The sequence below is a fragment of the Talpa occidentalis genome, unplaced genomic scaffold (genome assembly GCF_014898055.3).
Source record: "Talpa occidentalis isolate TD23 unplaced genomic scaffold, MPIMG_talOcc4v2.1, whole genome shotgun sequence".
In the NCBI taxonomy this organism is placed as follows: domain Eukaryota; kingdom Metazoa; phylum Chordata; class Mammalia; order Eulipotyphla; family Talpidae; genus Talpa; species Talpa occidentalis.
Window position 1 is genome coordinate 134,080,602 of NW_026555331.1, and position 127,529 is coordinate 134,208,130.

The 127,529-nt window shown below is 38.3% G+C and overlaps 2 protein-coding genes across 2 annotated transcripts; both read right to left on the bottom strand.

The window, feature by feature from the left end:
* Positions 1-64,468: 64,468 nt before the first annotated feature.
* On the bottom strand, positions 64,469-97,244 carry IQUB (IQ motif and ubiquitin domain containing). Its single transcript, XM_037519519.2, has 13 exons — positions 97,074-97,244; positions 92,359-92,792; positions 89,651-89,785; positions 88,882-89,043; positions 88,629-88,801; positions 88,276-88,431; positions 86,280-86,490; positions 83,731-83,906; positions 75,774-75,944; positions 72,700-72,876; positions 70,962-71,210; positions 67,608-67,793; positions 64,469-64,845 (listed from the first exon to the last, which is right to left on the bottom strand). The coding sequence occupies exons 2-13, from the start codon at positions 92,786-92,788 to the stop codon at positions 64,681-64,683; spliced, it is 2,391 nt and encodes a 796-aa protein (XP_037375416.1). The 5' UTR covers positions 92,789-92,792; positions 97,074-97,244; the 3' UTR covers positions 64,469-64,680.
* A 2,598-nt stretch (positions 97,245-99,842) lies between these two features.
* NDUFA5 (NADH:ubiquinone oxidoreductase subunit A5) lies at positions 99,843-111,868 on the bottom strand. The gene is made up of 5 exons (XM_037512514.2): positions 111,799-111,868; positions 111,455-111,499; positions 106,686-106,802; positions 105,921-105,986; positions 99,843-101,822 (listed from the first exon to the last, which is right to left on the bottom strand). The coding sequence occupies exons 1-5, from the start codon at positions 111,817-111,819 to the stop codon at positions 101,721-101,723; spliced, it is 351 nt and encodes a 116-aa protein (XP_037368411.1). The 5' UTR covers positions 111,820-111,868; the 3' UTR covers positions 99,843-101,720.
* Positions 111,869-127,529: the final 15,661 nt, after the last annotated feature.

Here is a 127,529-nt window from a genome sequence, read left to right on the forward strand (position 1 = left end):
AGGATCAGAACAGGCAGATCGACTGAAATATACTGCTGAGGGGAGCAGTGGGCGAGACAGGGGAGGTCTACTTAGCCTTGTGGGTTGCTTCCCTAATGTCCTGGGATGGAACTCATGCTGCAGAGGCTGTGGATTGCTTCATAGTGCTGGGCTTAACCCCTTGCGCCACCAAGGAGGCCGATAAACTCTCCAAACTTTTTAAGCAAGAAGAGCTGCCTGATCCAGACTCAGCCAGAATATTTCTAAACACTCATACTTTAGTGTCTTTCAAAGAGATCTGAAAGCACTATCATTGCTAAAATTGAAATTTTAAATTTTGAAATGGGATGGAAACTTTACTGCCAGTATAACACAATTCTCAGGATTTAAACTTCAACTTATGAAACATACCTCATTTTATATATTTTAATCCCTAATAAAATGGAGAATAATCCAATAATATATAGTATAACCTGTGTAATTGCTTGTGCCATTGAGAACAGGAAAAGAGAAAATTAGCCTTAAGGGGCCCAGACTGAAGCATCTTCAAAATTAAGAAAGCACCAAAGAAAAAGAAAATAGGAAACTTCATTATTTTAGTTATTACAGCAAATTTGTGCTGGTTTGTGACTTATCAATCACAGATGAAAGATGTTAACACCAGAAATCATTCTTTCAGCAGAGATGTCAGTCATAAATAAGGTTTCATCATTTATATGCTTGTCCAAAGTAGTAATTTAGAACTACTGCTACCAGCTCTGGCTGTATCCAGAATGATAATTATGAATTAAGTAGTGAGCAGATGCTTGCAAATAAAAGTTTGCCCCGGACTGCCAGGAACCTAAGAACAAATCTAACAGCCCCTATAAGCTATCAGTTTAAGAATGGAATTGTTGGGCCTCCCCGGTGGCGCAGCGGTTGAGCGCTGGGTTGCGAAGCTGCCCGCGACCTCTGGGGCGCCGGTTCGATCCCCGGCTGCTCCCTGGCCACCAGAGGAGGGTCCCACATGGCGCGCAAACCTCTCCTGCCGCCCGCTGCTCCCCTCAGCAGTGTACTTCGGTCCTTCTGCCTGCTCTGCTCCCCGCTCTGGCTCTGGTGAATTCTCTCACCCTCCCGCACTTCTGACTGTACCCAGTGCATGTATAAACAAAAACAAACAAACAAATAAATAAATAAAACATGCCTCTATTAAAAAAAAAAAAAAGAAGAAAGAATGGAATTGTTAATACAGTCATAACTACCTACTTGTTAAATATTGATACACAATTAGCCAGGACATACAAATATGGATGATTTTAAGTAAAAAAAAAAAGTCTCTGGTACATTATCTATTTTGCATTTCTTTCTTGGAATCTGTGCCTATTCTGAATACCTTAAATTAGCAAACTCAAAATTAATTCACAAGAAAAAGTGATGCAGACTAGTAAAAATATATGTATAAGCTCACAGCAAGATATACGCGCTTAAAATGGGATTTGTCCTTTCTTATTGTTGTTGGAATGGACACTTAATTTTCTCCCTAAAATGAAATGAAACCCTTAGGAAATTTAAAGCTACAGAGATAGCAGTTTCTCACATGCCATGCTATGTTAGTAAAGTTGGGAATAAATCATCAAAGAAATCTGACTAGTACTATATTGCAGTTCACGCAAAATAATATTTAACTTTCTAATCACATGAAGCAGCTGCGGGACAACTATCATTAATGAGTTCACTGCATTCAGTAAAACAGTATCCTTGAAGCATAGACAATTAGTTCTTCTTTTTGTGTCTGACTAGTCTTTTTGTACCTTCTCTTTGTCTCCTTCTCGCTCAACAGCTACTTCTCCATGTGGTCTTCGCAATTCTGACATTGGAAGGTTTGCTTGCCGCCTGCAGAGTCTGTCTTCTCCCCTCTTCATTTGAACTCCTGTCACTGAGGTTAGTGACTCTTTTTAGAAGTCCTTCACCCCTATGACAATGGCAAGAATCAGACTTGTCCTCCAGCTTCAGAGAATGTTGATACTGCATTAGGAGGTAGTATTCATTTAGAACAAGAACAATATCTTAGATTTTCACCCTTTTTGCTTGAATGCATATTAAGATTTTCATCCAAACCAGTTGAAAAATTATTTGACTAATAATTATATAATTTAAAGGTTTTGAGATGAAAGGTTGTGATTTATTGACTTCCAATAAATATTTTACCATCTCTAGGGGAAAGAGATTTCTGGCTAATTATGTAATTAAAGAAAAATTTAATAATACTTTTTAAAAAAGATTTATTTTATTTATTTATAAATACAAGAGCTGGGGTGTAAGTCAGAGGTGCAGTGGGGATGAGAGGATATACCAGAGACAGAGTGGGGAGCAGAACAGGCCGATTGACTGAAATACACTGCTGAGGGGAGCGGTGGGCGAGACAGGAGAGGTCTGCTATGCCATGTGGGTTAGCTCCCCGGTGGGGGATTGAACACGTGCTGCAGTGGCTTCCGAATAGCTTCATAGTGCTAAGATTTTAACCCCTGTGCCATCAGGGAGGCCCAATAAATACTATTTTTGAGTGCTTATTATATGTCAGAGATTTCACATTAGTTATTTCATACACATCTAACCCTGTGACAGCTATTACTCTCTCGCTTGTGATTAGCATATTTGGTCTCTAGGAAGTGGTATCACTAGTCCAATTTCTATGGGCTAGTGTCTAACAGCCTCAAATCCATTTTAGTTACTCCCCATGACTTAAAAATATATCAGACAAATTTGATTTTGATTGAACATAGTCCATTATACAGAGAAATATTTTATAACAGACATTTTACTGTAGTTTTATTTCATTCTTATAATTCTTTTTTTTTTTTAAAGGCCAGTGCAGTTTCTTTTTTTTTTTTTTAAGATTCATTTATTTCTTGGGTCTCCCCAGTGGCGCAGCGGTTGAGCGCTGGGTTGCTAAGCTGCCCGCAGCCTCTGCAGCGCTGGTTCGAGTCCCGGCTGCTCCCCGACCACCGGAGGAGGGTCCCACATGGCGCACAGACCTCTCCTGCTACCCGCTACTCCCCTCAGCAGTGTACTTCAGTCCTTCTGCCTGCTCTGCTCCCCACTCTGGCTTTGGTGAATTCTCTCACCCTCCCGCGCTTCTGACTGTACCCAGTGCTTGTATAAATAAAAAAATAAATAAATAAATCTTAAAGGAAAAAAAAAAAGATTTATTTATTTATACAAGCACTGGGTATAGTCAGAAGTGCGGGAGGGTAAGAGAATTCACCAGAGCCAGAGTGGGGAACAGAACAGGCAGACTGATGAAATACACTGCTGAGAGGAGCAGCGGGCACAGCAGGAGAGGTCTGCGTGCCATGTGGGACCCTCCCCCAGCAGCCGGGGATCGAAACGGCATTGCAGAGGCTGCAGGCAGCTTTGCAACCCAGTGCTCAACCGCTGCACCACCAGGGAGGCCCCTCATTCTTATTATTCTTACTAGTAAATGAATGGGTTTGATTTCTTAAACTGTGAGACTGAAATCTACACTCTTTCCTTTGTACTGTTGAAATCCTTCTTTTTGCAAAGCCTACACGTTTCTGGGAAGGCCAAACTGTCATATTAGTAGGAGGTCCTGCCAAAACATCTTTGCTAACTCATGTTCTATTTAACCAGGGGGCAGGCAAATGCTCTCCTTAGCCATCAGAGTGGTCATTCTGGTGGGGAGAGAAATACTGTTGAGGGAAAAGCTTAGTTGAGCCTAACAACTTGCCCTTTGGAAGGAAAAATGGCACCTGTTTTCACTCCAGGAGTTCAACTTGTCACAGGACAGTCATGTGAAAATGAAATCAAGTTAATTATCTCTTTCTATGAAAATATGCTTCTAGATGTACTAGTTAAACATTAGGATTTAGAAAATTTTCTAAACTGCCTACCTCAGAGTATTGTTGCAGCAGGAAAAAGTGTATAGGAATTATTCAGAGGTTAAGGGTAACAGAAACGGGGCCCTTGTGTTGATAGGGGCTATGTGTCCCACATAAAGGAAGCTTTCATTATTAATTTGATTCTTCACGCCCGCTGTCTACAAGACAGAGTGTCAGTGATTATTCAGATGGTTAAAGTCAACCAAGAGACATCAAAGTGTTGTTTTCCTCAGTAAAGCCCTGAACCCCTTGAGGCCACAGACTGTCTTTTTTTTTTTTTTTTTTAAGATTTATTTATGCAAGAACCAGGGTACAGGCCAGATGTGCAGGAGGGAGAGAGGATTCACCAGAGACAGAGTGGGAAACAGAACAGGCAGACTGACTGAAATACATACTGAGGGGAGCAGTGGGCAAGACAGCAGAGGTCTGCTTCGCCATGTGGGTTGCTCTGCGGCCCGCAGAGATATCAAACTGGCACTGCAGATGCTGCGGACAGCTTCACAACATTGCACTCAACCGCCTGCGCCACCATGGAGGCCTCCGACTTTGTCTTTTTAATCTTATCATATTCTGAGTCTAGAATAGAACCTAAATAGTTGTTCAATTTATGTTCATGGAATTAGAACAAAGTGAGAATCAAGTGAGATGATCATAGTAAATGTGCTTTTCAATATGGAATTATATATATGGTATTATAATATTGAATATAACTTTTATTATAAATTTACATGCACTTAATGTTTAATTTTTACCACCTTCAATTGAAATATGCACTATTTTTAATTTCCCATTTTATAGATGGGAAGACTTGAGTCATGGAGGGCTGAATTTATTTTCCCAAAGTTACATAGCCAGGAATGGGCTCAGCTGGGATTTGAACCCTGGATTCTCTTGCTGCTGAGTGAGTGTCCTCAACTGTTAGGCCATACCTGCCCCTCTTGAAGTCTCCTAAGAGAGTGCTGTCTTACAGTACTATGTGCTTAGTCATGCTCACTGCTGTTAATTTCTGAATTATGCTGTGAATGCTAAAACTCTTTCAGGGAGGATCTGAGGTTAGTCACCTTTGATCTGACCCAGCAAACTCTTGAACATCCTGTTCTATTTATAGTTGGATAAACATATTAAAACAGGATTCTCACCTCAGGATAAGAGGTAACAACAGTGAGGATCTCCACAGCTAGCACAGAGGTGTGGATCGTGACACACTTGAGTTCTAGATTCACAGAGGCAAAGCCATTCATTCAGTCCAGGAGTTCCTGAATAAAATCCCTAAGAAAAGCTAAATAGGGGCAGTACCATGCTTGAGCCTAGACAAAACTCAAGGAACCCTGAGCTCTTTGGGAAAAACCTGAAGCAGAAGGAAGAAAAGCATCAGACTTAATGTGCCAATACTCCAAATAATATATTTGGAGAAGAGAACAACCATAGCTGGCTCAGAAATTTCTGCCAAGAGATAACATGTAGGGAGAATGTGTCTTATTTGGGCCTTTCATCTTCTCCCACCAGCAGATTGATTATTACTCTATCAGATTAGTCAGTTGGCACTTGCGGAATAATGTGGAGAATAGGAAGGCGTTAGTGGGTGAGGGAAGGAGGGAATGAAAATGGCATAAGCATAATGATTTCAAATATCATGGTTGGTGGGAGGTGACCTGCAAGACTAAGCTGGTCTCCGGTGACAGGTAGCCCAGAGACACCCAGTCATTATTTGTACTTGCAAGTGTGGGTTATAAAGATTTTTTTTTTGGTAAAATATATAGTGGATAAAATATTTTGCTAGATATGGGAAGGCCTGACCTTTCCACAAATTATATAACATGAAACTAGTGGCTATTGTTCTTTGGATCTTGGTTTTCTCACCTACATACATAACACAAGGGGATTAGATGAGATGGTCTATGACTCCTTCTAGCTTTAGCATACTGGAGAATGTTCTACAGGTCATCAGGCTCAAAGTCAGCTTGAATCATTCAGCAGGCAAAAATAATTTTAAAAGTTTTGCCAAGAACTTGCAGCTTCTGCACAGGCAGAAAGCCTAACCCAGCTCTCCCCCTGCCCAGCCTGCCCTTTGCTCCTCAATAACCCCAAAAGTCCTGTTTAAACATCTTCAAAAACTACCCAGAATCACGGTATCTCGAGCACACCAAAAAATTAAATTCAAAATTACCAAAACCTTCTCAAAAGAGGACTTGCAAGGCTCAAGAATGGCTACACTCATTTTAGAAATTCCTTCAATTATTAAAAATAAAAACATTACAAAATCCAAAGTAGTTCTCAGTTGTACAGTATCCTGTCACACTGAGGTTTAATGCTGTGTCAATATGCAAACAAGCACAGTGAAAACTGATCTATGGGGTCTCTAAGAGTCCAAAGTTTTCCAAATTCAAGCCCATCTTCTCTTCCAAGAGGATGATACATCTGAAATGAAAACGAGTCTCATACACAGAAGGTATCCAGAACCGAAGTCTATTTATTTACAAATATGTACTGTTCCTACACCATATGGTTTGAACAAAGACATCAAAAAGTGACAACAACAGCAGGTCTCGGGCAGAGCTGCCATACCCATAGCTCAGTTTTTAGGTCTGGGCTGTTCTCAGAGAAACATCCACTCACAGTCTGTTCAATCACAGGCACTTCTGCTTTAAAAACCGATCTACAGAATTTCGTTTTCCTGCTTCCCATATGGATGAGTTATGTTTTGCTTTGTACACCAGGTTTGAAAAAATTACCTTTCCTTGCTTCAGTGGTCCTTCCTTTTTTTTTTTTTTTTCCTTTGTGGGACCCTCGCCAGTGGCCAGGGATCAAACTGGCACTGCAGAGGCTGCAGGCAGACTCTCAACCACTGTGCCACCAGGGGAGGCCCCACTGGTCCTTCCTTTTAAGAACATTATTTTGTCTGCCTGTTCTGATAGTATTTGTAGCAACAGAAGGCATGGGCCCTCCAGATAGGAATGATAAGCACATGCTCATTTGTCTTTCAACACCCCTGTTCTTCCTGGTGTTAGTTACCCCTTCTTAGGCACTCTGCCCATTCCGGCCTCCAAGCTTCTCAAGTCTCTCCAGTTGGGCCTTCTCGTAATCTCCCCACTCCCTGACTCTTGGAGCCCCAACAGCTTCTGCTCAGTCAAACTCCCACATGCCCCACTCCCTCTACACTCGCATTCCTGACATACCTGTTTATGTTCTGAACATCTAATGTGTATCAGTGAGTTAGTGAGTCCTCATGAAGTTACTACCTAGAAAACGTACATTCTGACAGACAGCATAGAGATGGGTTTCTTTTGGAATTCAAAACTATACATTTAAATCCACTGTTTTATAGCACAGTAACTTCTTCTATGGGTCTAAACTGTATATCTTTTCCTTGTAAAATAATAACAATAATAATCATGTCAAAGACTTATTGTTTATTTTTTCTTTTTTTATAGAGGCATGTTTTATTTATTTGTTTGTTCGTTTGTTTTGTTTATACATGCACTGGGTACAGTCAGAAGCGCGGGAGGGTGAGAGAATTCACCAGAGCCAGAGCAGGGAGCAGAGCAGGCAGAAGGACCGAAGTACACTGCTGAGGGGAGCAGCGGGCGGCAGGAGAGGTCTGCGCGCCATGTGGGACCCTCCTCTGGTGGCCAGGGAGCAGCCGGGAATCGAACCGGCGCTGCAGAGGCTGCGGGCAGCTTCGCAACCCAGCGTATAACCGCTGCGCCACCGGGGAGGCCCTCAAAGACTTGTTTACTATGCCAGCCATTATGCAAATCATTTCTGTGTTATAACTTCATTTAATCCTCACAATTGACTTATGGACTAGGTATTACGATCGATCTCATTTAAAGTTGAGATTTAAAGAGAGTAAATAAGTGACTAGAACTAGAATATCAACCTACATTTTTCTGAACCTAGAACCAAACCACACTTTACAAGATTGTTATAAAAATCAAATAAGAAGGTGTATGTAAGGGCACACTATAGGTGCCCTTTATATAAATTACTATATAAATGTAGACAATTGCCCTGACTAGCACTTTAAACTGAAGAGGCTAGAAATTTAGACACTATGATAGATTCAAGTGGAAAACAATTAGAAGGTAGAAATTAAACCTACAGACTTCTTATTATGGAGAGTAAAAATGCAGTATTCGAGGAGGGAGAAAATTGTGTGCAAGACATAAGTGTAAATAAAATTCAATAAATTACTCAGGTAAGAGAGAAAGCCTCTTTAGGTGAGGGACTTAGGAAGAGGGATACAAACACTGAATGTAATAATTGTCATGAAAATAGAATTCTCTTAAAAATTTATTTTTCTGATAATTTCAAGATTGTTTTTCCACTATCACCAAACTCCGATGTTGCTGTTGAAAAGTCCAATAATACTTTGTTGTTGGTTCTTTGAATATCAATTTATTTTATCTCAAAAATCTTTTAGAACATTCCTATTACTCCTGGTTGTCTGAAATGGTATTCATTGTAAGGAATCTCTGTGATCCCAGTCACTCTGAAATCACATGTTCTCAGCAATGCAGACGTTGTTGGATTAATTCTTTGCTTCTGTCCACTGTTCTTTGTCTCCTTTTGGGGGAACTCTTATGAGTCATGTGTTGGCTCTCTTGGATTCATCATCTACAATTCTACTTTCTCCAAGTTCTTGATTGATAGGTTAGTTTTAAAGTGCAGGATTTTTCAAATTGTTGGAGTATCCTTGACTGTCCAATCATATTTAAGAATGTGGCACTAAAGAGCAATTTGATAGTTCATTTTGGCAGACTAGACACTACAATGTTAAATGGGAGTAGAGCTTCATTGAAGGACTTCCAAATGCCACTATTTCTGCTAGACATTTATGTTTACACATTACTCCCCATCAAGTCTTTTCTCCACTCTTCTGTCCTTCTCTGGATCTGAGAAGGCTAAACTTGAGAACTATACATTTGGGCTCGCTGGCCAGCTGGATCAGGAGAGCAGTCACTAGGAGGATATTGGTGAACAGAAGAGGAGAAAGGTCAGGGTATTTTTACCTTCCTGTTTCAGCTCAGGGTCTCCAGCAGTGTCTGTAACCCTGATTTTCAGTTTCTACTGTGAGGACTTTGCTCCCATTTACACTTCTTATTTGGCCTCATTTTCCCACCATTGTCCCTTCAACCTGGGCAATAATGGCTTCCTACTGTTGATAGTTGCTGATTGACTCATAGTCCCTCATTTGTTCACTTATAGTATTTCCTTCATTATGGTTCTTCATTTGAACCATCTTAGAGTGAATCTGTTTTCCTGCCAGGACAGTAGTCACTGATTTTTTTTTTTTTTTTTCAATAGAAGCATGTTTTTTTCCAGAGAAGAATTCTGTAATATTTTTCCAGAGAATATTGGCTTCATATGCCTGACTGAATGCTCATACCAAAAGGACACTGTGGTCAGAGTTCAAATATCCATATACAGTCTTTTTTTTTTTTTTAAGATTTATTTATTTATTTATACAAGCACTGGATATAGTCAGAAGTGCGGGAGGGTGAGAGAATTCACCAGAGCCAGAGCAGGGAGCAGAGTAGGCAGAAGGACTGGAAGTACACTGCTGAGGGGAGCAGCGGGCGGCAGGAGAGGTCTGCGCGCCATGTGGGACCCTCCTCCGGTGGCCTGGGAGCAGCCAGGGATCGAACCAGCGCTGCAGAGGCTGCGGGCAGCTTTGCAACCCAGCGTTCCACTGCTGCGCCACCAGGGAGGCCCCATATACAGTCTTTATCACCACTTTACCACATTTTTTTTCTCAAATAAATCTCTTGTTTACTGTTATCCTTGATATTTTTAAGATTTATTTGAAAAGATTATGCAAAGTAAATTTCCAGTTTCCTGATGGAACTGTGCTACAGGGAGTGGAGAAAAGGATCATTAACTCTAATTGCTTCTCAAAGATACTTTTAACCAATTCTTTTTGGTTTCAGCCCCATGTAATTGTCCTAGTCTTGTGCAGTAATGGGTGCCTCTAAGTGTGCTGATTAGTCTTAGATTTCTGGCATAAACTGATATTCTTTTTATTAATATATGCAGTGATAAGAAAATCTTCCTGAGGACTGCTTCCTCTGCATCCCCAAATTGTGATAAGTTGTGTGTTCATGTTCACTTAGTTCAAAATATTTTTTTTTAATTTCTCTTGAGAGATTCTTTGACTAGTGTGTTTAGAAATTTTTGTTTGGTTGCCAAGGATTTTAGGTTTTTCCAGCTATCTCTCTGCTTTTGATTTCTACTTTAATTCCATTATGACCTGAGGGCAAACATGACATGATTTCTATTTTTTTTTAATTTGTCAAGGGGTACTGAAGGCCCATAATATGGTTTATCTTGGCGAACATTCCTTGTGATCTATGAGAAAAATGTATATTCTGCTGATGCCAGAATAAGTAGTCTATAGATGTCCAATATATCCAGTTGATTGAGGCTGTTGCTGAGTTCAACTGTGTCTTTAATGATTTTCTGCCCACTGGATCTGTCCATTTCTGATAGAGAAGTTGAAGACACCAGTTGTAATGGTGGGCTAATCTATTTCTCCTTGTAGTTCTATCAGTTTTTGCCTTGTATATTTTGATGCTGTGTCATTATGTGCATGTACATTAAGGATTGTCCTGACTTCTTTGAACAGAGGGGAATAACAAAAAGGCCAAATAGGAACTTTTATAAAGTTTATTTCAAGTGTTTTGTGTTATAAAACCTTTCCTTCAAGTCCTCCCCAAAACAGCATACCATTTGTTTTATTCACTTCTGCTTTCTGGCATGGGTAGGCTTTAAGGAAAACGCTGAATCCCATTATCAGTCAATGCTGCACACAGAGACAAATAGCATCTGGTTTCTGCTGCTTTTTATTTTCCTTTTTTAATTTCTCTTTCCTTATTTTCTCCATTCAACAAATGTCAAATGTTATGTACTTAGGTATCATACTAGCTACGATGGATAATAAATCTGTGTTTTCAATACATTTACAACATAGCTGGAGACACTGAGAATTGCACTGACATTATAGAAAAGTGAGGAAAGTGTGTGAAGGGCTGCAGCAGATTAATGAATAGAGCACTTGGTGTAGAGATGAACAAATTAGTCTCTGTCTGCATCAGACCTATATTTCAAGCTTGGAAGCCTTGAACATATGCTTAATAGAATAATATAAGAATTATTTAGGAGCAGAGTTCAGATCAGACCAGACACTACCCAGGAATCCTCCCCTCTAGTTTGGGGGGTTTCCAAATATCCAGGTGGAGTTCTGTCCCTCATCTTGGTAGGAAAAACAGCTTTTTTTGCAGCTAGGATTAGAGGCTAAGCTAGCTGTCCCAAGGGCAGGCTCAGCTGCTTCTGGCTGTTCCAAAATTCCCTCTTCCTTCCTTGAAAAGAGAGGGTCTTAACATGGCTTTGACCACTTCAAACCAGTTCCAAACAGTTTATGCCAGTTCTAGCAGGCCCAAGTTTGTTTTGATGAGTTCAAACCAGTTCCAAATGGTTTAAATTAGTTCCAGCCATTTCAAAGTGGTTCTGACCAGGTCTTACCAGTTCTAACTGGTTCTAGTCAACTCATACTGGTTAAAATGTTCCAACCAGTTCTGACCAGTTCAAACCAGTTCCAGCCAGATCAAACATGCTCTGACTGACTGTAGTTCAAACATGTTCCAGCCAGTTTATACCAGGTCCAACCAGCTCAAAACTGGGCCAACTTTTTTCCAACCAGTTCTGACTGGTCCAAACTGGCTCTAGGTGGCTTAACATGTTTTTGAATGTTTCAAACCAATTCCAGCTAGTTTAAACCAGTTATATCTGGCTCAACCTGGTTTTTACTGGTTCAAACTGGTCCCATCCAGCTCAAGTAAGTTTTCACTAGATCAAAAGGGTCCCAGCCAGTCTAACTGTTTTAGACTGTTTCTAGCCATCCCAAGCTGGCCTTGACTGGTACAAACCAGTTCCAGCTGGTTCAAAGAGGATCTGACAGGCTCTAACAAGTCCTAACCAATTCCAGCTGGTTCAAATCAAATCAAACTTGCTCAAACTTGTTCTGACTGGTTCAAACCAGTTCCTGCCAGTTCCAACCAGTTCAAAATGCTTCAAAACTGGTTTTGATTGGCTCAAACTAGTTCCAGCCAGTTCTGACCTGCTTTTTGCTCCAACCAACTCAAACTGGTTCCAGGTGGCTCAAACTACTTCAAATTGGTTCAAACTGTTTCCAACTAGTTCAAGCAACTTTTTACCAGTTCATACTGGTTCCGGCTGGTTTAACTACTTCCATTCAGTTCAAAGCAGCTCAAACAGGATCAAGCTTGTTTCAACAAGTTGACTGGTTCAAATCAGTTCTTGCCACTTCAAACCAGTTCTAGTTGCTTCAAAATCTGTCTTGACTGGTTCAAACCTGTTCTAGCCAGTCTGACCTGCTTTTTCCATTTCAAACTTGTTCCACCCAGTGCAAACTGGTTCCAGGTGGCTCAAACCACTTCAAATCAGTTCAAACTATTTCCAACTAGCTCAAGCAAGTTTTTACCAGTTCAAGCTGGTTCCAGCTGGTTTAAACTATTTCCCCCCAGTTCAAAGCAGTCTACAGTACCAACCTTGTTCCAACCAGTTTTGACTGGTTCAAACCAGTTCCTGCTGGCCAATCGAGTTTTGGTCCCTTCACACTAGTTTAAAACAGTCTGACCAGCTCTTCAGAGTTCAAAACTGTTCCAATTGGCTTAAAACAGTCACTGCCTGCCCCAACCATTTCAAACTCATTGCAATTTGTATCTTTGGACCAAAGCACTATTCTCTGAGCTAGGATCCTCTCACCAGAGCCCTCTGTCTCAGCCAGTACAGTAGTTATACCTTATTCATGGTTTTTTTTTCCTGTGGTTTCAGTTACCTGAGGGCTAAAAAATAATACTTTTTATATATGTGTGCATATATATACACACATACACAGAGACCACATTCATGTAACATTTATCATGGTATATTTTAATTGTTCAATTTTTTGTTATTTATTGTTAATCCCTTACTGTACCTAATTGACAAATTAAACTTTATCATAGGTATTTATGTATAAAAAACATAGTTTATATAGAATTTGTTACTGTCTGTATTTTCAGGCATTCACTTGGGGTCTTGGAATCCCCTGTGGATAAGGAAAAAAAAAAGAGTGAACCAGTGTAAAAGCTTTAAAACAGTGACCTTTTTTAACACCCCTTATCACCAGCAACTTATCTTGTCCTAATGTTACAGGACAAGCCCAATGTGAAATGAGTTGGCCCTAGTGTGGGTCCTCACCTGCACCCTTTAAGGGACTTATAATGAGACTCAACTGCAGGCACACACAAAGAAGGTTAATAAAGGGTTTATTTACAAAAAAAGGGAAATGAAGAAAGAAATAACCCAAGGAAATATATGTATGCGTCCTACCAGTTCTACTGAGCTGGGACCCCAAGAACATGGTGAAGAAGGCAGGCAAAAAACCAACAACCACCCCCAGACTACTTGTCTCTGGTTATATACCAAGGCTGGCTGCTTAACTCCACCCTCAGTTCCCAGAAAACTTCCCTTTGTTGGTGATGGCATTATGAGATTTGCAGTCCCCGGTGTCTTGGATCTCTTTGACCTGGGGTTTGGGGGGAGTCCACCCTCTTTGAGCAAGTTTGATTTGATTTGAACCAGCTGGAATTGGTTAGGACTTGTTAGAGCCTGTCAGATCCTCTTTGAACCAGCTGGAACTGGTTTGTACCAGTCAAGGCCAGCTTGGGATGGCTAGAAACAGTCTAAACCAGTTAGACTGGCTGGGACCCTTTTGATCTAGTGAAAACTTACTTGAGCTGGATGGGACCAGTTTGAACCAGTAAAAACCAGGTTGAGCCAGATATAACTGGTTTAAACTAGCTGGAATTGGTTTGAAACATTCAAACCAATGAAACCTGAGTTTGTAGATTTCATTCAGGACCACCTCTCCCCCCAACACTAAAAGGGGAGTCTATTATTCAAAATATGGGGGGGTAACGGGAGAAGCAATCATTCCAAATGACCCAGATGAAAAATACCTGCAACTTCTAGCTGACAAATAGCCATTTTCTATAAGACAGAGACTTCATTTATCAAAGATATAAGTGCACACACAAACATACACCAAACCTATAGCTACCATGGAACTGCAATCTCCATCTCCTTCATCTTCATTGCATTTTGTTAAAAATAGAAAACAGGCCCAGAATGGAGTCATGCCTGCCTGGCACCTGTCCAGACTTAATACCTTTCTTTTTTTTTTTAAAGATTATTTATTTATACATACAAGCACTGGGTACAGTCAGAAGCACGGGAGGGTGAGAGAACTCACCAGAGCCAGAGCGGAGAGCAGAGCAGGCAGAGGGACCGGGGTACACTGCTGAGGGGAGCAGCGGGCAGCAGGAGAGGTCTGCGCGCCATGTGGGACCCTCCTCTGGTGGCCGGGGAGCAGCCGGGGATAGAGCCTGCGCCGCAGAGGCCACGGGCAGCTTCGCAACCCAGCGCTCAACCGCTGCACCACCCGGGAGGCCCCTTAATACCTTTCTTAACTGCAGTTTCACCCTCTTCCAAAAGTGTGATACTAACCCAGTGAATCTGGAGTTTCCAGATCAGCACCGCTGAAGTCTCTGTGTGGAAAGAGCTCCCTGCCTCCCCATGAGGGAAGCTGGTTTTTCTGAATTAATCTTTCTTTTATTTTGCAAATAACCTTGTTCCACCCTCTTTCTGACTATAAAAAAAAAAAAAAAAACCTCTATTTCCTGTAAACCCTTGTAGCCTTTCTGCATGCCAAATTCATAAATCATTCAGTCAAGCCAATTAGATCTCTAAATTTCTGGATTTTGTTTTTTAACAGCTTGAAAGTGTCCAGGTGCAAAGAAAATCATCCCCTATCCCTCTGGGTTCTTCTAGCCTGGCAGGAAAACAAACAAACGTGTCTGCCTCCTATACACCTGGTAGGCCCAGGAAGACTGAGTAACTCATCCTGCTGTGGCTTTAGGCAACTACCCTCAGTTAAGACAAAGGGAGTTGAGGGAAGGCAGAGTGGGGGGGAAGTTCAGCTAGGCTCTACCAAGAAAGACACAGTAAACAAAGGTAAGACTGCCTTGTCCAACGATGATAAGGATAATTAATGCCTGTTCCCAGCACAGTGACAGAGACAACCTCACAGAGAAAGGTTTGCCTTTGCACATGTAAATATCTCTTTCAAAAGGTCCCTCCTAAGAAATTAACTTTCTGCCAAAAATTACACAGCAGAGAGTGCAGATTTTTTTCTTCCCTACAAAACCTAATCAACTTTTCAATTAGGTTATAAAGTAACGATATATTGAAATTTCATTTCGAAAAACTGAAATGGGTTTTCCTTATCCAAAATTGGATGATATGTGTCTTAGGCTAGCATTCCATAATGAAAAGATCATAGGCTTCAGATCATGGGTGTGGACAGACTAATGTTAGTGTGAGGACTGGGCGTGAAAGAATTCACCAGAAGAGATTGGAGGCCAGAAAAAGCAGATTTATTGAAATACCCTGCAAGAGAACAGGGAGTGAGACATGAGAAGTCTTTGCACAAAGATGGATTTGAGGCTCCCTTTTATAACCTGTTTTCATGGGCTTTTCATGACTGGGTGAGTTAGATTGGGCCAGTTATTTGCTGAAAGTCTGGTCTTGAATGTTGACTTTTGACACTGGATCTGTCTTGGCCTTGTTACCCTATTCATGGTCAAAGTAATCAGTCTATGACCTGGTTCCCATAGCAACCTTATTAATTCCCTTCATCTTCTCAAGCCTCCCAAACCTCCCTACTAGTGGGGGTCAGTTGTTAACCTGATTAAATGATACCCCCACAATGGGCCTGTTGCTTTGGACACTAAAATTAGCCTTTATTTCTTTAACTCTAAATTGAAAGTACTTTCTACCTCAAAGATTTAAATGCTATAAAACATACTAAACATCTAGCAGCATTTAGCAAGGTGTGTCAATGAAAATTACTCCATCCCCTGCTGTGTATAACTTTTGCATCAAAGAGAAAATATCAAAATCTAAGATTCTGTAAGATATAGATAAGATATTCTATAAGATGATTTTTTCAAGGATGTCTTTTAAAAAAATGGAGAAAATAAACCTACAATAGCCATATTTTAAATTTTACTTGTTTCTATGAGTCATGTAAGCATAACATAGAGGAAAATTCTGGAAACTCAGTGATTTTCCACAGCTTAGGCATAATAATGTGGCTGATGGGTCTCACTGGCCCTTTCATCACTTTCATCCAAGCCATGATCAGTTAGCATATCATTTGCATGTTGGCAAGACAGTTGCTTTAATACGCAGTAATAAAAAAAAAAAAAACAGACGAAAGCCAAACAGGAAAATAGAACACCTTTTTAATAAGTGATGCATTAAATGAGGAACAGTTTTCTTTCATGAGAGTATATTACTTGACCTTCTGCAGAGACAAGTTCATTGGATTTAATTTTGAGGACCCAATTACATTTTTCTAGCCAGAGATGGCTTGATTTGACTGAAGTCTGGTTAGGATGCAAAGAGGCTATTAAAATGATTTTTAGCATTTTTTCTAAAGAGCGGTCCATTAATTGCTTGTGAATATTCATCCCTCAAACCTCCTACTCTATTAGGCTCAAGCCAGAGTTGTAAGATTATGATGTTTTTATTGATGTAATTAATAACAAATGTTACTCGTTAACTTAGTTATCGCCAAATTAGACATTTGACAAATGTACTTAGGTCCTTGCTCCAGTGAATTTAATATAGATATGAGGCAGCATATCGACCTCAAAAGATGAAATCAAGTATATTGCCATGAAAAGAAAAAAAAGTGGAGAAAATACTTCAAGTTTTAGAAAAGCAAAAAGCAATTTTTAAAACTAATTATTTTTAGACTTTGCTGAACACTGTGCTCAAATAATTTATCTGTTCAATATATAATCAATTGAAATATTGAAAAAGTTTAAAAACCGGGAAAAAAAAACACAAAAAGCAGTAACTCGCAACAGAGATTAAATCATGGAAAAAAAAAAAACACTACTTTCCACAACCAATAAAATCCATATATCTCCTGTATACAGAAAGTCTAGGACCAACAACAATGAAGCCTACCTACCTATGGTAATTCTGCAACTATAACATTGAAAATTGTACTCAAATGTGTATTGGTGGACCTCCGTTGGGAAAAGACATAAGGAACTAAGTTTGCAAAGGTAGTCTAAGGATCCAAAATAGGACTCCAAATCAGTCTACATTAATTTGTCCACAGGTTGCAGTGATTTTTACTGTTTTGTTATTTAAAAGAAAAATCAGAATGTAGCAAGGTCCTTTAGTTTAAAGAAATAGACAATTTTCCAGCTTTTAGCAATAACCCTTATTGTGGTAATGCTCCGCCCCTATGAAAAGATGGAGTGGGGAGGACAGAGAGGTGTGGGGTAGGGAAAGAGGTGGACAATCTTGACTAGACATAATCAGTAAGTAGCTAGTGAAGAAATTGGGTTCCAGGAGGCTTGCTGTTTTACAAATCAGGAAATGAATTTGAAAGTATAAGCATCTCTTGTAAATCTTCACAGTGGTCATTGTATACAAAACATCACTCTTACATAGTGGGGGTCTAAAAAAACAGAATACAATCTTGCTAACAAGATGCTTACCACGCAGGGGTGAAAATGTGCACCCACGCAGGGGTGAAAATATTACCCCATTCCTTTTTCTGTACCCACTTTCTCATGTCTGTTTCCTGTGCCTTTGTGTGTGTGTGTATATCCCTGAGAACCCGTTGATCATGCAAAAACAATAGTACTTCTCAACTTTGTTTTACTTGTCCCCATTCCATAACAGTATAGTTACCAAGTGGACATCTTACAACGATTTGATTTTGTAAATAAACTTTTCCATAAGAAACAAGTTTACTGGCCAGCACCATGGATTCCATTTACTTTTATAGAGGTTACTTTAAGGTAATCAACTGACCTTATTGTGTATAAAGAAATTCCTTTGAATGATTCAATTTTCCAGAACGAACTTACCCCTGGCTAAAAATGAGGAAGATGAGTTTAGTACCTGCAGAGTGGGGGCCATGTGATGACCCTTTCCAGAGACAGACACAATTTAAGACTCAGGCTCTGAAAAGTAGCTCTCCTTCAGGTGGCACTTTTGCTTTACCACAGCATATGTTTGTTTTTTAAATTAAGCATCATTTCTTTTTTTTCAAAGATTTATTTATTTATGCATATAAGAACTGGGGTACTGGCCAGAGGTGCAGTGGGTGAGAGTACTCACTAGAGACAGAGTGGGGAACAGAACAGGCAGACTGACTAAAACACACTGCTTAGGGGAGCAGCAGGTGAGTCAGGAGAGGTCTGCTGTTCCATGTGGGTAGCTCACTGGCTGGGGATTGAACCTCATGCTGCAGTGGCTATTGATAGCTTCATAGTGCTGTGCTTAACCCCTAGCACCACCAGGGAGGCCCTTCTTTCATCTTCTTTGCATGCATATTTAGGACCAATTTCTATTGCCATAGTCTCACTTTTGGAAGAATAAATAACCTGCAACTTTACATTGATGTCTTAAGAAAGCAAATTTGTAATCCAGTTAATTTGATCTAATGTGTGTGCCAGGCATCATTTCAGGCCCTGAAATCAGTAAAGAAAAGAGAATAATTTCAAAAGTGTTATGGGGCTCCTATTTCTGGAATAATAAGGACTGTCTCTAGGAGGAAGTGATAGCAGCTGTCACAATGCAAACATTTAGGTTATTTGAGGCCACAAAGTCCCCATTAGGAGTCATGGCAAGCAGAACATGTTCAATTCATAATGTGTTAACTCACAACTACCAAAAACAATGGCAAATTGCCTTTTTAAAAACTGTAGAATTTTGGATCCAGAGGATACTCTAACAGAGGTAAGCTTAATAATTCTGATGAGAAAAAGGTTTACCAGAAATTTCAGGATATTTCTGCCATCACATTGTCTCCTGGAAGGAAGCTGGGACTTTCATTCTTCGGCTTAGTCTTTCCTACAACTATCCCACATTTCTATTTTAACTTGCACTGAGGGACACACATATGCCTTTTAATCATGGGTGTGGTTTCATCACTTGAAAGCAATGTATTTAGCAGAGATAAATCATTATTTTATTAGTGACCTCAAATTGACTAGTATTGCCTCCCAACTTTCTTTAGTCCCTTGAATTGCTATTATGAACAACGGAATTGATTCAGTTGAAAATGTGTTTTCAGGGTGTATATATATATATCTGCTTTGGGTAGGAGAGAAGGAATCCACGCTCAGCTGAGCAGAAAGTTTCAACTGCCAGAAAAGTAGAAATAAAGTCATCCCAGCTAAGGAGGTAAAGGAACCGCCCACAAGAAAGATAATGGAAAACCAGGTGGATATGTGTTCTGTCCTTTTAGGTTGAAAAAAAAAAGTTTCTGAAGAATCACTATCCTGAGGAGAATTTATCATGTAGTTCTTCATTTTAAATGGTCTCAAATTATAACGTAGCCTTTCCACAATGCAACTTAAATTAGGAATGATTCTTAGCGTGCATGCCACTGAAAGGGGACACAATTATTAGCCACACCAAGATATGCCTCTTGGCATAAGGATTATTGTGGACTGATGATGTTTAAGAAACATAAGCACAGGGAATGCTCTAATAACCGAGTAAAAGCTACCTTTATTAAGAGATACCTATATTCATAAGGGAATTTTCATTTGTTACCATGTTTTCCTAAAAAGGATTGCTAAATCTTTAGAAACTTATCAATAGTGAAGGAAATGACTTAAATCTGGTAGATAAACCTGGAGTCATTGCTAAGGTTTTAGGAATTAATGAAAAACTTTTCTCGATTCTTCACACATTCATTCAGAAAACATTTATAGATCGAGTCTATGCCAAGTGTTCTTCTGGTTGCTAAGCAAAGTCTAAAGCCCCAGGAGTCCTGCCCTTAAAGAGTTCATAGGCTGCTTCAAAAAGTTGTTAAATAACCCTAGTTCACCAGTGTTGTTTAAAACTGGTTTCCATTCTGACTGGTTGACACCTGCGTCTTGCTGATTTTAAGTGTTTTTTTAATATCTTCTTCCTCCTTGCTGTTTGAAATTGTAAATTTTAGGAACATGGAAGAACTTGCAAAGATACCATTGTGAGTTTCAGCAGAGTTTCAGCAGGCCCTTGGGTGGGGCAGCAAGGAGAGGTGAAACTATTTGAAGGCATCTGAGAAGGCTTCACAGAGAAGATGACATTGGAGTCTTAAAGAATAAGATTTGGGGGAAAGATTAGGGGGTAAGAATGGGAGAAGGGACACAAAGGAGTAAAAAAAAAACAAACTCTGGGCATTAACAGAATTACTAGGACATATTCTTTCTTACTGAATAAAATTTGGAAGCAGATCAAGTCTGTTATCACAAGATATGTAATTAAATGTTGTGATTTCACTAATGTGTCAAAAAGGATAAAGCTATCTTTTATGCATTCCCAAAATATTCAAGGGTACCTAGGAACATTGTTTAAGCATAAATAAACAAGCAATGGTAAGATAGCAGAAAATAACCAGAGAACAGGAAAGACTATATCTCTAAAAATTGGTGAAGGGCTTCTAAGATGGGCTGTTCTTCGAAATTCTCTTCCTGTGAGCTGCCCCGCATTAGTCATTGCATTCTGGACTGAAGATGCTCAAGAGGTACTGTGGAAAGGATGTGTTTTGGCTGCCTGCCATCTTCTCCTCTGAGCTGGGACTGATAAAACACTAAAGTACAATAATAATGGTAAATTATTCTGTCTTATTCAAAATGATTTTTAAATTTTCTGGAGAGCTTTCAAATGCTTTGAATTAAAAGAATGATTGCAATCCTAAAGTTTAGGAACGTGAGAAAACTTTAAGATGATCCTATTGTTTAAAAATTGAGGGACCATTACTTTTAATACATACCATTTTACAAATTCTTAGATATTTCAAGGTCGAAATAGGTATTTAAACTGTTCTATAGGTCCTCCCCGGTGGCGCAGCGGTTGAGTGCTGGGTTGGGAAGATGCCCGCAGCCTCTGCAGCACCGGTTCGATCCCCAGCCACCGGGTGAGAGTCCCACATGGCGGGCAGACCTCTCCTGCCGCCCCCCTGCTGCCCTCAGCAGTGTATTTCAGTCTTTCTGCCTGTTCTGCTCCCCGCTCTGGCTCTGGTGAATTCTCTCACCCTCCCGTGCTTCTGACTGTACCCAGTGCTTGTATAAATAAATAAATAATTTTTTTTAAAAAAATAAACTGTTCTATAGCCCTAACTTCTTCATTTTCACAGAAATTGATATACTCTTGTTTAAATGCATATGTTAAATATATATTCAAATGGCAAAGAATAGAGAATGCTGCATATTAGTTTGTTAGTTGAATTATATTTTATGAATAAACAAACTTGTGAATGATACCAGGTGGAGAATCAAAAGTACCGGCGCTTGCCATATTTTGACTGCAGGCAGTGAGCAAGGAAGCTTAGCTATACACCGTGCCTCAATCCTGACCTCCTGAGGCCATTCCCAGAATGACAGGGATTTTCTAGCATTTAACTGTTGTCTTAACTTTTTAGCTATCACATCTGCACGTGGTTGTTAGCTCATCTGTTCCAAATTACAGTGGGAAAAATGAGGAACCTATCCTGTCTTAATCCAGAGACACTGATTCCAAATTTCACTGCCAAAGCAATCCTTACTATTTTCCAACTAACTAGAATGTCTGACCCATTCAAATTCTACTATTAATTTTGCTCACTAATCTTTTTTATTCTTTATGAAGAATGAAAATTCACCAACATTCTCCTTATTTTATTATCAAAATGAAGATAATCAGCAAGATAACTATTGTCAGCAAGATTATCAGCAAAACAGCCCTGTTTTCCTGAACGATGCTTTAATCTTTTCCTTCAGATGTCATTTTCTAATCTTTATTATTTTTATGCATGTACTCTAAGATCTTTATCTTAGAGTCTAATCTGAGATACCCAGTTGACATTAAAGAGCACATAACAATAATGAAAGAGATGAATTTATTTTTTATGCTATAAGAAACTTCCTATTTCTAGACTTCTGAGCTACCAAAAGACAATCTTGGAAAATTACAGTAAATTACATAGTTAGCTACTAATTAGATTTAAACAAATAAACAAGCTACTAATGAGATTTAAATAACACGAAGAAATGTTAATTAGAGCTTACTATTAATCTTTACACACCCCAAAGTGTTTCTTTGACAAAATACAAGAAAAGGATGGAGCCATGGAGGAGCCTCTTTTCCATGAATTGGCTGCTAAAGCTTAGGACGGGCATGCACAGAGCTTGGAAAGGGGAACATCCTACCAGGCTTCTAAGGGTTTATTGAGAAAGGCTGTTCTGGCGGAGCCCCCACATCACTCCACACTACCCACTGAATTTCCACTTTTCATTTCTTTCTCAAGATTGCTAGAATGCAAATCCCACAGCCATCAGATTTGAGAGCTGCAGAAGGTCCTGTTAATGGTATCCAGATCTTAACTCAGTGTGATATCATGATTAACATTTTTTTTATATATTTGATCTCAGTGTGTTTTCTTGACATCCATTGTGTTCACAACATAATCAAAAGAAAGAATGGTCTCAAAGACTCATGCAAAGCAGCTCGCTAATCCAAACTGAATTCATGTCACAGACCCTCTCCAGCAATGGGTGTGGAAAATGAATTGGGGAAGAGTTCTACTTGGCACATCTATCTCTTCAGGGAAACATGTCATACTGTAAGTGTGCTATCCCTAGAAAGGGGATGTTTCAAGTTACTTGTCCCACCCTAAGAAGGGTGGAGCTGGGCAGGGAAGTAAAAAGCCTGGGAAGAGGAAGGAAGAAGCTAGAGACAAGAAGGTTTGGAGCAAACACCTGGAACAGAGCCATATGAAGGAAAAACTGCACTTGCTAGGACTTGTACCAGGGACATGGGGACAGACATGGAAGGAGACACTTGAAAGAGACAGAGGACATGGGTGAGGGACCCCTGGGGACGCTGACAATGGCAGCCTTTATCTTGATGTTGATTTTGCTCTTTTCCTTTCAGACTTGTCTGGCCCCTTCTGCCCCTTTCCTAAGGGGTGGGGGGAACTTGCCTTAGATGTGTGACAAGCTTTTGGGCCTCAGTGGCCCTACTTGGGCCAGTGCTGTTTGGCTGGGCATTTACCCAAGAAGGGATGAGTTACTTTGGGTGTTTCACGGAGAATCTTTTAAACTATGTATGTTTCCCTTCCCAATCCTTCCCTTCCCTACCCTCTATCACACACTGGTTGTATTAAAGCTCCTTTCCATTGATATTCTTACCACAGTATGTTTTGTCTTTTTGCAGTGGATACAGGCAGGTTTGGGGTCTGGGCTGCCCCTAACCCTGCCTGTAACAATACCTCGGACAAAATAGAAAAATCAATCATCCTATTTTGAAAGGTATTTATTAAAGTGTCTTTTACTGAAGGTATGCTATTTAATATAACTAAGAGAATAAATTATTAATCTCCTCATAAACACTTTCTCACAAATAAGGGCTGGGAGACAAAAATAGTTTTGTTGACTTCTTCCTCCTAAGCCAGTGGAGATGACTCCTTCCCACAGGAGCATCACATTACCAAATCACAGGATTAATCTCCCATCTCTTCTGTTTGCTACAGTTGCTTCTCTGGGCTGGGAAGAACATTTCAGTTTTTGATAAATATTTCTAAAAATCAGTTTTATACTAATGTTTTGCCAAGTTTGTATAGATTAGCCAATTAAAACTCAATGTAATCATTATCTAGAAGTAGCTTTTGGAATAATCATTAAATTAGTTATTTTATTTTAATGAGGAGACAAAAAACATTTTCCCCAGGAATACTTTATAATTAATAGATTTGTTCTCCAAGTTGTAAGACATTAGCATTCATATCTTGCCTCTGCTTTACAGCTAGACATCGCTTTTATCATTAAGAGAAAGAAATTATGATTAGCACTCAACAATAGGAATATTGCTTGGAAAAATGAGTGTTTATCTCATTAAGACTCTCAAAATGACTTCTGAGATGATGATATGTTATTTTACATTCAAGGAAAAGAAAAGACAACTGTAACTATAGTTACCAAGTGTATCAGGGACCCCTGCTTTCCAGAATAGCCTCCAGACTAAGTATTTATTCAAAGAAGTTGTCATGTGAATACTCTTAGGGGCAGGAGGTTAGAGAAGACTTTAAATGCACTTGTCACAAACATTTTAATATGCAACAATTCTTATCTTCATTTTTTTCATACAACACTGTGTACTTTGAAACCATCTTGTAAGAAATATGCTCTCTTGAGTTGTCTAGGGGAAAAAATGGCTAGGTGGATGATCAGGTCTGTAGGTCCTTATATTCTAAACCTTACTTGCCCTTGAATCTAGGCTCATAGATGATCTTGATTTGCTCAATATATTTTTTTTTAACTGAAATGAAACAACTCCTATTCTTTGAGCAGATAGAAAGTAGAATGCTCGACTCACCTTGTTTCCAGTAAACACACACGCTCTCTTTCTCTCTAACACATAGATACATGTATAGAAGTGTATATCTACATTTTGTATACATACATAGATGTATGTGTGTGTGTGTAAGTTCTAAAACTTACACACTTTTATTCTCTAAGTTCTAATGTCATACACACTTCTGGAAATAATGTCTGTTCCTAGGGCTGTGATAGAGGCTGTATTATTTATCCTATATATTGGTACTCAATATATTTGGCTTATTCAGAGTATATTAAAATGTAGGATCTAAAATTAGGTGTCTGGGTTTGAGTACTGGAAACTTCATTTACTAGACTTGTGATCATGACCAAGATACTTAATCTGTCCAAGTCTCAAGTTCCCCATGCTATAAAATGAAGAAAATAGTATCTTCCTCAAAGGTCAGCTTTGAAAATTAAAAGAGGTGATTCAAGTATAGCATAAAGAATAGAAATTGCAAGCACTCAACAATCTGATTTCTCACTAGTATTAAGAAAGAAGAAGATAATCTTTCTCATTCTTCCAAGATAATCAACAGGGAACCATTTTTTTAAACACACCACCCACACTTACACATACCTCCAAATTCAGAGGTGGGGGTGGATTCAGAGGCTATTTCATACTGAAGAAAGAATTTTTCTAAAACAAAAAAGTACTAGGTCCATAGCCCACAAAGATAACCTGTTACATGATGAGGCACAGTGCATCAGTTGCCTTACAATCATCTATTTAAGATATCTGGATTACAATATTAACCTCAGACTGTTCACCCTGGTGGGGATTCAACTCCCTTTGGAGAGTTACAATTGCCCCTACTGCCTTAGCCAGAGCTGAGTGACTGAGGAACCAAGCTTAGGGCTGCTCTCTGCTCTTGTGCTGATTACCAGTACAAGTCTTGGTAATCAGGAAGACTCTTGACTGGTTGCTACACTACTAAATTTAGATGTAATAAATTTCAGTTAATTCTTTTAGATTTTTAAATATAAACAATGGACTATACATTATGGCAAGTACTTACCTTAATATTTATATTTAATTTTTAGTATACTACACATCCTTAGAGGAAACAATCTTCTCTATACTCTTTAATTGTTGATATTGATAGAAAATAAAGGTTAGGAAAATAAAGGTTTAAATACAAATCAAAATATGTGTTTTGTAAGAATGACCATTATTCTGGGGCCTCCCTGGTGGCGCAGCGGTTGAGCGCTGGGTTGCGAAGCTGCCGGCAGCCTCTGCAGCGCTGGTTCAATCCCTGGCAGCTGGGCGGGGGTCCCACATGGAGCAACAGACCTCTCCTGCCACCCGCTGCTCCCCTCAGCAGTGTATTTCGTCAGTCTGCCTGCTCTGCTCCCCTCTCTGGCTCTGGTGAATTCTGTCACCCTCCCGCTCTCTACTGTACCCAGTGCGCGTATAAATAAATAAATAAATAAATAAATAAATCTTAAAAAAAGAATGACCGTTATTCTAATAGAAAGAGAATCTAGACTTCAAATAACCAAAAATTAAAAAATATTGAAAGATGTTGATTCAATCAAGCAAAAGTCAGGACAAGAAAACAAGAATATGGAAAAGGAAGCACACTAAAAAGCAAATGGGATTTCTGTTTCTGGACTTAGAGCAACTGGTAGAGGCAAAATTGCTCAAGCCACAAACAATAAAACTGGGGAAAATGTATGAGATAACTGTTCTCAGGTTTGACAACAGGCACTACAAAATTATGATTCTCCATGGTAGCAAAACACACAAAGTAAGCCTCCTGTTAGCCACAGATTTCTGCCTACGGTACTTTTCTACTTTGATTCAGGGAAGTGGATCCTAAGAGGGGTGAAAAAGTTAAGGGGGAGGAGACTGTAATTTTAAGTTGCTGAAGGAGTTGGCGTTTACAGAAAATCTACTACAGCTATATTGGTAGAGGACAGGCCAAAATCTACACAGAGATTGTATGTGGGTTCAGAATTCACTAAATAGAAATAAGATAAGACTGGGAAACTTAGCAGAGATTGCTGCTACAGAACTGAGAACTTTTGGTCCAACAAATTCTGAAATAGCATTTTCCAAGTGGTTAGTTTTCTGAGTGGTTAGCTCAACTACATGTGAAGTTGAGCACAAGGAGATAGTATTTAAAACTATCTTCATTCAACCTAATCAGAAAGCACAAAGACTACTAAATGGAAAAAATCAATGAGAAACTAAATGAGGATGCAGTTAAATTGGCAAAATAACCCAGAATGCACAACTATCAAGACTAAGGGTGGTATTACACATAAAGAGCTTCAATGACTTACTTTACATTTGTTTCAAGAATCATTTCCCAGTGTGGCTTCAAGAAGGTGGCACAGGAAGAAAACAAATTCACCTTCCACCAGCACAACAATTCTACCATTAATTATGGATTAATTTAATGAGAAGTAGACCTGAAAACCAAACAAATAGAGCTTCTATAGCATATGACAAAAGAAAAATAGCACCAAGATGGGTGAGAGAGAGATGTTCTCACCAAGAAAGAAAACCATCTCAGAGATGGCAATTTAAGATAGAAGGAATAGGGGCCTCCCTGATGGCGCAAGGTGTTAAGCACCACACTATGAAGCAATCCACAGCCTTTGCAGGAGGAGTTCAATCCCTGGTCTGCCAGGGGGCAACCCACGGCGCAGCAGACCTCTCCTGACTTGCCCACTGCTCCCCTCAGCAGTGTACTTCAGTCAGTCTGCCTGTTCTGTTCCCCACTCTGTCTCTGGTGAATTCTCTCACCTCCCGGATTTCTGGCCTGTGCCCCAGCTCTTTTGTGCAAAAATAAATAAATCTTAAAAAAAAAGATAGAAGGGATAATGGGGTTCAGAGCTTCTCCCTGGGGGGTGAGGAAGGATTGTGCCCTGCTTGAGGTATCCCAACCCTCCAATCCTGTGCAGGGGAGACAAGCCCCTGAAGTCCTGGTATTGCAGCTCAGCAGGAAACTAGCCAAGGAAAACCAAATAAGTGCAGGAATGGAGAACCCATCCTTAAAGACCAGCACACAGATTTATTCATCCTGACACCCAATGCAGTAACACTGATCTGAAAAGCACCCATACCACTGGTGAAGAATCCCATTTACCATTCTTATAGCATCTACCTAAGAGACAAAAAACTATTGGGATGACCCCTGGGATGGAAGTACTGTGGCACAATTTTGGCAATGTCACTCAACCATGCTTATACCATACAGGCAGGTGCCATCCTGGAACCCTCCACCTAGACTTTATGGGTGAACTCCAACGGGAGTACCACCACCCCTGTGACATGTAGGTGGTGTGCTTTCAGCCAGTGGGGCAAGTGTTAGGTCAACTAACAACCCAGCACCCCAGCAACTGGGAGCACCCTCAGAGCACACACCTGCAATTCTACCTACCTGTAGCACATGACTGTACCACGTACCCTACTCAGCTAGACTCACAGCACCAAATATTCTGGGCCACAGCTGCCAAGTCAAATACAGATAATTGTAAAAGACAGATAACTGTAATTTAACCTCGAACTAAGTGAAAGTGATTTAGTATATTCTCAGGGAGACATGCTCCTACAAAATAGAAAAAGACAATAGAAATAGTTTAAAACAAAGAACTTGATTTATTTAAGATAAACATTAGCAAAGAAAAACAGAAAAGGTCTCACCCCCAACCAAACACCATAGAAAATGTCAGCACAGCAGAAATGTCAAAAGGGAGAAAATTTAACCTTTTTTAAATCCTATTCATTTCCCACAGACTAAGAGTCTCTCCTCTTTAAGTAAATACAATTTTTCTTCTACTTTGCATTGCAGAAAAGAATATAAATCAACACTGGCACTGCCCTATAAAAGCCACACTTGTAATAAACTGTCTCCACTAAATAGGAACAAAGGTATGAAATGATCTCTCACTTTCTGGGTGCTGCATTTCCTTCATAAACCTGAGAACATCAATAATAGAGACTACTTAAAGTTTAAGGTCATTCAATAAAGAACAAAATGAGCCTAAAGTTTAAGTCCAGCCTCCTTTTTGACCAGGGCAATAGCGTCAAGTGGAAGGACTGCTCTTTTGCACATATGATCTGCATGGCTGCCCTTCCCATCACAAAGTCTATGTCTTCAGTTTCTCAGGTCTAAGCTGACCTTGGGACCCAGTGGGTAGGAGCCATTATGACTTTATCACTTGGGAGCCCTGTCACCTTAGCAAGCTCGTAACCTCCTAGGCCTCAGCTTCTTCAGTTACTGAACAGGATAATATATTACCTATTGTACAGGTTGATGAAAATCATAAAATGATGCAAGAATCTTGAACATAGTAAGGAACTCAATAAAATGTATCTGCATTGTTTACATATATACAGATATATAGAGAAAGATGGATATTACCTGTCCATGTATGTATATATATTAAGATTTGGAATATGAGGGCCTCCCTGGTGGTGCAGGTGGTTGAGGGCCGCACTGTGAAGCTGTCCGCAGCCTCTGTAGTGCAGGTTCGATCCCAGCTGGCCAGCAAGAATCACACATGGTGCAGCAGACCTCTCCTGGTGTGCCTGCTGCTCCCCTCAGCTGTGTATTTCATCAGTCTGCCTGTTCTGTTCCCCGCTCTGTCTCTGGTGAATCCTCTCACCCTGCTGCATCTGGCCTGTATTTATTTATTTGTATAAATAAATAAATCTTTAAAAAAAAAAAAAAAGATTTGGAATATGAGAAAAGGGTTTATTTTTCCTCTGGGTCTCTCTACAAATATGTTTATATATTTGCTCCCCCTCTACTTCCTACATTCCTATTTGTTTTATTCTCATAACAAGCACATTAAACAGCTAAAGCTCCAGCAGTGAGGGGCTATATCCTTGGTAGAAGAAAGCCATCTCCTCGGCTACTTAGGAGGATAGAGATTTAACTTCCAATTTCCAACAAGCAGTGAATAACACTCAGACCTCTGCCTTGATGCTGCCTCAGTGGCCTAGAGGAGCCACACACACAAATGAGGAGAAACTGAATCACAGTTACAGACACAATGTAAGCAGACGCTTTCATGTATGCTCACCTATAAATACCTGAGGAGCTAGTGACCAGGTGAGTGTTCTCTCTGCCAAAATCTGATTGTGGCAAAAATCAGGCAGCCTGTTGGTCCCTCAACCACTAAAACTAAAGATATGCATTAAATTATAATTACATCAAAGGTTTACCCATGAACCAAAACAAAGGAAGTACTTTGGGTATTTCCCTTCAATGTTAATTTGAAGGATAGAACTGTTGGGCCAAGTGTCAGTCTCTTTAGTACAAATAGTCCTGAGTATACCATCCATCAGATCTAGGTAAAGGTATAAACCACATAAAATTTCTTATATTTAGTTAAATTTTTCAACTTTTAGAACTAATGTTTTTGCCTTCATTCACCCAGAAGTGAGGCTGGTGTTTTTTTCTGGTTGGCCTTTAGAGTAAATCTTAGTTTTGGTAGGAATGAAACAAATAAAAGTTTTAGTGAGTTTATGAATACTTGGAATTAAGTGTCTTTCATGAAGATTCGATTGGTCATTTTTATAGTTTTTGTTGTATACCCTAAGGATGAATTTGGATGAAGATTGCAAAGAAAATGTTATAGAATGAAATTCTAATTCTTGCTATATTCCATCAACCACAAGCTTTTAAAATAAGATTTCATATCTCAGTCAAGCATAATTTTTACCATTCAACTCAAAAATCATTTTTTAAACCCACTAGAATGTAGTACACTAAAGAGAAATAATTGATGAAAATGTCACAAGTGTCTTCTGAAATCTTTTGCTTTTACTGCATGAGCTGCCAATATGTTTTAAAAAGACAAAACCTGGGGCCTCCCTGGTAGCATATGTAGGGGTTAAGTCTCAGCACCTCTATGGCCTGAGTTCAATCCCTGGTCAGGGAGCTAGCCCACATGGCACAGCAGACCTCTCCTGTCTCCCTCACTGCTCTCCTTAGCAGTGTATTTCTTTTCTTTTTTTTTTTTTTAAAGATTTATTTATACAAGCACTGGGTACAGTCAGAAGCGCGGGAGGGTGAGAGAATTCACCAGAGCCAGAGAGGGGAACAGAACAGACAGACTGACGAAATACACTGCTGAGGGGAGCAGCGGGCACGGCAGGAGAGGTCTGTTGCACCATGTGGGACCCTCGCCAGTGGCCGGGGATTGAACCGGTGCTGCAGAAGCTGCGGGCAGCTTTGCAACCCAGCACTCAACCACTGCGCCACCAGGGGAGGCTCTCAGCAGTGTATTTCAGTAGATCCACCTGTTCTGCTCCCCACTCTGACAGTGGTGAATCCTTTTACCCCCAGCACCTCTGGACTATACCCCAGTTCTTCTACACAAAAATAAATAAAATTTAAAAAATAAGACAAAATACATCCATTTTAGAAGTACAGCTCTGGTTATTAAGAATGCTAGTCTGGGCCTCCCTGTTGGCACAAGGGGTTAAGACACAACCTGTGAAGCTGTCCAAAACCACTGCAACATGAATTCGATCCCTGGCCAGGGAGCTACCCACATGGCACAGCAGACCTCTCCTGACCTGCCCAGGGCTCCCCTCAGCAGTGTATTTTGGTCAATTTCTGCTCCCCACTCTGTCTCTGGTGAATCCTCTCACTCCCCCCACACCTCTGGCCTGTACCCCAGTTCTTGTATGCATAAATAAATCTTTAAAACAAAAATGCTAGTCTTCACACACTAAAGTCATTTAAAAAAACCCACATGCAGTAGTGAAATAAGAATGTATTGTTGGAATTTGGTGGGAAAGCTGCCCTTCAGGACATGTTCCTCTCATGATTTGTTGTATGTCCTTTGTGAAATAAAAGCTAATCTTTCCATAATGAAGTGCAAATAAACTAGCAATTATGCTCATTTAGCTTTTCCCAAAGTTGAAGATTTACTGTGACAAATAATAAAACACTTATAGTTAATGTTCTACTAATGCTCTCAGAATTTATCTATAGAGACAAAATAATTAGCCAAAACCACTTTTATGAAATGATCCAATAAAAAAGTGCTATATTGCCCCCCCCCCCCCCCCCCCGGTGGCGCAGCAGTAGAGCGCTGGGCTGCGAAGCTGCCCTGCCCGCAGCCTCTGCAGCGCCAGTTCGATCCCTGGCTGCCGGGCAAGGGTCCCACATGGCGCGTAGACCTCTCCTGCCGCCCGCTGCTCCCCTCAGCAGTGTACTTTGGTCCTTCTGCCTGCTCTGCTCCCTGCTCTGGCTCTGGTGAATTCTCTCACCCTCCCGTACTTCTGAGTGTACCCAGTGCTTGTATAAATAAATAAATCTTATAAAAAAAAAAGTTAAAAAAAAAGTGCTATATTGAAGTGTTTATTATCTCATAATATTTTTCAATTTATCTCTATCATTGTTTTTCTACCACATCCTCTGAAATTTTAGAGAAAAAATTCTCTTTAAATTTTTTATAAAAACATGCTCAGTGACAAAATGATCTTTTAACTGTCATTAAACAAACTAAAAAGAAAAATTTTCATACAGTATTGGTCATACCTTCCAAAATGAAAAGGCCTAGATTTAAAACTTGACTCCTTGGAAATTTGATTTAAGAAGTGACAGGAATCAAAGGCTTACCCTGAAAATTACAGTGTTTCCCAGTAGCAAGAATAACATCAAGAATCACATTAAATGTTTACAAGGCCCCAGGCATAATGCCTAGTGTTTTATGTAGCTTTTTGATATCTCCATTTTGGAGTTGCAAAAAATAACATGCAATCAACTGAAGTAACTTCTCCTGGCACCCAGTTGGGTAAGTAGAAGAACTAAAATTTGAAACTAGTGCTTTTCAAACCAAGCACTTTGATATGTTGACTCTAAGTATCCAGTGAAAAAAGTTAAGTTTGAGACACAGGGCAAGCTAGAAATTAGGCAGTTTTAGGGACAGTGCAGGAGGGGACCTCTGAAGAATTTAGGGAGGCTTCAGAGATAAGGACAACCAAAGGAAAGTAACCCATTCCACTAGGAAAAACAAACATCCCAGGACCAAGGACAACATTGTTAACGCTAGTCCTGGTTTCCTTCAGGTGGTAAAGGGAGGTAGAGACTAGAGAAATGGAGAGTGGTTTAATTTATGGACAACTTAGAAGGGCAGCTGTTTAACTTCAATGTAGAGATGCTCACCCGGAGGACTAGGCCATAAAGAAAGCGATAAGCATAACAAATGGGGAAAGGCAGACCTGTTAGATAAGGAATGTGAAGATCCCCCTACTCAGTAGCAAATTAAGTGAGACAGCCAAGAACTAACCAATCACAGAGAGACTGGTGGAGCTTTAGAATAATGAGGGAAAAAAGGTACATATTCCCTGAGGCACGACTCCACTTTGGCTTCCTTGCCCCTCCCAGGCCTGGTTCCCTGGCCTGGGAGTCCCACTTTATTTCTGCTCTTTTTCTCCTCAATAAACTTTTTCTTTCTCTAAACAAATCTGCCTCTTCTCGCTTGCTTGCCTGAGCTTCTGCGAAGTTCCTGCTGCAGCTTCGTGAGACACCAACCCGTGGGGGTCTAGTGGCTGGGACTCAGCGCTGCCCTGCAGCCTGGGATCCGTTCCTGGCTGAGAGACTAGGCCTGACAATTCTGGTATCAAGTTCATAAAAAAATTCCCAATATTCAGCATGATCTTAACACTTCACCTTTTTCCAACTGGTAATGGAAATGCAAAAACTGTCTTTAGAAAAAGTTATATTTGACATTTGTGTCCTTATTCATAATGAAACCAAAACAGTACTTAGAGTTCAGATTTCCTCTTCATTCCTAATTCTATCCTACCTTCAAGTCTTTATTACATTTCTCAGGATTCCGCACCTAACCCTCTTTTCTTCTAAACTTCAGTCCCTGTTTCCATCTATTTTTGATGATTCCTAAATGTATAACTCAAGCTGAACACAACTCTCTCCTGAGTTCTACCCCTCAACTTCCAATTGTTTCTTGTATGTCTCCATTGTCAAGGTCATATCCTACAAAGTCCAAACATCCAAACAAAATATACTGTCTCTTCAAACCAGCTTTCCATTGCTAGCATAGATCCTCTTAATCAGTGCCATCTTTACCCATCAAATCACCCAACTTTCAAACACCAGAATCATCTTTCATCTACTCAACCGTTTTAATTCAACTACTTGTCATTAAATCTAACACCTTCCACTTCCAAGGTGTTTCTTGCATTCACCATGATGCAGGGCAGCAAGGGATACTAAAACTGGCCAAAGACAGAGCCCAAATAACTTACCGGTCACTGAGTTCTTCACCCGTGTACACAGTTGCAAGACTACCCAGGCTCAGAGAACAACAATATTGGGACTTATTTAACAAACCAAGGAAAACAAAGAGGTAAATGGCCATTTAACTCACCCGAAGCAGTGTCCAGTGTTGAAAAGTCCTAAACACAAATGCTCCCAAGATGGAGTCTTCCAGCCACAGCAGACCTGGAGCATGAGGCAGCCAGACTGTAGGCCAGGATCCAACTCACAAAAACAGCACAAGACACAACAGGAGATGCTCGCCGTAGCTGCTGAGAAGCCCCAGAGCAGCTCCAGACAAGCAACACTCAAAACAGTAGCTGCCAACAACAACAACAAAAAAAAACCCAGCAGCTGCCGAGACCTAAAGACCCAAAAAACAGCCACATTGAGCAGCACAGCGAGGCCTCCAGCTCTGGGTCTTCACCTTCCCCTCCAGGCTGTAATAGCAGCAAAACCAAAACAGTTTAAGTCACTCAGCATTTTGCAAAGCCTCCGAAATTTTCTTCTCTGAGGTTAACTGGGGGAAGCCCCTCCACATCGTTCAGAGGCCCACAACAGCCTTCTGGGAGCTCAGCATGATGGGGGCCAAAATCGCTGACCACGGAATCACTCAATATCAGAAAACACTGAAATCCTGAAAGCTCAATCCCAGGGGCTGCTTCTGCAGTCTTTTATATTTCTTATCAGAGTCTCCACCCCCACAGAGTCGTTTTTTTTTTTTTTTTTTTGTGTTTTGTTTTTTTCGTTTTTCACCTGGGGCTATGCGTCCTCACCAGCAGCCCCCTCCAGGAATCAAGGCCTGAAACAGTCTTTGGCTACAGCCCAGTTACAACCATTATCTTCCTACTGATCCTGGTTTAAGCCCTCATTCAGGTCTATGGCAATGGCATCCTAAATGCCTGTAATGGCAAGAAGGGACAGAGCAGGATCTCTATGATCAAGCAGACGGGCAAAGGAGGAGTCCTGGAGCCCTCCGAGGCTTTTGCAGGCCTTTATTGGGATTTACCAGGTACATGCAGGCAGGGGTGGGAGGGTGAGGGGGACAGGAGGCTGTCAGGCCTCTCTGCCCCAGGTGAATCTTCACTCTTTCTGGGTCTCTTTCTGGGTTCTCTGGCGTCCTCTTGTGGTCTCTGCTTCTCTGTGGGTTCTGCTCTCTTCTGTTGCTCTCTGCAACTCTTGGTTCTGTTCTCCTACTTCCGTTCCTGTGATACTGCCCTTAAAAGCCCAATCTCAGCCCAGGTACACCCACCTATGCAAGCCCACACCCTACTCCAGGTGTCCGCCCTCAGGCATGCATTTAGGATCCAGGGATCCATCATTAATCCTAAAGGCAGGAGGGCAGAAAAGCCTGATAATCATTTATCCTACAATAATGTTTCCTCCATCTGGAATGACCTTCTCTATCTCTGCCTGGATAGTTCTGAATGACGATGCCACTTCATTGGCATCTTACCCTATCCTCCCAGGCACCAGGAAGAGTAATCTCTGCTTCCACAGTGCTTTCCTACAGCTTTGTTGTCATCTTCAGTTGTCTGCTTCTCTTGCTCTTTGACTTTCCAAAAAGAAGTGACTATGTCATACTTTTGTACTTACAATATTATTCAAACTAAGAGTATTTACTAAGAGACCAAGTATTTAACTTTTACAGATCATATTTTTTGGAAACATAAAATCTGTTCAAAATAAGTACATTTTCAAAGGAAAAAAAAAACAGAGAAGATATCTCCTTGTTAAATGGGTGACTGGGAGAGATCAAAAATTATTTTCCTGATTTAGACCTATGCCAAGAAAAGAGAAATACAGGAAATTTGCCTCAATCCTATATAGTTTCCTTCCTCCAATTATTACAATATGGGGAAATTTAGTTTGGTCCTAGACAGATGCAGCAGCCTCGGGAGATGTAGGGCCTCCTGAAAGAAAGGAAGCTGGTGCTTGTGGAGATGGATAAGTGTCAGGAAATTAACCTGAGGATTCTCAGGTTATAGCAGATCTGGGACTATACCAAGCATTAGTTTAAAAATCTAAATATTGTGTATATATACATCTTTTTTTAAATTAATTTTTAATAATTTTATTTTCATATTCCCCATATAATTGCAACCCCCTTATTTTGACCCCAATCCCTCCCCTCCTGCCCCCTAACCCCCATAGAGTGTCTCTGGTTCATAGTTTTTTGTTGATTTTGATTTTCACTTTCTTATAGTTATTCATTTTTCTGGTCCCTTATTTAAGTTTTCTAGATTCCTGCTATGAGTGAGACCATCCGGCATTTTTCTTTTTCTTTCTGGCTTATTTCGCTGAGCATGATCCCTTCCAGCGTCATCCATGTTGCTGCAAATTGCATGTGTTTATCTTTTTTGAATGCTGAGTAATATTCCATGGTGTATATGTACCACATCTTCTTGATCCAGTCATCTATTTTTGGGTATTTACTAAGAGACCAAGTATTTAACTTTTACAGATCTGGGTTGTTTCCAGGTTTTACCTATTGTAAATAGTGCTGCAGTAAACATAGGTGTACACGTGTTCTTTTGAATCAATGTTTTTGTGTCCTTTGGGTAGATCTCCAGGAGTGGAATTGCCAGGTCATATGGAAGCTCCATTTTTAGTAGACTGAGGAAACTCCAGACAGCTTTCCAAAGTGGTTGAACCGTTTGCACTCCCACCAGCAATGTAGGAGAGTTCCTTTTTCACCAAATATACACAATGGAATATTATTCAGCAGTCAGAAAAGATAAACTCATGCCATTCACACCAATGCGGATGGAACTAGAAGGAATTATGCTCAGTGAAATAAGGCAGAAGGAAAAAGAAAAATATCGGATGGTTTCACTTATAGCAGGAATATAAGGGAAACCAATAAGACATGAGCATAAAAAATAACAGTACAAAGTACAACAAAGCAAAAACAGACAATTATAAATCAGAGACATACTGCAGGGGAGGGGAGGGAGAGGGATCAGAGGGAGGGAGGGAGGAGCACAGGGGACTGAGGTGATGGTGCACATGTGCATTGGTGAAGGAAACTCTATGGGGACTACACCTGAGGGGGCGGGGGGAAGCAAATATTGTTTAAAAATGAACAATGATGTAAAAAATTAATATTAAACAATAATAAAAAATAAAATTAAAAAATCTAAATATCACAGAATGTGAACTCTCCCTTGGTATTTCATTTGTTTTCTAAAACCTTATTAACAGATATCCCTAATTTAGTTTTCTCTGAAAAAAACAGTCATGAGCCTATAAAGACCTTTTCAAATGCACTCAGGTATTCCAAAGCATGTTTAAGCAAATCTATACCAATCTTAGATAACCTTCACATCCTAATATTTGTCTACTTTAAATCATTTAAACTAGAAATTTTAATTAGTAAGATGAAATGTTAATCAATATGGTAATTATGTGTAAAATTAATATTGTCATAAAAAGAAGAATCAATATTTATTTAATAAATATTGATTTTATGTTGAATCAGTGTCCTGGTCTTGGCACAAGAGATACAGCACACAGGCCCTTCTTTTGGTTTCTTCTAGACACTAAAGGGAAGACCCAATTCCAAATCGATGTGTTTAATGCTCCAAAACCTACTGAAAATTTTGGCAAGTTATGGAGTCCCAGGAAGGAGACAGTGTAGTATACAAAGAATGAACTCTCCTTTAGAGCCTTGTGCTCTAAAACAAATTTTTACTTTTCAGGGGGATTTGTGGGTTACCTACTAACTCTGAATCTCAGTGTCTTGGTCTAAAAGATGAATCGAGGGGCTTCCCTGGTGGCATAGGGATTAAGTCTCAGTGCTATCACCCCCCCCCGTGGCCTGAGTCCGATCCCCAGCCAGGGAGCTACCCACATGGCACATCAGACTTCTCCTGTCTCACCCGCTGCTCCCCTCAGCAGTGTATTTCAGTGCATCTGCTTGTTCTGCTCCCCACTCTATCTCTGGTGAATCCTCTCACCTCCAGTACCTCTGGCCTGTACCCCAGTTCTTGTGTGCATAAATAATTTTTTAAAAAAATAAAAGATTAATAGAGGTAGTGTATTTGTTTGCAGCGTACATTTTAACTGGATCACAGAAGCAAACAACTATGAAAAAAATTAACTAGTCTAAGTGCTCACTTTGTGTCTCCAAGAAAACTTACATTATGAAGAGAATTGCTTTCATTTGTGTTATCCCTATCTGCTTTCTAACAGTTTTAAAGGCATCTTTTATATATTTTTGTTAAACCAAAGCATTGTATCTGTTTGTTTTCTCTAGTGCTTTATTTGGGTGGCATAAATTTCTTTTCTACCAACCTAGAGAGGAAAAACTCACTAGGTACATTTAGCTTTTCCTCAAGGTATCTCTAAAATTTACTTCAGTAAACTTTATGACTGCATTTATTTTTATTAATTTCTGAGAACGTGACCACAGCTTTACCCAAGGATATCATCGAGTATCTGTCAGTTAAAAAGCAAAACCTCTCAAACTTGCTCAGGTAGTAAACTTATAGAACCATTTTATTCTAAGGATCACTGAGACATTTGTTAAAATACACAGTTACTAAACAAACACCAAATATGGGGAACTGGATGGACTTAAAAAATAAATTGAGATTTTTTTTTTCTTTACAAAAGAAATTGCTATAGGATTTCTCCTGTCAACTCTGAGGCATATCATCAAATACATTTTTTAATTATTTAATACTGTGTACAAATTCACTCTGTGAGGTTCACTGGAGAAAACCAGACTGTTTCCAGGTGATTTACTGTAGGGGTGAGACAGAGCTACATACACAACTAACTCAAAAACTTGAAATAAATTAAAAATAGGGGTTCAGACAACAGGTTGTAAATGTGGGGGGCAAAGGCAATAATATGTTCTGATCAAAATATTAGTGAAGATTTGGGAATGAATTGAACATGGACATAGCAGAAGCATTTTGGTAAACAGTGGGCTGGTATGGTGGCCCTCTCAGCTCGCTGACACTCCTTTGCCTGGTTTGGTTGATGTACTCAAACCCTAGCTTCTATGGGGTGAGTCAACTAACAGTTCACGCCTCCACTTTTCCCTGGAGGAGTTCCTGTGGACCACGAAAGCTATCCTCATGCCATTTACTCTACACAATAGTCAATAATTGACTAGAGAAAGGTACAAAAGCTCCACTCCCCTATGCAGTAGAGTTCACATTCCAGGACCCCCATTATATCACGGTGACACTCTCCCACTTTCCCTGAAACTCTTGAGGATTGGATTCTCCCATTACCTTTTCCTCTTCTCGATATCATTTCCCTCACTCACATTGTACTCTGCAGGAGCTACAAGCCCTGGGTCTACTGGCTGGAACCAACCAGGCAAGGACTCCTAAGAAGGATGTTGATGGTGCTGGGTCAAGAGAGACAAACGGAAGCCTGGATGAAGAAGAGTTTATCACCCTGCAAGAAGCCCAGTCCTGAAGCACTGCTGGAAGGTTCAGAGATGTTTGGGAAAGTGTGAGCTCCTATAAAAGAGTAGCAATACCAGGCCACCCTGGCAGAGTGTGGAAACTTTGCTGGCAGGAGAGTGGGCATGCTAGAATGGGTCTATTATGTAGCCACCACCCTCCTGCCCCAAACTCACAACAGACTGTGTTTCCTGGAGGTTCATAGGGTTCACCTTTACCCAGTGGGCCCTATTCTGCTGACCAAGAGGAAAGTAGAAAGCAAACCTTGAGGGCAGCGAGCATTGTCCTGCAAGCTAGAGCTCTCCAAGGATCATGCCAAGGGGACACTTGGTGAGTGTGGCCAGGTGAAAGGAGTCTTAAATCAAGTATGAATCAGTTTTCATTTAAAATAAAAATACAATGAAAATCCATGAGACAAGAAAAATGATGTTGAATTAATCAGAAACACCCTTTTGCTCCTGAGAGAAAACAGCAACAAAGGAAATTGATACAATTAAGAGGTTTTGTACCAACCAAATCAGGTTGGTACATCGCACAGTCCCTTCCTCATTCAGTCAGTGATCCTGGAGTGGGAGACTGGGGACTCGTGTGTAAACATGAGTCTCTGGAAACAGCACAGAGGAGAACCTCTCCATGACCGAGAAAAGCTCTTTCCCATCAGGAAGGAAAACACTGTAGATGGTACTGAGCGTACCATAACAAGAGCAATTACAGCAAGAGTGATTACAGCCTCAAGGATCAGTGCTTCTGTTATTCTGTCACAGAAGGAGCATTTGGAGTCACTGACACATGGTGTGTTGCGAAGGAACATAATGTTGGCCCCAGAGAAAGGTGCTCCATAGCCATGAAAAATACAGCCCTCCTCCTAGCAACATCTGTCACCTTTGCTTATGCCCAAAGTGTTGCTACTGTTGCTTTTTGCAGAGTATATTTTAGACTTTCGTTTTAGGCAAGATATCACACACACATCGCCCATCAACCCTATTACAACATTTGCTGAGACATATGGGAAGAGGAGTGAGGAGCAGGATAGCATTGGAAAAAGTAATAAAAAAAAAGTGGGGGCCAAGATTGGTTGTCATCATAAACCCAGAGTTTACTCAAAATGGCATCTTATCCATAATGGAGCAAGAATGTTTGCAAAACACAAGATATGTTAGTTGTCCTTATAACATAGAATTCTTGACATAAACTCATCCAAATGCTGCCATACCTGTGTCTGAAGATCACATAAACCAAGAGAGCATATACAAAATAAAAAGCTGATCATTTTGCACACACTAGCAACTCCACTCCAAGCACCACGCATGATTTTTATGACTGGATTGTTATAAGCATTTCATGCTAATAACTTTTGTTTGCAATTTACCAGGATTTTTATTTTCTTTTAAAAAATGCACCTAAGAAAGAAATTTAGTTTGATTTAACCTGTCTTAGTTCTAGATTAGCTTGTTACAACAAAACAGCCCCAAGATAGCATCAAAATCCTTGTGATAAATGCCAAACATCTACCCTCTCTATCAGTGTGTCATCCAAAAGACAATTTTCTCTACTTATCAGTTGTTTTCTAATCTGGTGTTTAAAATATGAGTGTCCTTTCCTTATTCAACAATGCCTGCTTGATGCTGATATCAATGGTGGGAGAAGCAATTCCTGAGGAAGAATCACAACTCAGTGTTGTGAGTGATTACTTTCGATTTCCATGAGAAAATTTCAATATTTTTCTTAAAATTTCATCTGCATAGCTATCCCTTTGTATCAGGCAAGTGCTTTTCTCCTTAAAAATCCTTGGCACAGATGACTAACCAGAGATTGCTCCAATAATAAAGATGGTTTCAGTGTAATTCAACTTTCTATCAGAGTCTTAGAATTTATCTTTCAGCGCACATGACCCAGTTCAAATTAGTTCAAACTAAGACTTTTTTTCTATTCCTATAACAAAGAACACTTGATCTTCAAGGGAGAAAAACACTTCAGTTCAAAGCAAAAAATTACCCTGCTAATTTGTTCACTGGCGATGGAAATGTTAAGGAAATTTAGAGACTGAGAACTGCCCAAGAGCACAAATCTAGAGGGCCAACTATATGCCAAAGATGGTAATTTCTCTGAGGATATGGATCAGTCCCTGGGAGTTTACATCTTTAGTTTAAGAACATAAGGAGGCTAGAAGACAAAACCAAGTCCTCTCATCACTTGGGAAGGTGGAGCAAAGACATGTGCCACCAAGGCACACTCTCAAGGGGTGAAGTTGTAAACATAACCACTAGAGGCAGCTGGTAAGAGAGTCACCACATGGGCTGATTGGCAGTTTTCAGCTTGGGATATTGGGGCTTTATTGGAAATGTGAATTCTACCCTGAGTCTATATGAGTGTGGACTTATGAAGTCTCAGAAATCAGTTCTTTTACCCAATCATTTTACCAGTCAAGGCTGAGATAGCTTATTTATGAAAATATAGAGAAAGAAAAGCCTTGAGAAAGAGAAGCAGTGTAGTGGAGGACAACCAGACACCATATTTTAAAAAATGTTATGTCTATATTTCAAACTGTGAGGTATTAGTTTACAAATAATGAAAAAAATTAGTGGATCTGGATAGAGACAAAAAAGAATGTGAAATCTCAGTATGTTATAAATGCATTATCTGAAATCAGGGCAGGAAAGAACTTTCAGCAAGTGTGGGACAACAGAATAGTAAAATGGAATTTTTCCCATTGATCTTTTGATTAATATTTTATATATTCACACAATACTCAAGGATAAGTTATAAGTGGATCAAATATATAAATATGAACATTATTTCCACTGTGTATATGTAATTATATGTGCACATATAAATATATATATATATATATATAAAATGTATTCTTCAGATTTTACTGATAATTTCTTTGGTAACTTAGTTGAGCAACCAAATATCCACTGCAAAGTTAAAACTGAGCATGTATCAAAATATTTTTTGTGATGGTTTGATTATAGCAGAGTACACAAAGTACTATTAATTAACAATTTTAAACTATGAACCCTCAAAAAATAAATGATGAGGTGAGGAACATGATGAAAACATGTCTTTTTTTAAAATCATATTTAGCTACATGGGATGCTTTTCTAAAAGTTGATCATAGGATATGGGAAATTTACATACATATACTTTAACAAACTAATGTTTCACCTAAGAAAATACTTTCAATCACATTGGAAGCCATGACTTACATACGGAACATATCCCTGGCATGCAGTAGTCATATACATGATGACAACAATTTGAAATTGTGAGCTATTGCTGACTTAGTGAAATATCCAAAGGAGCGCTTAAATATTTAGAAGCCAATCCTACTACATATGGAAGGGATACATTTCTTAACATACATTCTATAAATAGATTTTTCCCCAAATAATCTTTTTTCCCTTCCTTGTCTAAGAAAGTCAATACTGATATTTTATAAATTCTATTGCCAACAAAATAAGGCATATGTTTTAATTATCACTTTCTATGACTTAAACCTTCAAATTAATCCAAAAGTCATTAGCGAGATTGGCCAAAGAGCTCCGCAGTAACTGACAAGAGAAAAAGAAATTCATATAGACTCTGCCATGATCTTAGCCAAATGAGACCCCCCCCAAAAGAAGCCAATGAGACATATAAAGGTGAAAAAATATATAACCCACCTTTTTCCTCACAAAATCTACAGTAATTGAATCTAGATAGAATCTGCATTATATTAACAAAAATATAGAGCAAGCAACCACTAGTTTGTTGGGATTTTGAGTAACTTTCCACACCGTAATGAAAGATATTTAAATGCTTCAGTGCTCATCTTGTCATTGCTAGTAATGCCTTGATTTTGAAAGCAAATTTTCCATTCTAATACAAGCCTGCTGTTGTCTCTCTACTTAAAACTGTAATTTGTTAACATTAGAATTGCTAAAATTTGAAATTAGAGGTTACAGACAATTCACACACTAGGAGAGAATTCCTTAAGTGTTTCAGCAGACCTGTCTATTCTTTTTAAGTAGGTTCTCCTTATTAATGCCTTTCTGAACTTCATAAAATCTATTGTCCTTGCTTTGAGCTTTGGCAGGTGGAAAACTTCCCTGAAACTATGTGCAATAGGCTCTTGAGAGGAAGTAAAGAACGGTGAGATTGAATACAAATCATGACTATATGGACTTTAGAAAGTCATGACTAACCAACCCAATAGCACACTATTTCATCAGAAGCAGCAGAATGGTTAAAATAAATTAGGAACTTGTAAACTGAAAAGGCATTTAAGGTACTTAGTTCCAATACTCCTTCTTGCACCCTTGTAATTCTATGTCTCACCTCCTTTAACAAATTCAGGCTTCTTGGATTCTAATCTTAGCTCATCTTTGACTCCTTCCATTGCTTCCATCATAACATGAAGTAGATCAACCAGAATTTTCGATTTTTTACTCATGCTCTCTTTTACAGCTATACTTCCATTTCTGTTCTTCACTTCTCTAATTCCTTTCTTCACCTATAGTCTCCTGTACTTTTCCCAAATATCCGGAAAATTAGTTTCCAATTTAGTTAAAGGTATAAGAAAAGCTATGTCAATCACCTTTTCTATCAAATTCAACAACTCTCATTTGTAAAATGCCAGTACGTACCCTCCAGAGAATGATATAAAGGAAATTAGGCACCCAAACTTTTTCCTTTAATCTGAAAATCTTGGTTGAATTCAGCAACCCTGCCTCCCCAAGTTGGTTTTGAAAGTGACCCCATTTTTTGGAATGTGAATTCAACTTTTATACCAGGTGGAATATAAATCAGCTGGTTATATCCAGGTGGAAACATGCTATCCATTTAGATTATTGATTTTAAAAAGACAGGAAGAAAAAGAAAGAAGAAAAAACAGAGAAAAGAAAAACAGTTGGTAGAACTCAGGGTCAATGACTACATTTAAAACCCTCTCTCTCAGACAGATACCCAACAGTTTAGTTGGTCTTCTATCTGCCTTTCTTCACTTGTAATGTATTATGCACAGCCCTTCAAACAATAGCATCAAACCAACTGACATTTTCAGGATGTCCCCAAACTCACATGGCCACCCCTCCCCATAAAGATGATGGCCAACTCAAAATTTCCCCTTGGCTGCCTCTTTCCCAAGACCCATATTTAGTTTTCTGGCTGGCTCACCAATGAGTTCCCATAGACAGTGGACAAGAAGAGACCAAAAAAGAAGGTAAACCACTCCATATTGGTGGTTTTAATAAATCAGGGAACTTACTCATGAAGCTTGTCTGGGGTTCCTGCAAGACAAATGAATCTCTGTGCCTGCCTGTCAGAATCTTAAAAGTTTATATAGGGGCTTTAACAGGGGTTAAGTTATCCTGATAATCTCAATAGCACATTACATTCTCAAGGCTGTTTCTTTGAGGCAGCTTCTAGTGCAGGGAAGGCAAGCATAATGCACATCCCAATACATAGGAGGAAGGAAAGTGTCTCTGCCCAGATTCAGCTCAAGGGTGAACTGGTGGTCATGTCCTTGGGATGACCTTCTCCAACATCTTGCCAGTGTATCAAGTCCAAATTTTCTTTATCAAGGTTTTTGCCATCTTTCTCTCAATCCTGTGTCCCATTATATATCCAACCTATACTTGGCCTGGAAATATGTCTGCTTCACCAACCCCTGCTATATTATTTCCATGTAATAAGGTAATTAACCAGCCTTTGCACATTGCCATAGTAGTGGAGTTTTTCCCAAAGAACCCAAATGATCCTGGAGTTCTGCAGGCACCTGTTCACCTCTTACCAGCAGTTGTATCAGCAGAGTTGCACACTTTTCAGACTCCCTGGACCTGGAAGTGCCCGAGCAATCCCTCACCGATGCAAATGGAACATTTCTATGAATAAAAGAGGGCTAGCCTCCACATCATTTTGCATCCTTCCACAGACAGCAGATAAAACAGGAAAGTCAATTACTACATTTTCCTTAGCCCATAACTTTGTTATGATCTTGAAGATATATTTCAGAATATTCATCTGCATTTTACTAGCTTTGTGGTTTATAGCTTCTTTTGTATTTTAATCTGGTTTCACTTCAACAAGTACATTTTTGGATGTGTGATTCTATCTCAATACTTTGCTGGACTCTGTCAACAGAAGTATAATGTAAGATTTTATCACCTTAAAATTTTTTAAAAATGATGCAAATAGCAGGAATGTTGTTTAGCTTGAAAAAGCATCATTTCCAGTGATTCTGAACAGAAATATGTACTTAGAAACTAGAGTAAGCACAAGGATATGATTTCCAGGCTAGATTTTGCTCAATATCTATTTTATTTATTTTTCTTATCAGTAAGTATTTTTCTTATCAGAAACCACTCTAGGTGTTTTGAGCAAATGTAGATTTAATTGAGGGAATTAGTAACAAACGTCTTTGAATGGCTGATGAGCAGAAGGTAAAAGAAATGTTGGAGAAAACAAACTTCTACCACTGGGGCCAAAGCCAGGGACCGAGATCCACTGCTGGCCGTGTATTAGATTTAGCCACCAAAGCTGCCACAGACCTGTTTCTGCCATAGTTGTCCCTGCGCTAAGTCTATTAAGAAGCTCTGCTGAGGCTGCTGGATCCAAAACCAAAGTTGAGGGACTGAAAGTTGCTGCCACTACCAGAAGCAGGCAGAAAAGTATCTTCTTTCTCCTCTCTTCTAATTTCACCTTTTACTGACAGCACATTCCTGAATCCCAACCATCGGGGACTCTAGAATTGGTTCAGTCTTTCTGAAAACAGAACACGTAGAACAGAGGGGTTGTTGTCTGAATATGAGTATCCAGCACTCTCACAGATTTTTTTTAAAGTTTTATTTATGTATGCGTACAAGAACTGGGGTATAGGCTAGAGCTGTGTGTGTATGGGAAGGGGGGCCAGTGAGAGGATTCACCAGAGACAGAGTGGGAAAGAGAACAGGCAGATCTACTGAAATACGGTGCCGAGCGTAGCAGTGGGTGAGTCAGGAGAGGTCTGCCACGCTATGTGGGACAAAAATAACAAGGCAAGAATGATACCCTTAAAAAAGGCTTATATCTTAGCCTTGTTTGTCTAGAAGTGAAAAATGCCTATAAAGAGAAGTACACAGGAGAAACAATTTTAATGATACATAGTAAAACAGACTATTGGCTAACTAGCTTTAAAATCTGTTTACTAGAAAAATGAATAAAAGCCATTTTCACATGGCTTTAAACCACAAACCATTAAACCAATCTTCAGGGTTGAAGGGTTTTCTAATATGGAACTTTTCCTCCTAGTGGAACAAGAAGCTGAAACACATCATTCATCCACTCAACAGTTTGCTAAGGTCAGAGCTCTCTGCAATAGTCTAACATCTATGGAGAGTGTATGAGGACTCCTGGCCTCATTTGCAGCTTCACAATTGAGATGGTCTCCCAGTAAAGAACTAGAGCACACAGTAATCAGCACAACACATGTGTATGCAAAGCACATGGAGGCATAGAGGTGGGTGAGGGAGTTCACTGGATAGCAGAAAACACTGCAAAGCTGCACATGCATGACAAAATTCTGATGGGTTTGAAAAGGCTATTGAGATTTTCACAGTATCAATCGCCCCTTACTGTGCCTGCTTCCAGAATCCTCCTGTGGCTTCCCTCACACCAGAAGGAATTCTGAAGTCCTTGCAAAGTCCTCATATGTCAGCCTCTGGCTGCCACTTGGACCTTCTCTCTTCCACACTGCTCTTGTTCTGTCAACCTCAGGGGACTAGCTCTTTCTGTTCTCTCTGCCAGAACTCTCCATACCTCCCTCCCCAACCCCACCCCAGGTTATTGCCCGGCTTGCTCCTTTGCTTCAGTTAGGTTCCTGTTCAAATATCACCTCATCAAAAAGACCTTTCATCACCATTGTAACTAATAGAGCTTCTCTCAACCTTGATTGACATTTTTTAATTTTTAATTGAGGTAATATTTGGATCCCCCATCAGGAATTGATACCATAGCGCACCCACCACCAAATCCACTGCCATAAACCATTGTGCTTTCCCACTTTGTTCTTATCCGTCCCTCTTTCCTACCCACCCTGGATGGTCCAGTCTTGTAGTCAGCTTTCAGGGCTTAGTTTTTAAGCTTGTCTTTTTCTGACTCTCTAGTTACTCTATATTCCTCATATAAGTGACACCATCTGATATTTTTCTTTTTCCTTCTGATTTAATTCACTTAATATTATCCCTTCCAGCTCCACGCATATTGCTCCAAATGGCATGAGTTTGTCTTTTCTGATCACTAAATCCTATTTCATTGTGTATACAAAATTGTGTATGGTCTTGATGTGTGACTTTTTTTTAAAAGATTTGTTTATTTATGCATACAAGAACTGGGGTACAGGCCAGAGATGTGGGGGGGTGAGAGGATTCACCAGAGACAGAGTGGGGAACAGAACAGGCAGACTGACTGAAATGCACTGCTGAGGGGAGCAGCAGGCAAGGCGGGAGAGGTCTGCTGCGCCATGTAGGTCACCTCCCTGGCCAGGGATTGAACTCATGCTGCAGTGGCTAGCAGACATTATATACTTATATATTTAGACATTGCATATTTATACATTGATACTATATACTTATACATTGTCTCTCCCTACTCCTTCCCCCCCCCATGAACCCCCCCTCAAGGGGCTCAGACATGGCTTTATTTGCTGCTGTATCTCAGCAGCTTGAGCAAACAAGTACATGGTAGCTACTCAATAATTGCTTAAAAAATGAAATAAGTGAATGAGCAAATTGACAGGTGGGAAAAAATGGTGAAGACCTGGATAAGTACGAAAACAGAATGTTGTATGAGGAAAACAGGCTCTCATATTTGAGGATGGCAAAGATCCACCAGACTGGGGTGTGGGCAAAAGGAACCCTAAACCATTCTTCCAGTTCTTTTGTGAAATTACTTTATTTCATTGGTTTGTAACATTAGATAGGTTTCAGGTGTACAGCATTATAAATCAACACCCGTGTTATATACTATATATATACACTACAGTATGTATTACATATACAAGTATACCTTATATACTTGTCCAGATTCTTAATTTTGCCTAGCACTGACCTTTTGGGGAACCATTTTGTTTTTTAAACCAACAGGAAAGCTTGAGGTGTATGAGACGTGGAAGGGAAAACTCTACATAGCATCAGTTCAGACTTGAACCTAAAATGATACATAATAAACTATGCTTAAGATAAAAATATCACAGAACTCTGGTTGAATAACTAACTTGTGAAATCCCCTGCCCTTCCTCCCTTCCCAATCACAGTTTCCCACAATAACAGCAGGGAAATCTCCTGGAGATACACATAAAAATTAGAATGATGACATGGCATGTAAAATTAACATCAGAAAGAGAAAAGCACTTGGAATCCAAGTCAGCCTGGCAAGCACAAGCATCAGCACCACTCAAGCAGCTGCGCCCTGGCATGTGCTGAGGAGATCCAAGAGGACCCTGTCCTCCTTCTTCCCCTCCCAGACAGGCTTTCTCATGCTCTTCCCAATCCTCACTCAACACACTGTCTCTCTAACCTTGAAGACTTGTTTTCCTTGATGCCTTGCCAAGAACAAGATGTACATTCCACATAAATGTGACAGACAATACAATTTTTTCTCTGTAGTGTACAGTTCTGTAAGTTTTCAGTCATATAACCAATACCATAGTTCCATCATCTCCAAAACAGAGAAATTCAATTGTCCCATAAATTTCTTTGTGCTGACCCACTGGACCAATGCTTTAAAACAGTAGAGATCCTTTTACAGAGTAGTGATACTTGGGAATGATATATATCTCATTACAACACTGTTAATTGTTTTCCAACAACCACTTGTCCCTTCTGATATTTTAAAACTCCCAATTTTCAAATAATTTTTTAAAAGATTTTTTTATTTACTTATACATATAAGAGCTTGCTGGGTGTAGGCCAGAGGTACAGGGGGTGAGAGGATTCACCAGAGACACAGCAGAAAACAGAACAGGCAGACTGACGAAATGCACTGCTGAGGGGAGCAGCGGGTGAGACAGGAGAGGTCTGCTGAACCATGTGGGTAGCTCCCTGGCCAGGGATCGAACTCGTGCTGCAGTGACTGCTGATAGCTTCATACTGCTAGTACTAAATCCCTTGCACCAATGGGGAGGCCCAGAAAACTCCCAATTTTCAATGAAACATTCAATCCTCATGATAAAGTTTACATTTTTAAAGCTCTTGCAGATTTGGCCTGTAGCTAAGCTATGGTCAATAGAACAGAAGTTTAAATGTCAAGTAGGCCTTACATAACAAGGTAGCTGTTGCCTACCCATTGCCTGTTTCTCCATCATCCTTACCTCTGTTGCACTAACTGAAATTGGAACATGAGAGTTGGCACTCCTGCTGCCATCTTGTGCCATTGGGACAAGAGCCACATTGTACAGAGTCTGTGTTGAATAAGATTTCCTGGAGCTGAACTACCATATCAACCCTAGATGGCTTATCTCTGAATTTTTAGATGAAAGATAACTAAATATCTAACTTAGCATTATATATTTTTGTTATTTCTATGTCTGTTCATCATAGCTGAATATAATCATATTGATGGTTTAAGTGATATTAGTTTGACTCATTACATTTGCCTTTGGTAGGTCCGAAGTGGCTGTGATTGACAATTCTTTGGGGTTCAACCAAATATGTGTTCTTGGGGGATAGGAGAGGTAAGGAATCTTGAGTGTATAAAGACAGACAAATCCCTGATCACATCACTCAGAGGTAAGTGATCTCAACATCTTAGTTTATTAATTTTGTCCATATGTGTCAAAATTAACTTTGTAGTATTACTGTCATCCTATCAGGGTAGTAGAGTACTGCCAGCATAAAAAGATTAGTTTTGCAGGTCATGGTCACTATTGAGACTATCTACTCAACATTATTTTCTCATAGGTCAATTAAGACTGTTTCATAACTTTAAATTTGGTAGCTGATCACTCGCTCAAGGTTTTGAATTACCATACTGTCTTTTTCCTGTGGAAATAAAGCTTTGGCTCTTGTGGATATTAAAATGTATAAATTCATCCTTAAAAATAAACTGAAATAAAAATAAGTGATCTTTCATTATCCAAGCTTATTATAGGAACTCTGTGATCCATATGTTGATTCTAAAGATACTTTTCAAAAGCCGTATCTATACATAAATTTACACTGGTGAAATATCTTTCTTCCTGCTGTAGTGCTTTAAAATTCAAATGCAAAGAGACCATCCTTAAATTATCTTGCCTTGTGAGTGACATCCTCCATTAAGGCCTAAATTTACCTCCAACCCACATAGATCCAGTGTTCACAGAGTTTGCTGTTATGAATTTTAATAGCTAGAATGAAGAATAGTAGAATAGAGGTTTGAGAAATTACTTGTTCTGAAAAAGCTTAGCCTCACATCAGTTAAATATCTTTTCCGAACATTTCATTTCAGAGAGAAATTTATACAGGAACTGATTGCAGACTGCACTCAAGAAGAAATAGGGGTTATGCGTCAGTATAGCTATAGTGCGTGGCTTCTGTTTGGTCACGTGAAATCAAACATAACCTTGGGAAAAGCTGCCTTGTGGGACCACCATAGAATAAAGGTGGAGTTAAAGGAATGGGGTGAAACAAGATTTCTGTGTTGTGTTCCTATATAAAGAAATCCCAAAATGCATGGTAATATCTGTGGAAATGGGCCATAAACATCAGTGAAAGAGCTAACTGTGAAATGCCTATGCACTACATGAAAATTTATTGTACAAAATACACTAAAAATGGCCCTCCCTCTTTATTTACCATGTAATAGAATGACAAAGCCCTGATCTATAACATGCAAAAGGTGAATTCCATATCAAGAATCTCCCAGCAGGAAGACTTGGAGACTATGGAAAAGGATAGCAAGTGAAAGTTTTGGAATTTTCATTAGTAACAGCTTTTGGGAATCCTTGTTCACTCATATAGTAGTTCCTTCTTTTTGTTATGGTGAAAAATAGGAAAATGCTCTTGATCACTAGCCCAGTACCTATTTCCAATGCTCTTCCCAATAACCAACTCATTTCCCAGTTAAGGAGCAGATGAGGAGACTTCACCTCCTCCATCAGCTCTGAAAAAAGCAAGGCTCACCTTGGAAATAGAAAGTCAGGCACATGTGAATGTTACTAGATGGAAACTTGAAATAAGAAGGGGAGTCTTGTGAGATAATAAGCATGTCTGCTGGGAGTGAGCAGAAGAGAGAAGGACTCTAGAAGCAGTGACCTGGTGGGCATCTTTATTTACATTGTAAATAAACATGGCTGGATCTGGGTGCCCACTTCTTTAAGATGAAACTTGGGAAGATGAGATACAGGGTCTGCAGGGCCCCCTAAGTCCAGCTGTGTTTCGCAATGGACTAAGTTAGAGCAGCTGTTAGAGCAGCTTCCCTGCCAGTTCCTCTCCCATCTGGGTTGCTCTTTCCAGACCTCTGTCCACTGTTCCCTGACCCTCCAATCCCTTCAGCACCCTAGTACCCCCTTTTAAATCTTTGTCTTCCATCCCCCAAAACTCAGAAATTGAGGGAGATTTGCTTTCAGATGGGCCTCTTCTTGGTTCTCTTTATTAAATAAATCCACTAAAGCAAGCTCTATCATTTTCTTTTCCTAATTCCTGGGTAATTTTTTTTTTTTTAATTTCTTCCCTTCTCTCTTATCTTCCTTCAATGTCCCATGCAATGTTTCCAGTTTCTGAATCTTGAACAGTCTTGAAAAGGTGCATTAACACATACAGATAATAGGTTGTTCAGATGTTTCCAGATTTTCCAAGATACTACCCCAGAAATTCTGATTCAATAGATTGAGAAAAGGATTGGACTTTATATTTTATAAAGTTCCCTTGGTAATTCCAGTAGACCCTTTCAGGAACAACTGGTCAGTGGGTATTTCAAAAGGGTATTGTAGCTCACCCTAATAGTCACATCAAAATATCAAAATTTACATATATATATTTATATATATAGCTTGTGGGTCAATTAGCTTTTAGTAGTATATATGTCTTCCTTTTATTAATATGTAAGAAAAACTTATCTTAACATCTAATGAAATTAATGGAGCGATGTCTGATTTTTAATGCATAATTCTTTTTTAATTATTCCCAAAAACTGAACATCACAGTCTAATATATTCATTTACTAAGGAATACTAGGCCTTTTAGCATCCATTTTGCACCATAAATTATAATATTAACTACTCATACCATGCATTATTAAAAATTAAGTAATGAATAATAACATAAGTTTCTTACTGTTTTTATAACCTTCTAAAAACTACATTAGTTACAATAATATTAATTACATTTGTTCTTATTCATTTTAATCTACAATCTACATTTTACTTTTAGTTTAATCTTGAATTGACTGCTTTCAGTAATGTTTTGAGATAGTCCATAATTTATCTTAGGCATTTTTATTATATCTGAAAGTTCATATTAACATGTTTATGTAAAATGAAAAAGAGCCAAACTTTGTGACAGAAATGAAGTCTAATTTAGCTGACTGTGTTGACTACGAGGTCTGGTTTTGTTAATTATCCTATATGGCAGACATTTTGCAGTAACGTATGTTGCAGTAACGTATGTTAGCCCAAGTCCTCCAAGAAGCACATGCCAGGACAGGATTAGACATGTGGGGATTTACTAGGTAAAAAAAATACTACGAAGAATAAAAAGGGAGTGGGAGTTGGCAGGATAGACCCCAGACTACACTGCATGTCAGATAACTGGGAAAGAACAAGAGGAAAGAGGAAGAGCAGGGCAGGAAGGCCTCTGACAGCAGTGCAGTGCAGATAAGGTTTTAGCAATAGATAAAGTCTTGAGTTGAAGTCTCCTGTTAGATAAATCCCATGACCATGGGAATGGACTGGACTGCAATACCCACACTGGGTGGCAGAAGCGCCCCAAAGAAGTATATCCTCAAACCAACCCAGTGGTGGGTTCAAACATAACTGGGGCTGTTAGCCAATTCTGTTCCCTGCAGCCAGAACTGAGCAATGTGTCTCATAACCCTCACAAATTGAATGAGTTAAATCCATAATCTGTAATCTTAAATTCTGACAAGAATATATTTAAAATATGTAAGATTAAAAGCTGCCTGAACCAAAACACGATACTGGCCAAGTCTTTTGAAATGGGCAATTTTTAATTTTCAGACTTCCCTGTGTAGATAGGATTAAAAAGTTTTTAAAAAGTCCTCTAAGTGAAAAGCCAATAATCATTATTAGTAGTCATTTTGTTTCAGGGGCACCCCAATGTGAAATGGGTTGGCCTGACTGTGGGTCCTCACCTGCATGCTTAAAAAGGACTTATAATGAGACTCAGCCACAGGCACAAACAAAAAGGTTAATAAAGAGTTTATTTACAAAAAGGGAAAATGAAGAAATGACTAATTCAGGAAGAGAGAGAGATAAATTGTTGAACGCATCCTACCAGTTCTTCTGATCTAGAACCCCAATAGTACACTGAAAGCCAGCAAAAACCAACAACCCCGAAGGTCCACAACTCCAGTTATATTCAAAACCTGGCTGCTTAACTCCACCCTCAGTTCCCAGCAATCCTCTCTTCGGGGGTCATGACATTATGGGATTTGTAGTCCTTGGTGTCTTGGAGCTCTTTGGTCTGGGGTGGGGGTCGGGTCCATAAAACCTATTAGTGGAGTATGTTCAGGACATCCTTTCCCCCCCCAACAATTTGATAAGTCATTAATTCTCAGAATTAGGAAAGTAAATAATCATAATGACCAGTAAATAATCCTGTAGTGAGTCCGGTGGTATTCTGACTCACTATAGGTGGTTTCTTTGCCTTGAACAAAGTTGTAGAGGCATTTAATTGAATTACCAATTGATATCACAATAAAAATAATTTTTGAAGCTAGAACACTATATGTTTTTAACATGTAATTGGAGTTTAAGGAATTAAGTAGGGTAGCCAACAACAATTGAAATTCCTATTTTCTAATGAATGTTTTGTCACAGGGAAGTATGATACATATATAATAAAAGATGATTATAGATGTCTATAGCACATCAAGATAAAATCCTGTGAGGGAAGTAGAATGGAGAAATATGTATACATCATACTGTCCACAAGGCATTCACAGACAGGAGGCAGGAGAATGCAGAGACAGCTCCTGTTGCTTGAGAAGCTGTGTGAGAGACCAGCTGAAACTCGACCAGAGCTATCTCCTCTGTGAAACAAATAAATTATGCTGCAGAAACAACAAAAACCTGTTGCCTTAGGGCACTTGTGAAAAAGCTTGTTGTAGCTGGAAGACAAGAAGGAAGAAATAAAAGCCCACTCTTGCATTGGATCATAAAAACCTGCTGGGCTCAGCTTGAAGGAGGAACCTGAGTCCTTAGGAAAGTCATGTACCTACAGTGCAAGGACACAGTGCCTGACAGACTGAGGCTTAATCAGGACAAAGCCCTCTTATGCCTCACCGACAGGTTAACAAGCATCAGGTGAAATGACAGTGCGCTTGAGCTAGGACAAGTGTAAGAGATTTTCTCTGGTGTGCAGTGAAAAACACAAAAGGGCATTGGCCATAAAAGACCCAGGTGATTCATTGGACTTTAACATATTAAAAAATATTAATGAAAAGCCACAATAAAAGCAAATAGAGAACCACAGACTGGGAGTAAATATCCACAATACATTTATTTGACAAAGGACTTGTTAGAATATATTAGGACAAATAATAAATAAGATCAACAACCTAATGAAAGAATGCACCAAAGATTTGGGAAAAGACATCCCAACAAAATGCACAAGACCGATTGATATATACATGGAAAGCTGTTCAGCATCAGGAGTCATCAAGGAAATGCAAATTAAAACTACAATCAGGTTCCACTTCACATTCACTTTAAAGACAAAAAGGCCAGCACTGCCCAAGGCAGGTGACAATGCAGAGAATAAAAAATCTTACACCTGTTGGAGGGCATGTAAAATAACCAATTTTGGAAAACTATCCAGCACTTTCTGGTAAAGCTAAAGATACATCTATCCCATGACAACAATTTCAATTCTAGACTTTACTCAATAGAAATGAAATCACATGTCCATCAAAGGCTTGTAAAAACATGTTTACAGCAGATCACTTATAATAGCCAAAAAACTGGAAATAATCCAAATGGAATATCACTCAACAATAAATATCAACAGACTGCTGTGGCATCCAACAATGTCAATGAATCTTGAAAATACTATTTTGAGCAAAAGAAACCATGTACTACAGATAAAACTCAAGACCTGGCAATGCTAATCCTTGATGATTGAGATCAGAATGATTTTCTAGGTGGGATGGCATTAACTGCGAAGGGTCACATAAGTGCTTTCTGAGACAAGTATTCTGTTACTTGATTGTCATATTCTTTATTGTCTCTATACTGGTGTACAACTGTTTATACAGGTGTACATATTTTTCAGAACCCATTGAACTATACATATGGGATCATTGTATTTCACTGTTACTCAGATTTTACCTCAACAATAAAAAGACGCAATTAAAAATAGAATTCCTTAAGTTCACAACAACCACTGTAAATGAAAATTGCAACTACAGGACCATTAGGGGATTTGAGATCCTATTCATGAGTACCTTGTGTAGTGGCAGGATGGGCACTGAGCAGGATGTCTACAATCCCAGCAGACGGATGAAGGAGGAGAGTCCTGGAGCCCTCGGTGGCTTTTTCAGGCTTTTATTGAGTTTACCAGGTTCATGGCAGGCAGGAGTGTTGGGGGGCCGGGAGGCTGGCAGGCCTCCCAGCCCCCCACAAGTCTACTCTTTCTGGGCTCTCCGGCATTCTCTCGTGGCCTTGTTCTCTTACTTGTTCTTCTGCTTCTCTTCTGGTGGTTCTGCTTCTGATAGTTCCGTTCCTGTTGACACCACCCTAAAAAGCCCAGTCTCAGCCCAGGTGTGCCCACCTAAGCAAGCCCACACCCTACTCCAGGTGTTTGCCTTCAGGCATGCATTTAGAATCACAAGGATCCATCATTAATCCGAATGTCAGGAGGACAGAAAAGGCTGACAATCATTTACCCAACACTTGTCAGAGGTTATCAAATTTGTGTCTTGGGGGAAAAAAACTTTTCTGAAAAAGAAAACATGAGTATTTTTGCATTTTTTTATCATTGCCTTTTTATTAGAATATTGAGACCACTAATACAGTATTTTTTTTTGATTTGTCAAATACACAAGGCTGCTTCCTCAGCCTCATAAAGGGAAGCTGACCGGTATTATGTGGCTCACATAATAAAGTTTTTCCCTAACAGTATTCACAAGGACAAGACGGTTTAAAAGAAAGACCAGATGAGCTAGGTCAAATATCAATGTAATTAAAAAGTTGGGAAAAATAGCAGTCATTAAATTTGTTCTTAAAATAGTATCTGGAATTTTCTGCAAAGAAAAAATAATTATAAACATATATTGTGAATATAAAACAGCTGGGGTCTGTGTTTAGCAAATAGAAATTCTTCATTTTTATCTCTTTATTAAAAAAAACAAATTGTTTTCCTTTCAACTCAAAGGGTCTTTTTTGGCTACTTGCTGTGCATAATAGAAATTAAACAGTTTCTTAATCGCAGTTGGAGACCAGCTCCAATTGGTTTTATTCATATCAACTTAAAAACAGGCATGGAGAATAGTTACCACAATGTATATTTTTTATTGTAATAATTGATATTTTTAAAACTTTCAAATGGTTAGAGAATATTTATAAAATAATCAGTCTAGAAAGTTTTAGACCACATACAGTTCTTTGTTTCAAAGCCAAATCAGTCTCCCCAAGTTTTGAGGGAATTATTGGCTTTACAAATAGGAAAACAGAGAATTAGGGAGTTGTTGTCTTCTTAAAATTGCCCAGCTGCCTCTAATTTGAGAAAGATAAATGCAGGTTAGAAAGACCATTGGAAACTGCCAAACACAAGCATTAGCAGGAAGCCAAGCTGAGTGGGAGGAGAGAGACCAAGCAACCCATTTGCAGAAAAAGCTCTCTGAAGTTGGGGAAGTTTTCTTCTGAAGTGCTACTGAAAGTTCATAATAACCTTTCGAACACTGTTAAAATTCATAGCTACAAAGTGTCAGCAGTAGCAGCTCCATCTTTATACACCTGAAACATCCCCCCCTCCAAAGCAGAGTTCTTTATCTTTTGGAAAAAAAAGGAAACAATAAGGATAAGCGAAGGCTCTTGGGTCAATTAGGATACAATGACTGCCCAACAATATCCTGTGGTGTCAGTTACTCTTCACAGTTAGGGGCGATGCAAGAAAATGGTCAGCCTTTGGAGGGTAAACCTAATTCTCCATGTCACCCTCCAACCTATCACATAACAAAACAATGAAAGAAACTTTGCTGTCTTAAAAAACATTTGAAGCAAGCAAGCATTAATGCTTTACATTTTCATTTAACAAGCACTTTGTGACCCATTGTAGGGGCAGGAATGGGCACTCAGCAGGTTTTCTAAGATCCCATGCAGACGGGGTAAAGGAGGAAACAGTCCTGGAGACCTCAGTGGCTTTTGCAGGTCTTTTATTTAGATTTACCAGGCATATGGCAGGCAAGGGTGCTGGGGGGCCGGGAGGCTGTCAGGCCTCCCAGCCCCCAGCAAATCTTCACTCTATCTGCCCTCTCTCTAGCGTTCTCTCTGCTTCTCTTTTCTTCTCTCGGCTTCTGTTCGTTCTTGGCTTTTGCTGGCATCCTTGCAATGCTGCCCCTAAAAGCCCAGTCTTAGCCCAGGTGAATCCCATCTACATATGCACACACCCTATTCCAGGTGCCCGCCATCAGGCATGCATTCAGGACTGCAGGGTTCCATCATCTATCCTGATGGCGGGAGGGCAGAGCAGCCTGATATTTTTACCTTACCCTACACCCATGTATTTTACTTACATACTCCAGCTTTTTTTTTTTTTAATTTTTTCTTTCAAGTTTTATTCATTTATGCATACAAGAACTGGGATACAGGCCACAGGCCAGGTGGGTAAGGGGACTCACCAGAGACAGAGTGAGGAACAGAGCAGCCAGGCTGGCTGGAATACACTGCTGAAGGGAGAAGAGGGTGAGACAGGAGAGGTCTGCTGCACCTTGTGGGTAGCTCCCTGGCCGGGGTTGGAACTTATGCTGCAGTGGCTGCGGATAGCCTCAAAGGTTGCATCTTAACCCCTTGTACCACCAGGGAGGCCCTTACATACTCTAGTTTTTAACAATCCTGCAGCTGAAGGTACTGCCAACCTCACTTTTTGGTTGAGGAGGCACGGAAGAATGCAATTGTTTGTCTCTCCCCATGGGTTCCTGGAGGGTATGGACAGTATTTTACTTGACATTGTGGCTCCATAGCATAATAACTAGTCCATATTAAACTCAAGAAATGGTGTGTTGCATAAATGAGCAAATGAATGGATGAGATACAATTGGCTTAACCTTGAAAAATACAAAAAATTGTAATGAGCAAAAGCAGAGAAAACCCCAGGCACTATTCAGCAAGTGGAAATGTAACAGGGTGGTCCCCAGGAAAGGGGGAGGTTCCAGGTTCCTTGCCCCACCCAAGGGAGGGTGGAGCTGAGCAGGAAGAGGAGAAGCTGCAGAAGAGACTAAGGAAGGAATCAGGATGGAGCCAGGAGACCTGGAGGAGGCGCATGGAGCCTAGAGACACGTGAAGAAACTGCCCTTGCCTTTTGGTCGTGGACTGGGTGACACAGATGTGGGTGAGACCCGTGGGGAGGTGACCATGGCAGCTTTTATCTGGATGTTGATTTTGCTCTTTTCCTTCCGGGCTTGTCTGGTTGTTTGTGACCCTTTTCTGTGGGTCCCCACTGGAAGATGCTTTAGACTTGTGGCAGGCCTTGGGGCCTTGTTCTGGGCTGATCCCATTTGGATGGAGTTTTACCCACGAGGGGACGGGTAACTTTGGGTGCTTCATTTAGAAACTAGACTCTTTGCCTTACCTGTGTTGTTTCCTAGTTTTATTAAAGTTCCTTCCCATTAAAGTCTCATGTTTTGTGTTGATGCGGCGGATGGCAGAACCCATTTAGAATAGGCAGGTTTGCGGGGCTTGGGCTGCCCCTCTCCCTGTCCTATAACAGAAACACATACTACAAAGAAGGGTAGGGTTCTTAGTATAGTTGCGTAGGGTAAAGAAAATATCAGGCTTTTCTGCCCTTCCGCCATCAGGATAGATGATGGATCCTTGTCCTGAATGCATGCCTGATGGCGGGCACCTGGAATAGGGTGTGGGCATAGGTAGATGGGATTCAGCTGAGCTAAGACTGTGCTTTTTAAGGGCGGCATCACCGGGACGCCAGGAGCAGCAGTAGAAGCCGAAGCCAAAGCCAAAAGAGAAGCCGAGAAGCAGCAGAAAGAACTCCAGAGAGCTCAGATAGAGTGAAGACTTGCTGGGGGCTGGGAGGCCTGCCAGCCTCCCTGCTTTGCACCCCTGCCTTGCACGTACCCGCTGAACCCCAATAAAAGACCTGCAAAACCACTGAGGACTCTGACTCCTCCTTTACCTGGTCTGCATGGGATCAGAAAACCTGCACTGTGTCTTGTCCTGCCTTTACAAGTTGAAAACAATCTAAAGAGCTTATAAGGAAAAAAAAATCCAGTCTCCTCCTTTATTACTTGCTATTGTACCTAATTCAATTCACAAATCCAATACTGATATGAAATACAAGCTCCAGTATATTACTTTGTTGGAGAGTCAGAAAAATACAGACTTCTCACTTGTGCACAACTTTTACCTTTGGCTCAAGATCAATTTGCAGCTTCTGCATCCACTGTATTCATTTTCTCACCAATCACTTGAATCAGCAATGATTAACAATTCCTGAATACAGTTTGGATATATTCTTAATCTCAATTTTGACACAGTATAAAAATGTCAACTCTCTAGAATCTAAGAGCCATCACTGTTAACATGTCCTTGTGGAAGTTGTAATTTAATCCTACATTGAATATGGGGGAGAAGAAATTTAAATCCAGTTTACATTTCACAAACATCTTGCAACAGCTGTCCACAAGATGCTGGAAAAGCATTGGTTTTCTGTTGTTATCACAAACTGTTCCTATTCAAGAAGTTCATCATTTTTAATGTATTTTCCTTTCCTGATAACATAAATGCATAATGTTTATGGGGACTATAATGGAAACATTTCCTCTAAACCATTAAGACTGATGTTTTCCAGAACAATTCTGGTATTTCATGCTCACTGATAAATGCCACTGATGAATGCTTTCCTCTCCCCTAGATGTGCAGGAGGGTGAGAGGATTCACCAGAGACAGAGTGGGGAACAGAACAGGTGTATTGACTGAAGTACATTGCTGAGGGGAGCAGTGGGAGAGACAGGAGAGGTCTGCCATACCACATGGGTATTTCCCCAACCAGCCAGGATTGAACCCGCGCTGTAGAGGCTGCAGACAGCTTCACAGCGCTGCACTCAACCACCTGCACCACCAGGGAGGCCCTCCCCTAGCTATTTTAACACTATATTGCAATCCTGATCTACCTGTTTGTCAACCTGTCTAGGCTGTGACATCTTTAGGACTTGTAAGTCCAGACTTCAAGGAGCATACCTAGCATATTTTAAAAATCCTGAAATCTAAGCAGTGGCATCAACTTATCTTGATAGAATCTTTTGTTTTACCCTTTTTATTCTAATAACCTCAGAATAAACTCTTACACCTACCCCCCTGACTTTTTTTTCTTGTACTATCCTTTATAACTTTTGATATCATGAATATACTGATCTCATATCATTGAGGACATTCACTATTTTTGCTCTTCCTTAGGAGAAGAATATCTATAGAATCAGAATGATCCTTCAGTGCTCAAAAGGGACACAAGATTAAGTTTACTCTCAGTCCATTGAGCAAACCGTGTGACATAATTCTGCCTCAATTTAAGAGGGTGAAGGACTGTACTCAGTCACCCAGTGTTCTTGGAAAGAGAGGAGATACAGCATTTTATTTTTCTTCTCTCACTGACTTTTTTTGGTTTTGTTTTGTTTTTTCATTTGTAAGGTATCCTGAGTTGCAAATTGGAAAGTGTCTGAGCTGCTACCCTAATCTTAAGCTAACACGTTAGTCTGCCACAATTTCAGAGATGATAATAGAAGATATGGGACTTCTGAGTCAGAGATGAAGCAAAAGTTACTGTTTATAGAAGTAGCAGCAGCTAGAAAATCAACATTCTTGCTCCAGAAGACACAAGCTCACACAGCGAGTTGCATTACAGGATGGGACTCCTAGGCTTAGAGACTGAATCTTTTATAGGCAACAATAAACACTGTATCTTCTAAAAGAACTTGCTACACAAACACCCTTGAAAACTATTCCAAAAAAAGAACAAGCACCTCTACTCAAAAGTCATTCACAAACATGAGAAGCCTATAGAAAACTGTCAACTTTTTAAAAACCTACTTTTGTTCCAAACAGAGATTAGTTTTTCATTTTTGTGTGAACTGTTTTTCAAGAAAAAGTAACTTCCTTAGCCCTGCTAATTTTCTCAATTTCATCCTTGATGTTAATATTGCTATCAATTGTTTGTTGGTTGTTTTCATATGGCCGAAACGGTTTTAACTAAGTACTTTTATATTTACACTTTATATGTCATTTTATTTGGGTTATAGATTTGGTACACTGCATATAGTTCATGTTTTTAATACAATATGAGAATAAGTTTTACTGGAGAATTTTAACCTATTCAAATTTATGCACTGTGATATTTTTAATCTTGTGTTTCTCTTGTAAGTACTTCCTTCCTGTTAACCTTAAAAAAAATCCTTTACTTCACAAAGTTCTCAAGTTTGTTGCTGTTCCCTGTCTCTCTCTAGAAATGTGGAATTTATAATTCCATTTTCTTTCTGCAAGTGGTTTCTTTTAAATTTTTAAATGAAATACTTGAATACCTACTTCTCAACCTCTCTCTCACTCTCTCTCTCTCTCTCTCTCTCTCTATATATATATATATATATAGATAGATAGATAGATGTAGATAGATAGATAGATGTATACAGATGGATGTAGATAGATAGATAGATAGATAGATAGATAGATAGATAGATAGATAGATATATCTACCGACCCCTTCTTTTTCTCTCTAGTCCTTCTCCAGCAGAAAATTCATTGGAATTACCAGCTATTTCTTATAGTTTCGGGTGATGAGGAAGATGAAGTAATGATGATGATGATGATGATGGTGGTTTCAGTACAGACTTTTGAAGATTCTTTTTTCATCATTACATTGTTTGATAGCCACTTACAAATGATGGCCACTTAGAAAGAATCCTGAGGTGGTAGCACTCACTGACGTTTCTCAGATACAATATCATGCCCATGTCTTATCTCTACCATTTTGAAGTCAACTAGCTCACAGAAAGGGTACACATAGATTTATGATATGTTTTGTACCTAACAATGTTTTTCTATTGTTCTCATATATTAAAAATTTGCCTGGAAGTAAAATTCTTCAGTGTGGATTTTTACCCTTAAGTTTGAAAATCCTTCAATAGAAATTTTCCTCCCTCTGGCTTTTAGTGTTGGGAAGAGAAATCTATGCTGTTTTTATTGATTTTGTTTCTCATGTAGATAGCTTTTCTATTCCAACTTGAATGCTTAAAGAATTTGTCCAATATGCTAGTAATTTCGAAATGCCACAAAGTGATATCTATCTGTGTCTCTATATTAATTTTCCTGTTTTTGGCTGGCTTCTTATATAACTAGGGAGATAAATCTTTTTAGCTTAGAGAAATTGGCTTAAAATCTCTCCTTACTAATTGTTTCTCTTTTTCTATTTCATTTTTAGGTTTATGTTATCTCTAGTGTAGATAGAGCAAAGCTGTTAAACTTACTGTTTTTACTTACCCACTTCATTATTGTCCTTTTCCTCTGAAGTCCAGAGGATTAGACTGAACTAATTAATCAAATCCTTGTTTTCACTTTAGTCTACAAATACCACATTTTCTGCTCATTGATACCAATGTGTTGCTTTTGGTAATTTAGAATTTTCTTATTTTATGCAATAGCAATTTAGGCAATGTAGGTTTTTTCCCCCTAAAGTGTTAACAAGTGTGCTTAACAAGCAAAAATGCATCATGACTTTTCCAACAACCAAATCTTTGTATATGTACATGTATAATGATCATGTGTGTTTCATGTGTGTGAAATGGTGCTCTTGGAATTAAAGGTCTTCCTTTCAATTCTTTCTCTTTAGCAGGCTATCTTCTAGCTAGTCATCCAAACCCATTTTCCCCCGGGGCTACTCTGCTCTTTGCCTTTGAGCTGTATGAGTTTTGTCACACAGAGATGAAGAAAGGGAAAACTGTCACAGCAGAGTATTTCTCCAGTTCCTGAGGTCACCTAGGCTGCCCGCTCCCTTGACAGTGCGTCACTGATCCTCTCAGTTTCCTTCCTTACACTCTGATTCCCAGACCTCTCCCTCCCTGGGCTCCTCTGACGAGGGGTAGACGCTTATTGGATCCTGGCCCTCCTATTCCCTTGGTTTCTTTATACACCGCCCGTACTTTGTAATAAAGTCTCTTTGTAAATGGGCTGTACTTGAGTTATCCTTTCTTGAGCATCCCATCTATTCCTTTTTTCAGTTGACTCACTCACCCTTGTTTGTCCTTATAGGTCCCTGACATGCATGTCATCAATGTTACTCATTTAGTTTACTAGGGAGGGGAGTGTTCAGGTTTCCTTGACCAAGATTATCTTTCCTATGGTTTTCCTCACTGCCCTGCTGGGAGTTTTTCTCCCATTGGGTAAAAGATAGCTCCACTGCTAACCCTGTTTTCCAGCATGGCATGCAAATTTTGTTTGCTTATACATAGCTTTAGTTGTTTTTAATTGGGATTTTTTAAAATATTTATTTATTTATTCAAGAACCGGGGTACAGGCCAGATGCACAGGACAGGGAGAAGATTCACCAGAGACAGAGCGGGAAACAGAACAGGCAGACTGATGAAATGCACTGCTGAAGGGAGCAGCGGGCGAGACAGGCAAGGTCTGCCGCACCATGTGGGACCCTCGCTGGCTGGCTGGAATCGAACCCGCACTGCAGAGGCTGCGGACAGCTGCACAGTGCTGCGCTCAACCGCCTGCGCCACCAGGGGAGGCCCTGTTTTTATTGGGATTTTGAAAAGGATGATGTTGAAAGTGGAAGATTAAAAGTGAAGATTCAAATCCCTATGTTAAAACACTGCATCTTTCATCCTACTTGTAAAAATTTTTCTAGAAAGAGAATTCTATGTTTCCTCCCTCCATATACTATTATCTTCTAAGTTTTAGCTAAATGAGTGACTCAAGTTGAAAGGTAAGACTAGTTTTTGTTTGTTGATTTTAACAATAACATACTTGAAATTCTTTTTTAATTTAATGTGAAATATGTAAAAGTGAAATGTTCTTTTACTCTAAATTTTAATTTCAGTAACAAGATTATATTTCAATTTAACACAAATTGTCTAACAATAAAGCATTTACTTAGGGCTGTTCTCTTTACACAATTTATACTATGAAAAATAAAAAAAACAATTAAAATCAATACAAAGATAAAATTCTATTTCCATATTGTGTGACCCCTGTTTTACACTATTAGCAGTGGACAAAAATGCTGACCATCAAATACTCCTGGATCTTCTAAAGATAAGGTTCCTGAGGTGTTTTTTCTGTGTGATATCTCCTGATCTCATTTACTTCACCACCATCCAGTATAAATGAAGCCAGCAGTGGAATCTGAGAAAAATAGTTCTTAGCCAGGAAATGTTTGTGTTTGATCTTGTGAATAAACAAGGGTTCATATCCCTGAAAAGAAAATGCAATGCTATTAAATGTCAGACATATTTGTCATATAAAAACATTCATACTTCCATGTTCTTGCTTATTAGTTGTTTTGCACAGAAACAGCTTTTCCCCAAACTATCATCTTTAAGGGCTCAGATCCTATGAAGTGTTAACCGGAAATCTTTCCTAACTCTTCCTCAGACCTCTCTGAGTCTAAACTAATCCCACCTTCCTCTGTACTCAAAAACACTTTTATGTATTCTAATTATAATATTTAGTTTATTCTGCCTTCAGTTTCAGTGTCTGTTTAAGAGTCTTTTCCATGATAAGGAAATTGCTTGAAGGACTTGAACTGGGTCTTTTTCATGTATGTGTCTCTGACTCCACAAGATAGCAATCAGTATTTTTGTGTTTTTTTTTTTTTTTTTTTTTTTTTTATTATTTTTTATAGAGGCATGCTTTATTTATTTGTTTGCTGGTTTGTTTGTTTTGTTTATACATGCACTGGGTACAGTCAGAAGCGCGGGAGGGTGAGAGAATTCACCAGAGCCAGAGCGGGGAGCAGAGCAGGCAGAAGGACCGAAGTACACTGCTGAGGGGAGCAGCGGGCGGCAGGAGAAGTCTGCACGCCATGTGGGACCCTCCTCCGGTGGCCGGGGAGCAGCCGGGGATCGAACCGGCGCCGCAGAGGCCGCGGGCAGCTTCGCAACCCAGCGCTCAACCGCTGCGCCACCGGGGAGGCCCGCAATCAGTATTTTTGAATGAATGGTTTTGTTACCTTGGTTTTCTCTTCAAATCTATTTTAACATTGATACAATTTCCAACTTGATTTTTTTCCCCAAATACTGATTTTTCACTTCATATTTCCACATAGGTGGTGGGAAAATACAAACTTCTTTTTGGTCATCCTTTTTATAACCTCTGATTTCGCACTCTACACTGGTCAACTATGAAAAAACTGTCACATATACAGCTCAGAGAACAGAAATTTTCCCTGTATTTTACCTATAACTTATGTAATGATTGCAAAAAGTCAAGATTATTTTAACTTTTATTTTTTTTTTTTTTTTTTACTTACTGAGAAAACAACTATCTCTGTGCATTAAAAAAAAAAAATCTGGAGGGTCTCCCTGATGGCACAGGGTTTAAAACCTCAGTGCTATCAAGTTATTGGCAGCCACTGCAGCATGAGCATGAGTTTGATCTCCGGCCAGGGAGCTAACACACATGGCGCAGCAGACCAATCCTGTCTCACCCGCTGCTCTCCTCAGCAGTGTATTTCAGTAGATCTGCTTGATCTGCTCCCCACTCTGTTTCTGGTGAATCCTCTCATCCCCTGCACCTCTGGCCTACACCCCAGTTTTTATATGCATAAATAAAAAAAAATCTGGAAATGCTCCAAATTGTCCTTAAAGCTAGACTTAATACTTAAGATTATACAAGCCCAAAACCATTTAAAGGGTAAATTTTTTTTTTTGAGTTTGTCTGTTTGAGAGCCTTAGCTCTATTTACAGAGTCAATATGAGCAGCATCCTGAAATTAGAAATGCGTGTGTATAGAACATTTAATTTGATACTGTAGGAATTTGATTAAATACACAAAGGGAGCTGTGTGGATAAATTGAAGAAGCAGTGAAATATCAGCTTTGGAGAAATGAACTTTAATCCCACTATGTCCTAGATGAAATGATATTGCTCATATGACTATGCTTCCAGTGATTAAATATTTATGACGCAGCTTAGTTTACTAAATATAATACTTAACACAGCTTCAATTTCTTGCTGCCCTTTCTGCTAATCCCTAGAGTGATATTTTTCTTAGCCTGCCTTCAACTGGAAAAAATTTTGGAAAAACAAAATCAAAAAAGCTAAAAACTTAAGCAGTTTCTCTTCTTTACACCTCTCCGTCCCCTGATAAAATCACAGGCAAGGAATTGCACTATTCCAAATCACTATTATATTTCAAATCATATCTTTATTTTCTCTTAGCTGACATCATACATGGAATTAAAAGCACAGCAATTTAATCAATAGAAGTCAGAGAATCAGTACAAGCTGTTGGGACCTTCCACTTGTTTAGTGTAAATGAAGCTTTCTGGGAACTCCTCAGGGACTTTCAACTCTGTTCATCAAAAATTCTACCGACTGTGTATTGTGACTGAAATTAAATATTATTTATTTTTTACAGTGCTTCCCCTACTCCTAATTAGTTGGAAACAAATGAAAAATGGAGCCTCAAAACTATACCACCCTCAATATAAGTGCCATTGAGAGCATACAATTATGCATACCATTTATTTGATATTCAGTGTGCTTTTAGGCAGCTCCAGATGAAAATCATAGAGGACAGAGTCCAGGTTATATTACACCTCTCTGATGGTTACATGCATTTATTCATGGAGCAAATACTTATTAACCCCCGATCTGTAACAGATACTATTCTAGATATTAGCGATATCGACATAAATAAGCCAAACATAAGCCAAGCCTTCATGGAATTCAGTGTGACACTAAGTCACCTGAACTTATTACTAGGAAGGAATGATCCCTCTAAAACATTCATATCCCTTTTCCTTACATTTTAAGTGCCTTAGCTCCCTTGTGATTTTAATCTCTGCCATTTGTACCATCCTCAGATTTTTGCTATGTTATCCCTGGCTTGTCTGTCTCTTAACCCAAAGAAAGCATTTAAATTACACATGGAGTATATCAAAAGGCAGTTAAGTTATGTCTGACAACTCTAAAGATGAAATGAATGTCCCAAAGAAAGTTTAACTTGCTCACCTCTTCAGTACTTGCTAGCTTCAGGTGAACTGCACCTTCGTCTTTGGTGAGAAGAATACAGTTCCATGGGGACCACTCCACGTTCTTGTCCCACCTCACCATGACCAGGTCATCGAGGTCGTTCCAGGCACTGAGCACCGACTGGGAGGCCCAGATCTTCTCGGTCAGGTACTGAATATCCTGGAGCTGCATGGCAAAGAAAGTGTGAAAAATATTTTCTTCTAAGCATGAAACTTCTTTGAGATGATTCAATTAAGATAATAGTCACACTGAGTCTTTTTTTAAAGGGGAAAACTTATTCACGAGGTTGTCTGTGGCATACAGCTTTCAGTTTTTCGCCAAATCTCTGCTTGTTCTGCCCAAACAACGTTATCAGCCCCCGAAGCTCGGCTGCATGGTTACCAGGCTGCAGTTGGGTACTTGACAAAATCCATTAGTACCTGTCAGCTTAGTTGCTGAGTAAGTCATTTTATTCCATTTTATAAGTGGGGAAATTGAGATTTAATAAAGATTAAGCAGTTTGCCCAGTGTTATTCTAATGATTGTTATTTTGATGACATAATAGGGAAACGAGGGAAATGAGATCATTTTAAAACTTTTTATTTAAACCATATTAGCTAAAACTTTTGAAGTCACTTTTCATCACAAGGTCTGCATTTATAAACAGAATTGTCAGAAGGACAAGTTTCACAAAATGTCAGCATATAAAAAAGAAACTAAAAAAATTTGGGTAGGAAAACAGGAATCTTTTCTGTGAAAAGCTTATACAATTTGCCAAAGGTTAAACAAAAAGAGAATTTATCACCATCAGTGACAGAAATGGATAATTGAATATATTCAGCTCAACCAATATAATCTAGTGCTTAATGAATACTAGAAATAGAGACAATGTGATAGCAACTGCAATGGAAAACTATAGAATTTTAAATTTTAATGTTTCATATACTTTCACTTACATTAAAAGATGTGCCTTGCTCATATTTTGTTTTTTAATTTCAAGTGTCAGATGATAGGTTCAGTGGCATCCTCTAAGAGATGCCTACTTTTCAAGCAGCTGTACTTGAATTTGTTGCAATAACAGGGTAATGCTATTACCTCGCGTTAGGCAGTGTCTGTACAGAATACAGGTAACTAGGTGACTAGAAAACCAGTCAAATCTCTAAGCAGAGCATTTACATTCTATGTATTTTAACTTTCCTCTTTTTTTTTTTTTTTGAAAAAGTTTATTAAAGCAGAAAAGGAACAGAAATAAAGTGGGACTCCCAGGCCAGTGGAACCAGGCCAGGGAGGGGCAAAGAAGCCTTTAACTTCCCTCTTTTTACTTTACATGCCATCATATTCAAGTTCAGTAAATTCTAACTTTACTGCTGTCCATGAGCTTTATTATTTCATGAGAAATTTTATGCAAATTATGTATGTGGATGACACTGCTGAAATAAATATTAATGAAAATTATACCATTAAGGGGGGTAGCTTCTGAACACCCATTTTGTCTACAATGGACATCCATTTTGTAGACACTGGACAGTTGAATAAGAGATTAGAACCCTACATGGGGTAATATTCAGACATAATCACATCTAAGGGAACTTTTATCTGAAAAGTGCTAAGGCCCTCCTTGAATTTTTTTCACACAATAGGTTTGATGGTTAATTTTATATGTCAACTTGACTGGGTCAAAAGTGCCCAGAGAGTCAGTCAAACATTTTTCTGGGTATTTCTGTGAGATTTTGCATGAGATTAACATTTAAATCAGTACAGCAAGTAGAACAGACTGCCCTGCCTGACTTAGCTTGGCCTCATTCAATCTGTTAAAGGCTTGAATAGAATAGTAGGCAAGGCCTCTCCCTAGTGAAAGAAAGCCCTTCAGCACTTGTTTTCAAACTGGAATTGACTCTTTCTGGTTCCACAGCAGCTTGCTAGCCTTCAGACTTGACCTCATCGTTAGTTCTACAGATTTTGGACTTGACAGCTTCAATAACCATGTGAGTCAAATCCTCACAGTAAATATAAATAATAGGGAAAAATATAAATGTGAATCCTGGAGAACGCTAACACAATATATGATTTGAGGTGGTACTCATAGATGAATTATGGAAAAAACCCTTAAAAATCTAAAACTCCCAATAAATTAGTATACACCTGTCACATCAATATTTTTTGAAGAAAAGCATGAGTATAAACTCTAAAATAAATATATTTTTATTTTTATTTATTTTTTTAAAGATTCATTTATTTATTTGTTTGTTTGTTTGTTTATACAAGCACTGGGTATAGTCAGAAGAGAGAGAGGGTGAGAGAATTCACCAGAGTCAGAGAGGAGAGCAGACCAGTCAGACTGAAGAAGTACACTGCTGAGGGGAGCGGTGGGCGGCAGGAGAGGTCTGTGCGCCATGAGGGACCCTCCCCCAGTGGCCAGGGAGCAGCCGGGGATGGAACCGGTGCTGCAGAGGCTGCGGGCAGCTTCACAACCCAGCGCTCAACCGCTGCGCCACCAGGGAGGCCCAATAAATATATTTTTATTAATAAAATATTAACTCTATTGGGAAAAAAATCTGAGGTGTGTTTAACTGTGGGTTCGTACCTCTTTTTTTAATTATTTATTTATTTATTGCATAGAAAAACTGGGGTGTAGGCCGGGGGGGTGGGGGCAGTGATGAAGGGTTCACCAGAGACAGAGTGGGGAGCAGAATAGGCGGATCGACTGAGATACACTGCTGAAGGGAGCAGCCAGTGAGACAGGAGAGGTCTGCTGTGCCATGTGGGGGTAGCTCCCTGGCCAGGGATCCAACTCAGGATAGTCCTGAGAGACTTAACCCCTAAGCCACCAGGGAGTCTGTGTACCTTTTTTTAAATGGAAATTAGAATGAGTAGATAAGGTTGAAAAGAAAATATCAGTGCATCATTAGCGGTGAGGATAAACATTTTTTTCATGGAATCTTTGCATTGAGGCATAGTCACTAGATTTAACCACTATTCATTCTATGGCTCCCCTAAGTCACTTCCTCAAGAAACCTTTTCTGGGCCTCAAATTGCACTAAGCACCTTGTTTAATGTTTACATTGTGCTTAATACTTCCCCTTCATAACACTGAGTGTATTTATCATAGGAACTTGTACTACTTTTAATTACTAACTTATTTTCGAGGCTGTAAGGTCTGTGCACCAGTACATCCTCAGACATAGCTTAGTATCAAAAACCAAGACCATATCTCCATTCATAACTCAAGGGCAGGTTTTGCTTGCAAAATTATGTACAAAGGCACTTCATTTCATTCCACCCAAATCCCTTTGAAGACCGTCTCCTTGACAAAAACCAATTTTATCCATAATTAGCATCTCTTACTGATCATACCTGCATCAGGAAAGCAATTTTAGAATCATCTTTATAATTGGCTTCTGAATAGTAGAGTCGTTTAAGTAAACATTTGAACTTCAAAAATGATTCTCGTTGTCGAGCCTCATTGTCAAGACTAACACAGTTACGACACCGGTATATGCGTTGTGAGGTGGAGGACACAGAGAACTCTGTAGAAGGCAAATAGAGCTGGCAACTGTGGCAGAAGTAAATCTTCTTATAAAACTCCATTGGGTCCTGAGGGACCTAAATAGTTCAAAAAATAAGGAAAAGCAAAAAAAAAAGAAAAAGGTATATAAGCCAGTGTGAATACTAGCCAACATAACCAGAGGAAGTTAATCTCTTAGAATAAGACAAAAAGTTGGTTCATTTTTTTAAAGTCATATTTCCCCTTAACTTCTTATCCTAGAAATGTTTAAATTTCAGGCTATAGTCATTTACCCCCAGAAAATATTAAAAACATATATTATTCAATGACCTTTAGATATATGTATGTAATTAAAGCAAAATTTACTATAGCACAAAGCCTGCTTTTTCAGGGTGCTGCAGAAGCTACAGCCCATCAGTTTCAGTTCATGATATTTCTTTTTTTTTTTTTTAGATTTTTTTTTTAATAGAGGCATGTTTTATTTGTTTGTTTGTTTGTTTTTTGTTTTATACATGCACTGGGTACAGTCAGAAGCGCGGGAGGGTGAGAGAATTCACCAGAGCCAGAGCGGGGAGCAGAGCAGGCAGAAGGACCGAAGTACACTGCTGAGGGGAGCAGCAGGCGGCAGGAGAGGTCTGCGCCCCATGTGGGACCCTCCTCCGGTGGCCGGGGAGCAGCGGGGATTGAACCGTCGCCGCAGAGGCTGCGGGCAGCTTCGCAACCCAGCGCTCAACCGCTGCGCCACCAGGGAGGCCCTCATGATATTTCTTAGAGCTGTCTTTTATCAGTTCTAAATAAACTGTGCTTATAAGTTTAAAATCTGATTTATTGGGCATTGCTTATTTAAAAACAATATTCAAAAGATTATAATATTTGGCCATAAATTCGAAGATCATTTGTTTAATAGGGGTCTAGACAGTTTACAAAGAACATGAATTCATATCATAACTTTGGAAGAGAACAGTGGTACAAAATCTGGTCTGGTGTTTTATTTATTTTATTTTTTTAAAGATTTACTTATTTATGCATACAAGAGCTGGGGTGTAGGCCAGAGGTATGGGGCAGTGAGAGGATTCACCAGAGACAGAGCAGGGGCAGAAAAGGCAGATCTACTGAAATACACTGCTGAGGGGAGCAGCAGAAGAGACAGGAGATGTCTTCTGTGCCATGTGGGTCAGCAACCTGGAAAGGTCGTGCTGTAGTGGCAGCTGTTAGCTTCACAGTACTGAAACTTAACCCCTTGCTCCACCAGGGAGAAGTGTTGGGCTGGTGTTTTAAAGGGAGTAATGCCTATTGTGCACACAGCTTTCACACTAGCACACAGTGCAAGGTCTGTCAGCATTTCCATTCCCTTTGGGGTTGTCCTGCAGATTTTGAATATGACGGCTCTTCAGAAACAAAATCCTTTCAGTCTGAAGAGCAGGTAAAATTTTTAAATCATAATGTCAGGGGAAATTTTATATTACTTCTTTTCTTCCATAATTCTCTATTCCTACAGATATAGCATTTGTAGTAGAAATAAACCATTACAACAGAAGGCAAAAAAAAAAATTAAGAAAAAAAATAGAGTAGGGGAAAAAAGAATACCTTGAGGTGTCTTACAACTTCAGGATTAAACAGAGGTGTTTTGATATAATGAAAAAACAGTGTTGCGATTCTTTTCCGGAGTCCTTCAAGGTTACGATGTTTGACTCCTCTCATCATAAGGTCAACCTCTCTGTCAATCAATTCTAGAATTTCCTGAGTCAGTTTACAGTCATGTTCCTGTAGAAAACAGAAGAATATTCCATACAGAATTTTAAATCACTGGTTTGTTGTTTTTTTTTTTTTAATTTCTATCCAAACAAACTGAAACCTAGATAACAAAATAAATGAAACATTGCTGATAGGAGTATAAATTGATACAACTAATTTATATAAAAACGGTCATTATCTAGTAGAATTTAAGAGAGACATAGCTGCAACCCAGCAATTCTATTGTTTGAGAGAAAAGTGCAATAGAGTATTGTTCACAGAAACCCAAATTTAGAAACAACCAAATAATCATAAGTTGATTACATAAATGATATGTATGTATGATAAATGATACATAAAAAATTATTAGATAAATAATAAAATATTATCCAATATGGAAATGAATGAACAACAGCTAAATACAATGCCAGGCTTAAATTTTACAAATTAATGCTGAACAAAAGTCACAAAGAACCCACGCGATGCTTGGGTTTTTCCCTTTCATTAGGAATACAGGCTACACAGCCACTGCAATGAATGCTTTGATGCCTCATCTGAGTTTCAAAGCCCTCCGTCTTGCCCTGCAGATAGGGCTGGCGGCTGACCACTCTCAGCTGAGCCTCTCTCTGGATTGACCTCATCTGAAGAAAGTTATCTTGGCCATAAATAGCTGTTATCAACTGAGAAGAACTGCCCCATCCAAGGACACGCTTTCTTCTCAGGGCATCATGAGCCAAATGACTAATCAATGTAGGTATAAAGGCCCAGGATCCTGTGAGAGTGAATGTGTGGTAACAAAAAATAAAGGGCATCTGGGGCCACACGTAGCTCACAGAGGATCGCTGGCTTCATAGGCCACTCAGTGCTCACTTCCCTGGTCCTTAAAAATATCCTTGGAATGGAGCATGTGGTAGTTGACTCAGGCCCCCACCCTTGATTTCTTGATCTGTGGGGTAAGAGCTCATGTGATGGGAAAGACCACGTAGAAGTCCTACTGGAAACCAAGGAGGATGGAAGTAGAAATGGCCCATTTATTGCCTGGGGAATTTTTTGCTTCTTCTCCCTGCAATTCTAGGCCCCTCAAGTCTAGAGGTCCTAATTCTTGGAAGGAAAACGCTTCTAGCAGAGGATTTAACAAGAATTCTATTAAACTTAAAGCTGCAAATAGTACTTTACCTCCTCAGCCAAGAGACCTGGGGGCGAGGAAAGTATCACATGCTTTGAGAGGTAATTGACCTTGATTTTTGAAAGCCAGTAGGACCCACAGGGACAGGAAGCGTATGTTTGGCACCCCGGTAATGGGTATTCCTTGGTATTACCTTAGCCAGTTTTGGCAGTAATGAAAGTCTAATATCCTCAGCCTAAACAAAGCATGGTGGTCTCTGGTCTAGACCTCTCAACGGGTGCGTCACCCCCAATAGGTAAACCACCTAGTTCAATCAAGGTATTAGCTAAGGGTGAAGGAAACAAAAAAATGGGTAACAGAGGAAAGAGACAGAGTTTGTGCTGTGACCTTAAATTCAATGACGAAAATAGGGGCTATATTTAGCTCTTTAATTTTGTGCTTGCAATTTTTGCGGGGGTGGGGGGGGGGTGGCTTATCCAAATCCAAAGGAACTGCTTCCAAAATTTGTAATAGGAAGTGAGTGGGTCCAAGCAGCAGTATGTGTAGTGTATGCTGTGTCCAGACCTGAAGTGCTCTTCTGCCTCTCCTGGTACATTGTTGACAAATGCTCTTAACTGTGTCTCTTTCTGAGAATCTATTTCGGTATAGAGAGATGCTTCATCTGAAGGCACAGCTCCTTCCAGGGGTAGTCCACAGCCAAGAGATGGTCAACACGGAAGTAAAAATTCCTTACCGCTTGGCTCCATTCAGGACAATCAGAAGGGCCTTCCCAATCTGGCTGAAGTCATTGCTGACATTCCACCAGAGTCAATTATCCAGCTGCCCTATCCTGCTTTCTCACATCCCTCCAGGAGTTACTTTCCAATAAACTTCCAGTACACAAACCCCAGCTCAGAGTGTGTTTCTTAGAAACTTGTCCTGTGACACCCACTTCATTTTCATTAAAAGCAGGATTAAAAACACAGAAAATCAGTAATTGATAAGAAAAAAATAGATAAAATCACTGACAGGGCTTTAAAACTGCTAGAAACAAAATTCTCATTGAAAAGTATCAAAATATATAGACACAAATTCATTTTATTGAACTATGTTGAATACTAATCCATGTTATATATTTGCATATATTTGTATTCATTGCAGAAATAAGGACATACTTACATTTAGAACATTTGTTGAATGACATTATGTTTATTATGTATCATAAGAGATAATATGGAAACTTTTAAATATTAATGCATAAACATATCCTCCTAAAATTACACCATTTGGGCATTGACATGGCCTTTATGAGAAGAAAAAGACCTCAAGAAAACAGCGAAAGGAACGTAAGAACAGAATGAAGAAAGTCGGAGGGACTGCAAAGGCCAATGTTGGCGCTGGCAAAAAGAAGGAGTAAAGATTCTACAGTGACTTTATCTGTATCTGTGGTGATTGTGCAGATTTTTCATGAGAGGATTAATAAAACCTTTTATGTGTAAAAAAAAAAAAATTACACCATTTGGTGGTGGGGATAGTATGATAACATACATTTGTAGAGATAGGAACCTATACCCAAAACATATATAATGTCATAATAAACATAATTTAAACATATAAACATGATTTTAAAAATAACTATAATATTTTTATAAATCTTAATCACACAAAAACTATCAAAACAACATAGTAAACATATTAAAACTTACATATATAAGCATTTATTTGTCTTTACAGGTTACTTAATACAAAATGTCTTCCATATTTTAACATTCAATTTTTTTATTGATCGTGATAACTCAAACCTAGAAGAAAGTTCACATACCTTCATAGTGTGCTTAAGGGTTAAGAGCACATCCAGTCTCTCATCTTGGGAGATATTTCTCAGCATGATGCATTTATAGATGGTTTGCAGCTCTCTGGCTCTGATGGTGAACTGTGTATCCAGCTCAACTATATTCCCAGTGGCTGTTTTGCATGTTTTTGGAGCTGAACACTTAAAAATAACATTGCTTATAAATATCAGTTAATTAAAGGTTAAAATATAATTTTGTTCCTTTACCAAAAGTTAACTTTAATATCATGTCCTTTATGAAGAAAACTATCACTAAAACTCGAGAAAATGAATAAAAAAATTTGTAGACCATGGGAAAGTAAAACATGTTAGGAAAAAAAGGAAAAGCTGTTCAGTCTATAGAACTGAAAGCACTTCTACAGGATTCAGGATTTGCTATTAATTTGTTCCACCCAGTATGTTGAATAATCTGATGGTTACATGGAATAACTCATTTCCCCCTTGGGGAAAAAGCATGCTCTTGAGAATGTTAAAAAAAAAATGATTGCATAGTTCAATTATATTGTGTCTTGATCATGTCTTGCCAATTGAAAACAACCTGTGTGGGTCAATTATTACAATCTTCAGTGGGTTAGACCTAAGATAGAGCAGAAAGAGACCCTGAGTTATAGTTTTTGTCCTTTAGAAATAAATCTATGACAAGTTCCCAGTTTAATAGTTAGGCAGCTCTACTTAGCTCTCTAAGCAGTGCTGTGGCCCTGACTCCTAACGGTGGCTAAGAGGCTCACTTCCTATTTCCAGATTGAGCGTGGTGCCTGCAAGCCAGCCCAGCTGCTAAAGAGGGTCAGGGAGGAGTCCACTTGCTCTGAAGCTCATCCGAGGGCTCCCAGGCTAAGAATTCAGAGAGTATGATCAGGGCGGGAAGTGAGTCCCTTGCAGACTTGGACCAGAGCAATTTTTAGTGACAACTAAGTCGGTTGGTGACTCCTTCTGTCCTCTTCTTCTGAGGCTTTCAGAGAAAAAGGCATCCACCTAGAAATTTCACCCTGAAAACTATTTGCTCTTCTGATTTATAATATAAAGCTGCTTAGTTTCCTCCACTGATAAGAATCTACCAGAAACAAGGGTATGTTGAACATAACTATTCACTGTTCAAACCCTCGATCAATGAGACAAGAGTGTGGGTGGTGGTCAGGGCCTTCTCCCAGGCCCCGGGGGTAGGAGTCTGCAACCAGCGCCACAGCGGCTAGTGCTGGGGGTCCCCAATGCCTGTTGTCTACAAATCCTCTGGTCTCAGTCAGGGATACAGTGATTCTCAAAGCTGAGCCCCAAGAGAGCTAGAGCTACAAACACTTAATTAAGGTGAACAATTAATCTGCAGGTGATTTCTCCTACCTGCAGTCAAAGGGGTTCCCACATAGCACCCCCATAAGGAACTCAGAATCCAGGCCAAGGAGGAAAGAGAGAAAGAGCAGAGGCATAGACCTGACTGCTGTGTCCTCCCTCTCCACCTGACTCTGCTACCTTAAATTTATAGTTCAGGAATAAATGTCTTCTGTCCTTCAAAAACCAACAAAAAGCAAACCTCCTGAATTCCTACATCCACCTCCTCTTTGAGCTTTCCTTTCTACCCTCATGCTCCCTATCCTACTCAGGATTTAGTGACCATCTCCTTAACAAAAGTTATGAGGTCACCTAGAATTTTGTAGAGCCCACCTGTTGGATGGTTTTGTAGGCTGATGTGTAATTATTTTTGATATAATTTAAAATCTTAATAGGAGCCCTATCTATTGAAAAAATATCATGAGGATATTTTAGGATATCATCAGGATATCATTAGCCAAATAGAGAAATTACATAAAGCTGATTTTGTGTGACAGTATGATGGGGGGATAATAGAAACCACCTCAATTTATTTTTTTTAACATTGTACAATATATTAGCTAAATTACATTGAAAACTGCATAGGTACATGTGATATATTTTTGAACAAATGGCATCATTTCTGATCAAAGCCAAAATGAATATTTAGAGCTAGCAGACTTCATCAGACATTTTAGATTCTCAGATCTAGTTTTAATACAGAAGTGAGAAGCCGCAGCCTTATAATTAATTTATATTTTAGATTATAAATCTAATATTAAAATAATGTATTAATTAGCAGGCTGATGGAATTAAGTAAAATTTATTAAGGACTATAAAAGGGAAATAGTCCAATTCTAAAATATTTTCATTTAGAATTTTTTAAAAATTGTATTAAATAGATACAGCCCTGTTTGGGGTATACTTCAGAGTATTATTAAAGTTTAATGCTTGTTTCAAAGCTCTTTTTAAAAAGTTTTAAGGAATTGGTAATCAGGCTAAGTTTTACATTGCAATATTATGAAGTCAAGCCAATGTCTTAATTTTGCATACAATTTTTCTCAGGGTGACTCTATTTAAATGTTATTTCCTTTCTTCCAATAATATAGACAATACCTTTTGCTCTGCAGGCTTGTAAGGTATTTCATTGTAATAATCCAAGAATAATAACCTTCAAATGAAATGCCGAGTTCACTTACTTCATTACATTTTTTCCAGCTGATAGGCTGATCTAACTGATCCCTCTAAGGCTTTAGCTCCATCTAATTTAGTAAGATATGGTAATATCTTGGGTTTTCCAAATATATTAGACATTAAAATCTTTTCTATTCTTCAATGTTTAACTCAAATCCTACCTTTTCCATAAAGATAACTACTATGGTTTGTGACAATGCTATCATTAGTTTCTGAAATTCTATCATACTTGAAAACACACAGACACACACACACTTAATCAGTGTCTCCATTTTCATCATTCTCGCAATGAAATTTAGATCCAAATTGTTCTATAAGTCATTCTATGTTTGTTCATTCTACTGGTTACTACAGATGATAAGAAATTTCTCTAAGAGTTCTGTTATATCATACGGCCTGCTTCACTCATTCATTCACTTATTTGGTTTAGTATGTATATTAGTCAGTTTACTAGCTTCCAAGTAGGTAAAATACTATCATGATTTCAAGTTCTCTCAAATATAATGGGATATAAACATGAGAAAACAAATAACTAAAGTGTGATTATGCTTATGAACTGCATGTAAATAAGTAGCTACAAATTAAGAGGACGTATTTAGCTGATGGGAAAATAGCACTTAAGATGAAATCTGAAGAATAAATAGGTGTTAGTCAGATTAAATGGAATTGAGTGTTATAAAGACTCGTAGATTGGAAGCTAGAGTTCCATAGTGTTGACACTGAGAAGATAGAGAAAAAAATCTGTTCAATCAAGCTGTTTTTATACTTAGACATATTTCTGCCAACATTGATAACTTGGTCTTCAAGTCTGGGTTTCTTTGATTTCACGCCTAAAAGAATTTTTACTCTGATGCAATAAAATGTCAACTTTGCTTTTTCTTTGAATGCCTTAGCTGTAATAAGAGATGTATAACAACCATGTTCTTAAATAGCTTCAGAAAACAGAAGAGTAACAAATTCCATTTAGCCAACAAATGAGACAGCATAGACTCTAGAGGTGAAAAAAAGGACAGCAGGGGGACACACCTCAGGAAGGGGGAGATGCTCAAAACCTTGAGAGCAGCAAGCTTCCACAAAAAAGGAATGAGTGCATTGGGAGGGGAGGTCTTTATTCTTCCTGAATTTTCCTCTAGTCCCTAAAGGCAACATTTAAGAATAATCCTCACTCCTCAAAAGCTACCAGGTAGTGATCAACTTTTCTTTGACATGGCAGAGAGGTTTTGTCAACCCATGTAGGACACCTCTGTACCCCGGTGCTCAGAGAGAGCCAGGAGCTACTGGTGATTTTCTATCCCATTAACAGTTAGCCACCTGAGTATGGAGGTAAAATATTTAAATGACACAGTTTACTTGTTTTGGTCATATTTTTTGTCTTGTGATTGTGAAAAGTGATGAGTGAGACAATCAAAGAAATGGCTTGATGCTAAGAAATACCTTTAACAGAAATTCAAATAATCTCTCTTTGTAGTTTGGGAAAGAAGCATGTATTAGACACCAGCTGATGATTTGTATTTGGGCTTCCTGACCTGAATTTTTTCACCTGACCTGTAGCAGTCAAAGTTTGGTGTGTCAAAAGTACAAATAATTGAGCTAATGCTTTACCAAAAAAAAAACCTGTAGGTTAAGCCTTTTATTGGAATGAAGGCTTAGAATAGAATCCATAATACAATACTAATTTAATGGGTTAATTGGACTGATTTAAAATCATATCATTCCATTAGGATAAAATTAATAATTAAACTATTAGTTCAATAAACTACATGATATTTAAATACAGTGAAGTAAAACTAGAACCAAAATACAAAATTTTATTCTCCAACGTTATTTTCAAATATTTCCAAAGTAAGTATTCTCCTTAAAGAATTATATGTCATGGTGCCAGGTTAATTTAAAAATCTATCTTTGGCTGTTAGGATTTTTTGTTTTTGTTTTTGTTTTTTAATATTTATTTATTTATTTATTTATACAAGCACTGGGTACAGTCAGAAGCGAGGGAGGGTGAGAGAATTCACCAGAGCCAGAGCGGGGAGCAGAGCAGGCAGAAGGACCGAAGTACACTGCTGAGGGGAGCAGCGGGCGGCAGGAGAGGTCTGCGCGCCATGTGGGACCCTCCTCTGGTGGCCGGGGAGCAGCCGGGGATCGAACCGGCGCCACAGAGGCTGCAGGCAGCTTCGCAGCCCAGCGCTCAACCGCTGCGCCACCGGGGAGGCCCTGGCTGTTAGTTTTGACACTGGAAAGAACTCTGACCTTGTCTAGCTTTAGAAATCGATTACAAGCTATTTTTTCTTACCAATCCAAAAAACTGTAGAGTAAAAAGTTACTTCAAGTTTTGTGAAATTGTTATAGAGCAGCCCCAATACTGAACGGGTTGCTAGGCTGTGGGTCCTCACCCGCGCGCTTAAAAGGGACTTATGAATACTCCACTACAGACACACACCAAAGGTTAATAAAAGGTTTATTTACAAGGGAAAAGGAAATAAGGAAAATGTACAACTCAGGGAGAAAATAGGGAAATAAAGTCTTTAATGCGTCCTACCCGATCCGCCAACCTGGAAACCCAAAGTCACTCTCCGAGCTGGCTGGACGCTGCGAGCTGGCGGAGAGCCAAAATGGGGGATCCCCAAAGCCCACGTGTCTGCCTTTTCTATCCACCTGGCTGCTTAACCCCACCCTCAGGTCCCAGCCACCTTCCCTGTGGTGGTGATGGGATTTGGAGTTCCCAGTGTCTTTGGCTTTGACCTGGGGTGGGGGTGGAGTCCACAAAGCCTGTATGGAATTAGCTTTGGGACATCCTTTTCCCCCTAACAAAATCAGCACCAATTTCTCCTGAATATGGCAACCATGCTAGGCACGGGAGTCGGGCAGGCAAAAGGGGAATGGGCACTTTATGAATATTTACAACCAAAGACGAACTATAAAATCTATCTCAATTATTTTCTATGATATTTAGCATAACATTTAGCATAATCACCTTTTTGTGATTAAATTTTGTATTACATTAATGACGATTCCATAACTTAGGTCAAAAGCGGCCAAACGTCACTATTATTCAGTGTCTTTACAGAGCAGAGGAAGGAGACTGTATTGGACCAGGGACTGGCCTCAAGGCAGTCGCTCTACTCTGCAGTTGTTTCTCTTGCCCTGCACAACCCTTTGGTCAAACCCCCTTGTCTCAGCTAAAATATTCATTTCCTCTGAATTTGAGCCTGAGGACTGATGAATTAGCTGGTTTATCAGGTGGGCTCACCGTGGGTTAGAAACGCCAATTCTAAAAAACCTCTGACTCACAAAAAGCCTTTGCCTTGATTTCTAAAGTGCTTGTGGCTAACTTTTTCATCCTTTAATCTTCTGGTTTTGAAATTTTTTTTAAAGATTTATTTTATTTATACAAGAGTCGAGGTACAGGCCAGATGTGCAGAAGGGTGAGAGGATTCACCAGAGTCAGAGCAGGGAACAGAACAGGCAGACTGATGAAATACACTGCTGAGGGGAGCAGCAGCCAAGACAGGAGAGGTCTGCTTGCCATGTGGGTTGCTCTGAGGCCGGCGGGGATCCAACCGGTACTGCAGAGGCTGTGGGCAGCTTCACAGCACTGCGCTCAACCGCCTGCGCCACCAGGGAAGCCCTGGTTTTGAAATTTTGTATGTTGCTGTGAATCAGTCTGGACATTGAAGTCTGGTCATTTTTCTCTTTCCCTCTCCTCTTACAAAAACATAAAATTACCTGGCACTCACTATTACATTTATTTTGTAATATAACTAAAGAAGCCACGCTGTACCCCACGGCCTCCCGATGTCTCCCCACTCTATTTCCACCCTTTCTCTCCCAGCAACACTCAAAAACCTTCATTTTCCTGGTACAGAGCAGGATCCTTCAGCTCAGGTTCAACCCCAACAATGTATATAAATTTTTTTTTTTAAATCCAGAAACAAAAACCTTGCAGGAATTCTTACAAATGAAAGTTTCCCCCTCTCATCTTTTTAGGGTAAAATCCTTCCTAGTGTTGCACTTCCTAGAAAGAGTGATGGTCATCAACTAACCCTGGAATTGCTTTGACATGCTAAAGTTCCAACATATAAAAACAAGTTTTGAATACTTTATAAATGAAAAAAAAAAGTTCATAGCAAGTAGTCAAAGATGACAAATTATCTCCCATTTACCAGGACGATAAATTGCATGACACAGAATAGGATCAGCCTGAGGTGGTATTACTAAAGGTTTACTACCATATCCTTACAAGTTGTTATGTCAACTTGAGGTATACACTTGGGACATTAGAGAGCAAAGATAGTAGGTAATGGATAGGGGATCTGGAAGTTCTTTTTTTTTTTTTAAGATTATTTATGCATACAAGAGCTGGGATACAGGCCAGAGATGTGTGGCGGGAAGGTGAGAGGATTCATCAGAGACAGAGTGGAGAGCAGAACAGGCAGAAGGACCGAAATACACTGCTGAGGGGAGCAGCGGGTGAGACAGGAGAGGTCTGCTGTGCCATGTGGGTAGCTCCCTGGCTAGGAATCGAACTCATGCTGCAGAGGCTGTGGATTGCTTCATAGTGTGGTGTTTAACCCCTTGTGCCACCAGGGAGGCCCCAGATCTGGAAGTTCTTAAGAGTGGTAGGGCAGGAACTATGGGAGCAGACAGTACTTCAAGCCATAGGAAAACAGATCCGAAAGTGTATAAGTAAAATGACATAAGGGAGCATTTAGAGTAGCAAACAAATGAGATTTTTAGGAGCACAGTTTCTTCAACATCAAGAATCATACAACTATGGATCACTGCAGGTAAATATCTTGAAAAACCCCTCTCTCTTCTTGCGTTTGGATTGACTTTTAACAGTTTAGAAAGATCATATTTATAAAAAGGAAATTGGTCACCATGGAAACAGGCTATTTGATATCAAACAAGCTGTTTCACCACCATGAAAGGGTAATGAATTTGGTGTTCCCCTTAATTGTAGGTATTCCATAACCATATATCCTTTTGGTCAGAAATTACCAATCAGTTAATGAACTTATGGACAAAAGTAAGTTCTCCGTCTATAGCTACTTTCCCCAGGATGCTTACTAGGGGACACCTTAGACCCAGACATTTTGTGACTTCGGGGTGTAATTCACTTGCTTTCTACAATCAGCCTAAGTCTCAATGAACAGAGTCGCAAAGAAGCTGCCTCTGTTTTTTCTCTTGTTACCAAATCCCGTTAGTTAAGAACAGGTTAATGTCATGTTACTAGCCAATTATTGTTCTAGACTACAGTTTAAATCTAAAGTTGTATCTGATAAAAGAAAAGTACATATGTATGGAATTTAAAAAAATATGCCATCAAAATGATAAAATGCATACAGATTCTTACAATGTCTCCTCTAGTTCATTCGTCTACATTTTTAAACGCAGTATATATTCATATTTAAATAATTGTTACTTTACTAACCTTATCCAAAAAAGCTTGTATTGCTGCCTCCTTGTTCGCCATATAAGCGTTATATCTGTGTCTCTCGATGGAAGCAATTAGCTGGCTTTCTTTTTCCAGAAGGTCACACAAGCGGGCTTTTCTTTCAGCTCCGGTGTAACACTGGTTAATGCGTGCAAGTTCCTCTTGCCGCCATACTAAAAAAGGAAAGGAACATGAAAAGCTTTTGAATTTTTAAAACGTCACATTCTTACAGAGCATTTTTTACCATCACGTCTTAACAGGAGGATTTTTAATTTTGTATCGACTGCAATAAATTTATACATGAATAGAAAAACTTGTACACCTGATAATTTTTTTAAAAAGGATGAAATCGAAGCTGAGAAACTGAAAGCAATAAAAGTAGACTCAAATCAAAGGAAATCAGCATAATAATGTAAAATAATAGCCCAAGTAAGCAAGCACATGGCTTCGGTTTGGTGGCAGCCAGAAATGTGAACTGCCCAGATCTCCCTTCAAGAGAGAACCTGTTGAGAGGAAGACTGGTAACTGCCCTAGTAGTTATATTCATTTTCTTAAATTGACACCCTTTTGCTTTTATTACCAAGAGACTGATTATGTGGGGGAACCTTAAACTTGGCGTTAGTGGGAGTTCAAACTATGCAATTGTCACTATCAGCCACAAGAGGGCGGCAGTTTCAAAGACCAGCGTTAAGAACGGGGAATGACTATGAGTACTCCAGAAAACAGAAGAACAGAATAAATATTGTGCTTGTGAACGAGAAATTTCAATTACAACAAAACAGAATTAAAAAAAATATTACTCTGAGGGCTTGTAATTTAGAATTTTTTGAAAAGTCAAAAACTAAGAGGCATCTCCTTTATATAAGAAATTTCATTTTCATTTCTTAATACAAAATATGAGTAGACATATAAAACATACCTGTCCTACTTTAACTTAGAATATATATATTATTTTATATGTAACACTAATTTGTGTATACATAGATTTTTGTTCTTATTGAGATACTTTCATCAATTTAATATTTTGCATTTTTCACTTTATAACATCCTCTGAAATAAATGACCCAGAAACTATCACCATTTTATCGATGAATAAAGTGAGACTTAGTAAAAATGAGTAATTTTTCCAAGTTAGTACCACTAATAAGGCAGGCCCTCATTCAATATATGTCCTGTTATTTTGCACAGTTGCCTGTTAACCAAACAAAAGAACAGTGGTATTCTTTGGTCTATATGTGAATTTGGAATAGCATTCAAATAGAGTTCCCCTATAACAAAAGTATAGGTTTTTATGCTTTTCAGTAAGAACTTTCACAGACACTTTGCTAACAGTGTTCTATTAGTAACACTTAGAAATAACCTTTATTTTCATCTGACAGAGAAAATGGAAATAATGAAATTTAAAAACTATTTGCAGAGGTCAGTGATGGAGAAAAGGGAAGCAGACTTTCAAGTCTAGGGAACAGGCTTACCTATTACCTCAAACACCGCTACATTCCTGAAGAGTTAAATTTATCTATATTAATTTTTTAAACATTGAAGCTATTTTTAATTTTCAAAAGTCTTCTATATCATCTCAAGAATCCAACTTCTCTACTTTTTGGCTTCTAAGTAAGAAATAACTCTTCTGTTCCAGTTACTTCTAGTCCAGCTGATACTCCCCAGAAGGCAGAAGCTAGAGCTGCTTCATTCTTCATTCATTCTACCAATGCTTGCTGGGCATGTAAACTAATCACCGAAAAAGAGATCATCAAAACAAAGGAGTTATTCTCTCAAGGAGATTATAATCAGTGGTGAAAGTTAATGTTAAACTAAAGATGTATTATTACAAATTATGGTGGTATAAATGGAAAGTTTGAGGTGAAGTGAGAACTCTGAGATGACAATGGATATCTAAGTTGTCAGTTATAAAAGGCTTTGAGAGGTGATAGTCAAGCTGAGATCGGGATGTGGGCAACAGGGAAAGGTTTCAAGAAGAACTGTGTGTCCACTGCCTGAGTAAGGAAGGCTTGGCTTGTTCAAGTAACTGAACCTTTTCATTGTGTCAATGAACAGCACACATACTCTGGAAGAAATAAGTTGTGAAAGTAAAATGTGTTGAAATATACATTTATATAGTATTATTATTAATGGAAAGGATTGAAAAGGTAGCACCCTCCTCTAAAGAGACAGGATGCTGGGTTGAAAGATTTGAGACAATTCAGCTCTGAGTTCACAAATTCCCAAGACCATCTCAAGAAACCAAATTGGACAATACTTTCTTTATCTCACAGGGATGAGGATCAAATTATAATAAACTAAAATTGCATATTTTATAGAGCAAAAAGCACATTTCTTACCAACTTAATATAAAAGCATTTCTAATTCTTCCAGCCTTAATTTCTGTTCCAATTTTATATATTATTCATGTTTTTAAACTCTCTAGACCAGATTCTCAAGGCATTTTTCTAAAATAATGTCTCCTTTTAGTCTTTAATAGACCTGTGTATCTTACTAATGAAACATTTAAAAAATAATATCTTATGTAAATCCTATTTCAAACTTACATTCCAATGCATTATAAAGAAGTTCAAAATCTTCTTTTGTTTGAGGATTATGTCTCCGGTAATAGTCCATTTGCATTAATTCTTCCTTTTCTCTTTTTTTTCTTTCCTCTTCCTCTGCTTCCCATTTCAACCTTAGCATCTTTTGTCTCCTTATATTCTCTACCATGCGTTTAGCATGCCATTGTCTGTAGTAAGTCTGTATTATTATTACCTATAGTGAAATAAAGTGTTTATTGTCAACATTACCAGACAGTAGTGAAAGGCAGTGATGATTATTTCTATTCCAATTCAATAACTACTAAACAAAGCAACTAGTTTAAACTCTATGCTAGATATTCTTGCATACATTATAACATAAAAGTTAGTTGGCTTAGAAATCTGGCCAGTGCACCTTGATAGGAGGCAGGCAGCATAAAACATAAGCAGGTAGGCTCTGGAGTAAAACTTAGTTTAAATCTTCCTCCGCTATTCACTATGTGGTTGAATGGGGGGTAAGTTAACTCCCTTCTATGTGCTTTAGTGAGTGCTCTCATCTGTAACACAGTGAAAATAATGGTATGTTTATTTAAAATATGAATGCATATGTGAAAATTTACATATGCATTTAAAGTGTTTCATTCAAGCCTGGTACATCACAAATCCTCAATAAATACTACTATTGCTATGAATATTATTAGTGGCCTCTAGTTTATCTTAAATTGCCATACCTTAGGTTCTTATTTAAAATAAAACTGTATTTTGTACAGAAAGTAGAACCTGAGTCACCAAAGTCAGGTTAAATAAAAGGAAGATTTAAGTAAACAAGTAAGAACTGTGAGAAATATAAATATTGCTGCAAGTACAGCATAGTACTAGATTCTCAAAAAGCTTACTATTGCTGAGTTTTCATTTACTAAACTCAAATATAAAAATGAAATGTAGAGAAGCCGGATCAAGACTGAGGATGGAGAATACACTGACACATCTCTTTCCCTCACTCCTAATCCCTGATAATGACAGAAATGTATATAAACAGAAATCTGAAAGATTGGATTATAGTGAAGGAGTATGCCTTCAGTATAATCCAACTCCAAGAGGGAGGACAAATAGAAGGAGAAAAGTAAAGTAAGGCCGAATAAGGTTTTTGATGTGTTCACAGAAAAGACAGAGAGCCTGATTAAGTATGTATTTCGTATAAAAGGTTTAGGTGCCTGTGAGAAAAAGAAAATACCTATGTATGACATATGAAAGAACAAAAAAAAAATTCACTGCTAATTCAGTTTAACCAGAATATCTACCTTCAGTATCTCATCACCCTCTATATTTGGTCAGGTTCCTCTCCCAACAATCCCCATGATGACACCTATCACTTTGGTTCACCTTCACCCAAAATCCTGTTCCATTGGTTTAGCCAGAATCCCCTCTCATCTCTGATGTTTTCTCTTAGTAACTTTCCATCCACTAACTGGTACCCTGCTCCTTAGTTTTAAATTCCAATTTTTTCTTGTATTCAGAGTTGAGCCCTCTGTGTCTCCCTTACTACAACCACTGTAGTCTCCCTATTTGAATCAAGTCTGCCTTACCATCTTTTTTTTTAAAGATTTATTTATTCATGCATACAAGAGCTGGGGTACAGGCCAGAGGTGCTGGGGGTGAGAGGATTCACCAGAGACAGAGCGGGGAGCAGAATAGGCAGCTTGACCGAAGTACACTGCTGAGGGGAGCAGCAGGTGAGTCAGGAGAGGTCTGCTGCGCCATATGGGTTGCTCCCTGGCTGGCCAGGGGAATCAAACTTGTGCTGCAGAGGCTGCGGACATACTCATAGGTTGTGTTTTAACCCCTTGTGCCACCAGGGAGGCCCCCGCCTACCATCTTTAACATGTGTTACGGACATTTTTTTCTTCAACAACATTCCTGTGGGTTCTTTCAATAGCTAATGTGTCTTAGGAAACACATACAAATACACAGTGACTCATAGTTAATTTTCAGTATTCACCCACAATAAAAGTCATCTTACCGCCACTAATCTTTGAGCATGATATTTTTCTGCTGAAATATAGTTTCCTGGTGTTACCAGTTTATCAGTCATATTTGATACATACACACCAATTTTAGTCATCTGTGTGGATGTGGTATTTCTAGTTTGTTGCTGCTTTTTCTTCTGAAAAACTGTCTAAAATAAAAAAAATTGATCAACTATATACACATACAAGCGAGTAAAAAGCATATTTTCCTCTATGTTTAAGTGAATTTTATCATTTTAATTGCCATATAATTCCTTAGATGATTTTAATTTTAGAGAGGTGAGTGGTATAACATTTGTTGTTCCTGTAGTTTCAAAAACCTGTGTAGAAAAGTAAAAAATATTACCTGGGTATCCCTATTAAATACATTGGTTTTTTGGTGAATCTTTTTAGGTACAGTTTGTGTTCCAGCATTGTGATATTCTATTCCTGTTATTTTGTGTCTGAATCCACCAAGAAATGGTTTGTGAAAATCAGATTTTATAATCTCAACAGCTACCTCCTGGTACTCATCAGTGCCTGAGGAGATTAAGTCAAGATTGAATTTGATTACAAAGGGACTCTAAAATACTTAATCTAAAAGACACCAGGTCACTAACCAGTTTGTATGTTGACAGTTATGATTTGAGACTGTTCACTTAATCCATGAATTCTTTTGACTGGAAATTGATCTGGCTGTGTAGAAAAGATTTCCACCTGTGCAACGTCCTGTGGCTTAACTCCGTATTGTAGGAGAGTCTCATTATTTTTAAGAATAATTCCTAAAAATCAGATAAAATTATAAGAGTTAGAACAAGAAACAATCAAATGTACTCCTTTGAAGGGGATGGAAAACTTTCAAGGTACTTCTATGAATGCTTATAGTTTAGTTGCCAGAGTATTGATGGTCTCCAGCTCTTAATGTAGTATTAATACATAAAACATATTCTATAATATGAGCAAAATCATATCCTAAACATTGGCTCCCTAAAAATAATTCACAATACATTATATGTAAGCACAAGACATATCCACGTCAAGGAAAGTCTAATGATTTTAATACTCTCCCTTCTCACCAGTACCATATAATTCCTTAAAATTGCAGAGAAGTACAACTCAGAATACCAAAGAGTCCCTCTTTTTCTGCTTCCATTACCAGAAACTCACATATACATATAATGCATGCCAAGGTGGAGGAAAGCCTCAGTTTTGTGCTAGAAAAAGGTGTTTCTCTTTATTCTTAATAAAATATGTTGAATTGACAAATTCATAACCAACATATATGTTCAAACAGTGTCAAAATAATTAGTTTTTGAAATCAAACATTTTTATTGCTTCCATGTTAAAACTAAAGGAGCACTGATAAATTTTGCCAACCTCCAAGCTTACCTGCATGCCTTAGTTGTAGAACATGAGGTGGGATATTTAACAGGTGTGAAAAATTATCCTTCAGGTATTTAAAAGCAGTGTCAACTTTAAAAGGCCATATTATTTCCTGGCCCACAGGAATAAGTACAATTTTTACTACAGATTAAAAGAAAAAAGAAAGTCATAATCAAAAGCAAACATCAACAAACTACAGTCCACAGATACAGAATTACAGGACAATCTCTAACCACGTAGGATTTAGGCTGATTCTGCCATGTTTCACAGCACATCCCCTTGATAAGAGGTACTTTTAATTTTCTATGAGAGTGGACCAATATTCAGTTACAACCTTTCCCCTGGAAAATAAGCCCAGGCTCTCAAGAATTAGCATCAGTTAGCATCAGCACCCACTCCCCCAAATTCCTGCTCCAAGTTCAGATCTCTCTTCGATTCCTTTCTGTGAGCACTGGTGCATACTCAATTCAGGGTTATTACCTCCTTTCTCAGAATACCATAACAAGCAGGAAATAAAATTAAACTGCTTTTAAGAGTTCCTTGTATCTTGTCTATATTACTCAGATACCAGTATAGGAAGTATCTCAGAAAAATCAAGCATTTTTGTTTAATGAGTACTAGAAAGGGAGTGTCTGAGACCTAAAAGGGAATCCTTGAACTTAGAAATGTGCATGCTTTGATTCCTTGAGCTATCACACCTTGGGAAATCAATACATATTCAGGAAGTTAAGAAAAACCAGTATGGAAATTTTCAGGGAAAACTTTCCTTGACTTTGCAATTATAAAAGATATCTCATAGTAAAGTCACTCTTCTTCCCATAATTGATTAATATCTACAGTTGATGAAATGCAAAATAGCAAACTACCATTCATTACAAATATCTGGAATGGGCACAAAATTACTTTTCAAAAAAAGGACATTATATGGTTCTCTCTTCACTCTATAAAACAGGAAATCACGATGCTTCAATTTTAAAAATAAAGAAATACTGTTATTATGAAATGATTTTCTGTTCACAAATAATAGGAAAGAAATGGAGTTCTGAGAAATTAATTGTTATGGGGTAAGCTTTTGTTTTTTACATGTGTAAACTTTAAATCTTAATGGAGAAGATGTAATAAGTAAGATGGAGTATGGAATATATGCATATTTATATGTGTGTGTGTGTGTGTATGTGTGTTAGGCAAAAAAAATTGGTGTATTTGTAAATGCCTGACATGAAAGTTCATAAGGTTAAATGAGATGTTTATCAATAATCCCATGATGAACTTTAATTTTGTTGATACTAAGTTTCTTTGAGCTTGTTAAAACTTATTTTCACAGTTCTCTGAGAAACACATTCTCAACAAAGAGAACACTTTCACAGATGTTATATTATCAGAAGACCATTTAAGTTGTTTTACAAATTCAAAATGCTATGAATAATATATTTAAAATTTTCACAGCACTGACTTCCTAAGCTTTCGGAAGGGGAGGTGTTTGTTAAAGAATTTGTGAGCTTGAGGAAGTACAGGACCAAGACATTTTTTAAATCACAATATGTTTTTTATGAGCCACAGTATCAGGGAATCAAAAAATATCCAACAATGGATACTGTAGGGTCAGGAATGGACACGGTGCAGGTTTTCTAGGATCCAGCAGACCCGGTAAAGGAGGAGTCAGAGTCCTCAGTGGCTTTTGCAGGTCTTTTATTGGGATTTACCCGGTACACAGCAAGCGAGGGTGCTACCGGCCCCCCAGCAATTCTTCACTCTATCTGGGCTCTCCGGCCTTCTCTGCTTCTCTCTCGGCTTCTGTTGGTTCTCGGCTTCTTGGCTTCTTCTGGTGTCCTCGTGACGCCACCCTTAAAAGCACAGTCTTAGCGCAGGTGAATCCTATCTACATCTGCCCACACCCTATTCCAGGTGCCCGCCATCAGGCATGCATTCAGGACCACAAGGATCCATCATCTATCCTGATGGCGGGAGGGCAGAAAAGCCTGACATTTTTTCCTTACCTTACAGATACCAAATATATTCAGTAATAAAACTGAGGGATACCAGCTGCAATCAGGATAAATGGGCTTAATTAATTGCTTCTTCCATTTCATTCCTTAATTGTATGGATACTTCACACCAGGACTAATTATCCCAGTGAATTCAGAATATACATTATACTAGCCAAAATAAACTGCTGCTGTTGTTAAATGATGACCCTAGTTCTCTATCCTATGGATGGAAAGTCTCCCAAAATTAATGGGCAAGAAAGAGAAGGAGCAATCAGTTAACCATTCCAGCAGAATGGTTCTCTGCGTAACCTTCTTCTTGTCACCCTCTGCTTTGTTATCAACATTGTAGTATTAACTCCTAAATGCCATCAACATAAGTATGTACTTAAGTATGTACTTAAAAATAACTATAATGAGAGATATTTGTCCACCATTGTGCAACATACCTAACCATGTTTAAAACCACCTTTATTTGGGGGAAAACAGATAAATATCATCTTAAAATGTAAAAATGTTCATTTATTAAGGTAGAGTAGACGCTGAAAAACAGAGATACTTCATAGATAGTTCAGAGATTCGAGGAGTGTAGCTACAGAAGTTTAGTGGATGAAGAAAAGGGAAAGTAATGACAAATATAAAATAAATCTTCAAGCAAAAATACATAAGAGAACACAATCAATCTTAAAATGAGAAAAAGAAATATCCTATATATTTTGGAGGCAATACCTGTTGCTACAGAATCTCTCATTGTTGCTTTCAAAGATTTCTTTAGATACTTTATGTCATCCATAATTGGCATAGTGACAACAGAATGTGAATACTGACTGTCTGACTGCGATACATTTTCATATTCAGCTACATATTGATTTTGATAATATGGCAGACTATCAGAACCTTCATAGGATAACACAGACCGGCCGGATTGTCCTTCATCATTTGAAAACAGACTTGACTCTATTTGTTCTCTGAGCTCCTCAACATATGTTTCATCGTCCATGCTGGATGCTTCCACTTCAAATGCATTGTCTCCAGTTTGATCTAACTCTGGAATCTCTACCGAGGAAACTGGGATATTGATAGCCTCATAAGCTTTATCAGTTTCTTCTGATGCATCACCTACATTCTGAGCATTAGCATTTTCCTTCTGATGAGACATTTTCCTGAATTGAGAAAAATAAACACATTCACTACATACACAAAAATTTCTACACCAAGCATGCAATTCATTGTTAGTATAATATTCATAATATCTTACCTTATTGGTAATTAATTTTTTAATGTAGATTATCTTTGTAATGTTATCCGGTAAAAATATTTGCTAAATATCAACAAAATCACTACAGAAAGTGAAAACGTATACCAAAAACAAAAACCTCAAAACACCATAAACTTGAGAGAAATGATCTGTGAAGAATATATTGAAAAATACTTTTAAATACAGTGCCATTTATTCCTTATTCACTGAAGAGTGCCTGGTGATGGAGGGCTTTTTTGAGTGACTATTTTTTTTCCTAAAAATACAACTAATCAGGACATTACAAATGACCAGAAGCTCCACGCCCCTGGCAGCAGCTATCCCTAGGGCAGAATACACATTTTGAAGTACCTATATTTTCCCTAATTACAGCAAATGTCCCCAAGGACCTCTGCCACCAAAACAAACATATTAACAAGCAAATGTGGGTTGATTTTGGAGCTAACTAGAGTCTGACTACTAGCAACCAAAAGTTTGGGTTTGGGAGATGGTTTGATAACATAAAGGGACTTTGGCTGTGGTGGCCCAGAGTAAACAGAGACAGACAGATCTGATCAGTGCAACAAGGAACAAGTAGAGCAGAGTATAGGCTGGCAGCCAGGAAGTGGTGGAGGGAAAGGGAAGTGATCCTGAGACCAGATTTCTGTGACAACAGCAGGGCAAGATTTAACCTTGGAATAGTAGTGAAGTAAAAAAGTTGTATTTCTGGCTTCCTCTATAAGCAAAAATCCTTATGGAGAAAAAATTAACCTTAGTGAGGTTCTCTAGTTTACTAGATGGCAAACTTCCCCCAAAATGAAATATATGTAATGAAAATATAATTATTTAATTCAATGAGTTCAATAAATCTGCAGTATTCAAGACAGTTGAAGAAAGAATTAGTAAACTGGAAGATTAAAAGATTTTATACAGAATGCTGCAAAGAGGCAAGTATATGAAAATATGAGAGATTAATAGCTACACAGAAAAAGTCTAGTATATTTTTCTGCTAAGCATATATCTCACTGTGCGCTAAGAATGGATTTGTATTGTCAAAAAAAAAAAAAAAAAGAGTATGCAAGACGATTGCACATGGCCTGTGAAAACCATTTCAGAAAAAGTCTGCCAGCCCCTAGTCTGCCAGCCCCAGCACATGTCAAATTAGATCTCAGAAGAAAATAGAAAGATTGGAGAAGAGGAAATATTTTAAAAGATAATGGCCGAGAAATTCTCAAAATTGATGAAAAATATGGATTCACAGATGCTGCAGGAAGCACAACATAAATATGTTGCTCATAGGGAAAACAAAACAATTTCTAGCTAGCTATATTGTAATGTAATTATAGAATGATAAAGACAAAGATAATGTACTAAAAGCAATTAGTGATAAAGGATATAGTTACTGTTTTAAATTATTTTAATTTGATGATATTAATACACAAGAAAGGAAAATAAAATCACTACAGACATCACAAAAACAGAAAGCAAGGTAACAATGGACTAATTAAAGGAAGATAATTATCATCCTAGAATTGCATAGCAAGCAAAAGGATCTCTCAAAAAAGAACAAAGAAACATTTACAAGTAAGTTACCACTAAGATATCTGCTCAAAGGAACTTCTCAAGGATACACTTGAGGTAGAAAAATTATCCCAACAGAAGTCTGAAATGTAGGAAGGAAAGACAACCTAACAAATATTGTGTCAACACAATAAACTAGTAGATACTTGAAATATTAGACAATAATAATAGTAATTGGGAAGGGAAGATGAGTCTACACTTTCCTTAAGTCCTTATTCTCTTTAGAAAATTGAAGGATATGATACTCCTAACCCGAGACATTATTAAGTTAAATATATGTAATTAAATTTTAATTGTAACTAATAACTGAAATAAAGTTTTAAAATCTTAAAACAATAGAGGAAAAAGAGAAATGAGAAAAACAGAATGAAGTCTATTTTCTTTTATTAATTAATTATTTATTATTTAAATTTTATGTTTATTTTCCCCTTACAATTACAGCCCCCTTATTTTGACCCCAAGCCCTTCCTTTCCCCGCCCGAAAAGTCTATTTTCTTTTTTTTTTTTTTAATAGAGGCATTTTTTTTATTTTATTTTATTTATTTGTTTGTTTGTTTTTTTGTTTATACATGCACTGGGTACAGTCAGAAGCGCGGGAGGGTGAGAGAATTCACCAGAGCCAGAGCGGGGAGCAGAGCAGGCAGAAGGACCGAAGTACACTGCTGAGGGGAGCAGCGGGCGGCAGGAGAGGTCTGCGCGCCGTGTGGGACCCTCCTCCGGTGGCCGGGGAGCAGCCGGGGATCGAACCGGCACTGCAGAGGCTGCGGGCAGCTTCGCAACCCAGCGCTCAACCGCTGCGCCACCGGGGAGGCCCCGAAAAGTCTATTTTCTTAAAGTTCAAGAAACAAATCTCTTTAGACCGGACGACAAAGAATCCCACATTTGGTTATTACTCCCATAACAGAGCCTACAGACCTGAGTACACAACATATCATAAAGAAGCCCTGACTCCTAGGAACATACTCATCTGTCCTTTTTGGAGGGCAATGTTTTGTTTTTATCTAGGGGGTCATCTTCCCCTCCAAAATGTCCAAGATGACATCTTCTAAAACAGCAACAGCAACAAAATCAAGAATTTCTGTTCATCAAGAAGAAAAGTAGAAGAGATTTTTTTTTGTGTGTGTGAAACTCCTATCTGATAAAATACTTGTCTCTAGAATACATCAAGAACTCTAAAAAGTCAATCAGTAAGAAACAGTAAGAAAATGGATAAAGATTTAAACAGACACATCACCAAAAAATATACAGCAAATTCTCACTTAAAGTCACTGATAGGTTCTTAGAAACTGTGACATTAAATAAAAGGACATATAAAAAATTTCAACTTTAGTCAGGATTGCTTTCTTCTCCCCAACCTATTAAATGTCATTATTTAAAGGAAAATAAGCAAAGCTAGGACTAGGGTAAGGCAAAAGTGGTTACACTGTCTTACACTGCATGTCTGCCTCCTGAAAAATTTGGACCTAGTTGCTTCACTGGCCTCACTCTAGTCCTAGTCCCAAGAACAAATACATGAAAGTATGCTCACTGTCAATATCTATTAGAGAATGCAACTCCAAGTCATGAAATTACACTCCACGCTGATTAGAAGAGTGTATGTATTTTTTTCATTAACTCAACATAGCAGGTGACAGGAAGTGTGAAGACTATTGGAGTTCTTATTCCTTGAAGATGGAAATGAAAATCGGTACCCCCTTTGGGATAATTGTCAGTTTTCTTCTAAAATTGAATATACACTTATATGCCCAAGTAATCTGAGTCCTTTACCCAAGTGGATGGAAAACTTCATGCACACAATAGCTGTACACAAAAATTTGTGAAGATTTTATTCTTAATTATCAAACACAGGAAATAACACAAATATTTCTTGTCTGAGGGTTGGATACACATGATATGATACAACTATAAAATGGAATATTTGGGCCTCCCTGGTGGCCAAGGGGTTAAGATGCAACCTATGAAGCAATCTGTAGCCATTGCAGCACAAGTTCGATCCCTAGCCAGGGAGATACCCACATGGTGCAGCAGACCTCTCCTGACTTGCCCACTGCTCCTCTCATCAGTGTATTTCAGTCAATCTGCCTATTCTGTTTCCCACTCTCTCTCTGGTGATTTCTCTCACCCCCCCACCTCTGGCCTGTACCCCAGTTCTTGTATGCATAAATAAATACATCTTTAAAAAAATAAAATGAAATACTACTCATCAATAAAAATTAACAAACGATATAGAACAACATGGAAACAAACCGAACAACATGGATAAATCTCAGATGAATTAGGCTAAGTGAAGACGTCATTTCTAAAGGCTCCATATTATATGTTTCAATCAAGAGAAAAAGCAAAACTGCTAGCTGGAAACCTGGAGAGTTCCCCTGGGTTAGAGTGGAAACTGTTCACCCTCTATCTGCAACGCAGGGCGCAAGGGCAGATGGAGGGAAAAGGCAGATCACTCCAGGCTGGGAAGTTTCACAATGGTTTTAAAGTAAAGGAGGAACATTCCCCACGAGTCAAGCAGCACCCAGAACCCAGACCAGATCAGCGCCAAGCACTTGGTCCTCGGGGTCCAACGCCAGCCCCCAGCTCAAGGGCGTCTAAGGGCCAGGGTGGGCAGAAGCTGGTCTCCTACCTGACTAGGAAACGCAGCTATTCCACCAAAGCGATTTCTAGGGATCCTAAGCAGCAGCGTCCTCACTCACTTGGATTCTCAGTTGCTGAATGTATCCTAGCAACCGCGCCGCGCCCCTCCCATCACGCCTCCCTGGGCTGAGGAGTGTGTGTGTGTGTGTGTGTGTGTGTGTGTGTGTGTGTGTGTGTGTGTGTGTGTGTGTGTGTGTGTGATCAAGGGATGAGGCAGGGAGAGGGGCGGGGTGAAGGGGAGAGGGTTTACTTCTCAGTTAACCTGCATCTGAAAGTAGGTGGGACACTAACCACCCTCCCATTTACGCTAGTAAAGGGGAACAATTCTCCAGTCTAAACAGACAGCAATTCACTCTTATAAAAAAAAAAAAAACAAAACCCAACTCCCAGGAGTAGAGAAAATATAAATATGTAGTGAGAATGAAGGTATTGACAAAGAATATTGGTACCAGAGTACATGCTGTTTTTAACCTTTGGACTTAGGTCTTCGCTTCCTGGCAACCAGAGAGGAACGGGAGACGGAAGTTATTAAATAATTTTCCTTTTATGTCAGGAGGCTTTTCTTATTTCTCCTATCACTATAAATTCTTCCAATTGAGATTTTCGAAAAAGCATTATTATTAGGGAACATAACACATTATATTATGTTCCTGTTGTAAAAGTAGTAAAGTTCATATCATTTCCTAACAATAGCTAATATTTACTAAGTACTATTTGTTGCTATGCACTTTTTACACATATTTCTAATTTAATCCCTATGTTTTTAAAGAACTGTGATTAGCCCTATTTTACTGAGGAAATCAAGGTTCAGAGAGGTTTAATGGCAGGAACCAGGATTAAACCCAAGTGGTCTGACTTGAGCCTTGATTTTAAACCAGTTTTATGCTATGCTTTACACTGATATTCAAGAAGGACCAATCAATAAAATTAAAATGTTATAAATAGGCCAGGCACTTGCCTAATTTTCAGTGTCTTTTTTCCTTTATACCATTCTGAAATTGGATTCTCATCTCATTAACTCCCAGTGCTTTTATCTGCACCCCATTTTAAAACTTACTAGGTTAAATAGGAAATATATGCTCAAATAAAAAATTCTCGGTGGCGCAGCGGTTGAGCGCTGGGTTGTGAAGCTGCCTGCACCCTCTGCAGCGCCGGTTCGATCCCCGGCTGCTCCCCGGCCACCAGAGGAGGGTCCCACATGGCGCACAGACCTCTCCTGCCGACCGCTGCTCCCCTCAGCAGTGTACTTCGGTCCATCTGCCTGCTCTGCTCCCCGCTCTGGCTCTGGTGAATTCTCTCACCCTCCCGTGCTTCTGACTGTACCCAGTGCTTGTAAAAATAAATAAATAAATCTTAAAAAAAATTGTTTTAATAATGTTTTAAATAAAATCAAATGCATTTAAACCACTTTATGAATCCCCATGAAGAGTAGAGTAAGGAGGGGTGGGAGGCATACAGATAATCAGTAGTGTTAGTCTTTAATGGGTAAATCATTAAAGGTATGTAGGTGCGCGACTTCTTCCAAACACTCCCCCCTCCCATCTCAAAAATCATCACATATCTTAAATTTTACTAGTAATGAGAATTCGACTAGCTAAGTTTAAATACTTAACCTTTTCTAGTTCTCCTCTCTAAAAATTTATTTATTGTTCTTCATGTTAGGGAAGTATGAAAACACCAGGTTTAGGAATAGTGGTAGGAGATGGAGAGAAGAAAACCTGGTGGTAGAGAACTTCAGGTCGTTCAGTGTTAAATGTGATGTGATACCCACCATATGTTCATATTTTGTTATTTATATTTTGCTGTGGAAACGATCTTACACAGCTCATCTTACATAGGAGCCTCGTTTAGTTGGTAGGCTTTCTAGGTAATCTATGCAGTTTGGAAAGGCTACTAGCACATCAAAACATGCACGCACACAAATACAGTTGTTTGGTTATACAAAATAAATGCAAGCTAAAAACAACCAAGAGGAAAAAACTCAATTTTCAAAGTGGAAAAGTAATTTTACAACATTTTTTCCATTTTACTTTTTATAATAAAAAGATGCATTTTCTTAGGATGTATTGCCTAAAATGACTGATTACTTCTCATGAAACATCTACCTTTGTTTTTTATACATTTTTGTTCATGTGTTATTTTTACAAAGATGCCACCTAGTGGCGTTATAGAATCACTCATTTCAAAGTATTCCCCATTGTTACTTCAGGTTAAAATATATCTTGATACACAACCCTGATAGGATTAAAATTCTGGACCCAAAACCAGGTGGATAGAATCAACAGCTTCTAGACTGTATGAAATTCTACCAGATAAACAATCTGGTTTATTCAGCAAATTAATTACAAGGAGAAAAAGATGGAGGGGGTTCTTGAGATTCTTGACATGTCTCACATGTCCAGAATGATGATATTGTGGTTTCATATTTTTGGTGTCCTTATATTTTAGGAATACCTGCTCAAATATTAACAAGGAAAATTATAGATTTGGGGTGTATTTCAAAATAATTCCAGTCGTAACATATAGTAGAAGAGTTGGCCACATGATAATTAGGGTAGTTGGTGACGTGCATCTGGAGCTTCATTGTATTATTCTTTCTACTTTATGTGTATTTGAAATTTTCCACAATAAAAAAAGGCTAAGTAAAACTCTTTTCAGATTGAAAAAAAAATGTATCTTGATATAAGGAATGAATTAGAAAAAAATTAAAATTTAGAAAAACATGGACATAAAATTATACTTTTAAAATTATACTTCATCTGTATGGATAAAATTTGGATTATAATACAAATATGAGCTTGTTAAGAGCCTGGCAATACAAATTGATAGTTCCTTTTCTGAAACCATAAGTAACAAAAGTGTTTGAAATTCCAAATCACACAAAACTATATAGTTAACTACTTCTGTTCATACCTATTTATAGGTACTTTGATAGAAAAGTCAAGAAAGTAAGATCCAGGTTCTCTTGCTGCAGCCCAGAGAGTACAGGCAGCCGTGACAGCACCCCAAGAATTTTCATAAATAACATGTTAGATGCATGAGCTCTGGACAAGATTGCCTAGGTTCAAATTTTACTAGCTATGTGACTTTGGGTATGTTATTACACCATCTTATGCTTCAGTTTCTCCCGAGTTCCCATGTCGAATAATTACAGGGAAGAACTACTCACACTGCATTCTAGGTTCCTAAACTGAAAAATGGAGATAATTTGCTGTATTTCATTCTTAAGAGTTGTGGGGCAAATTTAGTGAGCGAAATTAGTCAAATACTTACAACAGTGCCTAGCTAACACTAACACTAGATATGATTATCTTATTATGATGACCACTAAGTTACGACTAGCATCACTAATGCAAACATTAGTAAGGGCCCCTTTTACTAATAGCCACAGAAGTTCTGTTGGTGAAATATATGAGATGCCCAAGAATCATGAGAAGTGATGTTGAAAGTATGACAGACATATCAAGCCATCTTTCCATTTTTAAGTATGCCCAAAGACCTGAAAAAAATGGTTAAAAAATTACCTTGAAAGTATTTATGGAAACATGCTTTAGGATCATATATTTTGACCTCAATAAATAAAAGTATTATACATTAAAGCAAAGTATTATACATTAAAATGTTTAGAACTATAAAGGAAGGTATATATCCTACTTCTTCTAGAGCAGAAAGTGAGCCATTCTATGAGCTCAACAACTTTCCTCACCTTAGTCACTGAGTTTATTATGGTTGTCAGAATCATGAAAATTTGACTCACCCTCTAGTGCTTTTCCCACTTTCCCAACAGGAGCTTTCCTGCAGTCTGACTGCTAAAAGGTAACTCAATCCAATTTATTTAGCATTTAACTTACAGTTCTATAGGGGGAGAAATATATTAGAAAAAAGAAAAGCACAATTCTTTTCTCATGCTGAACATTGTTTTTTGGTTTTTTTTTTTGACAGCCAGCAGCATTTATATTGGAAACTTAGTGAAAACTAGTGATCCCACTTAGAAGATATAATTATACAAATATGTTTTGATGTCTATCTGTATCACAGGCAAACTTTAGGAACTTAATGTGTCTTCTTTCACAGAAATTCTACTTTTATTTTAATGGTAGTTTAGTTAATCAAGAAAACATAGGTTAAGGGCCACAAAGCAAAGTCTTAAATGAAAAAAAGGGGAAGTTTCCCCAAATACCACTTTAAACAAGAAATCTCTTTTAAATGCCAAATCAAGTTCTCGGCTGCTATAATGAATTCTACTTTGATGCTTTTTACTCTTGTTTCTTAACTACTTTTTGTGAAATAATCACCTATATATTTGTTGAAGATGCCACTAAAACACTTCCTCTTTTGAATATGACCTCTGCATTGAAAATTTATAGGGATTTTTCCAATTAACTTTCAGATCTTCCCATAAACTGTTTAAAGAAATACTATCTTTGAAATAATGAAATAATACTATCTTTCCAATGTATGCTTTATAAGTCAAAAACTGATTTATGTGTCCTTATTATCATAATCTTCAATATTAACAAATCTTCTAAATATCTTCTGTATCAGATTTCTTGATTATACGATGTCAATAATATGGAAACATTTTAAATTTAACAGAACATTTAATTGCATCAGTTTCTCATCAACACACATGTCATTATATTGGCCATTTCCATTGGTTGGCAGGAGGCTCTTCCACTAAAGGTTCCCATGGTTTCCATTGTATCATTTTTCTTGCCAGACTTAGTTCATTTTCAGCCTATTGAAAAAAAATTGTTAAAAAGATAATTTGATTATGTAGATTGGTAGACTTCTATCATAGCTAACAACTGAAATTTTACTATTAGAGTATTGCTTTCATATTAATACATAATATACTGTATATCATCAAACACTGAACATTATTAATTAAATTACTTTAATTCTCACAGCTACAAAATCACCATGAGTAAGAAAGGATGTCTTCTGATTTCTTCCATTTAATTAAAATTTGCAATTAAAGTGTCCAAAAGTTTAGTTGGTGAGTTTTCAATCTTAATTGTCTTCTTCACCATTAGACTACAAATTCTGTGAGGCTCACAAGTATGTTTCTTCATCTATGTTAGTGGCTTGCAAACATTATTTTACCATGGCCAAACAGTAAAACAAAAATATATTACTATGGAATCCACAATACACATATGTAACTAAAACAAGACTAAACTAAAAATACTACCTCTGATAGCTGCAATACACTATTTTCTACAGCTTTTTTTTTTTTTTTGTAAATGCTAGTCACAATCCACGTAATCACCTGACCTATAATCACCTGAGCACCACATTTTATAAAACAATGACCTGTGGAATATAAAAGAATAGGCCATAAAAAATATTTATTGATTGATTGAATTAGTGCCCTTAACCAGGTTTTGTTGTATTTAATTTTTCCTCTCAAAAACATTTTATAACATATTTAACAAGTATGTTTTAGGAATCTTTTTATCTCACATTTTTTTTTCCCTACAACAAAAAGTCCTATGAGAACCCTGGACACTGTTTAATGTATGTCACCATATCGAAGAAGGCATTCAACACTGAGTAAGAGCTTAAACTCTATTAGAGGCTACAATTCTATAGTAAAAAGGCAATTCTTCCTTTATGTCAGTGGTGCAAAACAGCCAATCAAAATTTAGCAGCAACAGTTTAAAATATATACAAACAATAAAAGAGACTAATGGAAACTGAGGGGTAGAATTTACTAATACTGAAATGAGAAAATACAAATATTGATTTAAAAGAACTGAGGATAGTTATTCCCCTGTGTTCTGGTCTAGGTCTCTTGGAAATCATGATTTCTCTATGCCCCCAAAGCATTATGAGGTGTGGGGAAGGTATCTAGTCTAAAACATTACAGAAGTCTGTCCAACTTCAGAAAGTTAAACATGGCAGCATGTATCCCTGTTGTCAACTTCCTCCTGCTTCTCTGGCTTTTGACACATTGTCCTTTTTTTCCTTTTATTCCTTTCATACTATCCTTCCAGAAACGGGCTGTCCAATATGGTAGCCACTACCTACAGGAACAGGAAGAAATCATCAACACGAAATTTGCATCAAATTCCCTTAACATTACATCTAGTATCATAGTTGACCTGGCAAGCAGAGAAAGGCTAGGAAAATAGGCCTTTGAATGACTGAATAGTGTACATTCATAAAAGTGCTGTCTGAATGCCATAATTCTTTTTCCAGGACCTTTAATAATTGTTTCCAACTTGTGTATGATGTCTGTTGGTGATAAGTCTCCCTAGTTTCCAATACTACCCAATATATCCTTTATAACCTTAGCTAAATAAAGAAACTTAAAGAAACGTGGCTATATATTTTTAAAAAGCAAGAAAATATAAGAATTAAATGAAATAGAATTGAATATTCATTTATTTATCAATCCCTTAGGGAGAAAATATTCCAAGCCTAAAATATTGGGGTAGAGGAGGTGTTGCCAAGGGGTAGCGATCAAATAAAAATTTTGACTTGATCAAATAAAAAAGTTTAAAAAATTCACATATGGGAAAAATATTCAGTTGTAGACAAAAGGCAAAACTGAAAAAAAAAAGTATGGGCAATACATAAAAAGTTAATTTTTTGTTCCATATATATATAGAGAGAGAGACAGAGAGTGGCTATAGAATAAGGGAGAAGAAAAAAAATCTCAGATAAAGTAATTTAGGACTTAATATATTAAATGTAACTAATAAAGTGAAAATTGTTTCTCCAGCAAATGTTAAGTTGGTTGATTGTTCCAACAGTTGAAACTAAAATGTACATTTTAACTTTACGATTCAAAACATCTATTTTTCCATATTTAAATAAGTGTTTGTATATGAAAAGATAAAACAATTAAAACAACAGTAAGTTTATATTCACTGTTAAAAGAAATAGAAGAAGACACAAAGAAATGGAAAGACATCCCCTGCTCATGGATTGGAAGAATAAACATTATTAAAATGGCCATCCTACCAAAAGCAATATACAGATTCAATGCTATTCCAATCAAAATCTCAATGGCATTCTTCAAAGAAATAGAACAATTATTGATGAAATTCATATGGAATCACCAAAAACCCCGAATAGCCAAAGCTCTACTGAAAAAAAAAGAAGGAAATGGAGGCATCACACTCCCAGACTTCAAACTCTACTACAAAGCCATAATCATCAAAACTGCATGGTATTGGAACAAGAACAGACATACAGACCAATGGAATCGAATAGAAAATCCAGAAATAAACCCACAGATTTATGGTCAACTAATCTTTGACAAAGGAGCAAAGACTATGCATTGGAGCAAAGAAAGTTTGTTCAATAAATGGTGCTGGGAAAACTGGGTCGCTACATGCAAAAGAATGAAGCTTGACCACTACCTCACACCATACACAAAAATCAACTCAAAATGGATTAAAGAACTAGACATAAGACCTGAAACCATAAAATACATAGAAGGAAATATAGGCGAAACACTACGGGATTTGCACATCAAAGACATCTTTACAGACACATCACCCAAAGCAGTGATAGTGAAGAGAAAGATAAACAGCTGGGACTACATCAAATTAAAGAGCTTCTGCACAGCAAAAGAGACAATAACAAAAACAAAGAGAAACCCCACCAACTGGGAGAACATTTTTGCACCCAACACTAATGATAAAGGACTGATCACAAAAATCTGCAAAGAGCTGATGAGACTCAGCAACAACAAAGAAAATAATCCAGTCAAAAAATGGGCAGAAGAGCTAAAAAGAAACTTCTCTGAAGAGGAAATGCAAATGGCCAACAGACATATGAAAAAATGTTCAACATCACTTGGAATCAGGGAAATGCAAATCAAAACTACCATGAGATACCATCTCACACCAGTGAGAATGGCACATATTAAAAAAACTAGCAACAACAAATGTTGGCGAGGATGTGGAGAAAAAGGAACTCTTGTGCACTGTTGGTGGGAGTGCAAACTGGTCCAACCACTATGGAGAGCTGTGTGGAGATTTCTGGACCTACTAAACATAGAGCTTCCATATGATCCAGCAATTCCACTCCTAGGTATTTACCCAAAGGACACAGAAACATCCATTCCAAAGAGCACCTGCACTCCTATGTTTATAGCAGCACTGTTTACAATAGCTAAGCTTTGGAAACAACCCAAATGCCCAAAAATAGATGACTGGATCAAGAAGATGTGGTACATATATACCATGGAATATTACTCAGCATTCAAAAAAGATAAACACATGCAATTTGCAGCAACATGGATGGCACTGGAAGGGATCATGCTCAGCGAAATAAGCCAAAAAGAAAAAGAAAAATACCGGATGGTCTCACTCATAGCAGGAATCTAGAAAACTTAAATAAGGGACCAGGAAAATGAATATAAGAAAGTGAAAATCAAAATCAACAAAAAACTATGAACCAGAGACACTTGTTGGGGGGTGGGGGGCGGGAGGGGAAGGATTGGGGTCAGAATGGGGCGTTTGCAATTGTATGGGGGAATATAAAAATAAAATTTAATATTAAAAAAAAAAAAAAAAAAAAACAACAGTAAGTTTATATTACTATTTGAATTGAAGTAAGGCTAGTAAGGACATGCTGATTAAATTTAGAGTAACAAACTCCAAATTTCCAACAGAAGCTTCATAAAATCATGGTATATGATGACTATCTAACTGACATACACAATAGAAGTATTTTCTATATGTGAATACTCATATTTGATGAGTTGAGTTGATATAAAGGTATTTAGTTGTCCTTTCTTTAAGTCAGTTTTGTGTCTTGCACACTGTACCACTGAACATTTGAAGTCAAATATGTAAATATTCAACATTTTTTTTACCTGAAGAATCACCTCTTCTATTTCACCACCCTGAAGTCGATCCTCTAATTTTTTAACATCTGTTTCCTATAATTTAAGGGGGAAAAAGAGAAAACATTTTAACAAGGGAGCACAATAACAATTTCACTATCCTATAGGACAGAGATTTTTGTCTGTATTGGCAGCCACAAAGGCATCACTTCCATGCCTTAGAAGTTTATGTGACATTATGACCTCATTAACCTTAATTCATTAAAGGTTCCAGACACAACAGTGGTTAGGACTTCAATACGGGAATTTTGTTGGACAAAGTCCATGAAAATGCTCAGTATAATTTTTGGTACTTAAGAGAGTAATTTGATCCTCTTTCTTCTGCAGCAAAGCACTATTAAAAAATAGTTATTTCTGACAGATTGCTTTAGATACAACACATATTTTATTGTTGTTTTGCTTTCATTCTTCTTGGAAACTAGAGAAAGAGATGAAAATTAATGTATGTATAATAAGTAAAAGAGAAATAAAGGACTGAATAGGGAAGAGAGAATAAAAAACAGCTACATGGTAACTTAGGGGAAGGATTTTATTTTATTCCTCCACTCCAGTAGAAAGTACTTTCTACTGAATAAAAGGGAGGAATGATGGAATACAAATATGTAAAGAATGAAGAATAGAAATAAGAAGAGAAAGTGTGTAACATATGAAAAAATTAAGCAACTGATTCTTTTTTGTGAAATACTGCATTGGATACTATAAATCCAAGAAAACAAAATAAAGTCAGCTACTTACCGCTTTAACAATACCCAGCTTCTCATTGGTAATCTGTTCTGTGTACTTCCTATATGCTGCATTTTTAGGGATTTGCTCAAGAACATCAAGAATCTTTGTGTACAATATTCTTAGCCTCTGAAAAGACAAATCAGAGTAAATTTTCATAGTTTAAAATATAAACATTTAATGAAATACTTTAAAATACAGATTACTTTAATAAACGCCTTTTAAAAAGTAATTTCTGCATATCTATGCTCTATCTTTCCCCCTTATTTAGAAAAAAAAGTGAATATAAATAATGGAAACTCTTTAGTATGCTGTATGTGCAAGTTGTACACAGTGTGATCAAATTTAACAAATGTAGTCATAATACTTTAGCGTTTACACTTACGATTTTGACTGAAAATTTCACTGAAAGGCTAAATAGAGAAAAGTAACAAGAGAACTGACTCTCTGCTCAGCTTATACGAAAACACAGTGAAGTTAAAAGTTCAGTAGAGTAGTATCTGCACTCGCTGCTACTGGAAAACACATGTGCAAAGAAGCAAGAACAGCAGTCCCCCTTAGCCATGGCTTGACTTAGCGTAGTTTTTGTTGTCAAAAAAACAACGTAAAATCACATGGTGAAAAGTTGTAATGGCAGATTCTAATGATTACTAAATAATAAATGTAATAGTAGATAGTAAAAACAATTCCTAAATATAACAATAAATATACATAAGTAATTTCTTTTGTTTCTTTGTGTTTAATTTGAAGTTTTAGCTTAATTATATAAAATCCATTGGAGCTAATACCTAATTCATATATGAATAAACAAATCCTAAGAGTATTCAATAATCTTACTCTTAAAAGTAGTGTGCATATTTAGATATTATTTAAATATTTGAATATGATGTTCCATAATAAGGTATTTTACTATATTACTTTAGATATTATCAGATAATATGTAGCCTGAATTTATGGTTTTATTTTTAGCTTCATTTCTTCTAAATTTTAGGAATAGATATGACAATAGAAAGGTCTTGTCAAAAGACTTGGGTCCTAATTATTTGTTCCCTTTTTGTTTCTGTAATCTTTGTGTAAAGATTACCTGTAAGAGCCTCTAAGCAGCCATCTGCGCAATCTGTCTTGTATGTTGCTTTCATTATGTTTTTCTTAGCAAATATACAATGAATATACTTCCTTAACAAGTATGTTACTACAAAAACTTTAATCTGATTTAAACTTTATACATTTTATTCATATCCTCTCCTACTTATACATGTAATACATATATCAATGTTTAATATAAAATAAAACTTTAATCTGATTCAAAATTTTAAATTTGACTTAAACTTTAATCTTTCCTGATAAAACATCTGTTCCTGGAGGAAAACAGATGAGAATCAGAGATGATTAATTTATCATAAAAAAAATATTATGAATACGGTGAACATCTAATTAATCATAAAAACTGGGACACTTCTGACAGTAAAAGGAGACGTTATTAATCATTATGCCAAAGCATTATTGCAGGCATACAAGACATGGTCACCTGCATGTAAGCACCAGTATTCAATAATTACAAGTATATGAACTCTTCATATAAAGATCATTCATTTTTTTCTATAAAATATGTACTCCTCACTACTCCTATACACAATAGTAGATTAGGAGTTCTTTGGATATACACATAGACTGGACACAATTTCACCCCCATATTGTTTAAGGTCGTGTAGGATAAAACAAAGAAAAGAAAAAAAAATAGTAAATACCATAACATATAAAATAAGTGTGCAAAAAACTGGAAAACACCATAAAATATAAAATAAGTGTGCATGTAGTAGGGGTGGGAAAAGACGCAGAGCAGGGAGACAATACTTAAATGTGCTAACTACAACTTGACTGCCTGATACACACAGGTTCAATTCTTAGTTGTACTAGACAAGTTACTTACTCTTCTAGCTTTCATTCCTCATCTGTAAAATGGAGATATTAATATGTGCTTCAAAGGGTGCTGTATAAATTAAACAGTACTTGGCACACATTAACTTTCAACAAGAGTTAGCATTATTATTCTGTAGAGTACAGAGAAGTCACTTTGGTAACTAGCACAGCAGAGTTCATAGAAAAGTCAGCATGAGACGGAGAGACCAGAAGTGTGGTAGGACCTGAACACTTAATGATGCTGGAAAAGGTGATTATAAATATAGCACACATACATGGGGTTGAATGGCAGAAAATACAGGGATTATAAAGGAATCAGTATATAATATAGTTCTATTTTTCTTGATCTGTGTAGTCCAATATAGGAGCCACTAGCCAAATATGGCTACTGAGCATTTGAGATGTGGCTAGTATTAAACTGAGATGTGCTATAAATGTAAATAAATACATACTAACTAAATCTAGTATGAAAAACTATAAAATACTACTTTTTTAATATCTTACTATATGTTAGACCTAACATATCCAACATTTTGGATATGTTAGGTCTAAAAATACAGTATTAACTTTTATATTTTTCTTTATTAAAAAGTGACTGCTACAAAATTTTAAATTACAAACATGGCTTACATTTGTGACTTTTATTTTTATTGGATAGCACGCTGCTAAAACAAAAGACAATGGGAAATGCTTAGGCTATAAGGTTGGACAAAAATGAAGCAGATTGTTTAAGTGGTTTTGCATGCCAAGTTAAAGTATTGGGACTTTATTCTGTATGCAATTAAAAGATTTAGAGAAGTTATGTAACTGAATCTATTTCAGGAAAATTAATCTCGTAGTAGCAAGTAAAAAGGACAGGATGAAGAAGCAATAGTTAGAAAGGCCAGTGCAAAGGTGTTGTAAACAAAAGCAAGGGACAAAACTACAGTAATAACAGCAGGAATAGAGAAGAGAGGCCAGATTGCAGAGCTGTTATAGAAAAGAACTCGTCTATTTAATGAATGTGTCTATATAATGAACATGCAGATATAAGAGTAAAGGAAGTAGCAACTATGATGCAGCAACTATGCAACATTCCCCAGGCTAGGGAATGGAAAAATACTGATAGCATTAAGAGAAATGGAGCCCACAGTAGAAGAAACAGGTCTAGGAAAAAAAAAAGTTTTAGATCGTCTAAGTCACTATTAACTCATGGATATAAAACATTTATTCAAAAAAACATTATTCACTGAGCACATATCATGCCTAGTTATAGTTCTAGCAGTGAACAATTTTTTTTTTAAAATGATGCCTTCATGAAAACCTACATTCTAGTAGAGAAAAGAGGATAAGTCAAAATAATGTTGACTAGGAATAGAGAGGACCACTAGAAGGACTTGTTTAAGAATGAATGGAAACCAAAGGGAGGACTTTGAGGGAGGGAGTAACCTGCCTCAACTTATGTTGAGGGCTAATTAGTTTGATGAAACTACTGCAGGGTTAATTAGTCAAGATGAAAAAAGACAAAACTCAGGCAAGCTGAAGGAAGGGGAGGCAGTCAGGAAGCAACTGCAACTATCCACAGCAGTGATTATGGTGACTGAGAACAGGGTTATTAGCAGAGGAAGTGATGAGTAGTAGTCAAAATATGGATACTTTTTGAGAACAGAAGCCAGTGTATTTATTAAAGTACCAAATGAAAAAAACAAAACAAAACAAAACTAAAGATGATTTCAAAGTTTCTGACCTGAGCTAGAAGAATGGCAGTGTCATTCACTAAGATGGGCAAGGTTATAGAAGAGAGGTATTAAGGAGATCAGGAACCCAATTTTGGACATGTTAAGTTTGTTGCCTGTATGACATCCAGTGGAAATAGCCACTAAACAATTAAATAGGCAAGATCTTAATGAAGGGAGAGGTCAATGCTTGATTGGAAATCTAACAGTATTTGGTGTAAAGGTGGTATTTAAAAGCCATCAGATGAGGCCCAGACACTTGGGATGAGCAAATACAAAAAGAGTAAAGGTCAAAGAACTAAGTCATAGAACTCCAAAATACAGAAATGGGGAAATGCGGCACCACCAGAAAAGAAGACAAGAAAAAGTAATGGGGTGGGGGGAGAAGAGTAAGCTTTTCCTGAAACACAGTAAAGAAAAAGTACTTAATGGAAACAGTGTCAAATGTTATCATTGGGTCAATTAAGATGAGAAACATGAAATGAGCACTGAATTTAGCACCAGGGAGATCATGATGACCTTGAAAAGTCTGGCCAAGACTGATTGGAGTATGTTCAAGGAGAATTTAAGATAAATTGGTAACAGTTAAGTGCAGATCATTCTTTTTTTTTTGGGGGGGGGTATCTATAAAGGGAGGGCGAAAAATGTGGATTATCAAGAGAGGATGGAGAAGGGTTTTCTCAGCTTTTGCTTAGATGGAAACATGTCTAGTGATGAGGAAGACCTACTAGAATGGAAAACTGGTAACAAATGGGGGCAATTGCTAGACTGATATTGCTGGTCAGCAAAAGTGTATGTAATCTAGCACATCTAGGTAGAAACCGAGAGGTGGGGGGTAAAGATGGGAAATGGAGACAGTGATTTGGCAGGGCTTTCAAATAAATACAAATGAAGCCAGTAGAATGGCACGGAAAATGTGAATAAGAAAAGTTTTATAAAGAAGAAGACGGGGAGAGAGGGGGACGGTGGGGGAACAGACGCGGCAACGGTTCATTAATTAAATATCTCTCTTGTGTGAGGAGCTCACACTAAATTGAAACTTTGGGTATAAAAAACACGTATCCCCTTAGCCTTTCAACAAACAAGGTCGTAAGGTTCTAGTCTTCTTCGAGAACTCCGGTATCAAGAAAGAAAAGAGGTACGTACCTCATGCGGAGTGTCACATACAGCCAATCCCACAAGGCCAGTGGTCTGTTCAAAAACAAAACAAGATCCACGCTGTTTACAGCAATTCTGAGTTCATGACGCTAAAGAAAAGCAAAATCACCACTCCCCGGGCTAAAGCTGGTCGAAAACCAGTTACGCGTCCCTCGGTGCAGCTTGTTCGGAGCCACTAAACTGATCACTCCGAGTGGAGCCACTAAACTGATCACCCCTGTAAGCAGAACAGAAAGAGCCCCCCAAAAAGCACGGGCAAGTCTGGGCCATGCACTCGCGGGACGAGTACCCTCACAGTCCAAAACTCCAGCAGTGACCTCCAGGCTCCTCACCTTCTTCAGCAAACCCGCCATGACAGCGCCGAGCAGCTGAGGACGCGCTGCCCTCTGGGAACCTTGATCAGACCCGCTCAATCCACCACCGAGGCCGCCACGCCGTCACCTTGGAAACAGCGTGGCCCCACCCCCGCGCCCGCTCGCCTCCCGGTCTCCACCAGAGCAAATGCCGGTTCCTCCCACGCCCAGAGGAAAACCACGCATGTGCAGTAAGTCCCTGCGCGTCTCAATCAGGCTCTGGGGCGAATGTTGAGTTCGATTTGTTTGGTCTGGGTTCCTGACCGTTCCTCATTGATGTGCGCCCAGAGATTGTGAGGCGCACGTCGAGGTATCGAAACCCTAGGAAATTGCATTCCTTTTAATCTTCGGCGAATTCTTCAATCTCCCTCCCTCAGGGTAGTTAGTAGTAAAATGCAGGTGATTGTGGCGCTTTCATGTACGTGATCTCGTAGCTGCAAAAATTAATTCGTAGCGCTAGAATATCTGTATTCTCTTAGAAGCCACAGCAGTAGTGTGCAGTGTGAGACCATTTCCCTGGCAACCCTTTGCTATTTCGCTTACTAAAGGACATCAGACATTTTCTTATTTTCCCAGGTGAAGTGATACCAGACCATACCACTTGTCACCTCCATAAACTTTTGTTGAACACCCATTAAGTGTCAGTTACTACGACATAATGTGTAAGACAGCCTTTCATATCCTGTAATTCACAGAACAATGATGATGACATGCATTAATAAATCAAGTAGGGAGTGTTCTAAAAGAGGTTTGTGCCAAGCACAAGGGTGGCAGGGAAGAGGAAATAACTAGCCAAAATTCTGGGTGACGAGTTAAAGAGGCATTTGCTGAAAAGTCAATGGGACAAAAAAAATCATTTGCCTTACTATACTCAAACAATGAGCTAAAAGAGAAAGGAATCAAGAAAACAATCTCATTTACAATTATATATAAAAGTATTAAATACCTAGCAGTAAACTTAATAAATGAGGTGAAAGACGTATACAAAGAAATCTAAAACATATTGTTATATACAAAGAAAATATAAAGCTAAAAGAAATAGAACACACTAGGAAATGGGAAGATATTCCCTGCTCGTGGATTAGAATTATTAACAATGTTAGAATGGCCATCCTACACAAAGCAATATACACATTCATTGCAATCCCTGTCAAAGTTTTGTCAGAATTCTTCCAAGAAGTAGAACAGACATTACTGAAATTCATATGGGACCACAAATACCAAAGCAATTCTGACAAAAAGTGACTCTATCACACACTTAGACATCAAAGTGTGCCACAAAGCTATAGGAATCAAAACAGTATATTACTACAGCAAAAACAGACACGTAGGCCAATTGAATAGAATTGGTCAACTCAAAATAGATAAAAGACTTTGGATGTCAGATCTGAAACCATAAAATACTTAGAAAAATACATAGGCGAAACTTTCCATGACGTAGGCTTCAGAGATGTCTTTGCAGTTTCATCTCCAACAAAAAAGAAAAACAAAGAGGTGAGAGATCCTTTACCTCTAAAACACAAACATTCCCTCAATAAAAAATAAAATAAAATTTTAATAGTTTGTATATTAACCATTTCTTGTATCTCTAGTCATTGCAGTCATGTTAAAAAAGCAGTTTGTAACTGGTCCAACCACTATGGAGAGCTGTGTGGAGATTTCTGGACCTACTAAACATAGAGCTTCCATATGATCCAGCAATTCCACTCCTAGGTATTTACCCAAAGGACACAGAAACATCAATTCCAAAGAACACCTGCACCCCTATGTTTTTAGCAGCACTATTTACAATAGCTAAGCTTTGGAAACAACCCAAATGCCCAAAAATAGATGACTGGATCAAGAAGATGTGGTACATATACACCATGGAATATTACTCAGCATTCAAAAAAGATAAACACATGCAATTTGCAGCAACATGGATGGCGCTGGAAGGGATCATGCTCAGCGAAATAAGCCAGAAAGAAAAAGAAAAATACCAGATGGTCTCACTCATAGCAGGAATCTAGAAAACTTAAATAAGGGACCAGGAAAATGAACAACTATAAGAAAGTGAAAATCAAAATCAACAAACAACTATGAACCAGAGACACTCCATGGGTGGTGGGGGAGGGCGGGGAAAGGAGGGATTGGGGTCAAAATAAGGGGATTGCAATTGTATGGGGAATATAAAAATAAAATTTATTTTTTTAAAAAACAGTTTGTATTTTTTTCCTTTCTTCTTTTCTCTCTGTGAAAATGAATATGGATATTTTGGATATCCATATGGATATGGATATGCTATGGATACTTCTAAAAAGTATAATCAGGTAATTGCGTTTCTGATATATGGGGTTTTTTCCCCATTACAATGTAATCCTGTAATATAGAGACATTATTAAATATTCAAAACTGCCTCTGTTTTCTAGTCAGGTGACTTCATAAACCATGTAGTCATTTCTCCAGGAGGTGGTGATAAAGAGACGTGCTAATGGCAATCTTGGATCAGGGGATGAAGAGGATGATGAACCTTATTTCTTTTATATGTCCTGGCAAATTCATTTGGTGAGAAACATAAAAAGTAAAGCATAAAGGAGTTTGGACTAACAAACACATAGACAGAAAGGGAAAAAAATCTATTCCAGAAATGGCTAGAGCCCCAAAAGCGTCAATTTAAAATTACGAAAAGTCATTATGAGTCATTTAAGGAAGTCATTACTAACAAAGGTGAATAGCAGGATAAGGAAGTCTTGGTTGTGCAACCCTTTATGACATTAAAATGCTATTTCTTGCATGTCAAGTGGTTGGAGGATATATGCAACAGATATAAGGGCCAGTAAGAGAAAAGTAGGGAATCAGGTTATCACTATCAGCGTTAGAGGAAGGAGGGTTGGCAAGGGAAAGGAACAGACTAAAGAAAACTGAATTTAGTTATTTTTAAAATCCAGGTGATGATTTCCAAAATACCCAAGGCACAACGCCAGAAAACTACAAGGTGGAAAAGGAAAGCGAAACAGAATGTATATATTTGAAAGCACAGCGTAACTGCCATGGATGTAGGGCACGTGTTGGGAATATTCTTGCAGAAACTGAGAAGCAAGCACACTAAATATAATTAACTTTTTCGTATGTTATAAGAAAGAGGTTGCAGAAGAGCATTAGAATGTGATGGAAATTCTTTTATTTTGGAAATTCTGAAAGAAATTCAAAGCAAACGATTGGTAGTATTATTTTTTGTTTAAGAAGAACTGCATTATGATGGAGTATGAGTCAATCTTTTTCAATACTGAAAGCTTAGAACTACCGTCATATTTCTTAAGTGGTGGGAGGTAAGTACTTCTTTTCCCTCCCAGTTCCTAATTTTCCCTTTCAAAAAAAGGCTGCAGGCACTGCTGGTAGAGTATCACACTGGCAGACTTATGATAATTTCTTTTTCTTTTAAACTAACCACCTTTTTTAATTTCTGGAATATTCTTCACATGAGCAAGGAAAGCTGAATATAGTAAGAAACTCGCTTTCAGTGTCCACACTCCAGCAGGATTGCCAGCTCATCTCCACCCATAGGCTTCAATTAACCCACCTTTACAGATTAAGGTCTGAGCAGATTGACCCTAAAGAGTCCTTTTGTTTACCAGCTATTAGTTCTGCCAGAGACACACTGCAAGGGAGATACTAAACAATTTCTCTTTCTGTTTCTTAATTTGGAGGAGCCAAATAGACTGATATATCTTTGCTTTTTCAGACAACCTATTTCTTGTTCCCACTGAAATTTATATATTCCTTCTTCTAATACATATACTCCATTCATCTGACCTTTTCTTCAAAATTATTATGAACAGAAAAGAAGTCTGAGCAAGAATTTAATTTAACTCTACACTTCACCAGTTTTATGGGCTTGGAAGTTCCTTCAACTCCTCTGGATCTTAGCCAACACCTCCATCCATAAAGCTCACAGTGCTTGAACTAGGTCATTTCTTGACATGTGGTTCAGGAACTCTAGCCATTCAAGTCAGTACAATGTAGTTGTAATGATATTGATGTCTCATTTGATATTTATTTATATTTTTAAGCAATAAATATCTGAGAGGCCCAAATGTGCAATAGGTGGATATGAGATATGGTTAGTGGAAATCAAATGATACTGGAGTACTCTATCATACCTGTACCTAAATAGTTTCAACAATTTGACTGTTAATTCGATATCAGGTTGTTCTTAATTTTAGGCAGATTGACATTTATGCTATTAAGATACAGTATACTTATATTACTGTTACCATTTCTCACACTGCCTTTTTGTAACTATTTTCACTTCTTTCTCATTCACTCCTTTACCCCTGACAACCACTAATCTATTCTCCATTTCAAGAATGCCCTATAGCCTCCCGGGTGGCGCAGCGGTTGAGCGCTGGCTTGCAAAGCTTCCCTTGGCCTCTGCGGCGCTGGTTCGATCCCCGGCTGTTCCCGGCCACCAGAGGAGTGTCCCACATGGCGCGCAGACCTCTCCTGCTGCCCGCTGCTCCCCTCAGCAGTGTACTTCGGTCCTTCTGCCTGCTCTGCTCCCTGCTCTGGCTCTGGTGAATTCTCTCACCCTCCCACACTTCTGACTGTACCCAGTGCATGTATAAACAAAACAAACAAATAAATAAATAAAACATGCCTCTATTTAAAAAAAAAAATGCCCTATAAAGAAATCATATTGTATGCAAACATTTGGGATTCATTTTTTTTTTTTTTCACTCTGTAAGTCTCTGGAACTTCATCCAGGTTGTTGGAAACATCAGTAGTTCATTCCTTTTTATCTCTGAGTAGCATTCCATGGTGTGGTTGTACCACAGTTTATTGAAACATTCACCTGTTGAGGGACATCTGGGTTGTTTCCAGTTTGAGGCTATTGCAGACTTACTGTGAATGTTTGTGTTCAGATATTTGAGTGAACATAAGTGTTCATTTCTCTGGTATAAATGCCCAAGAGTGCAATTGCTAGGTAGTATGGTACTTTCATGTTTAAGTCTTTAAGAAAGGATTGATCTGACTTTTTTTTTTTTTTTTTTTATTTTTTTTAAATATTTAAATTTATTTTATATTCCCCCATACAATTGCAAACCCCATTCTGACCCCAATCCTTCCCCCCCGCCCCCCACCCCCCAAAAAGTGTCTCTGGTTCATAGTTTTTTTGTTGATTTTGATTTCACTTTCTTATATTCATTTTCCTGGTCCCTTATTTAAGTTTTCTAGATTCCTGCTATGAGTGAGACCATCCGGTATTTTTCTTTTTCTTTTTGGCTTATTTCGCTGAGCATGATCCCTTCCAGTGCCATCCATGTTGCTGCAAATTGCATGTGTTTATCTTTTTTGAATGCTGAGTAATATTCCATGGTATATATGTACCACATCTTCTTGATCCAGTCATCTATTTTTGGGCATTTGGGTTGTTTCCAAAGCTTAGCTATTGTAAACAGTGCTGCTATAAACATAGGAGTGCAGGTGCTCTTTGGAATTGATGTTTCTGTGTCCTTTGGGTAAATACCTAGGAGTGGAATTGCTGGATCATATGGAAGCTCTATGTTTAGTAGGTCCAGAAATCTCCACACAGCTCTCCATAGTGGTTGGACCAGTTTGCACTCCCACCAACAGTGCACAAGAGTTCCTTTTTCTCCACATCCTCGCCAACATTTGTTGTTGCTAGTTTTTTTAATATGTGCCATTCTCACTGGTGTGAGATGGTATCTCATGGTAGTTTTGATTTGCATTTCCCTGATTACAAGTGATGTTGAACATTTTTTCATATGTCTGTTGGCCATTTGCATTTCCTCTTCAGAGAAGTTTCTTTTTAGCTCTTCTGCCCATTTTTTGACTGGATTATTTTCTTTGTTGTTGCTGAGTCTCATCAGCTCTTTGCAGATTTTTGTGATCAGTCCTTTATCATTAGTGTGGGTGCAAAATGTTCTCCCAGTTGGTGGGGTTTCTCTGTGTTTTGTTATTGTCTCTTTTGCTGTGCAGAAGCTCTTTAATTTGATGTAGTCCCAGCTGTTTATCTTTCTCTTCACTATCACTGCTTTGGGTGATGTGTCTGTAAAGATGTCTTTGATGTGCAAATCCCGTAGTGTTTCGCCTATATTTCCTTCTATGTATTTTATGGTTTCAGGTCTTACGTCTAGTTCTTTAATCCATTTTGAGTTGATTTTTGTGTATGGTGTGAGGTAGTGGTCAAGCTTCATTCTTTTGCATGTAGCGACCCAGTTTTCCCAGCACCATTTATTGAACAAACTTTCTTTGCTCCAATGCATGTCTTTGCTCCTTTGTCAAAGATTAGTTGACCATAAATCTGTGGGTTTATTTCTGGATTTTCTATTCGATTCCATTGGTCTGTATGTCTGTTCTTGTTCCAATACATGCAGTTGATGATTATGGCTTTGTAGTATAGTTTGAAGTCTGGGAGTGTGATGCCTCCATTTCCTTCTTTTTTTTTCAGTAGAGCTTTGGCTATTCGGGTTTTTGGTGATTCCATATGAATTTCATCAATAATTGTTCTATTTCTTTGAAGAATGCCATTGAGATTGGAATAGCATTGAATCTGTATATTGCTTTTGGTAGGATGGCCATTTTAATAATGTTTATTCTTCCAATCCATGAGCAGGGGATGTCTTTCCATTTCTTTGTGTCTTCTTCTATTTCTTTTAACAGTGTTTTATAGTTTTCTTTGTATAGGTCCTTTACCTCTTTTGTTAGATTTATTTCCAAATATTTTGTTTTTTTGTTTCGATAATAAAAGGTGGTTTTTTTTGATTTCTTCTTCTTCAGATTTATTGTTTGTGTATAGGAAGGCCACTGACTTTTGCGTGTTGATTTTGTATCCTGCCACTTTACTGAATTGATTGATGAGTTGAATTAGTTTTTCTGTGGAGATTTTGGGGTTCTCTATGTATATTATCATATCATCTGCAAATAGTGATAGTTTGACTTCTTCTTTTCCTATTTGGATTCCTTGGATGTCTTTCTCTTGTCTTATTGCTCTGGCTAGGACTTCCAGTATTATATTGAAAAGCAGTGGTGAGAGTGGACATCCTTGTCTTGTTCCAGATCTTAATGGAATTGCTTTCAGCTTTTCACCATTGAGAATGATACTGTGATTGGCCTTTTATGATGTTGAGGTATGTTCCTTGTATCCCAAGAATTTCAAGGGCTTTTATCATGAATGGGTGTTGCACTTTGTCGAAAGCTTTCTCAGCATCTATTGATATTATCATATGGTTTTTATATTTCTTTTTGTTGATGTGTTGGATAACGTTGATTGATTTTCGGATGTTAAACCATCCTTGTGCCCCTGGAATGAATCCAACTTGGTCGTGGTGAATTATCTTATGGATACATTGTTGGATTCTGATAGCTAAAATTTTATTGAGGATTTTTGCATCAGTGTTCATTAGGGAGATTGGCTATATTTTTCCTTTTTGTGTTGTCCTTATTCGGTTTTGGTATTAGTGTAATATTGGCTTCATAGAACGTGTTTGGTATTGTCCCTTCCTTCTCAATTTTTTGGAAGAGTTTGTGAAGGATAGGCACTAATTCGTCTCTGAATGTTTGGTAGAATTCATTTGTAAATCCATCAGGTCCTGGGCTTTTGTTTTTGGGGAGGTTTTTAATTACCATTTCAATTTCGCTGCTTGTAATTGGTCTGTTTAGGTGTTCTATTTCTTCTTTATCTAGCTTTGGGTGATTGTAGAGTTGTAGGAATTTGTCCATCTCCTCTAGATTGTTGAACTTGTTTCCATATAACTGTTCATAGTAGTTACTGATTATTCTTTTGATTTCTGCTGTGTCCGTTGTGATTTCTCCTCTTTCATTTATGATTCTGTGTATTTGTGCTTTCTCCCTTTTTTCCTTTGTGAGCTTGGCTAGGGGTTTGTCTATTTTATTTATTTTTTCAAAGAACCAGCTCTTGGTTTCATTGATCTTTTGGATTGTTTTTTTAGTTTCAATTTCATTTATTTCTGCTTTGGTTTTTATTATTTCTTTTCTTCTACTGGTTCTGGGGTTTTTTTGTTGTTCTTTTCTAGATCTTTGAGCTTCGATATTAGGTTGTTTCTTTGAGTTCTTTCTTGTTTTTTGATGTGAGCTTCTATTGCTATATATTTTCCTCTTATTACTGCTTTTGCTGCATCCCATACATTTAGGATGACTTTTAAAGTGTGGTTGTATCATTTTACATTTCTACCAGCACTGCATGAATGGCCCAGTTTTCCATATTTTTTTTTTTTTTAGAGGCATGTTTTTATTTATTTATTTGTTTGTTGTTCGTTCGTTTTGTTTATACATGCACTGGGTACAGTCAGAAGCGCGGGAGGGTGAGAGAATTCACCAGAGCCAGAGCGGGGAGCAGAGCAGGCAGAAAGTCCGAAGTGCACTGCTGAGGGGAGCAGCGGGCGGCAGGAGAGGTCTGCGCGCCATGTGGGACCCTCCTTCGGTGGCCAAGGAGCAGCCGGGGATCGAACCAGCGCTTCAGAGGTCGCCGGCAGCTTTGCAACCCAGCGCTCAACCGCTGCGCCACCGGGGAGGCCCCAGTTTTCCATATTATTGCCAGTATTTGGTGTTGTTACAATTTGTTTTATTTTAGTCCTTCTGACAGGTATGTGGTTGTGTCTCATTGTGACTGTAATTTGCATTTCCCTAATGGCTTATTGATGTTGAACATCCTTTCATAGGTCTGCTTTCCATTTGCATGGATAGTGTCTCTCTCTCTCTCTCTCTCTCTCTCTCTCTCTCTCTCTCTCTCTCTCTCTCTCCCCCCCCCTACTTGTGTGAGGTGTTAATTAATTTGATTATGGTAATCATTTCACAATATATGTATATCAAGCCATCACATTTTACACTTTAGGTGTTTACAACTTTCTCAGTTATACTGCAATAAAACAAACAAACAAACAAAAACAGCACCAGCATATCACTATCTGTAGTTCCCATTTCTTATTTCTCTGATTCCTCTTGCCCTTTAAGTTACTACCATATGGCTTAGAATATGTATAATTTCTGCTTCCTTATGCTAATTTTGAGAGCAGAAAACATGACTTTTTACTTCTTGTGCTTAATTTCCCACAACACTTTCCCACATCACTTTCCCCCAGCACTTTCTGCAGCTCATGATAAGGTAAGTGTACACCTAAAAAATATACCAAATCAATAAATAAATTCTTAAAGCATTAACAGCATCAGGAATTAGAAATGATGAAAGAATCTTGGATTGAGAACCATAAAACTTGTTTCTTCTTTTTCACTGCCAGTATTTTGGTTTTCCTTTTCGTGTTTCAGACTTAAAGATTACCAGAGGAAAACCCAAGAAAGTGTCTTGCAATATGTAAATAAGCTAATCTCTGCTAATTTATTTGTCATAGTTACTCCTGATCATTTATTGTTTGGCTGAATTAATCCATTAGCAGTTTCTTTAATATTTAATGGAAACAGTATACCTTGAGCCTTATAAGTTCATCATTGAAAAACAACTTGACTAGATCCAAAATGATTGGCTCATATTTTCTTTCCTTAAGTGTCCTTGGATACTTAGGTGTTGCCTTGGAGAAATATTATGTGAGATTGCTATTCCACTTACAAATGATTTGATTTTTTTTTCATCCTGGCAACATAAAGTCTTCTTTACTTGTCTTTAAAATCCAGTGAAGTTGCCAAGTTATATCTGTGTAATGACTTTTTGGGCTTTTGGGTCATTTTTACCCTGGCACACAGTGCTTCCTGTAGCTATGTAAATTTATTTTTGTTTTTTAAAGATTTATTTACTTACGCATACAAGAGCTGGAGCATAGGCCAGAGGTGCAGGGCGGGGCAGGGGTGGTGGGAGGATTCACCAGAGAGAGTGGAGAACAGAACAGGCAGATTGACTGAAATACACTGCTGAGGGGAACAGCGGGTGAGACAGGAAAGGTCTGCTGTGCCATGTATGGTTCATCTCCCTGGCTGGAGATCGAACTCATGCTGCAGTAGCTACGGATTGCTTCATAGTGCTGACACTTAACCCTTTGCACCACCAGGGAGGCCCTATGTAAATTTAAATCTTTTTTTATGTTTTTCTTTTCTTGCTTGCTTCTCGTTTTTTGTTTTTTAGCATCTTTCTTCAGGGTCTCCCAAGTAACTATGCATTTGTTGGACTTTCATTGACTGTTTTATATGTAGATAAATACAGAGAGATATATAGATAAAAACATACTCTACTATTCTTTTCAATGCTTGCTTTACTTTTATTTGCATTTTGATGGCTCTTCTCACATTTATCCTGTGTTTCTTTTAACTCTCTTCGAGGTCTATTTCTTAAGAAGCCCTTCTCGTATTTTGCTATGAGAACTATTCTTTTGCTACTATCCTATTGCAGTTATAGTTATAAAAATAGTTATATGACTAATTCATATTTAATTCAGTAACTGAAATATCTGTCTTTTCAGATTATTGACTATTAAGCCATGTCTTTACTTAAAGTATATATTTGAATGATAATCTGAATTTAAATGTAAAGATTTAACATATCGGGCCTCCCAGGTGGCGCAGCGGTTGAGCGCTCGGTTGCGAAGCTGCCCGCGGCCTCTGCGGCGCCGGTTCGATCCCCGGCTGCTCCCCGGCCACCAGAGGAGGGTCCACATGGCGCGCAGACCCTCCTGCCGCCCGCTGCTCCCCTCAGCAGTGTACTTCGGTCTTTCTGCCTGCTCTGCTCCCCGCTCTGGCTCTGGTGAATTCTCTCACCCTCCCGTGCTTCTGAATGTACCCAGTGCATGTATAAACAAAACAAAACAAACAAATAAATAAAAAAAATATTAAAAAAAAAAAAAAAAAAGATTTAACATATCTTTGATAAATTCCATTGTTATATTTCCTCCATTTTCCCAGCCTATTTAGATGGTTCTGTATCCTTATTACCAACTCACTTCTATGCAAATTAAATTATCCATAAATATTTTCAGAAATATTCTGAATAGCTTTTCTATTTTTTTCCTTATACTTAATCTCTGCATGACTTTTTAGCCAGAGGACTTAATAGATTATCATAATCAAATGAAAGTTAAAATTAACTCAGAGAACTAGTCTGAAACCTGCTTGGTACCAAGAGATTTGCAAATCTATAACTTGTTCAGCTCCTGGGAGCTGAATTAATTATGGCAAATCACACTAATTAAATTATTTACTAACCTTTTATTAAAAACAAACCTATTATGTTATACAATGCATGGTGGATTTACTTAAAGACTCCTTACTTATCTTTTCATATATTGTGAAATTCCTTTTTAGAGATTTAGTGCAAGCGAGACCACCAGACATAGGGGGAAGTTGCAGGTTTCTCTTGCTGCTTTTTAGGTCCCCAGGCTTTCAATTCAATTCTTGTATATTGTATTTCTGCATCATGCAAATCCCCTGTGTTAGACATCCTCAGAGGTTACATATAAAAACTCAATGTTAAACTGTACATAATAATTAGAGTGCAAGGCAAACAAAAAATAAAAGAGAAAAAGAAATGGGCTCTGACAAGATAAGAAACCTTCATAGAAGGTTGGAAAAGAAAGGTTTGAGCTAGTTCTAGCAGGCAGTTGGCAGGTAGAAATGGGGAGTCACAAGTAAGACAATTGCGACAGGTGATGGGGTACAGAAGACACAGAGGGATGAATGTTTGCAGAGGGCAAACAAGTTATGTGCAGGTAGCAGGTGATGTCTTGAGGTGCAGGGCACCCCCAAGCTCTTCAATGCAATGCTTGTTTTTGGTTTGGTTACTTGTTGGATTGTCTGAATCATTGGGCAGAGGAGTTGTGATAAAAGTCACCAGGCCCGGGGCAGTTCTGTGCTTCTCAGCTTAGGGCCATATTAGCAAGAACTACTCTGTAGCAGCAAGACACTGCATAACATCTCTCCCTCTTCCAGCATGGGGCTAGTAAGCACCCCTGCACACATACATCCAAACTCACACTGCTGGGAGACCCTCAGCATAGTGGTTGAAGCTGTCAAAATTGGCATCCTAGTACTGCTTCTCACTAGCTATATGAACTTAGGCAATTTGCTTCATCTCCTGAGCCTTAACTTCCTTCTTGAAAAATGGCCATGATAATAAAACATCTACTTTGAAAGGATGTTGGGAGGATTAAATGTGAGTTAGTGCCAACACAGGACCAGGACTGCATGGTGCACCACCTTTGTGCTATTTAGAACTTCTCAACCCTTTCATTACATGGGTCCAACCCATTCATTCACCAAAGTACTCAGATCAGTGAGAGAAGAGGAGGGATTTTGGTCCTCTTGCCCTTTTACCCAAGAATCCTTGAGCTGAGCACAACCTGCACAGCGGCACACAAAAGTCTTGAAGAAAGGACAGCATAATGCCTGATTATAACATTCTAAATTAGATTAATATTTATAAAATGTGGACCTCCCTGGTGGCTCAAGGGATTAAGACGCAGCCAGTGAAGCTTCAGCAGCCACTGCAGTATGACTTCGATCCCCGGCCAGGGAGCTACCCACATGGCACAGCAGACCTCTCCTGACTCGCCCACTACTCCCCTCAGCAGTGTATTTTAGTCAATCTGCCTGTTCTGTTCCCCACTTTGTCTCTGATGAATCCTCTCACCCCCACAACTCTGACCTGTACCTCAGTTCTTGTATGCATAAATATATAAAATATATAAATCTTTAAAAAAATTTATAAAATGTGCATAATGATCTAACCTTCAACCTTGATTATTTCAAGGTAACAGTTAACAGTGTTATAAAGTATTCCTCAGAGTTTGCTCTAAGAATGACCGAAATGCAGCCACTTTACTATTTAAGAGTTGTTAGGACATTTGGTTTTACATTTACAGTTTTCCAATTTTGAAATAAAACTGGCAAATTCACTACAATCCATCTTTTAACACCAAGTACAAAGAATGGAGCGAAGAATGAGAAGCACAGAATGGATAAAACAGTGCTTCCCAAAACTTAAGGAGTGGAGAGTTTCAGGAAACAGTCGGGAGCAAATCCAGCAGGGGGGTTGGAAAATAAGACAGTAGGAAGTCACTGACACCCTTAGGAAGAGTTGTTCTAGTGAAGAAGTGGGGACAGAAGCCCCCGCAGGACAGCCATGTCGCAACAAATATAAGGCTGGTTATTTTCATTAAAAAATCAGTAAGATACAGAACTTCATTTTTTAATAGAAAATAAACAGTGCACCCTTAATTAACATCTTGGTTTTCTGCTTGCTTTGTATCTGCCACTCATTTTTTTCTTAGTATATGTATTTCATACCTTGACCTAAAAACTCTTTATCAGATTCGAGGTCACAGAATTTCATATCCCCATCTGTATATTAGACTGACATCGAGGATATGCAAATCAAATGAGAGAAATTCATTTAACAAGAAGATTGTCTTTAATGAGATTTGACAGGAGTCTAAAAGATGAAGAACAAGAAACAGTGTGTTAAATAGATTAAAAATGGATTTGAATCTGCAGATACACAGATTTGACTCTTGAACAACTAATATAAAAATATTTTTTAATTCTACTTAAGTGGGTTTGCTTTGTTCCTCCAGCAGCTGAGTTGGCAGATCACTTGTTTTCCTGAGGGCTCTTTGAACCAATCAGGACACAGATAATCTTATTATACCTCTGTGGGCTTGTGTTCCTTTTGATGAGAGTCTAGAGAAGTCATGGGTAATACTTTACTGGGTGCCAGGAACCGCTTAAGTTTCAGTTGTGCAAGGTCAGATCTTAATTTAGCCACCAACTGGGTGCTTAATTTTAGACACACAGAGGAACACATTGGCTCCAAGTTACTTCCTCTGGTTTAGGAAGGCAAAGCCCTGGATAAGAATGACAAGATGATCGTTCCAAAAGGTGAGATTATGAAATATTTGATCTGTTCCTCACCAACTAGCTTGCTGGGTAGTTAGTACTGGGATATTTTAAACAAGACAGACATGCATATTGTGGTTCACTACTCATGGCTCAGGGTCATTTTGAGTTAATTTTTTTTTTTTTCCTGTGTAGAAGAACTAGGGTGCAAGCAAGAGGTGTGGGGGTGTGAGAGGATTCACCAGAGACAGAGTGGGGAGTATAACAGGCAGATGTACTGAAATACACTGCTGAGGGAAGCAGCGGGCAAGACTGGAGAGTTTTGCTGTGCCATGTGAGTTAGCTCTCTGGCCAGGAATCGAACTCCCGCAGTATCAGAGATAGTGCTGAAACTTAACCCCTAGGCCACCAGGGAGGCCCACTCAGGGTCGTTTTGTTGCTTATAGAGTATTAACTAAACTGCATAGTTACTAAGCATAAGAAAATGTTCATGAATAAAACAGATAAAGAATGAATAGGCTTATATGAAGTATTCATGTTACAGTGTGAAAGTCTAGAAGGGTCTTAGTTAACCCTGGGTTCTGAAAAAAAGAATTAAATGGTTTTTATGAATAGTTAAAATAAATTTCTATCAAGGTTTTCTCATCATTTGTTGCAAAATATGGGTGTTTTATGTTCAGTTCAAAAAGATGTCTTTAAATTCCTTTAAAATAGATGGAATCTAAGAACTCAATAGAAATGAAATTAGCTTCTGCAAATTAAATTCAAAAATCCTTGGAATTTACCTTAGACCAGCATCTATCTTGTTCTTAAATGAATAGGTAACTTCTTAGGAATCTTCTACATCTAAAGTTCTCTCTGTGAGATGCAGTGATGTGTGCAAGGAAGCCCTAACACTGCTTGGTGCTGAAAGCATTAAATTATTGTCATAAATATCACAATTTTATATTTCAGTTGCTTTTATGGAAATACCATAAAATTTGCCTAAAATCTTTATATTTCCACTGGAGTTATCTGATGATATGCTAGTTGACTTAAGCTCTTTTAGAAAACCTCTAATTCCATCACAATACTGGACCATCTAGTTACAAGGATAGTGGTTGAGCCTTTGTGGCCTATAATGTCAGATAACTGGGTTTACATCTGTATCTCTATCCACTTTCTAGATTTGTGGGCTTGGGCAAATTACCTAACTATATGATGTCTCCACATCCTCATCTGTAAAGTGGGGAGAAGGTATGTTGTAACAATTAAATCATATAATCTTTTTAATGTACTTAGACTAATTCATGTGACAGATAAGCACTTGATAGATGCTACTTAGAGTAATCATTACATTCAATAAAACACTTTTTTTTTTTTTTTTTTTTTTTTGCTGTGTGCTCAACTTTTGAAGGGAATAGAGATATTGGTGTTTCTGGAGCAGTCTAGAATGAATTATTTAAAGGCAGCAAACTCCCTAGGGTCATGGATCCAAACCCTAGTAGACATTGCATAGAGAGTTTTGAATGAATAAATAGTGAAAAATCCTTAGGAAAATAATAATAATCCCTAAGAATTGGTGTGCCAACTCTCCTTTGTTTTTTTTGATTAGTAGAGAAGGGTACTATGGTAGATACTCTGCCTCTATCGTCAACAAGATATTTGACAGTATCTCTTCATGAAGCTTTGTTATCAAAAAGAAGACATTAATACTCGAACGGTGGTGTCATTGGGAGGATTTGTAACTGGATAAACAACTTCTCTTGAGGGGTGTTAAATAATAGATCAATGTCAACCTCAAGGCCTTGTTCTGTGCCAATTTCTGTTTAACATTTATCATCATCAGTGGACAAACAGAAGACATACTTATTAAATCTACAAATAAAATAACAATACTTGGAGATCTAGAAAATGTATTAGATCTTAGCAGACTT

Excerpts from the sequence above, each read along its gene's own strand:
- IQUB (XM_037519519.2), bottom strand. The coding sequence starts at position 92,788 with ATGTCTCATCAGAAGGAAAATGCTAATGCTCAGAATGTAGGTGATGCA. Across the intron at positions 88,802-88,881 it reads AACTGTCAACATACAAACTG|GCACTGATGAGTACCAGGAG; the intron begins GTTAGTGACCTG and ends TAATCTCCTCAG. Across the intron at positions 75,945-83,730 it reads TACAAGCTTTTTTGGATAAG|TGTTCAGCTCCAAAAACATG; the intron begins GTTAGTAAAGTA and ends GTTATTTTTAAG.
- NDUFA5 (XM_037512514.2), bottom strand. The coding sequence starts at position 111,819 with ATGGCGGGTTTGCTGAAGAAG. Across the intron at positions 105,987-106,685 it reads AGCTGGGTATTGTTAAAGCG|GAAACAGATGTTAAAAAATT; the intron begins GTAAGTAGCTGA and ends CTTAAATTATAG. Across the intron at positions 101,823-105,920 it reads TAGAAGAGGTGATTCTTCAG|GCTGAAAATGAACTAAGTCT; the intron begins GTAAAAAAAATG and ends TTTTTTCAATAG.